At 37.9% G+C, this 144,179-nt stretch overlaps 1 protein-coding gene across 1 annotated transcript; it reads left to right on the forward strand.

Moving 5' to 3' along the window:
• Positions 1 to 4,298: 4,298 nt before the first annotated feature.
• Positions 4,299 to 120,015, forward strand: tspan15 (tetraspanin 15). Its single transcript, XM_041268612.1, has 8 exons — positions 4,299 to 4,464; positions 18,029 to 18,214; positions 27,992 to 28,066; positions 49,686 to 49,781; positions 59,597 to 59,713; positions 102,891 to 102,941; positions 103,484 to 103,600; positions 114,998 to 120,015. Exons 1-8 carry the CDS (start codon positions 4,375 to 4,377, stop codon positions 115,160 to 115,162), a joined length of 897 nt encoding a protein of 298 aa, XP_041124546.1. The 5' UTR covers positions 4,299 to 4,374; the 3' UTR covers positions 115,163 to 120,015.
• Positions 120,016 to 144,179: the final 24,164 nt, after the last annotated feature.

Genomic DNA, 144,179 nt, shown 5'->3' on the forward strand with positions numbered 1-144,179 from the left:
TGACGGGGGGGAGTGAGAGATAGTGGCAGAGAGAGTGTGAGTGAGAGTGACAGCAACAGTGAGAAGTGATTTGAGCGGAAGCAAGAAAGATAGCAATAGAAAGGTTTGTTGTTTTGGTGGCGTGAATTCCGGCCCCTGACAGGAATTCTCTGTTTATTAACAATAAACTTTCAAGATCAAGAATTCCATACTGTCTCCCTGAGTCCTGCTTCATAAACCTGACAAAAATGCTGCAATGCATACATACTTACATACATACATACATACATACATACATACATACATACATACATACATACATACATACATACATACATCCACATGGTATTCCATTGGTTTGTATTTAATGTCCATGCCAATATTTTTGGAAAACAAGACCTAACATGTTTTCCCTTCATTGTAATTAAAAACGTGATTTGGTATAGTTTAATTATAACTCTATTAATAATAAACAAATCATGCAGCCTAGTCCTAATAGCAGATGTTAAGTATTCTGTAAACATTTCATAGTTAAAAAGTGCAATATTGGACTTGGTTTCAAAAGGTATCGCCACATACATGAATGGAATACCTAATGTGATCGAGGTCATTAACATGAGTTTTGCCGAATGTATTTGTAATGTTGTCAGACTCACCCCACACTGTGTGTACAGTGTACACTGTCAGCTTCACACATCTGTATGAACATGTTATAACATCTTCTTATAATACTGCAAGTGTTAAGTTGTTACTTCTATTCATGCTGAGTTTCTTTATCAGTACCAGAGAAATTGTAGGATTAGAAGAGTTCACCAAACAAGTAACTATAGACAAATTGTGTATTGGGTTAGGGAGTTCTATAGTAATTTTAAAAGCTTAATAAATGTACAATGAGTGTTACATACATGGTATACATGTATAATAACTAACAACTACAAACACAATGACAATTCAAATGTATTTATTTATAGCCTACAATCATACCTACTAAAATACATACAAAAATACATACAGAAAATACATTAAGAAAGTTTTTTTTTTTTTTTTTAATCTGTTCTGTCTGGTTTTTATCCACAGGCCAAGTAATCATAAATCAGCATTGCATATGTGAATTTATCAAAATAAAGGTACATTCTGCATGACAAAATGTACAATTTTAAATGAAGTTTACAAATTATACACAAAATAGATATTCCCATTATATTTTATTTCATTTCCATTTGGCTGCTTCTCGCAGTTGAGAGAGCCATCTCGCTGAACACTAGTAGTTTCCATAATAGCAAAATTATGCTTCCATTCATTTTTCTTGATCTTGTTCATGCATTTTGATTAACGAGTTCCCCTTATATAGTCGTTGAGACAGGAAATGAAGCTTTTTAACGAGAAATGTGTTCATTAACGACCTCATCGACTCAATTTCAAAGCATTAACAGATTGATTTAGTTAACACATTTAGTTTGAAATCACTTGCTATGAAAGCTCTTGTTACTATACCACAAGTTTGATACAATAATACTGGTTTTTGAAAATCCTGCCCCTAGTGGTTGAAAAACGTGGAAAGGGTTTCAAAAGAGCGTCAGAATGAATGAGCTCTGTAGTTCCATTAGAACAAAGGTTATTTATAAATAATCCTGCTGAAGATCAATATAACCGATCACATCCATGAAAGAGGAATTACATCTATAACATAGAAATATAAAGGTGAGTGTCTCAATACTTTCAATACCATATTATTATTAGAGCTCTTCAATCTTTCTGGATAAGAGCCATAACAATTACCAGGCCAATTACAAAGCTTACAAAAAAAAAGAAAGAAAAAAACACAAAAAAGTTTAATAGACTTAATAGAAGGAACTATCTAAGGACACAGCTTCAGTAAACATCAGTGTTACTACTTTTTGACTACATGCAATTATCTACTACTACAGATTGTCCTTGCAGTCTTTTCAAACCATTACAAGTCTTAAATGGGCTACTTCAAAAGAACCATATCATGGAGCCCAATGAGATATATTTGGAGAGGCTTGTCCCTTGGATTGGCCTGGTTTAAATTGCAAGAAGCTGTAAAATTATGTATTTATGTTTTTTTACTACATTGTTTTAATGTTTACAGTCATTCTTAATGGTTCTTATTACAATTGCTCCAATGCTGTGTTTTGTATTTTTTGTAAGCCTGTGTTTATGTGCTCTCACTTGAGTGCAGGACTTACTTCTCTGTTCTAGTTGCCTGCCATAGATATATGGAACAAAGACTATATCATCCAAAGAGTCTTTTTAGAGGTAAGGGTAGTGATCTGCATATAAGTTTCTTTTTGTTTTGTTGGCAATGTCCTACTTTATGGGTCTGGTGCTTACTTCTATAAAGACAAGTATGAAACATATGTAATTGGCAGGTAACAAGAACAGAAGATCAGCTCCTGAAAACATTGTCAAACCACATTAATAGAGACTAAACATACAACAAAATATATAACTGCAAAAATGGAATGGAACAGTAAAATACACTAATATAGCTAACTACTATATAATTACAAATACAAGGAAAGCCGGACTGTTTTATGTAACTTGGTCTATTTTGCAGCCATAATTATACAATTGACCCTTTTTTGCATATACAGATGACTAACTTGTGTGTTTCTGTACATTACACATGGAATGTTTTGGTTAAATTCAAATGCATATATGCAGGATTACCTGAGGGCTAATTTATGAGCTATTTGAACATTCAAAATTATGCATGTGATTGCTAACTATTTTCATAGCTTAAGCTATAAGGTGTTACAGAACACCCTGCGGTGTTTACAGGAAATACATTATGTTACCTATGCTGTGTCCCGTGTTATTTGTATTTCAGTGTTATATATTTTTTTTTGTGAACAATTTTTTCAAATGTTTTTAGACAATTCAAAACAATACTATTCAATATAATAATAGTAATAATAAACTATTTACAATGCTGGCTGGGACAATGAGAGAAGAAGGAAAAAAACTTACAGAATTAAAATCTCTCACAGTTGTGACCATTTCAGACCATGATGATATAGATTTGTGCTTGGCTCTGTGTAGCTTGGCTGTAGATCTTTCTAAACGTGTGATGGACTGGAGATGTAATAAACAGGTATGATATCATAGAAGGTCAGGATTGAACCAGGACTGTACAATAGTTTTCTTTGCAGCAGTGAGAGCAGCTAAAAGGAGCCTACGATTAACTAAGGATAGACAGAGTTTGGAAAACTATTTCTTTATTTCTTTCTTTATTTTTACATCTGAATAAAAATACAACATGCATGTGCAAGTATATTTACTTTTGCTGATGGTCAACAGGAAACAGGCACCAGCAGGATTCCTTCCTAGTCTGGGAAAAATACATGGTTATTAACCATGCTACTTGGATAAAAAGAATATTTGAATATGACTGTGGAAAGCAGGTAGGACATACTATAAATAATGTAAGAGTGTTCAATTAACATTGAGAATTCCTTCCTGATAACACCAACATTCTTTTGTTTTCTTTTTTGCTGCACATTTTTTGGAAAGGTGTTAAAAAATGTAAACACAGAGTAAACCTTAATATATATATATATATATTTGCAGTCTAGAAAGGGTTAAGCAACGCATATTCCATTATCACAGATATGAGTATGAACACTGGGGTTGTGAGATGACATAACCATTTATATACAGCTATATATTAGTTTAACTTGCAAAATAGCATTTACTGTTTTTATATTTCAATTACATTATCTATGTCCTATTGTATTTTAAATTGATTTGTGTGCGACTATTTTCTATATTCTATACTTTTCCCATCCCTGATTGAGTGGTGCAGAATACATTGTAATTTTTAAATAACACAAACCAACTGTTAAATTACACAAAAGTGGGCACTACATCTTGCAGGAGCCACTGTCGGTTCACACAGCAAACGCTTTGTCCTTGTCCCAATATATTTAACACAGGTAAAGTAACACCGGCTCATATTAACGTACCGCATGTGTCTCATTTGGCTACCAAAAGCAATAATACGATTATTTATTTTTTTTTACTAGGGCACTTACAATTTAAATTCTTTATCCCTCTGCAAAAAAAAAAAAAAAAAAAAAAAAAAAAAAAAAAACAGAAACGAACCCCCTTCAAACTTATTCAAGTCATGTTGAGTCTTGTTGTACCTGTGCCAAGGTATTTTAATTACGGTAGACTCTGAATGCATCTTATTGGTCACGTGAATATGCAGGAGACTTTCTAATTGGAAACGTGTCCCATCAATCTGGCCAATTTGTTTGCTCGTCCCTAGTTGAGATAACACTCCTTCACTAGTAATTTCAGGTGTGGGAGTTCCAGGAAGTGTTTGTATCACTGTACAGCTACATAGCTAGAGTTTGAAAGAGAGACGTAATGTCAGAAGACAGTGGAGTTCGTTATTGTGAGAGATTTTCCTATATCTTTTTAAAATTTACTCTCATCGTCTATTCTACTATCTTTTGGGTGAGTTGTTGCTCTAAAGGGGTTGGGTGTGTGAAAGATCTGTAGTTGTTTCAGTGCAAACCCCATCGTTACTGTGCAGGACCGCATTACTGAGTGGTGTATGTTGATTAGGGTGTGTTTTATGTGTAAACAAAAGTCGGGGTAAAAGGTCAAAATTACAGGTTTTGCAAATTAGATTAAAAAAGATAAACATAAAAAAAAAAAAAAAAGTTTAAATGCATGAGCATGACCGGTAGTAAATTACCATTTTCCTTACAGGTGTCATAAAAGCATAAATATTTGAGTTGCCTGTTCTGTAATGGGCAAGGGCGAGGCTTTGAACCCAATTGTTTTTGCCAGAGATGTCGCCTAGTTCTAGAAGAAAATAAGTAAACAAACAAATACATCCAGCAGCATTTATAAGTTATTAACATGTATACTTTAAAACAAAATAATAACGTCCTATTATTATTGTTATTGTTGTTCTTATTATTATTACCGGTACAGTTCTCTTCCGCTATAGTTGTTTGTGATTTATACATCGTTCTCCTATGCGGGCGGGCGGATGGGGTGGGGGTGTAATACAATAACTAGATTTAATAGCCATAAATTTATGAGTGTGGGGAGAAAAAAAAAAAAAAAAGCTTGAGTCGGCGCGCAATTAACCGTGTCCGTGTGTCAACATTTATTATTGGCAACGTAAGTTCCACCTTCACTGTCAGAACATCGACGGTGAAAACTTAGGGAACTAGTTTCAGGTGACAATTCAAATGACATATTAAAGGCAGACGGTATTCTTTTTATATCTAAGCTTTACACAATCCTGTTCTATTTTAAACTTACAATAATTCTAAGTTAACTGACTATTGTACACTAACATAATTTATGCTTCTGTGCATTCTACCTTCTCAAAAAAAAAAAAAAAAAAAAAAAATACTTTTCAGTTTAGTTTTCTTAATTTGATTATATTGTTTGTGAAATAACAAACTGTGATTCTCATGGAACCTTCTATCAAATTAATTTTGGTGGTAATATTATATGGACCTTTTACAGAATAAGCCTGGTACTATCTTAAACATTGTTGTCAGCATTGTTTAAAAATGAATAAATATAATGTGCATAATTTACTAGTTTCTATCGACAATTCTGTCAGTTTACTAGCATATATATATATATATATATATATATATATATATATATATATATATATATATATATATATATATATATATATATATATATAATGTGTGTGTGTTTAAAACTCTAATTGTAAAAGTGTTTTCAGTGTGAACAAAAGCATAACAGAAATATTTCTGTATTGACCTTCCTGATTTATGTAAACAAACTATTTTGCATAATTTGACAATTATAATTATACAGTATAAGTGACAAATTGGTTCAATAAGGGATGGAGAAATGCTTGCTTAAGGGGCGTCACTAATTATTTGGCACAGTTGGCAAAACTGATTAATAAACGCTCTCTGAATGACTTTGATGTGGTTATTGCTGAGGGGTGGTCCTCCCTTCACAATGATTGAAACGCCTTGCTGGCTTCTTAAGGTGTTTCTGTTCTATGCTCAAGTAGGTTTCCGTTTTTCCTAGCCCACTATGTGCTGAATTGGATACGTTTGTACACAGTTGAGTCAGAATATCCTTTATGCTGAAGATCCAGTTGTATTGAGTGGTGAGGGTATGGAATGGTGTTGATGCTGAATCACTGGGCTCCTTTCAGACTTAACTTTACAAGGTTTTGAGATCAAGCACAAATTGGTTCCCAGGCAAGCACTGATGGGTTGGAATGGCCTACTGCTGTTTTCTTAAGTTGTGAACAGTTCCTTTTAAAAAGAGCTCTTTCTAACAGACTTCAACTCAATCAAAACACATGCCTTTCATAAACGTGATTGCACCAGAATCCAGTTTAGTTCCAAGTGATGCAGTTCTACTTGGATTCAGATTATTAGGACTGTTGAGAATGTACTCTGGCTTTTACATTCCTGTACCAGGGGTGGATCTAGCCTTGTAGTTTGTCTGGTTCATGAAATTCTTCAAGATACACAAAATCCCTATGACCTCACCCCACCTCAACAAATTTATAAGATCCTTTAAGGAAATGTTCCTTTCAGTGCAGTTTAGAACACATTTGCAAGTCAATGTAAGTAACAGACTAAGAGTACAACTATAATAAGCAATACTTGGGAGTTACTAAAATATGAAAATAGTTTAAACAATGTTCTGCCTGTTTTTTCCACTGTTTTCTATAAACTGAGTTTAACTCCTGATGTACAAGTGTTTTAGTTTGTTGCATCACAGGTACGAAATCGTTGCCAACTATTACTGCTGCTTTGTGGAATTCAGATTTTTATTACTGTTCTTTCCATTTTGTAATTGGTGAACCTAAGATTTTTAAAGGATGCGTATAACCCCTCAAGTTTCTCTGCATTTCCCATGTTTTTCTACCAAAAAGTGTGCAGTATTTGCAGTGGGTTCCATCGTCAACTGCTGAATAAAGCAACCAAGACAACTGCGAGCCATTCTCTCCTAAATGACCCAACTTTGTTGTCTGATGCTTTGGAAATTCATATTTCTCATGAGGCTGCCATGGCTGCATGAAGAGCTTTGTATCCAACAAAGAGTATGTATTCTTACAATCTAGTCCTCTGTCATTTGGGTGTCTATTCTCAGCAGAAATACATTATTTTTTTTTTAAAACATTGTACAGTTAACATTGTACTGAAATAAATACACTGTGCAATTTACAGTGTATTTAAAAAATAATAGTAGTGTTGTACAGGTAGCCTAATCTCATATTTGGTTTTATTTTTATAATTTCAAACATTTGTCAATCTTCATGTTTTAATACTTTTACAGTCAATTAATTATGCATGTCCAATAAGTAATTAATATTGCTTCTGTTCAAATCTAGTAAAAACGAATTATTAACCACACACAATATATTATATATATATATTATATTATATATATATATATATATATATATATATATATATATATATATATATGCGTGGTTTCATCCAAAGTAGCATTCAAATCTAAACAGTAACTTAACTTATTTAAAAAAAAAAAAAAAAAGAAAAAAATCCCAACAAGTACATGCTAGACTTTCAAAGCAAAAAATTATACAACTACATAGAACTACATTTCTTTTGAAAATGCATGTTCCTTGTTCTGGTTAACTGTTAGGCACGCAGCAATTCACAGTAATCTACTGCATGTGCATTTTCTTAAGAAATAGGCTTCACTTTTTTTAGGTAACAGGAATATTCAATTTATTGGAATGTATTTGTATAACTCTTAAACCTCTAAAATGAGCCTATAGTAATTATTGTAAAAACATATATATGTAAATAGTTTTTTCTTCAGTTTCCAGTCTGTATATTCACTTACTGGCACAGAACTTAACTGCTCTTATAAGTACATTAATTTTCATGAAGTACATGAAGTGACCAGTCAAAGCAACATCTGTAATTATATAAAAACCAGTGGTCACAGCTGCCAACTAGCATGATGTCACAGCACATCTGCCATCTTGGTAAACGAGGGACTTGCACATTATAAATAAATCTTAGGGAAGAAAATGTTTTCAGACAGAACAAAAGCCTTTAGAAAATCCTCAAATTAAAAATGTACCTTTTTTAAAAAAAAAAAAAAAAAAAGCTCTGTGTATTTCTTACCTCCAGATTGCCCTGAGCATAAACATAACACCACTAGATTTGGAAGGAAAATCTTTTATCTGGCAACACTGGCCAGAGCCTCTCTAATTGCCCTTCTTGGTGTTTTCTTTTGTAACCAATAGAAGATTTGCCTTTTCCACAGCTAGCCAATCACAAGCGATAGGGCGGGACGTAAACACTCGTAAGCTACTGTATCTCGGAAACAAGGGGTGAAGTGAAACAAAGCACTGGCAACAATAGATTTTTTTAGGAACACATCACTTTGGGATTATTACTTTATGTAAAATATATACATAAAAAACTGACTGTTGAAAGTGTGGATTGATATTTGTTTTGTGACAGGTTCACGTGATCCAGTGTCAACTGGTGTGAGTTTGTGCCTGTGTACCATTCATAAGTCCAACATGAAAACCCTCAGGAATGGGAAATGCTGTTTCCAAAACCTGTCTGAGCCTGTTCTATATTTGGTGATTATCACAGTAAAAGCAACTCTTCACTTCATAAATATCATCAGAATGTCATTGTACAGAAACTACTGGGTTAAATGACATGCACTTGTAACCACTGATGCATGTTTTCAGTAGGATACAGTTGTTTTTCCTGTCCACACTATTTACAAAACGTTATATTGTTCTAAAACTTGAACCTCCTTGTTGCAAGATTTAATAGTAACATTTGTCTTTTTTTTTTTTTTTTTTTTTTTTCCTTGTTGGATACATAACCAGTATTGCGTGTATTCATATGCTAAATACATTCAGCTGTAGTCACTGTGTGCACACAAAACAGGGATTGTAGATTATGGAGGTATATTGTGTTGTGCAGCCAGTAAATCCAGCTGTAATAGATGCGATATGCTAATGAATAGACTTTGCTTTGTTTTGTGTGTGACGGGTTGGCTCCTCACTGCCATTCCCTGCAGAGTAGGAGGCATTTGCAGTGGCGCTTATATGAAGGCCTTGAGACTTGGCTGGCACATTTCAGAATAATCTTTAAAAAATGAACATCTTAATCTTTGTTAAAGATTACTTTCATTTTTTTTTTCTCTGAGTTGGAACCATTTATAATAGCTGAAAGGATATTTAGTTTAGCATTTAGTTTCTATCGTTTTTAAACGATAAGACCATTGCAGTTTCTGTCTATTGTTCAAACCTACAATACAGCTTCTACGGGTTGATATTTTATTATGCTTATCATGCTTACATTAAAATCAATGTATTCTTTAATAAAACTGACAACATATGGATTTGTTTTAATACCACTCTATTACCAGATGTTGAGTAAATGAAGTCCCATACATTAGTATACATTTACTTCTGCCAACGCCTATTCACAGGTGGATGATAGCAATGCTTCAGTTCATTAAGACATTGCAAACTGATTGAGGGCATTGCTATCTACTGTTCAGATAATCCCCTATAATCAGAGTTTTATTGCAGTTAAAATCTAGTAAGCAGGGCCTTGTTTTTTTTTTTTTTATATTTCTTTAGTTTACAGATTGATTTACCTTTTCATTGTATTACTTTCCTTGTTTCATTTTTTTAAAAGCTAGACATTCTAATGGAATGTTCCATGGTCATCTACTTGCACATACAGTAGACACTGTCAATTACCAAGGAAATACCATATAATCATGTTGTTTTTGGGATTAGATACTAGTAAACAGAGGCATTTTTAAAATCTATTGAAATTGTTTAAAGCTAGGTTGAATGTTCTGTGGTAGTACTCTGAAGTGCAACTTTCTAATAGTTGGATACAAGTTTTGACGTTTCTAATGTGTAGCAGGGAACCATTTACTGAATCTCAAGCTGACCAATTAACCAAATACCCATATGAAACCAATGTGTAGTTTCTACAGTACATGCAGTGAAATCAAAAACTGAAAAAAACCCACTAAATAACCAGTTGAAACACTATACAGTACGATCCGCTGGTATAAGCATCAAGTCGCAGAAAAAAATAGTCTCTATTCAGCAAAAAAATATACCCTTTTCCACAGGTTAATAAACAGCAGTGACTCCCTGATAGAAATGCATCCAGTTTTAATTTACCCCGGCCATGTGGGTCAGTCATACTCTGTCGTACAGTAGTGCTATAAAACTGCAGTTTCTTCTAATTTTTTTTACAAATTAACTAGATGTGTAAGATTGGCTTTACTGCAACCACTATGCTACTGTATATTTTTACAGTGATTTATTTCAAGGAATTTTCTACTGGGAAATGTTTATTATGCTTTTGTTCAGACAGTGGATTAGCACCCTTTACCAGCACGTTGGGGGGGGTTAAATCATCATACTGATCACTCTGATTTGGAGTTTACAGCTGTGGCTTCTGTATTGAAGGTTTGGCTTGGGAACCATTGTCACGCCTTGCAAAACAGTATGACTAACTGTAAATTAGTTGAATAGCTTTGACACTGTACAGGCCTCTAGATACATTGGAATGTCAAAGTGTTAGCAATACTATCTGGAAACAAAAGCTGACTATGGAAGTCTTTCCATTTTAATACATTGGACTCATAAATCCTCTTTTTTTTTATAATTGATTTTAGCTGAGTGAGTTGGAAGTTGCTACAGTAGACATTCTTCATTTATTGTCTTGCTTGATATACCTGGAGGGCACTGCTTGGTCCGCTGTTGTGAGTTGCATACAGTATGATGACTTGCCATCTGTGTCATCTAAATTCTGTTTTCATGAGTCTTCTTGCCAAAGCCAATCTCATACTGTTTTAAATGTTGTAACAGCTGACAGACTGGTTAAGCATGCCATTTGTTTTAGTTTTCCACCATGTCCTGCAGGCGTGGTTTTAAATTGGATGTCAGAGTAGTGGTAGGGAGCATTGATCACAGTTCACTACCTCTATTTGCATGGCTTGGGCCAGACCACCTTGGAGTCTGCTCATCATGTCTCACAAAGTTTTTAGAATGGGGCTGGTTACAGTAGTATAGATACATTTAATACTATGGTGCATTGGCTACTGTTTTCTTTGCTGAAACTCAATCAATGCTCCAGACTGAGGGGATTCTGCATTACTGGTTTTGAGGTCTATTCTGTGCACATCACACTTTGGATCCCCGAGCATGCCTGGTAAAGATACAGCTGTGTGGTGTGCAGGTTGAGTAAAAATGTTCACACTGAAATCTGTGATCAATTTTTATTTTATGTTATTTATTTAATGGGTTCAGAGTGTGAATTAACAATGTTGGAACCATGTGTATGTGACATAGATCCTTGTCTGCTATAAGTAATTTAGAATTTCCTGTCAAAGTGAGTTTACACATTTATCTAATTATTTCTGATGTGGAAGTTTCCTGTTCAATTTACAAAATCTTCTCATAAGCTATAAGAGCTTGCATCAGTTCTTCTTATCTGATCTGAACCTCGTGTGCAGTGGCTGGATCGGTGTTTTTTATATGCGTACTACCGAGGCTGGACCCTGGGGATGTGTGACAGGACAGTCTGGCAAGCTGTTTCTACTAGGAAGGAGACTCTGACACAAGGACGCTGCAGGTTTAAATGCACTTGTTTAATCAAAAGTAAATGAATAACACAGATGAAACACAAATAAACAAGCACAAAGGCCAAACAAACAGTTTAAACAAAAATAATGTATACTTTTAAAATACAGCGGTTTTAGACCGAGCTGCCAGTTTCACACACAATACATGGCTTCATAAAACTCACAGAAACATAACCAACCTACCTACTTGTCTGTCTGTCTATCCACTGATGAACAAAAGAAATGCAGTGCTGGGGTTTAATGGATTGGATCAAATATTTTAAACATAGCTATCAAACAATCACAGAAATTGTGAACAAAAATACAGACCAAAGAATCATCATCAAGTTTTCATTATGAAACATGACACACTGTAAGTTAGTATCGGGTATGACCTCCCTGAGCATTAACACAATCCTGGAAGCGTTGATGCACAGACCTGATCAGCCTGCTGTGGGATGTTCCATCACTCTTCCTATGAAGCAGCAGCCAGCTGGTGAAGGTTGGCTGGTCACGGTTGTCTCCTGTGGATGGCACTGGCGATTTAGTCCCACAGATGTTCTATTAGACAGGTCAGGAGAAAAAGCTGGCCACGGCAAGACCTCTATGGTTTTTTTTTTCTTGAAGTCATGCAGTTGTAATCCTAGCACACAGCCTCCGAGCGTACAAATCACCTTCCTGAAATTTCTCGTGCTATAGCCACTGCAGTCTGAAAACCATTACACAGATGGATCAGTCGGATGCCATGGTACTGGGCTGGTGTGGTGACCCTCTGCCTTCAAGGACGTGGCCTTTCCATCACTAGCCTGCTATTTGTTGAAGTAGAACATCTCATTCTCCAGGCAACTTCTCTTGCTGACAGACCGCCTGCAATCATGCCGATAGTAACCAGGCGATCTTCATGACTGAAGCAGGGCATAGTCTTTTGCTGTTCTTGTGATAATTAATTAAAATAATAGGATGATTGTTTACCATTCAGATAACCAATATAACTAGTGCAGGGACTGGCTAGTTAATCAGTTTGGCATACATTGAACCCTTTAATATCAAATACAACTGTGGTATGGAATTGCAGCTTGTTCAATAAAAGTAATGTAAATACTATTCTAGAAGGGCTGGAAACAAGTTGGTATTGAACTGATTCGATAATTCAATTAACCTAACAGAACCCTTCACTTTGACCAACAACCTAAGAAAGTTGCCATGTAAGGGTCATTTGACTTTGGTTTCCTCATGACCTCACTCTTGAGATACTGTCTTCATACTCTGTACAGGATTCCCAAGGTTAAACTCGATCGTGGGTGTCATACAGATTGGATCTGTTTTGCTACCTGAATTTCAGGATGTCCTTTTATAATCTCCTGCTGCTACCTGTAGCAGGAGGCATGCCAAATTGGCTTGCAAGTTTCAATGGAGGAACAAACTTCCGTATAGCTTAAACTACCCTTGAGTGAACTGGACTTATTGTGAACTGCTATCTGGAGTGTAGTGAACAGACACAAAGGAATGGTATCCCAGTGTAACATTAAAATGTGGTTGTTAGACACAGCAGCTGTGAGCTTCTACTTTTAATTGAAAAAATTGTAGCTGTAGCTTACTGAGGGAGAGAGAGAACTGCAATTTTGACAAAACTGTTTCACACAACTCTTCTTATATACACCATGTGTAGGGTGTTTCCTTATTATTTAAAGAGCTACCGGCTTGTGCAGTTTGAACTAGAGGACCGCAAAAATATATTAATAGGAGACTCCCTGAACACAGTTTTGAAATGATTTTAAATCACAAAAAACAAATATTAAATAACTGGTAGACAAAATGTTATTGTTTTAAGAACATTAGAACTATGCTGTGTGTTGTATGCATGGTATCACGTCCATATGGCATGGTAAGAGTCTGAATTGTGGCAATTCTTAAGATTTACTGGTAGTCGACATGTTTTCTGTTAATGGCATGTTTGTATGCAGAAATATCTATTTGACATCAATGTTTTTTTGTCCATGGAAAATGTGTATGCAGAAATAAATATTCTTTGACATTTTAATGATTATTGTGTTAATTGACAATTTATGTGCAGGAATAACTGCATTGTTCAATTAATATACCTGCATTTATCAATAAGCTTCGGTAAAACGTAGGATTAACTGGTAAATGTCTGAAAAGCAATCTATTTCTTAAGTTTTGACATTTACCACCTTATTTGGTAAATATTGACCACATTTACCGTAACGCATGCACAAAGGTAGATGTGCCAGACTTATTGACAAATCCTTTATGGTGATTGCTTCACATCTTAATTATGATTTTATAATCCTGTTCCAACCAGCCACCGCTGCATTTCTGTTTTGCTAATGGCTAATTCTGAAAGGTATGACATTTGGAACGCGAATGGTACTTTCATTAGATGTAAGGTTTTGTTGCAGATGGCATATTTTATCCTTTTCCATCCCTGAATGTTCCTTAGCACCCTGCTAATAGATTCCTAGAATACCCCCTAGCTCCAGTGACCTTATCTACATCAACATTTATTTGAGTCCTTTGGTACTTCAAACACTCAATAGTACATTCTGAGGTAAAAGTACATTTTTATAATCCCTTTAACATTTATAGCAAAACACATACATACATTATCTTGGTATCCTTAGCTTACACCTATGTAATGTAATGCAATGTATTATTTACTAACAGATGTCACTACATCAACCAGTTAGAATGCTTGTTTTCAGATCAAACGCAGAGCTTCAAAGATGCCTCACCAGGCTTCTATTATGGGATTGCTAATTGGTTTGAAATATGTTTCAACACGTTCATTCAGAATGTTTCTTAAAGGTACCTCGCCACCGCTGTATTGTGTTGTAGTTTGGGGCTTTTTGAGGTAAGTCCCAATTTGGAGTGTTTTAGTGACTGCTTTAATTGTCCATGGTATTTTACCTTTTCTTCAGAACAGGAAAGTATAGTTGGATGCTAGAGGCAGTTTGTAAAGTCTTTTTCTAGGCAAATGATGGATGAAACTGCACACCAGACTACACCAACTCTAATCACTGTAACATAAGCTTAATTAGTTAAAAGGAAGGTTGCCTCATTTTAATCTGACAGCTTTACTTTATTAATATTTATTAATCAGCAGCTGATGAGATTCTGTTTGTTACATCCATGAAGTTACTGTTTAATTTGTCAGCATAACCTATGAAGAGTTTTTTCAGAATGTTGGAAACAATTCAATATGAATCAAAATTAGAGAAGTAATTATATTAATATACTGTAAACACATCTTTAGTCACATTCTTCAAAGTCTTTTTTTTTTTTTTTTTTTTTTTATTGAGGGTGGGTGAATCGGCATATAGGTTCAGGGCAAAAAGCCCTTTGCAACACTCTAGTCGGGAGCCATGCTGTTAGAGACTGCAATTTGTGTTCCACATTATGAGAATGAAAGTGCCAGTAGTATGTCATTATGAGGCTAATGGGAGCCCCAACCTATAAAGGGCGAGTCAGTTTCTGCAGGGCAGCATTTTAGTATTAGTATTGGAATTTGTTGTTTTAATATGTTTGATTTTATAATTTAGAAATGCAAGCACTTTGCTGCATGTTAAAGTGCTGACGCCTGGAGGATCTTATTCTCTAGCTTTTGAACATTTTACCAATTCATTGTGGTTTCTGGATTCATTTCTGAAAAGTTCAGTGAAGAGGTGGGTTGGGTGTCTCATGAGAATCAAGGATTCAATATAAAATTTGCCTTCAAGGGAGGCTTTGTACCTAACATTTTAATCTCTTGTTAATGTAGCTGTCTCTTGCACCTGCATATTCCTGTTTTATGTGTTAACTTTGTATACAAATTCATAGTTTTGATTTTTTTTTTTTTCTCGCTCATTATCTTGGAGGGGGGACTAGGGAAAGTCGTTCCGGTGAAGATCTTGTCCCTAGTATTGCATCCATTCCAAGTTACTCTTTGTTCTAATGGTAAACAGAAAACCAGCAGCACATTGGTGGTAATTTTGTGTTAAAATCTGTAAGATGCCAGATTATCCTTCCATTAGTTTAATGGGGGAAGATTGCTTGGAAGCCACTTTCACCTGAAATAATTGATCTCATGGTGCAGAATGTATGTAGTCATGTGTGGGTTTATTAAGAGGTATGAAAATAAAATGGCCCTTTTTAGGTCTTGTTATTGGCTTACCTAGATGCAGTGGCATGCACTTCTACATTGTGGCTATCTAAAGTGAATCTTAATACTTTTGATTTTTTTTTTTTCCTTTTTTTTTTTTTTTTTTTTTTTTACATAAAACTTTGTTTTACAACTAAAGATCTTACACCAACCAGTTTTCTAATACATGTGCATATTATTGTACATGGTAATAGAATCTATGCATCGAGCATTATTGATTAATCAAAAGCAAGAATACCTACTATTTTTTTTCATTTGGTTCTGCCAAAAACAAATACAAATGAAAGATGTTGCTTTAGTTTACTGTACCAGCATTACTGGGTAGCTTGCTATGTCAGGCTACCCAAATGGGGCCCTGTGAACAGGGTGGCTTTGCAGGGGTGACGTCAGACCAGAAATAGAATCCAAACACTGATGAATGGCGTGAGTTTTATTGTAAATAATAATAATAAACGAAAGATTTAAACAAAACGCACGACCTGAAAATAAAGGGCGCGTTGGCCAAAGTAAATAGACAAACAAAGTGGATGAACCCAACAAGTATTGTGCGAGTCCTCTCGGACGAGTAGCATTTGTTTATATTTAAATTGCTCTCTCTCTCCTCTCTCTCTCTCTCTCTCACCCATTCTCCACTTCCCGAACACACAACCCCGAGAGCGTGAAAACATGCAACTTTTATGCAGCTGTACCGAGACTCAATTGCTAATCAATCATTCAATTGTTGTCTCTGTACAACTGCATGTGAATTAAAGTGCAATTCCCCGTGCTCACATGTTGTTTTACCCACACGTGAAGCGCTATGCAATCCTCGTGCCTAAATACAAATATACATTTTAAACACTCGTGCTCGTAACCCGTATTTATATCCCGTGTATTTTATACATAAACACCAACAGTAACACCCCACAGAAAACACTTATAAACATAAAGGGGCGGAAAACTCTGCCACAGCACTAAAGCAAGTAGCTGTACAATAAATTAAAGCATGGTGACCAATAATCAATGAATTGGATAATAGTAGCATCTCTTGGGCTAGGGTGGTAGAGAGAAGGTTGAAAAGGTAAGAAGTCTTGCAGATATCTGAAACTCCTAGTCTGTAACAGATTCTCTATTTTCACTGCTTAAAGAATAAGGAAATATGTCCCTGCTTCATCCCCTGGGCAGGGCTTGAGCTCAGCTGTCTGTGAGCCTACTGGAGTTTATTAAAAATAAAAGAAGACAGCAGTACTAGCTAGTGTTTTGCTGGTCAAGTTATGGTTAGATCACAGATTGTTTTTGCTGAAGACTAGAAGGGACGTAAGTCTTCCTTGAGGTTTTCTTTGCCTGTAGGTCGTATTGTAATTTTTATCATATGGAGAAGTGTGATACTGGTTCATAATTTACAACCCCAGAAAATAAATACACTTGGCGATTTTATTTTGTTCCATGCCAATATTGTAGTGTCCCTTGTGTCTTTTGAAGTTGCACTGAGAATGTAGTTGTTCAATGCACTGAGAAAGAGAGAGAATATTTGGAATAATACTGTAGAATTGTGGTTTCAAAAGTTGAAACCTAGTGTAATGTACAGTAGTTTTTCCAATGTCTTGTATACTGGCCCTTTTTAAATACAGGAAAATACAGACACTTGTCTATAAGAAACAGGATTATTATTTACAGGGCAACACAGGGATTATAAATTACTATTTTTTTTATTTTGCCATCAGCCACTGGACTTAATAAATAAATAAAACCTTTTCACCTGGATTGCAATTGTCTCTTCTTTAATAACCTGCACACTATCAACCTCTTTGCCACAAGGATTCACTGTACAGAAAGCCACAGTGTGGTAGATGAGTCTATGACATGGATTTTTCTTGCTGTTTATCTCAGACTTCACAACTACCAGCTTGAGATGCAAAGCAGGACAATTCAATATGGGATAGATTAATCAACCGGAGTACAACCTATTAAACTTGGAGCGTCTGTAGCTGGCCACTTAAAGTAATGATTTCAAATAATTTAATGTTATCCTATTTTTTTTTTTTTTCAGAGAGAGAAAAGTGAATGCTATAAATCCAAGAGAACTTCAATTACATAACTTAGTGGTTTGGTTTTAGTTTTGCAACATTAACAGCTGTTAACGGAGATCCGGAGTACAGTAAACTATTTGAAAATGTGTTTAATTAAATCAATATGATGTAGTTCTGGATACACTTTTCTTAGAAGTGCATCTCACATTTACAATGTCTTGTCTTCCAGTTGATAGGAGGTTTTATCCTTGCCATTGGGATCTATGCAGAGGTTGAAAGGCAGAAGTACAAGACCCTCGAGGGGGCTTTCCTAGCTCCAGCCATCCTCCTGATCTTGCTGGGCATCATCATGTTCATAGTGTCCTTCATCGGGGTGCTGTCTTCACTGCGGGACAACCTGTGCCTTCTTCAGGTGGTGAGTAATGGCTTCCATTTACATTGATAACTACCAAATGAATGATGTAGCCCTTATAAAAGTTTGCCATGGTGTTTTTGCAGTCTTACCATGCTTCTCCCATGGTTATACTATGCATTTACCATAGTTTACTCTAGTTTGCCATGTTTATTAATGTTTTACAATGCCTTGCTATTTTCAATGCTTACCTATGCTTTTACTATGCTTTATTACACTTTGCTGTGCATTTACTATGGGGAAATTTTTATAAGGGTAAGTCGTCTTTTTGATTAATGCCAAATAAATCTGGCTACTTTTATTTTGACCTGCCTGGTTGTGGGTCCCTTGATTTACTTGTAGGCTAAATTTAATGCTATTGTTTAAAAGCATTGTTCTGGATCAAGTCCACCTAACAATGCTGCAGTTGTACCCTGGTGCTGATGACTACTTTCAAGACAATGCAACTACCCACCATGCCAGAATTGTGTGCAGATGATATGAGGAACATGACTGAGACTTCAGGCATCTTCCATTCCAGAGCCACCACAATCCCCAGATCTCAATCCAGTTGAGCATAGTTGGGATGAATCTGACTAAAACATATGGCATTACCATCCTCTTCCTACTTCTCTGCACCAATTGTGTGGCATATTAATGACTGAATTGATTAACAACCTGCAGGACACCTTCTAAAGCTGGGAGTTTGTTTTTCAATGTGTTTTTGTCAGTGCTTTCTTTAGCACTTCAATCATCTGATTGTCGTCACATTTTCACATGTACTCCCCGACCTACAAGGAAATGCTCTTGTGGTAACGGGAGACTAGAAATACCTTTTTTAAAGAGGTGGATGAGAGTGAAGTGAACTTTGAAGTATGTTTTACCAGCCTTCCTTCCCTCATTATATGCATTATAAATGACCATACCCAATACTGGGTTTAATTTTGCAATACCAGTCAGCTGTTTTATTTGAATGAATACTAGATAGATTCCAAAATGAGATCCTGTGACAAAGAACATATTTACTCAACAGCATTCAATATGAAAAGGTTATTTGATGCAAAATCTCTCTACCCTTATTATATAAATCAAGATATTTAATATGCAAGGTGTTTGAAAAGAGTAAATAACAAGTGTCCAAACCCTAGCATATAATTATATACTTTTAATAAATAGTTTAAAAGGCTATTGAATGACCCTATTGGACAGTAGGGTTAAACACCCATGGTTTTGGCTAACCCAACAGAATTGACCAAAATAGTGCCAATTGTGAAACTGAATCTCCAGACTCTGACTACTGTAGCAGGAATGTACACCCACATGTAAGCGGTCACATAAGCACTGGTCAATAATATTAAAAAGGGGTTTGTTTTAAAGGAACCCAATATATTACATAGTATGACGAAAAATACACATTGTTAGATTCCTAGAAAACCAGTCAAGATGTTTTGTAATTAGTGGGTTTGCACATTTTTATATGCCATTGGTTTGGCAGAATTACATGTTCAATGATTGCTGTTGTTAAGTGCACTTCTTAAAAACCCAATATTGAATCTGAGCTAGGAAATGGTATATTGGGGGGGGGGGGGGGGGGTAAAATAAAAGTAATAATTCTTCAAAAAATTACACTGTCACTTTTTCAGAATGGCAAGCAGTCTAAACTGACCAGCACAATGTTGTCTTAGCCATGCACACTTTGGGTTTTGCTGCTGCTGAAGGACCTGATTTGGGAGTGTGTATGGGTCCCAAGACTCCTGAAGGCGTGTCTGTCATTCTACATCCCAAGTTGTTTATTACGATTCCTGACATTTTGTCTTCTCACAATTTTGTTGTTTTAGACTGCTAGTACAGTGAAAGCCTATTTTAAAGATATAGTGCATTTTAGGAAAGAAGTGTACTTGTTCATAACTTAATAAATGTACAGCAGTGACTGATGTCTGAGTTTAGATAGTGGCAAGTGCAACGAAAGGTTGACCAGACTCTCTCAGGGCTTCAGAGAATGAGTTATGAATATAAAGTAGGCTGAACGATTTGAATCCATTTAGCCTTGAACAAAGAGGAATTATGGGGATATGATTTAAAGTCTTTAGAAGCTGACAAAGTTAATGCTTCCCAATACTATTAAGCTTATCACAGAAACCAGGGCCAGTGGGTACAATTGGAAATTAACTGGAAATAGACATTACACAGAGAGTGGTGAGGGGATGGAAAGTATTCTTAAAGTTTTGCTGTAATTCGTGTGATCATGTACGAGTCAATACCATTAAATATCATAATTCCAGTCATAAACACGTAGATAATAAGAAAGCAAATAAGACCGCAACAATGGCAAAGCGCTGCATTCTTCCATGCTGAAAAATTAAGACCTAAGCTACTGCGCTCAAAGTAAGTTAAATTTAATTGCATATTTCATTATTGTTCAGCTTATTTCTTTCCGCGCTACCTGCCTTTAATGAAGCTATAATTAGCAATTTTAAACAGTGGCTGTTTAACTGAATTATATTTTATGACGATGACAAAATGAGCTCAAAACTATTTTTCTAGCTATCCAATCCTTAAAGGAAGATGCAACTCTTTTTAAATCTTGCAAATAACATTGTAGAATTAGGAAAGAAGCAATTGAGAGGATTAATTATGTGTTTACATTAAAATGGGCAACAAGAGTCAGATTGAAAAAAAATGTGGTATAATATTTATTAAATTTACTTATTTTAACTACCAACAGGAAGTTGGTATTCCCAAGAATGGAAATTAGTGGCCCTAAAGATGGTTACAAGTGAAGGCAGTGCAGACGCCAGTGTTTTATACAGTAGTAAAGCAATTTTATGCAGGCCACTAGTTAAGCATGCAGTCTATATCTATGATAACAACCGACAGGGCTGCATAGGATCAGAGGATGATTCAAAATCAGAGGTAGAGCCGCAATAAATGTTTTCTTTAAATTAAAAGTAAATTGTAAAATTGTTGAGATACTTGTGTTGGAATATTGTTTTAAAATCGTATAATGCAACAAAATATATTAAAAGGGTTAATGTGTGGCTGAAGGTTTCTCACTGATAATTTACACTTTCTCAATCAAAAGGGCAAGTTTCTCAGTATCTAAAAAGCTTAGAGGGAACACTGTTCTACACACTATTCTTTGAATTTTGGTCAAGGTTACATCTAAGAGGTAATAGGCTGATTTAATTAAAGGTAATCTCTCAAATACTATCATTTTGCACAAAACCAGCACTACAATTATAGAAAGTCTATGACAATTTAAGTCTGTTTTGTTGACTGAGAATGTGATGTGCTTTGGTACAGGTTAAGAGCCTGTTAAGAGTGGAATCTATGGCTTAGCTGGAATTAGGTGTAGCTTTTGTGTTTTAGAAAATGGGAGACCAGTGATGTTAAAATGAAACCAATGTGTATTTCAACATAATGTAGCCATTTTTGGTTATTTTTTTGAACATGAAAAGATGAATGTGAAATCAAAGTACAGGAACATAATCAGGATATGACAAAGTATAGTAGCAAGTATATAGCTATTCTATTAGGGTTACACAATGCTGAATATCCCCTATTTTCTCCAAATAAAACAAATCTTTTCTAGTTTTTCCGACAATGTAATATACACTGTGCAAGCACCCCCCCCCCCCCCCCCCCTTTCACAAAGGGAATCCCATGACTGATTAATGACTGATTCACCCAAAACAAAACAGCTATATCGAAATTTATTAAACTCTTTGGAATTAGTTTGTGTTAATATCATGGTTTTCATGATTTATCCTCCCACAGGTGATGGAATTTCTGTATGTCTTGTACATAAGAACATTAAAGAATTACAGTCTGCTTGTCTCGTAGCTGATTGATCTCAGAGTTGGATTTTAAAGCAACATTAGGTAACCTGTTCCATACCCTCACCACTGATTTCAAAAAGTATCTCCTTCCCTCTGTCCTAAGTCAATCTTCACTTAATTTCCAACTGTGTCCTCTGGTCCTGGTTTCTGTGCTGCACTTAAACTATTGATTCGGATTAACTATGTCAACTCCTTTTACGATTTTAAAGACTTCAGTCAATCCAGGCTAAATAGTTTCAGTTCTTCAGCCTATCTTCATAGTCCTTTAGACCCTGGGTTTTGTCTATCAAGCTAACCAATTTTGATGAAACATGGTTAAGACATTTATTAATACAAGTTAGAGTATCAGAATCTCTGGAAATTTAGACTTTTTTTTTTTTTTTTATTCTCAATTCTTGGAAGGTAGTTATTAGGAAAAGTGGTAAAATTGGTTGTGTAGTATAGGCAGCTGTCCAGATAAGCTGTATACGTGCCATTTTTTACACATTAAAATCTGAAATAAAAATATACATAGCAATTTTGCTGCACAGTTTGTCTGTTTCCACTCACGCCTCCCCTAAAACTTCCACTAACAACTACATCTCCCAGAATATAATGTCTTCAGTTACTAGGAAACTGTACACCAGAAAAACCAACCTAACCAACATTATCCAATATCTGCCTAGCCCTGGTGTTTTTGCAGCCAATCACAGTAAGAATAGGAAAAATTAAAAGCTAACCGGTTGAAGCGTAAACACCCCGCTGCAGCTACAAATCCAACTGGAACCGTCGTCAGAGGCAAACTCTAAGAAAAGGTGGCTATATTATTAAACAAACCTGTTTTTATAACTTATTAATGCGTTTCATTATTTTATGTGTGTGTGGCTGTATATTAAAGTTCCCTTTCAATCTCAAAATGTCAACCATCACGAGTTGGGAAATGACCTGAGCACCTATTTGAAAAGCTGCCTGATAGGCCCGGTGTGACCACGTGTCTGTTTCTGGGACAAGACGCCATGTTACACAGCAACCTTCGCATTTGATTCCTCTCCAATCTGAGTAATCTTCACTTTCTCTGTTTTCGTGAGAATCTCTTTCTCTTCGGAGACTGTTTGTTTTTAGTATAGAAGTACCTCGCTATTCCTTCTCGGAAGTCGGCTTGCCCCTTCCTTTGGATGCAACGGTAGTTTCTCTTATAGTCTAAATCACACAGCCGTGTGGTTTAGGCGGCTGGAAAGTGGCGGCTGCTGTTTCCAGCCTTGTCCGTTTTGGATTTTATCCTCCACAGGTTGTTTTATCTTGGTTTCTGGTCTGCGTTCGCGTGTTGTGCTTTGTTTTTGGGTTTTTCAAAAAAAAAATTAAATTAAAATACTGTTCCTAACTTCAAACTGGCTACAGTTGTTTTAGTGTGCCGCACCTCATAGCTGTGGGTCGGCAGCTTTATAGCACATTAACCCGGTGCATAGCACTTCGAGCATAGCGCTTTGGGCCTTTTTCAGTAGTACATAGCACTGCCGTGCATTGTACTGCTGTGCATAGCAACCTCGATGCCTTCGGCAGCATTAACCCGGTGCATAGCCCCCGTACACAACACTCCCATGCATAGCATTCCCGTGCATCCCGGTGCACTTCCTCAGTGTCCCTGTGCTTGGTACACCTCGACACTTGGCACTCCCATGCATAGTACCAGTGTCTTGCCCTGTCTTGTGGCCACAATTTGTGTGTCCAATGCCTGGGCACCGATCATGCCCGGCAAGCGCTGGCAGATTCCACCTTTTGTGCTGTGTGCGCCAGTTTAAGAGGTCCAGAGCTAAGAGGGCAGGCCGTGCTGAAGGTCCTTCCTCTTCCTCCTCCTCTGGCTGTCCAAGGCCTTTGCAGACACACTCGCATGAGCAGTCTGCGAGCCTCAGTGCTCTGTCTGTGTCTCACTCTCTGGAGCACAAGACCAAGAAAGCGAAGAAACACAGGCACTCGCCCAGTGCAGGTGTCAGCCTTACGGGCGCAAATGGGGCTCCAGCATTTCATGCTCGTTGATTCTGCATTGGCTGCCTTAGTGCAGACACTGACTATTTCAATGCTGTTCTGTGACTTCTCCTGCCCAAATAAATAGTGTAGGGTCACTGAGATGCACTTAGGGCTACAGCATGGGGGCACTGACAGCAAGACTAGCAAACACAGCTGGTCTGCTGACTGCACCAATCACAGCTGCTGTAGGACTTGTCTGCCCAGCCTTCCTCATATTATTAATGAGCTGAGGCTGGTGAATGACCACCTGCTCCGCATAGAACCCTTGTGGTTGTGCATCGCCAGCTTTGCCTCTCCCAGGCCAGGGTCCCAAATGCGGACAAAGCGAACCTGCTCAACGCTCCCATCTCCCCCGGCTACACCTTCGGGCCAGCCGTGGAAGAGATGCTGCAGCGGTCTCACCTTGCGAGGGAGTCGTCAAAGCAGCTTGCAGAGCTGCTGCAGTGTCCCACACAACCAGCACTATGGGCAAAAGCGATGGAGATCCAGAGCTGCTGAAACACAGACCATTTTGAGCACTATGCCGGTGGCTGCTCCACCTGGGCCAAGCAAGCAGTACCCCCACCACTGACCCTCTGCAGCGGCGGGCAGTGCCCGGCAGAGACCCCAGCAGCGCCCTCAACAGAGGCAGTACCATCTGATCACAGCTCAGGAAAAGCAGCAACAACCCTGACGGGCTCTGACCTCAGGCCCTGCATCCGTTCAGCCACCACCACCTTCTGGCATGGAGGCAATGGACCACCAGTTTTGAGCTGGACCTCCTCCCTTCCAGGAGCTTGTGAACACTTTGTCTGACCGCGCACAGGCCTCTGTCTTCACGCAAGAATTGGACACTTTATACAGAACCTCCATGTAAACAGGAGGGTTTTTACTCAAGGTATTTTCTGGTACCAAAGCAGGACAATGGACTCAGGCCTGAATATACTCCTGAAGGAGAGGAAGTTCAAGGTGCTAACTACCTGTCACATTCTCCAATCAGTCTGGCCGGGTGACTGGTTTGCGACCGTGGACCTCCGGGATGCGTACTTCCACGTCACCGATACGTCTTGGCCACAAAGTACTTCTGCTTCGCCTTTGGGGGCAGTATGTACGTGTTCTGCCATTACAAGTATGTGGGTGCAATTCTGGCACCCCTGCGGCTCTAGTGATGGAGCATCTTACCCGGCTGGGGCTCACGCTCAATCTGGAGAACAGCTCCCTGCAGCTCGGTCTCCTTAATAAGCACCCCTTGCAGGCATATCGCAATGTCCAAGTAGTTGACCTTGCCCGATACAGACACTGCTGCCTGATTGTGTCTCTGTCATGCTGGCGTGCCCTGAGCTGGTGGGGGAAAAATCCTCGCCACCTCAGCAAAGGAGTAACTATAGGTGTGAAATACCAGAGAGAAGTGCTGACCATTGATGCCTCCAACCAAGGCTGGGGGGCAGTTTGGAACGGCCGGGGGACCCATGGAGTTTGGATTGGCATGTGTCAGTCCGTCCACACCAATGCACTAGAACTGAGGGCAGCGCACCTGGCCCTGCACCATTTTCAGTCAGTGCTGCATGCAGGCATGTACTAGTGCGCAAGGTAAATACCACTGTCGTTGCATATGTCAATTGCCAGGGGGGGGGCAACGGTCCCCAGGGTTGCACCACGCGACGTTCCAGTTGCTCATCTGGGCTCAACTGCTTTTTCTGTCCATCAGGACAGTCCACATGCTGGGAATTTTGAACCAGGCAGAAGACCTGCTGTTGAGGGGGGGCACCTCGGCACGCCGTGTGGCGCCTGCATCCCCAGGTGGTTGCCATGATTTGGCACAGGTTTGGCAGTGCAGCAGTTGACCTGTTTGCCTCCGAGGAGTCCACACATTTCCCGCTGTGGTTCTCAGTTCAGAGAGGTGTGGGTCCTCTAGGAATCTATGTCCTAGCCCACAGCTGGCCTCGGGGCCTCATTTGTGAGGTCGTTGGCTCCCCTTCATTGCCATACAGAATCAAATGGCAAAGGTTGCTGTGTGACGTAGCGTATTGTTCCAGAATGAAACAGGCACGTCGTCACACTGGGCCTGTCGGGCAGTTTTTTAAATATGTGCTTGGGTCATGTGACATGAGGGGCAATTTCCAACTCATAATGGTTGACATTTCTTTTTCGGTGAACCAGGGTTATTGTAAGTAACCTAACGTTTTAACATGTTCACTGAGTTTAAGAATTTTATTGTTAAAATAGAAGTAACACAATTAATTTGCAGTCTGTGTGATATCTTGAAAGAAATGCACTGAGCCGATCAAGAACCTTCTAGAACACGCGCGTGGTTGTACAGTAGTTCAAAGTACATTGCAGTTCAAATGGAAGGCTCTTTTTTTTTTTTAATGTCTACCCCATTACCATTCAAGATTGTACAGTATATGTCAAGCATACTCATGACTTCAAGGTAATGTTGCATTTTACCTCCTGAAAATACATTTTACTCTCTGTGCTAAAATTAGAGGATGCATTACTCCCAGATCCAAAACCTTATCTGGAGCGCTGAGTATAGGTTTTATTTTCTTCTTGTGAGTTACCTAATATGTTTCTGAAGTAGGTCACTAACATTAAACTTTCCACTGTTTTTGCTGTTCGTTTTATATGCTTGCTGTTCAAGCTCCTAGCAGTGACAGTTAGTCATTTATAGCTTGCTTTGAGTCCGATTTATATGATTTCTCTGAGCCTCCTTTGGCACAAAATCCTTACCTCCACTGTATTTAACCCCCTAATTCCTGTTTGTCAGGGGTTAATTATTTTGTGTTCTATGATGAATAATCTTTCAGCCTACTGTATATTTATAGCTCATTCCCTGAAAGCCTGGGAGTCTGGTTGACCCTTCACTGGAGTCCCATTATCTAAACTCTGAGACATCAGCCACTACAGTTTAAGTTATGAACCTTTACACCTGCGTCCTAAAATGTACTGTATCCTTAAAATAGTTTTTTTACTGTACTAGCAGAGTTTAAAATAACATAATTGTGAGATGACAAATGTCAGGAATCGTAATAAACAACTTGGGGTGTAGAACGACGGACACTCCTTCAGGAGTCTCGGGACCAATGCACACTCCCAAATCAGGCCCCCTAGCAGCCGCAAAACCCAAATAAGACGTGAAAGGTCTTATAATTGCAACAATCGTAGTATCGGCCTGTTTCATAGCTGTCATTTTTAGCTTGCAGAACAAAACTAAATACACAATTTTAACAACACAGAAATGCATTGTGCATGGTTTTAGTAAAATATTCTGTTTCTTCACACAATGTAGAATTTTGTTCATCTGTCTCTTCAGCCTTCCGGGCATAGTCTCTGCTCTAGAACAAATACAGCAGCTGACCTTGCTATAAATACACACTGCACTGCTAGTCTAAACAACATTGACACACCATAAACTGCTGGGGTGATGGCAACACTACCACACGCACATGCAATCTTAACAACTGTGACAGGATATACCAAGAGATTTAAAAGAAAAAAGAAAAAAAACAAAAACATGAATTTAGGTGCAACATAGCAACAACTGCATTTCATCTCAAAGCTGAAGGCTAAAAACCATACTAAAGAAAACCAAAGCGGGAGGGGGAGGGGGAGGGGGGGAGTGTGAATGTTAAAATAATTTAATTTATAAAAATGAAGACAGAACATTTGCTATTGGATCAGAAATGACAGTGCAGGTTTCTTCATTTTAAGTGTGACTGGTTTAAACTGTGTCACTGCTATACCCACACTGCACAAGATTCTTAAAGATCTAATAGATTTCCAGTTGGATGGTTCTAGTGTGTCATTACTGTAAAATACAAAGGAATTCATAATTCATGCCAAACCTGTAGGAAAACAGTGAAACAACTACCTTTTTGAGCCTGACGTTTTGATATATCTTTTAAATTAATGAATTTTGCCAAGTTGACATGCTTTATATTTTAAATAATTAATGTCTTTTTTTTTTTTTTTGCTTCAGTTTCTGTATACTCTCACAATTTGCCTGATTCTTGAACTTTTGGGTGGCGTTTTGGCTCTCGTCTTCAAAAACCAGGTAAGTTATCTCTCCTACATGTGGCAGGCATCAATTGTCTTAATGTTTTAATAAATGTGTTCTAGTTTAGAGTATAGTGTTTTCTCTCTATTGTACAGCGTGCATCCTGGCAGCATACAGAGACAGGACATATTCGAGAGCCCTTTGGCGGCACAGGGGTGCTTTTAACTTTTAAACAATCACCAGGATGTCATAACTGCAGCAAGCTGCCTTTCAACTATGTAAGCAATTGCAAGAGAAAAAAATAAATAAATAATTTAACTAAAGGGGCCATAATAGGGCTGAATATTTCTTACCAATGTTCTATATCAAGTACAGTTCATGTAAGACGGGTATTCCAACTCAAATGTTCTGTTGTTTTGTAGCTGCCAAATACTTCCCTTCACTATATATTGCGCTTTTAATGTACAGTTTTGAAAAACTTATGACATCACAAAAAATATCATTTTTAAAATGACACCTGGTACTATACTAGGTATAAGAAAGTGTGCTTCCTTAGCCTGCCAGGGAATCTGTCAAGCATCTCACTGGCTACTAAGAGTGTGGAAATACAGTTTGCACATTTGAGACCTACACTGAACAAAAATATAAATGCAACATGTAAAGTGTTGGTCCCATGTTTCATGAGCTGAAATAAAAGATCCCAGAAATTTTCCATATGCACAAAAGGCTTATTTCTCTCAGATTTTGTGCACAAAGTTGTTTACATCCCTGTTAGTGAACATTTCTCCTTTGCCAAGATAATCCATTCACATGACAGGTGTGGCATATCAAGAAGCTGATTAAACAGCATGATCATTACAGAGGTGCACCTTGTGCTGGGGACAATAAAAGGCCACTCTAAAATGTGCAGTTTTGTCACACAACACAATACCACAGATGTCTCAAGTTTTGAGGGAGCGTGCCATTGGCATGCTGACTGCAGCAATGTCCACCAGAGCTGTTGCCAGAGAATTAAATGTTAATTTCTCTACCATAAGCCGCCTCCAAATTCGTTTTAGAGAATTTGGCAGTATGTCCAACCAGCTTCACAACCGCAGACCACGTGTAACCACGCCAGCCCAGGACCTCCACATTCAGCTGCTTCACCTGCGGGATCGTCTGAAACCAGCCACCCGGACAGCTGATGAAACTGTGGGTTTGCACAATCAAAGAATTTCTGCACAAACTGTCAGAAACCGTCTCGGGGGGGGGGGGGGGGGAAAGCTCATCTGCGTGCTTGTCGTCCTCACCAGGGTCTTGACTTAACTGCAGTTCGGCGTCATAACCGACTTCAGTGGGCAAATGCTCACCTTTGATGGCCACTGGTACGCTGGAGAAGTGTGCTCTTCAAGGATGAATCCCAGTTTCAACTGTACCGGGAAGATGGCAGACAGCGTGTATGGCATCGTGTGGGCAAGCAGTCTGCTGATATCAACGTTGTGAACAGAGTGCCCCATGGTGGCAGTGGGTTTATGGTATGGGCAGGCATAAGCTACAGAAAACTAACACAATTGCATTTTATCTGACAGTTTGAATGCATAGAGATACCGTGACGAGATCCTGAGGCCCATTGTCGTGCCATTCATCTGCCACCATCCCCTCATGTTTCAATGTCACCTCATGCTGAAAGTGTCCCAGTGCTTCCGTGGCCTGCATACTCACCAGACATGTCACCCATTGAGCGTGTTTGGGATGCTCTGGATCGACGTGTACGGCAGCGTGTTCCAGTTCCCGCCAATATCCAGCAACTTCGCACAGCCATTGAAGAGGACTGTGACAGCATTCTACAGGCCACAATCAACAGCCTGATCAACTCTATGCGAAGGAGATGTGTCGTGCTGCATGAGGCAAATGGTGGTCACACCAGATACTGACTGGTTTTCTGATCCACGCCTCTACCTTTTTTTTTTTTTTTTTTTTTTTTTAAAAAAGGTGTCTGTGACCAACAGATGCATATCTGTATTCCCAGTTATGTGAAATCCGTAGATTAGGGTCTAAGGAATTTATTTCAATTGACTGATTTCCTTATATGAACTTTAACTCAGTAAAATCTTTGAAAGTGTTGCATGTTGCGTTTATATTTTTGTTCAATGTATATACAATAGTGTATGGTCAACTGGAACCCCTTGATTGCAGCCCTACTATCAGTGTTATTCCTTAAAACATAGTGACTGTGCTTTCCTTTTTAAGACTCCCTGTTAAAACTAATGTTAAATACTGACTTTTTGCTGTTTTCTTGCATACCCTAAAACAGTTACAAGCTTTCATAATAAAAATTGGGACAGGTTGATTTTTCCCATGCCAGTATCTGAGATGTCTGCAGTTCTGCTCGTTGCTCGGGAATGCCTTGAATATACAGAGTTCTAGCAGTGCTTTACCTCATTGGACACAACTCCAACTCAGGAGGCTGTGAGAGCAGTCGTACAGTGTCCTGCTCGCAACTTCCAGAAAATTAAAAAAAAAAAAAAAAAAATTGCCTTACTCAGCAGTCACATACACTATTTGCCACAAAAATTGCAGAATGCAAGTCAAATGATAAAGTGCTTTAGTCAGCAATGTGTGCAAATATTTGTGGTCACTTGAGGTTCATGTGATTTTACCTCAGTAACATGGCTGCATTTAGCAGCATGTTTATTAAGATGGGCCTTACTTTCCTGGAATGGCTGCATTTGCAGAAAATGCATTGGCAGGTAGGTTGGCCCAAACATCTTGGAGAAGTAACCACGGTTCTTCTGTGGATTTAGGCAGCCTCAATTGCTTCTCTCTCTTCATGTAATCCCAGACAGACTCGATGTTGATCAGGGCTCTGTGGGGGCCATACCATCACTTCCAGGACTCCTTGTTCTTCTTTACGCTGAAGATAGTTCTTAATGACTTGCACTGTATGTTTGGGGTCGTTGTCATGCTGCAGAATAAATTTGGGGCCAATCGGATGCCTCCCTGATGGTATTGCATGATGGATAAGTATCTGCCTGTACTTCTCAGCATTTGAGGAGACCATTGATTCTGACCAAATCCCTAACTCCCTTTGCAGAAATGCAGCCCCAAACTTGCAAGAAACCTCCACCATGCTTCACTGTTGCCTGCAGACACTCATTCATGTACCGCTCTCCAGCCCTTCGGCGAACAAACTGCCTTCTGCTACAGCCAAATATTTCAAATTAACTCATCAGTCCAGAGCACCTGCTACCATTTTTATGCACCCTAGTTTCTGTGTTTTCGTGCATAGTTGAGTCACTTAGCATTGTTTTCACGTCGGAGGTATGGCTTTTTGGCTGCAAGTCTTCCATGAAGGCCACTTCTGACCAGACTTCTCCAGACAGTAGATGGGTGTACCAGGGTCCCACTGTTTTCTGCCAGTTCTGAGCGAATGGCACTGCTGGACATCTTCCGATTGCTAAGTAAGTTAAGTTTCTTTCCTTGGCCGACCACAGAGTCTCTGGTCCTCAACGTTGCCCGTTTCTTTGTTCTTCTTCAAAAGAGCTTGGACAGCACATCTGGAAACCCCTGTCTGCCTTGAAATTTCTGCCTAGGAGAGACCTTGCTGATGCAGTATAACTACCTTGTGTCTTGTTGCTGTGCTCATTCTTGCCATGGTGTATGACTTTTGACAGTAAACTGTCTTCAGCAACCTCACCTTGTTAGCTGAGTTTGGCTGTTTCTCATCCAGTTTTATTCCTCCTACACAGCTGTTTCTGTTTCAGTTAATGATTGTGTTTCAACCTACATATTGAACTGATGATCATTAGCACCTGTTTGGTATAATTGTTTAATCATACACCTGACTATATGCCTACAAAATCCCTGACTTTGTGCAAGTGTACCTAGAAGAATTGATGGTGTTATGAAGGCAAAGGGTGGTCACACCAAATATGAAATTGATGTAGATTTTTCTTCTGTTCACTCACTTAGCATTTAGTTAATTGATAAATATAATCTATTAACATGTCTATTTTTGAAAGCATTCTTACTTTACAGCATTTATTCACACCTGCCTAAAACTTTTGCACAGTACTGTGTGTGTGTGTGTGTGTGTGTGTGTGTGTGTGTGTGTGTATATATATATATATATATATATATAATATATATATATATATGTTATACCCATCCCCTGATCTGTGCCTTTCAATAACTTTTTTCCCCAGAGCCTTGGTGCTCACAGTTGAGTCTTTGCTTTTGAAATGCACTACCCAGCAGAGGGAACCTACAGGAACTGCTGAATTTATCACTACAATGTAACACAGGTGGAGGCCACTTTAACTTGGTGTGTGATTTTGAAGGTGCTTGGTTACACCTGAGCTAATTTAGGATTGCTATTAGAAAGGGGGGTGGACACTTATCCAAGTAAGCTATTTCAGTTTTTATTTAATTAATTTTCTACAAATTTCTAGAATATTTTTTTCACTTGGAAGTTGTGGAGTAGGATGTGTAGATAAATGAAAAAAATAAAATAATGCATTTTAATTCCAGGCTATAAGGCAACAAAAGAGAGAAGGCAACTGAAAAGGTTTTTCTCTAATTGTCTTGGTATGCTTGGCCGGTATGTGTATAAAAAAAAGTTAATCTGCTAACAATGCATCAAGACTAACTATGTGCTTTCTAAAAACCTCCTGCTTGTTTGTTTTTGCCCATCTTTTCAGTTGATTTAAAATAGTTTTTTAGAGAATCACTCCATTTATATAAAATTGCCCCCCCAATATCATTCTGCATTGTTGGTTAAAAGGTACCATGGCATGAAAGACACTATATACATTGCAGTTGATAACATATTACAGTAAATACCTATAGAGATCATACTTTTCACCTGAGCATATAAAGCTACAGCCGTACAGTACTTATTAAAAGCTGTCTGTAAAGCGGTATTGACTGAAGTAGATGCAGGTGTTCAGGACCCATTAAAGCCCAGTGGATATCTTTGAACAAGATTAGCGTGCTGCTGTGCAATATGTTCTGGTGTCCTTTATTACATAATAAATATTTAGTGGCAATAAATAATAGATTAACAGCTGTGCACGTTATCAGAAGCTTCGCTTTCACAAGCGCTGTATTTTCTCTTGCAGACCGTTTTCTCTGCTCTTTTTGATTTCCAACAGCATGGATATGAGTTGGCATAGATTACAGTAAACATGCTGAGACATCCCCTCTTTTTGGTTCTCTGGACTGGCAAATTTTAACCACTCTGGGATTGGATTTCTGATTTGGTCTGCTTGTTTTCTACAGCTATTAAATTAATCTGGTCAGTAGTAAACCAAGTGTTTGAAATACTCCACTGGGAAATGTCTTTTCCTTTGTAAAGACCAATGACATGTTGTCAAAGCCTTTACTCCAGTTAATTTACTAAAAGGTGATGCAAAACTAGACCAAACCACTCCAGTAATAATTGTCTTGAGCACTTAAGTGTGTTTAGTAATTAAGAACATTTCATTTTAGAATGTTCTCCTTTTAAGTAATAGCAAAGCAATTTCGCATGTGATTTATTATTATTTTTTTATTTAGTAGTATTTATTTAGTTTTTTTTTTTTTTTTTTTAATTATTTTCTCTCCAATTTAGTAGTGTCCAATTAGTTTTAGGCTCAGCTCGCCACTACCACCCCCATGGGAGGGGTGAAGACGAACACACACTGTCCTTCAAAGTACTGTTAGCCGCACGCTTTTTTACACACTGCGGACTCCCCATGCAGCCACCCAGAGCTACAGCGTCGGAGGACAACGCAGCTCTGGGCAGCTTACAGGCAAGCCCACAGGTGCCCCTACAGACCACAGGGGTCACTGGTCTGCAGTGAGCAGAGGACACCCTGGCCGACCTAACCCTCCCTCAGCCAATTGTGCGCCTCCCCTGGAGCTCCCGTCCTCAGTTGGCTGATGTGATCAATTACATAAATCAAACCCCGGGAGAAGGGATGTTGCACTTCTTAGATTCAAGGTTTCACAGCATTATATGAACTGTAAACTGCAACTTGGAACAAATGAACCTCATCACATTACACACACCCAAGGGAAAATCTACCCCCGTCCAAACAGCTGTGTCTCGGATTCCAAGCTGTATAGAATATGATTGTGTACAGCGATACAATGAACGGGAAATAGTGTAGCAATTAAATCACTGTTTGAGGGCATTGGTCTGCTTTGATTCTTTCTGGCCAAGACTGGCACACAGGTGTTAATTAGTCAATTTCTTAATCAGACCTGGGGTGGGATGAATTGAATTCCAACAGGTCTTTCATTTTAGGCTGTGACAGCATGGAGCCCAGCAGGAAATCCCTGATGATCATCCACTCTTCAAATATACACTAATAATTTAATGAGCACACCATCTTGCAAGAGCAATGCTGTGGGGGGTGTGTGTTGATCTTTTAACCCCACTCAGATCCTTGTTTACTAAACTTCTTAGTATAGATAATTGTTCTACCGAATTATTTATATTTTATATTTTGTTTTTTTCTTGTGAAAAATTGCGAACATTTCTAGTAATGCAGCAAGTGTATAAAAAGAGGAAAAAATAAACAAGCAAAACAAATACAGACCTGAAGCTGTGCTTGATCTGGTCTCTGTCGGTTTATCTTGCTCATTTCCGGAAAACACAAACTTTTTGCATTTCAGTAGTCTGGGCACATGTTCCTAATCAGTTCAAGTGTGCATACGCTGCTGATGATGATAAGTTGCTCTTTCAGACCGTTGTTAAATGTCAGTAGGTCTTCTGAAGATGCCCTTTTGAGAAGAAATAAAAAGATAACTGATATATCTGTCAAACATGCTATATGCCACAACTCTACGAATAATTTCACAGTTTGAGCTTTGACATCCTCTAGTCCAGATTGCACGAGATAATAGTAGCAGTACTACTATGACTACTACTAATAACACTATGTAACACAATTTTTGTTCCTGGGTAGTAAGTGTTATTTCCTAATTGGTTATACCTCAAAAGTATAGAAAATGGCTATTATTCCCCACAGACTTTGCTTTTGTGACCAGGACAGTGATATTTAAAAATATCACTATTTCCAATGGGAAAACGGGCAAATGTGTGTCTTTTCGTTCACATAAAGTCAGAAAAAAACAACATGAATCCAAATTAACATGTATTTATACTAAAGTAATACAAAGATGACTACAAAAGATTTAGAAGTGAGTAGTTTTTCGAGATTTAAGATTTATACTGTATTTACAGTATCTCAAAAAAAATTGCTTACACACAACTAGTGTTTTTGACTCTGCATTTATTTGCATTTGACTTGTCTGAAAGCAAGCAGCATGGACAGGGTGTTTATATAGTAAATACTACAGATCCTGGTCTCAGTATTTTAACTGCACAATATTGGTCTTCCCAGCTACCAGAATAATTAATTTTGGTATCAGGAACTACCTCTGGTAGGGCTGGTTAAACTCGTTCCACAATTTTCCTCTTGCGTGAAGGCAAACTTTTAAAAAAATAAATAAATAAAATGATTTTTTTATTCAGTATTTTCCGTATACACAAGGGGTGTAAACATGGTTTCTTATCCTCACATAGTGTGTGTTGTTTTTTTTTTTGTTTTTTTTTATTGGTTACAAAAATTCCCAATACTATATAGTTTTAAGTTTGAAATGTGTTTATTCCTAATGTTTGAGCATTTCAGAAATTAAGCACAATCTATCATCTCTAGTATTGCCTGGTTTCAGGGAGGTTGCAGGACAGTACATTACATGACAAGCTTAAACTGTATTGCAGTTGTATGAAAACAAATGCATTGTAATTTTTATTTTTACCTCTTTTCCCTCCATATTTACTGTACCGTATACCACTGGGTATAGAATGGTATGGCTATGAACATATCGTTTTTGTTTGCATGAAACAGTTTGATTTGTTAGGAGGTATGGTTTTGGGTAGTCATCTGTACACCAAATCCTTGAAAACATCGGGGTGAAGAACAAGGCTGATTTTGAAGTTGTACGTTTCAAGCTGTTTCCACAAGTCTTCCACTCTGTGTACTATTGCTCTTAAATTCATAGTTTTGAAATAAATCCTTTTGTTTTTACTATTTAAAAAAAAAAAAAAAAAAAAAAAAAAAATTCAAATGCAAATGTGATATCTGGAACACGCTGGATTAAAGAAATATCTGTTAGCAAGACTTGAACTTTCATGGTCATTTCACACGGAGAGGGAATTTGTCTCCACACCTTCTGGGCTGCCTGTTCAGTCAGTCTTTAAGGGAAACTGCTCGTTGCTAACTGACAGTTTGCAGCCAGTAAGATGCGTAATTCTGAAGGATGTGCAAGCGTAAAAGATTTCCTGGAAGGGAAATCAAGCAAAATGTAAACTTTATTTATTTATTACCTAGTGTGTTAAAGTGCAATTGCCATTATCGTGTTTCTTCCAAAACGGCACATTTGGGGCCGTGGAATTGCATGATAGGTATGATTTCTGAAGGTTTTTTATCGATGTCGGTGACTTTAGGAAAGTATAGGACATACATGGAACCTGAATGACTCTTGTTTTTTTATAATATATATAATATATATATAATATAAAATATTTATATATATAATATCTGATATATATTAATATATATATATATAAATATTTTGTTTTTTTTGGAATATATCACTGTATTGGAAAACACAAATGCATGAAAGCCTCATATAAGGATTTTTTTTTTTTTTTTTTTTTTTTTTTCATTCAAGCTTCGTTCCGTTTTTTTATACATGTTTAAATGGAAAAACATGTGTCCAAAACCTGCTTTTTTTTTTTTTTTTTTTTTTTTTTTTCAGCTATTTAAAAAAAATATTTAATCCATGAAACTGTTAAGATATTTCACTCACTTCTGAATTTCCTCCTAGGACTACATTAAGTACTGATCGCATTTAACATCATGCTTGAGTGATCCTACATTTTTAGTTCTGATCTGGAAGGATTCTCTGTAGTAGAGCAATGTACAGTAGGGTTCTATTACTAGCAAACCATTTGCGCTGCCCAATTGCATCTCACAGCATTGTTTGTCAAAGGGAATTTTCCTCATGGCTTGGATGACATGCTTGTGAGAGTCTAGTCGGAACAAATTAAATCAAACTCGCAATCATTCCTGGTGTGGTTGCTCTTGACCCCCTGCACCAAATTGCCACTCTAATGCAATATACCAATAAAAATGTTAACTGAATGCTGTTTTGGGAAAATAAAATACACAGACGCAAATCGACACTTTTTTTTCTTTTTTTTAAAACTCCTTTTCAAGGAAGTCTTTGATATTGGGATGATTTTTAAAAGGTTCTGCTAATTAACCATAAAGGTTTATTTTTAGTTTTGTGTGTAATACACTCTTCAACAGTGATTTAGACTGGGGAGAAGGAAAAGTGTTAACTAAATGAGCAAATTAAATACATGTAATATAATTGATATTGGACTTGTAAATTATTGCTTTTGACAATACTGTATAATTAAATTCCTCTCTTACTAGGCGATGTCCATGTTAACTGCTTGAGGTCATTGAAATAGTGCATTGTTGTGGAAACTGTTGGTTCATTGGACATGATGGCTTTGAGCATGCTTAGTAATTCTGATGATAGTTTGTAGTGCTCATTTTATATATTTACAGTAGACTGGCTTTTTAGCGAGTTATCCATGGTTACAATTGCTATAAATATTCCCGGTAATTACATCAGTTTTGCTGGATTTCCCAATAAGAGTTCAGCTGTACAACTAATGGTGGTACTGAAGCTAATGAATGTTGGATTATAGTACTGCACATCTTGGCTTCTAGTGTTTTCAAAATGTTAGTCTGCAAATCAGTTAGTGAGGGGAAACCTGACCGCTTCTGCCAAGCAATTCCAAGACCAAGGCAAATAACAATTTTATTGCATATATGCTGTTAACCTATAGGAAAGGAAACACAATTTAAATCATATTAATGTAACTTTAAAATAATGTCTGTCAGACTGTGTAAATGCAATAAAGGGTATATATACAATGTAAAACTGAAATATAGACTTGATGTACTATGAACAAAATAAGAACCATATACAGTAAAACATACAGCTGGGCAGAGGGGATGCTATGGCTGTATTCATAGTGAGTTTTTTAGGGGAGTTGGTTCAATAGTGATAAAATGTGATCAAGAAAATGGGGATTGTTCTGTCTTTTTTGTACAATCGCTGCCATCTTAAAGATACCAAGATGCAACACAGACAGCGTAAACATCTGTTCCGCTAATTATAAAAAAGGAGTTCACTTGCAAATTACAATGTGAACACAGATTAACTTAGTACTCAGTAAAAATACTTAACCAAAAAAAAAAAAAAATCAATTTCATACCCAAATTTAACATTTGCCTTGCTTATGTTGGTTGATGGTCAAAATACATTTTTCTAAGACACTACAGTACGCCCAATCATAAATCAATATTTACAGGAATGCCACAAGGCTGAGCCACACCTGCAACATGGTCATTTCGGAGTGTGAAGTCTTGCATTTAGACCTGAAACTCCCTGTTAATTATGTTTTTGTAATTATGTTATTACTTTTATATTCTTTATTTCTTTCTATGAGACACAGTTTTGCATAGTTTGAGCGCGTAGACCTGCTCAAATTTGATTCACTGTTCTGTTGTCAAAACTGCTTCAGATGACATCTCTGATACAATAAGGCACACAACTCATTAACTTACTTTCCATTAACTCGAATCCTTTTTGCTTGCTGGTTGTGTTCTGCAGCTGCAATTAATTTAACAAGTAGGGATTTAAAATATTTAGCTGCAGATAAGGTAGAATTGATCTGAATGGTTCATAAATGTTCCACTTAACAGCCAGCCAGACATCTCCTTGTTTCTCCAATGTTCAGCAGGTTACATATTCTGCAGAGGAAGCAGTACACAATTCCCCCTGTGGTACATATGAACGGCTTAGCAATGATGAAACATTTTTTTTTTCGATGCTAAACTTCAATATATAAACATCTCAAACAATGGTTGTCTTGCCCTCGTCCCAATTTTCTATTTGTAATGAATCCGAGCACTTGTAGCTGCAATATTGTTTGATGTCAGTAGGACACGAGTAAGTGGTGCCTCTACAATGAAAAATGCAATACATTTCCATTATTTATTACTTTTTGTGGTGAAACAGTTGGAAACTAGGATGAAGGCATTAGCTGGAGTTGACCAGTTCTTTCTGAATATATGATTGTGTGATGTGTTTTTCTAAAGAAATATGTGAGGTGGGGTCCCGCTGCTGTTTAAAGAAGATGATAAAAAATACACTAGTTACTTTGTGTATGACTAGAACAAATAAACAAGTGTCGACCCTTCTAGCAGGTTTGTTCATCTGAGCAAGTTTTGGTAACTTGATCTTTTCAGGAAGGCATATCCTTCTTATCCCTCAGGATTTAGTGGGGACTGAATGCACCTACTGAATGTATGTTATGCATATATATGGATAACCGCTTATGCAACAGTCATGAATTTTAGTAGTAGCCTTTTTTTTCTTTTTTTGCTTAAAATACTGATCATTTCAGATTCTGGGGATATAGGGATGTGTCCGTCCTTTACATCTGTATTATATACCACTCCAATTTCATCAGCAAATTGGCTTGTAAATAGCTATGCTGGTAAGTGGCTGCAAACTTCCTTAATGATGTATCAACTACAATATTCAGGAAATGCAAGGAAATGTGTACTGTATTTCTGTAACAATTTTGTTACAGAAATACAGTACAGTTTCTGTTAATCTGTAATATTGCGGTACAAGATTGGTCTTCTGTCTAGAGCAGTTGGATCCTACTTGCAGGCTTTGCAGTTACTGTATTTTCTGCCCTGTGTTCATTCAGGTTGAGTCCACTGGTCACAAGTGTTCACTCCACGATTTTAGTTAGACTTGAATCAGTTGAAGCCGATATGACGAACTAGTGGGAATTTTCAAAGTTGCAGACACAAGGAACACATGGAGTGAAAAGATTTCTAAATATTTATTTTATTAATAAAGTAATTAACATTGGACTTGCCTTATCCACACACAGGTTCTATAGCAAAGGTTGCATCTTCCTGTTCCAAGTCAGTCTGTATATTTATTTGTCAAAAGTGATGGCTGGTGTTTTATGTACGATGGATGCTATCTCCGAGCTGTGGAGCTCATAGTGGAGCGCACACCAGAAACCATAAAACACAATACTAAACACTAAAAGGTCAGGGCATTTTGAAAAGAAACCATTAAGATGTCAAGTGGGTGCTTCCTGCTCTTTTTAAGATAATTGCAGAGCTTCAATCTGTGCTCTTGGACAGCATAGTGTGCATACAAATATTGAACACAACTACTGTATAAATAAACATTTTTATGTTGAATTAAAAAGTAGAAGGTCTAGATGATTAAAATGGGACTCTCGCTGGCATTGTACTGTTAAGGAGTGCAAAGCTTTATTTATTTTTTTTACTTTACCTTTTTATGCATGCACTCCTTTCCAGTTAGTGAATGTCTATGGTTACCACTAGTCTTCCTTTAATTTAGCCAAATGGTAAAAGTGGCCAAAATCATACATTTTTGTGACCTATAGCATGTAGTAAACATCTGCTTGAAATATGCAAATGTAAAGGTCAACGTGCTTTTACATCTGCTTTGCAGGGCTCAGAGTGGCTTCCTGTGAACAGGTTTTTTTGAAAATTGGTGAAGCCTTGCTCACCTCTCATCAACAAACAGTTGCCCTTCAGAGATGATATCTGCTGGCTTTTAAGAAGTACCATGGCAAAAGTAAAAGTGTTATTCGGAACTTTAACCCTGGCTTTTCTAGTTTATTTTGATGTGTTGCTCGTATTCATTCTACTAAAGCTGTTCTACTAAACAATACAGACTTGTACAGTAAAAGATAAAAATAAAAATAACACACTGCTGGGCTTTTCAAAGCACTTGCCAAGGTCATATGAAAAACATCAATTGAAGCTTCCTCAGTCTTTCAGTAACACCAAACAGAATTGCTTGGAACAATTGCAAATATCATGAAAGTCCGTTTTGAAGCTACTGCTGGTCGTTCTTTACTATTTTATTAACTGAATTTCACAAATTCTCTACATAATATCTCAATAGCAGCCCTTTTGAAACCCCACCACTGCTTAGATCAGTGTAATACGCCCTGTGTGTATGTACTGTATGCATCTTGGCATCCCAGAGTAGATCATTGTCTCCTCCTTTTAATTATAGTGTGGTATGGGGGCCAGGAGCTAGGTTCCTCCCTATCCTTTGATCTTCTATCATTAATCAAATCTACTTCCAATTTAAACCGTTAGTCACACCCTATCGTTCTGTCTTGCGTTTTTGGTTTTGAACCTAAGCGAATAGCAAGACCCCCAGCAATCTCTTTGAGTAAAGTATTAAAGAAAAAAATGTAAGTATAGAGTACTTGCCACACACCTCTTCGGAGGTTTTCGAAGATTGCTTCATGTCTGCTTCAAAGCTCTCTCCAACGGCTTCAACCCAGGGGCTGGTCAGCTTACCACTCTGTACTCTGTCAGGCTTCTCCGCAACATCTGAACAAGTGCCTCCCGAGCAGGATACCATACCAGTACCTGCCCTTCAAGGAGCCGATCCAAGCAGCTTCAAACTCAGGATATCTCTCCTGAGCATATGTACGTTTAAGGACTGGATTTTCAACAAGCTCAAATACCCTCCTCAAAATCTGCAGCGAAATCCCAGCAGGGAGCAATCAAGAATCCCTTTTCATTTTCTATTGTGAGTCCATTTCGGCAGAACCTATTTACACCCAATAAAACTCCACAGCTGCACTCAGCTGTTCAATGGCCCAGGTCAGAAAGCACTCAGACCATCTCGGAACAAGTTAACCCCACTGCCAGCACGTCGTCATGCCAACAGGCAGCCGCTCCAACCAGTGAAACTCAACAGGAACATTCTTGCATTTTCAATGAAATAAAAGCATTCATGCAACCATTCGCGGATACATTATTCTCAGTCAATACCAAACTTAGCAATTTGGATAAACGGGTTTCTAGCATGGAGCAAGAGAAGCAAGGTTCCGCAGTTTCAGTATTCTCCATTTCTGCCATAAACGCAGCTGCTGCAACAGCTACAGTCACTTCTGGTTTTACACCAACCCTGCTCCCTACAGAAAATGGATGGAGACAATCAGTCCTAGCATCAGGTTCAGTCACTGAAGAGGAGATCAATCTACAAGAGAAGACAAATTTGGGTGAAGAATCAGATACATGAGAAAAGCAAATATGTAACAATTTCAATTTTGGTATCTGCTCTGAGGCAATGCAAAAACATCCATATGTGCGGTTTCTGTGGGGGATGCTCCATTCAAAAGCCATCTGCCCAGTAGCTCCAAAGTGACTCTATCCAACACTTAGTCTCCACTCCCATAAATATTTCCATTTTAAAACAAAAACTTCTGAATCGTCCAGATAAGAGCTTCATTGATTATTTAAACAATGGACTAGAGAATGTTTGTTTTTCTACCGGACAGTCAAATCCCTCCCTCCTCCTTGCAAAGCAAAGTCCTCCATTGTGCTATTCAAGACACCAAGACAGTACAGTCTGTTATTCAAAAAGAGATGAACACTAGAACCACCATGTGGGGCATTGTGACCCATTTTGCACTTAATATTGTAAAACGATCCTCGCACTCACGGAGTTCGTTGCCCCTTTAAGATAGACCCAGGACACAAAAATTGATTTTTTACGGCGCTGACGCGCACTTTTTAATAAACACAGAAATGAAAACAAAACAAACGCCTAGCTCCCTCTTGGAGCTCTGACTAAACATAGACTGGTTCCTCACTAAACCACAGGACGGCTAAGCCGTTTACCTGACAAACACCAAAATGGGCTTCTCTCAGCACTCTCTTCAATACGACTGGACACACACGCAGTCGGGCTCTTCACTCAGCCGCCCCGATCAGTCTTGCTGCCTCCCCAAATACCCTGCACCTGTCTCTAATTTATAATTACGATCAGGTGCCGAGGATTAACTAAATCATTAAAACAATTACAATTAAACCCCATAACACCCAAATGTGCATTCTCACAAGGTTTTTAGCAGGGAAGGATTTTAACCCCCTCCCTGGTACCTTACACATCCTCCCCCTCAAGTGTGAAACACTGATCGGCCATACCAAGGCCACCCCCTCCCCTAAAACACAACCACCCACACTCAAGTCCCGAAATGTCCATTTCCGCCCTCTTCCACGGGCGGACTTGAGGGTGGGTCGAACCTTCCGGCACTTCAGGGAAGGGACCCCACCGGGATGACAGGGCCGACCGAAGTGACGACCGGGGAACAGGAGGATGCAGCAGTGGACAGAGATCTTCCACTGGGGACCGGCGCAGCGATGTCCGATCACCCAGGGGGAGCGAAGCAGCGAACAGGGGGAGCAACAGCGACGTCTGGCAGCAGCCCAGCGACGTCTGGGTGCTCGGGAAGAGCGGAGCAGGGAACCAGGGGAAAAGCTGTGGCCAATGTTGCAGACTCCTGGGCTCCAGGTCCAGCGCAGGAAGGTCTAGGAAGACCGGCAGGGTGTCCAGGAGCAAGGGGCAAGGGACCGCAACTGGCAGTGCCGGACTGGTTCGCTGGGGTGATGGAGGTGGGCACCTCACCTCCTCCTCTTTGTTCATCGCTTCTCCCTCTCTGGGCTCTGGGAGCGGCGGCTCCTCTTCTCTGGGCTCTGGGAGCGGCGGCTCCTCTTCTCTGGGCTCTGGGAGCGGCGGCTCCTCTTCTCTGGGCTCTGGGAGCGGCGGCTCCTCTCTCTCTGGGAGCGGCTCTGGGAGCGGCGGCTCCCCTTCTCTGGGCTCTGGGAGCGGCGGCTGGGCTTGTCTTGCCTGCTCCCATTTTTGGAGCAGCAGATCCAGCTCCGTCGGCTCTGGCTCTGGCAATCCAAGTTCCAATCTCCATCTCTTATTCTGCTCAATCTGAGCAGCCGTGTTTCTTTTGATCATAGCGATCAATTCCTTTAAGCTTTCCATTTTTACTGGGTCATAGGGCCGCCCACACACACTTCTGGTACCATATGTAAAACGATCCTCGCACTCACGGAGTTCGTTGCCCCTTTAAGATAGACCCAGGACACAAAAATTGATTTTTTACGGCGCTGACGCGCACTTTTTAATAAACACAGAAATGAAAACAAAACAAACGCCTAGCTCCCTCTTGGAGCTCTGACTAAACATAGACTGGTTCCTCACTAAACCACAGGACGGCTAAGCCGTTTACCTGACAAACACCAAAATGGGCTTCTCTCAGCACTCTCTTCAATACGACTGGACACACACGCAGTCGGGCTCTTCACTCAGCCGCCCCGATCAGTCTGGCTGCCTCCCCAAATACCCTGCACCTGTCTCTAATTTATAATTACGATCAGGTGCCGAGGATTAACTAAATCATTAAAACAATTACAATTAAACCCCATAACACCCAAATGTGCATTCTCACAAGGTTTTTAGCAGGGAAGGATTTTAACCCCCTCCCTGGTACCTTACAATATGTTAATTACTCTTCCGTTGTAAATAGCATGTGTGTGTGTCCTGTATTTTACTTTTCCTAAATATATAAATTAAATATCCTGATGCCGTTTGGTAGCCAGAATCGCCAAATGATTAAGTTATAAACAGCTCTACCTAGAACTGCCACGTGGGTCAATGTGATCCATGCATTACAATACAGGTCTTTTTTTTTAATATATCATAAGATATTCTATTAGTTTTGTGAATGTAGCAAACAAGACACGTCCCCTCCTAGCACACGTGTTTGTTTTTTATTGCAAGCCTTTGTAGACTGACTAAGAGACAGATTGCTATGATAGTGGGGTTGTCAAGTTGTCAAGTAGTTTTTTTCAATGTATCTGGGAGACAACAGTCCTTTTTGTTTTGTTCCACAAATGCAACTGGGAATATAGCAGAAGGAAATATTTAATCTTGAAAGTAGTCATTTTGATTGGAATATGGCAAGCTGCACTCAGATGCATACAGCAAACCGAAATGACAGGTAGGATAAAAACTTGTGCCTAATATGAAACTGATTTTATATATTCTTTTTTTTATATTACTTTTAGAAAAAAAAAAAAAACATTTTGTTTTTGCAGGTTTGTATGTACCTGTTTACACAATAGTGTTCAATGGAACTGTGTCTGTGTTTACAGCACATCTCCTGGATGCTGGCACAGTCAGCTGGCAACGCGTACGCTCCTCCGTAGAGTACAGTGCAGCCGTCAAACCAGAAGTAGTGTTATTGTTTTTTTATTTTTCTGTAGTATTAGAAACAATGATTTTTGGTTTTGTGTGTACATATACCCGTTTACACCTGTACACAGGCATATGTACATACCGGTTTCTTTTGTGTTTTATTATATTTTTTCTGTTTTGCAGTCATTCTGTATATGTGCTCATCATAAAGATAAAGCATTTTATGTTTTAATTTTACATTTAAATACAGTGTTTCTGCGATGCAGATGTTAGATATGATTTTTATGAATACAACTTTTCAATTGTAATCGATTTAGTATATCTTTCATTTTCATAACGAAGCAGTTTAAAAATGTATGGGTCAAAGTGACCGGCGTGGCAGTTCTAGGTAGTTCAAAAATCCAGCAGTTCTAGTGTTAAAGGATTTATGGTTAGCCCATTTGCAGCTCTCCTGTTTCCAATATTCAGGATTAAGCCCATAGGCATTGCCACTCGTAAAATGTCAGGAAAAAAGCGTCTCATTGTTGACTTGTCAGTACCTTGGCGATCAAGCACCAGTAGTATCAATTTGCTCATTCCTCACGATCAATTTTTCTCTACAGTACACTACCATATCAGACGCAATTCATTCAATTAAATTGGCAGGTCGCGGCTCCTGGTTAGCAAAAGCAGATATATCCGATGCATTTAAAGTAATGCCAATCCATCCTTCTCTTTGCCACCAGTTCAGGATTTTCTGGGAAAATAAATTCTATTTTTCTACTCTTAACTTTTGGCTGTCGCAGCAACCCAAAAATATTCAATACTCGCTGAGTTCCATTTCTCCTCCACCTGCTAGATGATTTTTCTCTCATTCCTCGGATCTGCCAGCAGAAGCGATCACCAATCTTAAATTTATTTTCAGATGTTTGTGCCCCACTTTTAGATGGGGAAAAAAAAAAGTCGGCCCCCTTCATTAACTGGAATTTCTAGGAATCATATTGGACACAAAATTTTGAAGCCAGTCTTCCCATATCTAAACTAAACCATATTCATTCTCTTATTCAGAATTTTCAGATCAGCAAAATAAGGAAATGTGCACTGCTCTCTTTGCTGGGACATTTCAGTTTTGAAATTTGGATTATCCCCCAGGGACGGACATTTTACATTTCGATTACTTGGTCTTTCATCGACAGCAAAAAACTTGGACTCCTACGTCAATATTTCATCAGAATCTAGGAAATCCATTATAATCTAAAATCCACAGCTCTTCTTGAAATGTACCCAATAGTCACGGCAGCATATCTATGGGTCAAAGAAAACATTACTATTATTTTGCAACAACAAATCTGCAGTTCATGTTATCAATAAAGGCTGTTCCAGCTCACCTCTTATTATGCGACTAATATGGATTTCAGTAACAACTAATTTTCTAATCCAAGCCTGCCATCTACCTGGCATTTATATTAATGCAGTTGGCACTCTTCCTCGTTTACAGATTTCACTGTATGGTCCCTACAGCTCTGCCAACTCCAGCAGTGACACCCCAGTTCAACCAGCTAATTTTCAACTAAATGTAGCTATCCGTGGACTACTCAATACAGCACAAGCATACATGGTTGCAGCACTCGCGCCTTCCACCAGATCCTCTTATTCCACTGGCTGGAACACCTACTTGACTTTCTGCTCCCAAAACATGATTAATCCTACCCCACTTTTATAGTGCACGCAAAGGACTCTTTACTTCTGGCACCAGCTACAATCAAATCTTATCTGTCAGGAATACAACACCAGTTTTGCTTGATGTTCATTACCTCCCCAACCCTCCTGTCAATACCAGCTGTCCGTCTCCTCCTGTGTGACCGCTTCTCCTTCTCGTCTGCCTATCTGTATAGATATTCTGAGGAATTTGATTTCAATTCTCCATCAAGGCTGCTTCTCTACATTTGATGGCCTAACAATGGAAACTATATGTTTAAACTATATGTCGATACATGTCAGGTCCAATTTATTTTCACACGCGCTGTTTATTTTACACATGCTGTTTTTAATTTATTAATTTTTTTTTTTTTTTCAGAGTAAAAAGCATTGCATGGCAAAACGACAACAGTAATGCATCTCCAGCCAAGCCCCACCCCTTGTTCGCTGTATTTCACATACCTCTTTTTAGACGTGCATACTGATAAATTCTCTCCTGATCACTCGTTTTACCACCAAACTCCTCAATAATGCGATGCAAGTCATTATTTTATTACTATAACATCTCAAAAATCTTGAATGGTTTTCTCTGCTTTTTCTCTAGAGACCTGTGCTTTACGTTGTTTTGATGGTGTCGGACAGGAAAGGGGAAATTGTAATGTTGGACCTGGTCCGACATAGGACCGCAAATGGTTAAGGTGCTTAGAATATACAGTTCCTTCTATTGCTAGCTTTCCAATACTGGGTATTTGCTGCAGTGATCTCATGCTCATCTTAGATTCCCACTTTATTATCTTCCAAAACCAGATCAACTTTGGCAGAAAAATAGACTCTGGACCTCCATCAGCAGTTGAATCATACTTGCATTCTTCCCTATCCTGAGATCTTCCGCACATCAGTCTGTTGCAAGTATGTCCAGAGTGGGACGACCCTTCCGCTGGGCCCACCAAACATTTTACCCCTAAAAAGAAAGGGTTTTGTTCCTTTCCACTGAGCAGAGGGTCTTCACATTCAGTAGGGAGCCAATTGCTAACCACCTTGTTCCGTTAAATGCTTTTGTTTGTATATTCATTGGCGGTTCTTTTGTTTGTCTGCACTCTTAAGAATCTTTAGCTGGGAGCTGGGGTCCGTTTTTTGGGGGGTTAATGAGTTACACTTCCTTACAAAGAGTTAACAGTTTGTGGCCTGTGCCTTGGTCTAATCAACAAGCTTTGAAGTAGATCTGGTTAAGAATGTTCTGGAATTGGTGTTAACACCCAATCACCACTGCATGTCACGCAGACAAGTCTGAATTAAATATTTGGGAAATGTTATATTAGAATGAATTTAACCATTAATTTCCTTGACATGTTACTAGTTTCATGAGTATGAGTAATATTACATATTTGTTTTCTTTTACGGGGACATCTGAAGAAATCATTACTGGATATATAAATAAAATAAAACCCTTACTAGTACCTTTTTTTGTGAAATATCAGTGTTCTTTTATTATATTCTTAAAAAAAAAAAAAAAAAAAAAAAACATGGATACGGCTTAAAGCAGTTTGTTGGAGCACGCAGCAGCAGTTCCACGTCGGTACACAGTTCCGTCTTTACTGACTGACAGGCCTGCTAAAATCAATTCACATACAAAACCAATATTTCAGATACTGCAGCAGTAAACTAGTCATGGGAGATTAAAGTATACTTCTGCCATGTTTTGAATGTACCTTCTCGAACACAGCTTACTATAGTGTAATAAAAAGCTTCAGTGTAAAAGCTGTGCTGCCAGCATGGCTGTTTGACACTAAATGTCCTTTGAATAAGTCAGCTAAGCTTAGGAAGTGTGTGTCAATTACCTCCCAGCTGGATTCCCTCAGATATGGATTTATTTCTGAGATGAAAGGTCAGGCTGATTTCTTGTGACCTTCAAGATGTAAAGGAGTTTTATAAATACTATTACGTAGCATTTAATTGTTATTAATGACCCCTAATCAGCTAGGTTTATACTAGCCTTTTTTTTTTCTTCTCTAACTTTAGCATTGAATGTGATAATGGAAAAATAACTAGGAACATTTGGAAGCACATCATTTTGTTAGCTCTCTAAGAAATTAATAGTCTAGCTACCCTAGTCTAGGGCATCTATATAGTATTTTCCTACATTGCCATACTTGGACGTGCTTGCACTCGGAGGGCAAAAATCTGTGAACTACACTTTTCTAATAAAGTTTGGGAGAAAAGAGGAAAAACAAATCACTTTAAAAGAATGGTAGTTTATTGACAATTTACTGTGGTTTTCACATTCTTATTGGTACAGTAGACCCTCCAACACATCAGGAGCATGTCTGATATTTATAGAACTCAGAAACTAATTAAACATTCCTGTGAGTAGCGCTCATGTTTTTTAAAAGAGCGCTATGACATCTGCAAGTATTTCAGGGGCAGGCTTCCAAAAAAACTGAAGATACTATTATGAACTGTTGGATGTTTTTTTTTTATAACCATGTGATTAATTGTTTAAACAATACTGTATTTAAATATTTATATCTTCAACCATTTAAAGCAATTGAATAGACCCAATTGACTCTAAAATAACCCAATAAATATGACTGTAAATGCAATTTATTTTTGTTGTATCTAGAACCAAGTTTTATCCATTTCTCCTGCTGTGTGTATTTTCTTTTATATTTATTTTTGCTTCATGCCAATGTAAAACATGTCCATCCCAGATTACCAGCTTTATTTTCATAGGTATCTTGAATCTTGCCAGCCTGTTAGGGATTGTTTTGTTTTATTGATTTATTTGTGTGTTATTTATTTCTCTCTTTTCTAGACTTTGGAGTTTCTGAACGACAACATTCGGAATGGCATTAAAAACTACTATGACGACCTGGACTTCAAGAATATTATGGATTTCGTTCAGAGAAAGGTGTTTTTTGTATTACTTTTTTTTTTTTCTTTTTTTAAAAAGCCTTTTTTTCTTAGCTGTTGTTTCCAATATTGAAATAATCATTTTGTAGTTAGCTACTAAAAATGTTGAACATTTGGCTGGTTTAAAGGGAGCCTTCAGTGCTTTTCATGTACACTCCTAGAGGGGCACATACATCACAAACTGCTTAATGAATCTGACAACAGCTGGGCCTCCAACTGTCAGACAACTCAAACTGCAAACCTCTGGTATTCACAGGAAGGTTTACAGTGTGATGCTAAATTCAGTGCTGATATGTTGTACAACTTTATATTTATTTTCAGTTTTAAGTTGTTTTCCATAGTTTTATTTGTTTATCTATTGTGAGGTTTCCCTCCCTATATGTAGTCCGTGTTAAAACAAGATTTCTTCTGCTGCGGCTCTCGAGGCACTTTTAAATTGGTGCTCGCCACTGATCTCTATAGAAGCACTGAATCGCTGATAGTGCTGATTTAAGGGAAGCCACCAATACCATTTTATACTCCCAGATTCTGGAGATATCAGGGATGTCTCTCCGTCCATCAGTATAATATACCTACTGTGCATTTTTGCATATATCTGGAGAACAACTTCTCAAATTGTGACTTTCAATTTCCTACAAATCTGAACATTACAATTGTATACGTCATGGTCATCTACATTTTCATCATAGTGATAGCTCTTATTTTTAAATTGCAGCCGTGTTGAGGGATCTATGTTGTTGACATACTTGTTAAAGTTGCATGTCTTTAAGACAAGTTCAACATGTGGAATCATTGAACATGACACCACCCTACTGTAGAGGGTGTTGACAATGTGATTGAAGTTTATACAGGTTTGTTAGATAGTTTTAAAACATATGTTAGCATAGGGATGACGTTATGCAGTATTAGACAGAACCTTCTTTTTTTTTTTTTGTGTATGTCTTCTAGGCAAATGTGTTGAGCCATGCAAATGTTTACTGCCTCAAACCTAGTTAACATTGACGTTGAATTACAGTAAGTGTTACCAGGCAACAACTTGCAAAAAACTTTGATAGAGCATTTGCAACTTTGATAAATACAGTAAACGTGTCACATAGGATTGACAGTTTTTTTTTTTGGTTGTTTTTTTGCGGATCTTTGAAGGTGACATAACGCTTTAGTTTTCCCTTGTTTTCTATAGTTTTTTTTCATAGGGAGGATGTTCCTCTTTGTTTAGTTCTTGTTGTACTACATTTATCTTGTCAGGTCTTAAAAGCAGAGCAAGGTTGGGCCTGGTTAGTATTTGGGTCGAAGGCCTGCTTGTGGAAAACCAGGTTATATTAACCAAGACACAGGATAAAATACAGATAGATTTCAAAGCTGCTGGTGTTGCAGTGGTAGTAATAGTTATAAACGCCAACTGTACGTGATCCTGATTAGTATTGATTTGTTGCACTGTTAAAGGCTTGGAAACTGTTTTTAATCAAGTCATCTAAAATAAATGTCAAACAAATAGGTACATGCTTATGTTGTACTGGACAGCTGGACTAAACGCAACATTGACAATCAATTTGTTTTGAATATATTTGAAGAGAAGGTGAGTATCTGTTCAGAAGAGACCAAGATATGGGTTTTGTAGAATAGTTTTTGAGTTGCAGTACATGTGAACCAAATGTAAAAAAAGAATCCTTGGTGTGGAACCTCGGTTACAAATCCCACACTTAAAGGACTTGGTGTTAAAATAATTGAAGCAAGTCTTTCCAAATATGTGTTACCATCAATTTGTAGGTCTCCTATTTTCTGATGTGAAAAACCCACATATTACAATAAGGAAAATTTAGATTGTTTAATGGTAATTTATTTGAAGTTGCTGGTGAAGAATTTTTATTTAATGCTCTTTGCAGATGATCCAGTGGTAGACTTCTGGTCAACATCATAAGGCGATTGGTATTCAAAGGCAAGACAATGTAGCTCAGTTCTGGGAGTTCTTTTTAAATATTAAATTTAGAATGCTTATTTTATCTAGCTGTCTATCTCTTATCTATCTCTGTTGGTGCCGTCTGTCAGGAGTGGTTGTGGCGTGTGTGCGGAGCTCCGAGTGAGTGAGGGGTTCTCCCCAGTTTTTCCTTCTATATATTATATATATATATATATATATATATATATATATATATATATATATATATATATATATATATATATATATACATATACACACATACATACATATACAGCTCTGGAAAAAATTAAGAGACCACTGCAAAATTATCAGTTTCTCTGGTTTTACTATTTATAGGTATGTGTTTGGGTAAAATTAACATTTTTGTTTTATTCTATAAACTACTGACAACATTTCTCCCAAATTCCAAATAAAAATATTGTCATTTAGAGCATTTATTTGCTTATAATATTGATTTCTGAACTCTTCCTAAGTTAAAACATTAGTATTGTGTTGTTTAAAAATGAATCTGAACTTATTTTCTTTGCATTATTCGAGGTCTGACAACACTGCATCTTTTTTGTTATTTTGACCAGTTGTCATTTTCTGCAAATAAATGCTCTAAATGACAATTTTACTGTTATAATAATAATTAAAAAATTATATATATATATATATATATATATATATATATATATATATATATATATATATATATATATATATCTATATATATATATATATATATATATATATCTATATAATATATAAGATATATAGATATATCATATGTAGATATATAGATATATAAATTTTTTTTTTTCCTTATGTTATAGTGTTATTAAATCCGATTTGAGAGTTTGGTTTTACAAATTGACGGCCCTTATGGCCAAACGGGGGGGAGGGAGGGGTTCAAGCGCCAATTTTGAAAATCAAACAAGGCGGCACGGCATTAAAATCGTTCCCGGTGCAAAAATGTGTTGTTGAACTCGGAAAAGTAGTTGGGTGTGGAAACATTAAGTCGGCTTCAAGGATGAATAAAGCTGTAGTGGTTTTCCTCAGTAATGAGGAATTACTTCAAAAGGTAGTGCAGCAGGGATTAGTAATTAGTGGAGTGTTGGTTTCTGTTTTGCCTCTTGCGGTCCCGGCTAAAAAAGTTACTATTTCGAGTGTTCCCCCTCATTTAAAAAATAATCTGATATTAAAAGAACTAAACCGGCACGGACATATAATGTCAGGTATGTCCATGATTCCTTTGGGCTGTAAAGAACCTGAATTAAAACATGTTGTTTCTTTCAGGAGACAGGTCTATATACTTAAATATTAGTAACGATGAATTAAACGTAGCTTTTAGGTTTCGTGTTGATGGCCCACATTATGTAGTCTTTGCCTCGACAGAATTAATGAAATGTTTCACTTGCGGGCGTGAGGGGCACGCTGCAAAACACTGTAAAAACAATGAGGACCACGGTAATGAAAGGGGAGAAATTAGTGAACAGAGTGAGAGTAGAGAGGTGCCTGCGAGTAAGGCAGCCGACACTGCAGCTCAGAATACTGCAGTTGTGCCCGATGTGGGAGAGACTGGGGGAGCTGTCTTTGCAGCTGCAGAGTCTGTCGCTGAAAAAGAAAGGGAGCCGACAGTTCAAAGAGTTCAAGAAACTGATAATGTTGTGGAAGAATTGGGGTCTCTTAATGAGGCTGCTGATGATTCGAATATTTCCAAAACACGTAGCAGAACAGTTAAAAATACAGATACTGAGAACATAGAAATAAATCTGAAAAGAGATATTACCAGTGCAGAAATATGATCAGGGAAAGAAGTGGAGGAGGGTGGGCAGGTGATTTTAATGCACCTATTGATTTTAAAATGCCTGGGGAAAAAAGGAAAATAAAAACTAAGGAGATTACTTCAGCAAAACACAGTGTGTGCTCGGAAGCTATAGTCTCTCATTGTGATGACTCTGGGAATAGTTTAGCTGTGAAAAGAGATAGGGTCTCTGTTAGTGTTAGCAGTGCTGCCAATCTCTTAGCAACTCAGAGTACATTGGAAGTGGAAGATAGCGGAGACCCTGATAATGATGCGAGTGACAGCGATACGGACTCTTCAGTAACTTGAGGCGGGTACAGTAAAGTGTTTGTAATTTTCTGGAGCTAATTAAAGGTAAAAGAAATGTTAGTGTAGTTTGATCACTTTCCCGACTTGAAATTATTTGTAAGTTTTGCGCAGCAATTGATGTGCAACCCGTCAGTTATAGGAATTGAGAAAAAAGAACGAGACTGATTTGAAGAATTTAATGAGCAAAGTGCGTGCTTCTTTTAAATCTAGTAAAAATGTTTAGATATGCACAATTTTCTCTTTTTCTTTCTGTTTATTGGTTGTGTTTATTTCATCTTTTACTCCTGTTATGTAGACTTTTAATTTGGGTACTTTTAAAGGAGGGAGAGATGTAGGAAAGAGAACAGCAGTTTTTGAATATTTAATAGAGAAGAAAATGAGTGTTTCCATGCTTCAAGAAACAGATACAGATGAACACAATATGGCAGATTGGTTTAAACTGTGGGACGGGGAGGTTATACTGAGCCATGGCAATAATTTCAGTGCAGGAGTCGCGATTTTATTTTCTAAGGATTTTAAACCGGACTCTCTTGTTGTGAGTGAAGAGGTTCCAGGGCGGCTAGTAAAAGTCCAGGTCAGTATTTGTAGTAAGACTCTTTCTAAATGTTTATGCTCCAAATGATGGGAGAGAGAGTGTGTTACTCTTCCAAACTCTGAATAAAGTTCTGGCACAGTGTCAGCCTGAGGATGTGGTTTTATTGGGTGGCCATTTTAATTGTACAGTAGATAACAAGGTTGATAGGAATGGCTCTGAACCCCATCCAAGGTCAGTCAGTGAGCTGGTCTCTGTCTCAAGAGACCATGATCTAGAGGATATGTGGAGATTGATGAAACCAGATGCTCGCCAGTATACTTGGGTGAAAGGGAGTGCTGGACATATTTCACTAGTTAGACTTGATAGGTTTTATGTTTTTAAGCATCATTTAAATTTATTTGCTACCTGTGATATGTCCTACTGGTTTCTCTGACCACAGCTTGGTTAATTTGAACATGCGTATCCCTTTTCCATGTGTGTACACTTCATATTGGCATTTTAACACAAAGCTTTTAAATGATACTCATTTTATTAAATGTTTTAATTTTTTTGGGGAACGATGTAATTTTTCCTTCTTTTAAGGCTATGGTGGGATGTCTCTAAGGTTCAGATTAAACTACTTTGCCAACAGTATACTAAAATATTACTAAGACTATTAGTTTAGCAATGAGAGAGCTGAAGGAGGACATCAATGAGCTCCATATAGTTCTGGGGTCCAGCTATAGTGATATAGTGATATAGATATAGTATACTGTTTGAGGACCTGAAGCTTAAAAAAAGTAAACTGTCTGATCTGCTGGATACATGAGTACAAGGGGCGCTAGTGTGCGCCAGGTTCCTTAATTTGTCTCAAATGGACGCTCCCACCCAATACTTCTTTGCTTTGGAAAAGAAAACTGCTCAGAGTAAACTTATTTATTGTTTACGGACGGATGAAGGACAACTACTGAGTGAACCTGAGGTCATCCGGGAGTACAGAGTTTTTACTCTGACTTGTTCACGGCAGAGGCGGGGGACGAGTCCTGGTAAAACTCAGCAGTTCCTAGAAGGTCTGGTCCAGGTTCCAGCCAGACCACAAAGGTTGCTGGTGCGCGGTGAGCCGAGGACAACTCTGGCCAACCTAATCCTCCCTCCCCCTGGGCGGCGCTCGGCCAATTGTGTGCCGCCCCCTGGGAGCTGTCGTCCTCAGTCGGCAAACGAATAGCCTGGACTCGAACCAGCGATGTCCAGAAGCTACCTGTCAGGTTTTTAAGTACATACTGTATAGCAAACACATTATGTTAAATGTGTATTTCATTTTAAATGGTTGTAAACAACATATTTTGCACTCTTCCACGCTGCACTTCCCACTGACGGAAAACCATCCAAGGATTAAATTATCAATTAGTTATTCACTTGAATCCCAGCACATGAACTAGTCTGTGTCCTCCCGTGCTCACATATCAATACCCACTTAAATATGCACGTGGCGTGAGTTGTGCCATCCTCGTGTCTAAATACAAATTTACACTTTCACTCGTGCTCATAACCCATATTTTATATCCAGTGTATTTTATACATAAACACCAACATTAACACACTACATACACATTTTGTTAAATAGGCATGGTGACTTTGTTTTCTTGTTTATAAAAATCTGCATTTTCTATACCATGCAGTCTTGCAGGACATTTTTTTATTATAGTTATATTTTATTAATGTTCTCTGAATACAATATACAAATGTTTACATACAAGAAGACTTTCTGTGAGTTAGACAGGTTGCCTGATACATATGCTTTGCACAGAATTTTCAAACTAGTTGAGGGATAACGGCATCGCTGAGGCATGTAACAAGGTTATAAGGGAACTTGTGAGTCAATGTGAATGAGGGAGTTCCATTCTTACCAAGGCACATACTACAGCAATATCATTATCACAATTATACTACAACATGTTTTGTTTGTAATAAGTTGTAGTCCACTAAAATGGTTAATTTTTTCCACAGTACAGGTATTTATTTTACCTAGTGTAATGCAAGCTGTCATATTTTCAAATGGAATTATATGATTGCTAAAACACGTTTTTTTTTTCAAAACTGCACATTGTCCTATAAAGGGAATGGATGTTCATGTTGTTAAAATATGTAGCATTTTTCTGTTGGCTACAATTATTTATAAATGGGAAATGTTCTACTGGATAAAGTTCCCTAATCACTGTAAAGAGCACTCTTCAGCTCTCGTAGTAATACTGACCTGGGATTTGGTTTATAAAGCATGTATTTGGCTTTTTAAAATTATGCCTTGGGGATAGTAAGTAAAACAGACAAGTGCTGTGGAAAACATTTTACATTTTTGTTGTACATTTATTTTTAAAATGTAAGAGTGTGAATGTTAAATATGCCTTGGTTTGAATTTGACATTTTAATAGAATGAATTAAAATGACTTGCTGTCTCCAACTTTAGTGGCTGAGCCACAATTTGAACCAGGTTTCTCCGACTCCTAGATGATGCTGCATCAATTGATCGGTCATTCACACAGAGATTTAGTTGATCTACAGCTGACTAGCTCCAAATAAAGTCAACTTGCTCTAATTCAACTGTGGTAATATAGTTTTGAGGTTTCTCATCTGAAACTATTAAACATTTCATATCAGCAATATTTATTATTTTAAGGTTTTTTTGGGGTGGGGGGATTTTACTTTGTTAAGTTGGACAAAGCAGTTAAATTAATTTTGATACTGAATAGCCATTCATCGTTATGATGTGTTTTTAAAGTAGCATGCCACTCAACAGCATGTTTGGAATGTAACATATGGAATCACTACATTTCTAGGCCCGGTTTACTAGGTTGTTCCATGAAACTTCTCAAATTTAATTTTACTGTATCGTGATCTGTCATGCATAGCTGACGGTGATTTCTAGTGTCTACTACTGTCTGTCGAGCCAAGGAATGGTCATCAAAGTTGGATTTTTCCCAACTCCAGCTAGTCTGAAAAATAGCCATTCAGTGGTACATAGACAGGCATCAATGTTTAATGGTCCATAGTGTAAATTAATGAAAAATATGGCCTACTTTCCACAACTGTTTTTATCTTAGCTAGACTATGTGAATTATCAGTATTTCAACAGAATAGTATTATAATTGGAGAGAGTTCATGCTTTCATGTGACTTGGATCTGCTTAGTATGCAAAAAAAAAAAAAAAAAAAAGTATTGATCCAGAAATCATTTGTATGAAGTTTGTGCACAGTGAGAATTCTCTTTGCAAGATAACTGGCCCAACATGTTGTCTTTTAACATACCGTTGTTTAATCTGTCATCATAACCATGCGAGTACTGTGTCTACTGCACACACAGTACATGTTGTTTACATGTACCAATTGTCTCCAATTACTGTGTATTTACACAGTAGTTACTCAGTAAGCACATGTGTACCTACACATGGTTACAATGTTATTATGCAAAGTTACAATAATTTAATGTATACATATTTTGTGCAGGGTATATGTAATTACACAGTTTTATCATGAAAGGGTTGGGGTTATATGGCAATTATTTACACATGAAGTGCATTGTAACTATGCATTATAACATTGTAATTGTGTAAGTACACATGTATTTACTAAGTTACTACTATGTAAATACACAGTAATTAGAGATGCTTATTGTAAAGTATTACCCTAAATCTTCCCTGTATTCGCTATATAGGTCACAGTGTTTTGAAAGAGATGCATGTTTTAGCAAACAGTTTTAGCAAAATGTGCATGACAGGTATAGTGCTTTCAACGATTGTTAGCTAAAAAAAAACAAAAAAAAACACACTGGTATGATCAAGCCTGATTTACTGTACCATAACCATTGCCAGACAGTACTGGCTTATTGAACCACAGCCAAACATGTTTGATTTTTAGACTAAATTAAGTTTGTGCTGTCAAATGACTTTTTGATGTGCATGCGTTTTTTTAGTGCACGTGTTTCCTGACGAGGAAAGCAATTGCTCGTTGACTAGTGGAGAAGTGAATACCCAATTCAAACTTTGGGAGTAAAAGGGTACAGTAATGCGTGATGAAATTATATTACAAGTCCGGACTGCTTAATGTTACTTTAGGTAAGGTAGTCCAAGACTAGTGCAGGGTCTGTGAAATAAGCCTTGACTATTTCTTTTTTTGTGCAGCGCACAGTATATTTAGGGAAAAACATCTTGTGCAATATTTGTTTTGCAATATTTCTTTGCATTCAACTTGTTCAACTGGTGTGGCACTCATTTTGCATGTCCACTGCATTTTAAAGTGTCTGGCGCCTGCTAATCTGTTTTGCTGTCTTGTCTTCTCCCTACTGACCTGGTTTAATGAGTCTCTTAATGACTGCAAACGCCAACACCAAATTCACGTCACCCAAATGTATTAGTCACTTGTGGAGGTTTATTTAAGTAGCCTCAGAAGTGTTCAAAGAAACAGCCCCATAAAAATGAATACAACAAATGTTTGCCTTGTTTACGCACTACCTGTTACACTGCATTTAGGAAATACCTATTTTCAGACCGTGAAATTTTTTTTTTTTTTTTTTTACAGTGAACAAATACAGCCCTAATGATGCTAAAAGCTCTAGCAGGGAACTAACTAGAAAAATCTTGTAATGGTCTTTAGTAGAGAAAGCAAATTGCTGTGAACCATGCTAAGCTCAAACCTTTTTAAAGAACAAGTATGACAGATGTAATGTAAAACAGAAGCAAAACAACAACTTGAAACTAAATAACATACTGTAATTTGATAAGTGGGTGAGAGAATGATTTAATTTTGTACACCGTGTTTATCCTGCCTTTTTAATGAAGGGATCGAAGGAGGACATCAGAGCAGATTGAAATACCCTTGAAAAGGAAGTATGTGTCGATTTTTACATCGTGTGTGAGTCATTTAAAATAACCAGTTAAAGTTTGAAATTTTCAACAAATGGTGACTGGAAGAAACTGCCAATGGTGAATCAGGGATTTTTCCTACTGTAGGCCTGACATGGCCTGTATGTAATGTAGCAACACACCCTCTCATTAAGCTACAACAGAGCTTGAAGATGTCATGTGTAATCTTCTGCTGCTTCAAGCAGGCATCCTCTCTTTTGGTGCCCAGGCCTGTTGTACAAAAACAAGTAAGGCCTGATGTCATCTGAAAACAAGAACAAATGTATATTGTAAAAGTGAACCAGACTATTGGACACTGCAGCTTTAATTTAAACAAACAAGATTACAAGATGGGTTTTGTTTCTTTACAGTTCAAATGTTGCGGTGGAGGGGACTTCAAAGACTGGGAATCGAACATGTATCACTCTTGTAAAGCGCCAGGACCCCTAGCCTGTGGGGTGCCCTACACCTGCTGCATACAGAACACGGTAAGGATTTGCACTATATGTTTCTTTACTTATATGCATAGGTATTACACTTCATCCTAGGCACCTCAGGTAGTCTGCAGGCCAACTATAGACCCTAACCCAAGGTGTGGTTTTGCAAGACCTGTTTATATACATGTTCTTAAACAGGACCATTAACACCTTCTCACACTACCAAATAAATAATGTGAAATCAACATGTATTGAAACATGCAGGGACTCCATTGCCTTCTGATTGGAAGCTCCAGCAGACTGGTTCTTTATTTCATCTTTGCACTGTGTTTTATTTTTTGGAATATACTGCTATTGTAAAGACAGAGATACAGATATACGGTACTGTAGATATAAAGTTACTGGTTCACTTCATATGTTAAAACTCACTCCAATGTTCTGACAGCAAAAGTACCAGGGTGCAGAAGTTTATCCTTCTCGTTGTATTTGACTATTTGTGTAATTTTAAGTACTGTAAACAAAAGGAATGAGCCGCATATTAAAAGGGGGGCCAGGAATAATGTTAATAACGGTGATCAGAGGTAAGAAAATGTAATAAGAAAATAGCACTTAGTGTATTATTGTCCTAAAGCATTGTAGAACAATTTAGTTTTTAACAGTGTTCTGGCATAGGGGTTGTGTTTGTCTTTCTCACCTCTTTAATAGAGCATTGATAAACCTCAAACAGTTTTTGTTCTTGTAATTGGAAATGCATTGTACTATGGGACTTGTAATTAGAAATAAGTTGCACACTACTCAGGAGCACATACTACCCACAGTAGGAATGCATAGGCAGTATAAAACACTATACTATAAAATGTCACACAAAATAAAGATCTACTGATGAAAACATAATTATTTCATGTACAGTATTGTCTACCTGCATAAGGTGCCTGCATTGTTGGCGGGCGCTTTTTAATCAAGTTCTTGAAACGCCCAAGATACCGTTATTGTAAAATGTCAGGATATGTGACGTTTAGCTTGCCCACTTCATATATGGTTGGGTACAGGGTGAACATGATTTTGACCTTGAATATGCCAATCTGTGTTTATCACAATTGGAGTGCAAGCAAATTTCAGACAATTGAGTTCTTCTGAGAATGTGATGCGAGGGTAGAGTAGGTGTACCAGAAACACATTGAGTGCTACTGTATGTGCTGTAAATGTAATGAATGAAACACAATGTACTACAAATGCATGTGCAGCTTTAATGGCCCTGCTGCAGTGTGCATTGACTGCTGTAGCCTGTTGTGCAAGTGTCAACCTATCCCTGCTCTATGGCTAACAAAACTGCTGTTATTAGTAAGGTTTTTTGAAAATACACAATTTAAGATAACATTTTACATTAGAGTATCACTGATTATTGTTTTTAACTATATGATGTACAGCAGTGGGTTTCCCAGTAGGTCATGCAGCGAGACCTTGGTTGATGTGCAATGCATTATGGGGCGCTCTAAAGGTGCAAACAAAATTAAATCGGATTGAGCTCACAACAGTGTGCAGCTGCAGACTGCCATGCTACTTCAATACAGCATGTCTCGAGCTCCACTATGCACGTGTTCTGTGACGTCACTCAGAGAGCCTGCTACTGTTTTAAGTGCCAGACTAGTCATGTCAAAGAATGGAGCGGTCCGCGCAATGAACATGCTTAAATAAAAAAAAGTTTATATAAAAACAGAAAGACACATTTTTATATTATAGTATTATAACAACATTCTTATTTTTCTGATTGGTCATGAAGTGCAAGACTTGCATGCCCTGACTGCACGCTACTGATGTACAGTAATGCTATTTTTAACAAGTTCACATGTATTTATGTTATTCTGTTGTCTACTCCTGACTCAGAAAAGCCCACAGTATTGTACTCTACTGTTAGTGTTGTACGATACTTCACTTTGTGTTATAGCAGCTCAATGGACAGAATGAATAAATTTAAACTTTTCATATTGTATCATTTTGCCATTCACCAAACTGTGCTATCTGCAATGCAAAACTTAGGATGAAGATATCCAAGTGAAGGAAAATCGCAGCAAATGAAACGGATGTCAGTCATATCTGTCGCTTTCCTATTAGGGACTTTGGATTCCAGGATTTCTGCCACACTCGCTCTGGTGTATCGTTGGCTCAGCTGGTCAGGAGTCGCTCATAAACATCTTGTACAAACAACAGGTGTCATGATAACCTCTGTTAAATACAATTTCCAAAAGAGGAGGAATTTATTATGGTTTTTTGTGAACCACAGAGATCAACATTTTCACTGAACAGGACCTTCTGTTCAGCACAGAAGAGATATGCCTTCAGATATGTTTTTACTAGTCTCTCTGTAAATGAAACATGAATGAAACTGTGCAAAGTAAAAATAAAAAAGTGAAGCTAATTAGGGTAGCAAAGGTGTTTTCAAAGCCTGTAAAGGTAATACAGATTCCTGGCAGGTGAGAAAAAAAGGGGTGACATATTTTGTAGAGCTACATATCATACTGACTGTAGATAGCGGAATGGTTATTTGACAGTGATAGTTTACTTCCTGAAATTGTGTGTAAAGTTGTAAATTGTTTCAAAAGGATGGGATATTGAGAGCATATCTTTCATATCACTTGGACCTAATGTGGGTTACTGGTTTGTGACTGTACAGTATGTCATTTAATTGTTGTTTTGTTTGAAAGATATGTGCTTTCAAATGATATACATTTTCTTATCAATTAAGTAATTAACCACACACCAGTGTAAGCTGGAATGACCCATAGATTAATCTGGCCTTTAACTCCAGTATTCTACAACAAATATTTATTCGTATTAGATAGGTGTAACACCGAATAGTGGAATACAAAAGTGACAGTCGACCTGATCAGGAACTGGTATTGATCTAATTCCATGTCACGTGACTGAATTAATTGTAAAGCATGAGTTTGTAGTTGTAATCTATTCACGTATAAATTGCATTTCATCTAATGTTCTGTGCTGACTCCTCTTCTGGTGCGTTCATAGTGCTGCAGGAAGAGGGCAGCAGCCTTACAATATCTGCCTGTCGGTCATGGCAGTGACATGGAGAGGTGGGAGCGAGGGTTTGTGTGCTCTCCCTCTCTCTGGAGGAGAGGCAGGCCTTAAGGGGGATTCCTAGCCCTATAAAATAACATTCTGCTGTTCCCTCAGCTCTGCCCCTCTAAGACTAAACAGGCCAGTGGCGGAAACTCTGCTGCTGGACTGAGCACGGCCATAGAAGAAATGAGCACAATAACAAACTTTTCTGCCCCACTACTAATTTTTAGTAGTGGGGCAGAAAAACTTGGGCAGAACCCCAAACAGTATCAGCAGGTTGAGGGATACTGTGTTTTATTTTCCCTTTTTCTTTTGCCACCTTCTTTTCATTATTCTTTTGAGCAGCAGCGAGTGCTCCCGCAACTGAAACTGTTTACCAACATTGGCATTCCTGTGGTCCTGTCCACCATCGCTGGTAGGCAGGCCAAGGACAACAGCGCCCTCCTGTGGGCTAAAATAAATCATTGAATGAAAAAACCAAAAGAAATTGAATAAATAAAACTGGGCACCTGTACGGTGTTTCAAATACACCTTTCTGTCTCCCATGTGTCAGTAAATTACCCACCACCCTTACACAAACAAGAAAGTGTTACATTCACGAAAAGAGCACCAGACATCAAATACATGATTTATTCATCATTTGCTTTAACTGGTTGATCGGAAATATTTAGTAGTCATTTCACCCCTAGTACCACACCTTGTTGTGCAAAACAAACACATACAGTGTTGCCCCTGGCCTTCAGATAAGAGACAGACCATTTATAAAGTTGTAAGCTCATCTCCCTTCAGAATTACCCCTCCTACTAATACACATGCTAGCAGGGATTTTGTATGGAGTTTTGGCTAGGTACTCTATTTTATAATTGTATTTACCGTAATTTGCTTAACAAATGAATGACTTGCATTAGAGTATTTCAAAGAAAGATGACAAATGTTGGAACTAAGACAAAAAAAGTGTATCTACCTCTTACAATAACTCCACTCAAACTTTTATATTTTAAATACTTTAAGTTTCTATTAGTATTTATAAATATAGCACTATTAAGAGCTTAATAGTTATGGATGGTGCATCTCCATAGTTACAAGTGTCAAAGCTGTTTGTGTGGTGTGCTGTTCATTTAATGCTGCAGTGCCACTGACTGTACGTACCTTAAAAGCAGAGTAAATTTATTTCCCTGTCCTCACCTGCAACATGAATAAGTACTGTATCTAGAGCACCAGTCCTTCTGCCCACATGCTAAAGGGCATTACATTTCATCAATGCCTTCATGAGGTATTGGAAACCAAAGTCAAATGGTGAAAGAGACACCAGCAATCTTTATACAACTGATGTGCATAGTGGACACAAGTGAGTTATCGTTGCCGTTTTAAATCGGTAGTGCTGCATACTAGACTATAAAATTAGCAAGTAGTGCAAAACAGCCATAGATTCTCAAATCTAAATCGGTAACTGTTATTGTTTGCCTATGTTCATAAGGCACCTATTCCCCAGAGGTTTAGCAAATATGTACTTAAGTTTAGAAATACTAAAATAAACTTTACATTTAATGACACACATTAAGTAGTCTCTTTCAGTGTGTTCAGTTGAAACATTTGTCACTGAAATGCAGGTTTCTTCAGTATTTCTAAATTCAGCACTGTTGAATGTTTAGCAGAGATGGATGATATTTTGAGTTTAGGGAGTCATTTCAAGAATTCCGGTAAAGAGATTGAACACTATTGTTCTCTAGGAAGTTGCACATGTGGCCGTTTTGCCATTAACAAACTGAACTAGCACAAAAAAGTGAAATTTCCCAAGTTGTAAAACTAACTACCACCACACTCATATCAGGGATAAAAGCTTTCCTGCCATTATGAAAAGCATTGAAGACATCTTTACATGCCTGTGAGTTGGGTATTTTTGTAACGAAAATTGAGTGCATTATGTATTACTTTAGGACTTGCCTTGCTTCACTTTCACATGAACCACAACCCACTGGGCTGTTTGTAAGTGAAGCTGCCCAGAGTATGCATCTCCAGACCGCATAAATATGAGCACTCGCTTATAAAATGTGAGTCTGCTATAAAGGAAATATGGAGGGCCCTAAATCAGACCCAACGAAAAGAACAAATTAAGTTTTAGTGGCTTTAGTTACTGTTTATGTTGTAGCTGGTCAGTTGTAGTTTGCTCAAACAGTAATAAGTTACAATATGTACAAAAGCACACTATAATTATATATCCGTTTGTCCACTAAGTGCAGGTTTTCCAGGCTTGGTTCAGTTTAAATCTGTTGAGGTAGTTTGTACCGGGGGGAACTGAAGCTGGAAAGTAAAAGGATTTTCTTTTTCACATTGGCAATACCCCCCACCCCCAAAAAGTGTGTCTCAGCATGGCACAAGGCATAACCAGCCTGTCAATAAAAAATTAAAAACATTTTAAAAAAAAAAAGCTGGTCAAGCTGATGGGAAAACAAAGCAAAAAGGAAAAAAGAAGTAATAATTGTGAGTCTTTGTAACCTCTAAATAAATATTACTAAAATAACATAGCATCTGTGTTGCATCTATTGAGACAAATTCATTTAACAGTATGTTGTTAGTGAAAGTTTTCAGTTTAACAATATGTTGCTTTGACAACTTCTGCATTCCCAGGTATGTAATAGTTTTTGTCTGTGATCCATTTTCAATCAAAGCAATGCAAAGCAAGTGCTTCCCACAATTGACGAAGCTGCAACTAGAAGTAGTAATATGTTTGGAGGCATCGTCGTTGCTGAAAACTGAATTTATTAACAAAGCAAATCGGAATCATTCTGGTCCACCTATATATGTCCAGACAAATACCACTGGCTGTGTTTTGTGCTCTCCATGTATGGATCTCCTTATACATGCGAAGCAGCTTATTCCACAGCGAATGCAATATTAAAAACAGATGCACGAAACGGGCTGACACCAGAATCTTTGGCGGACTGCCTACATATGGCTGTCACGTCTATCACAACTGGTGTTCTAAAGCTGAAAAAAAAGTATGCTACTTTTGAATTGTATTTTGTTATTCTGAGTTTCTGTCTATCATATGAGGATTTCAGTACCATAATGAGGCATAAATGTATCATCACAATCAGCAAGTACTGTACGTGCTCGGACTGTGGTACAACCCTGCCAGGAGGCATCTGCCATTTTCAGACCACTTCTGTAAGCCATTGGCAAACCTATGGCAAGTCATATCCTTATACCAAGATCCATCATATAGTAATCGTTCAAAATGCAGGATACTGGAGTAGAGCTCCCAAAAGAAGAGAGAGGTGAATGGAGCAGGAGTGGTAATAATTTGTACACCCTTTTAAAGGGAACCCATTTTGCCTGTCCTGGGTAATAGACTGATGTGTTTAAATTGCTCTTAGCGTAGGTGGTGCTGGTCTCTAACATGAAATTTAAAAGGATTTTAAAGTATTGAAGGATGCTGTTTAAATCGCATCACCTTTATCCATGTGCTGAATTGGCTTGCCCAACCTCACTCAACAGTTTGTTGACCTTCCTATCCTTGCAGTATAGGATTTAAAGCATATTGGCTAGAAGTCAATGCAAGTTATGTCCCAATTAATTATAGAACATGAATGCCAGATATGCTGTAGAAGTTACCATTTTAACCTATGTGACCCGTTTATAGGATCCATTTTGTACACACTCTACTAGCCTTTAGGGCCTCTGCTGTTTTTAACTTTTTCACTTTCACATTTTAAATTCCAGCAAAGTACTGTACACCCCTGTGCACAGCTGCCTCTAATTCATTTTCAAGAATTTGATTGCATACATTTGTTTTGTGTAATATATAATGCTGCACATTTAGCAACCGTTTAAGGTAAAGTAGCAGTTGTTCTACACACCACTGATTTCCTAATAAGAAGACAAGCTTTTAAACTGATGAGGTAACACCATTCCTCTTTAAGTTACTCAGTGTGACCCCTGAAGGCTTGTAAAAAAAAAAGGCTGACAAATACAACGCCCTGACAATTACCCTGTCAAATGAAGAAGCCATTTCATAGAGTGACTGTGGAAACAACCATCTCCATCTGATTCTACCCAATTCTGGCAATTTTTATGAAGCATTTCCCAGGAATTGGCTGCAGTGAAATGGTACAATAATCTTCTAGCTTCTTGATTGACCTTGCCCTTTCCCACGTTGTCCCTTTTAATATTAAATAGAGTTCCCTGCCCAATTGAAAATGGGTACTGCTTTATAGAATAATTCTGTTTTAGCATCAAAATCAATTTTAGAGTGTGCAATTTAAGTTTTAAGTGATGCATTTTTCCAAAGGTATGTTATGAACCAGTGTTAAAGGGATTAGGAGCTCTTAAAATAAACAAATTCCCTGGGCCAGAAGAGATCCTCCCAATAATACTCAAAGAAATGAAAGAAGTTATCTACAAACCGCTAACCAAGATCATGCAACAGTGTCTTGACACAGGGGTTGTACCGGCAGACTGTAGAATTGCAAACATAATACCAATCCACAGAAAGGGAAACAAAACTGAACCAGGTACTACAGACCAATAAGCCTGACTTGTATTATATGTAAACTTATGGAAACTATAATAATATCCAAAATGGAAAATTACCTATGTGGCAGCAGTATCCTGGGAGACAGTTAACATGGTTTTAGGAAAGGGAGATTGCGTCTAACTAACCTGCTTGATTTTTTTGAGGATCCAACATCGATATTGGATAATTGCAAAGCATATGACAGGATTTATTTAGATTCCCAGAAAGCTTTTGACAAAGTCCCGCATAAAAGATTAATTCTCAAACTGAACGCAGTAGGGATTCAAGAAAATGCATGTATATGGATTAGGGAGTGGTTAACATGTAGAAAATAGAAAGTACTGATTAGAGGAAAAACCTCAGAATGGAGTGTGGTAACCAGCGGTGTACCACAGGGATCAGTATTAGGTCCTCTGCTATTCCTAATCTACATTAATGACTTAGATTCTGGTATAGTAAGCAAACTTGTTAAATTTGCAGACGACACAAAAATAGGAGTGGCAAACAATGTTGCAGCAGCAAAGGTCATTCAAAATGATCTAGACAAGATTCAGAACTGGCCAGGCGCATGACAAATAACATTTAATAGAGAATAGTGTAAGGTACTGCACGCAGGAAATAAAAATGTGCATTATAAATATCATATGGGAGATACTGAAATTGAAGAAGGAATCTATGAAAAAGACCTAGGAGTTTGTCGACTCACAAATGTCTTCATCTAGACAATGTTGGGAAACTATAAAAAAGGCCAACAAGATGCTCGGATACATTGTGAAAAGTGTTGAATTTAAATCAAGGAAAGTAATGTTAAAACTACAATGCATTAGTAAGACTTCATCTTGACACTTGTGTTCATTTCTGGTCACCTCGCTACAAAAAGGATATTGCTGCTCCAGAAAGAGTGCAAAGAAGAGCGACCAGAATTATTCCGGGTTTAAAAGGCATGTCCTGTGCAGACAGGCTAAAATAATTGAATCTATTCAGTCTTGAACAAAGAAGACTACACAGCGACCTGATTCAAGCATTCAAAATTCTAAAAGGTATTGACAATGTTGACCCAAGGGAGCTTTTCAACCTGAAAAAAGAAACTAGGACCAGGGGTCACAAATGGAGATTAGACAAAGGGGCATTCAGAAATCAGCAAATCAGCAACAGAAAACAGGAGGCACTTTTTTACACAGAGAATTGTGAGGGTCTGGAACCAACTCTCCAAATATGTTGTTGAAGCTGGAAAGGTAGAATGGGAAAGGCTAAAATGATTCTGTTACCCACGTGTCAGTCATGGGAATTGGTTTCCAATTCTTGTCTTGTTATTGAGACAAATTTTTTAAAATGTTAAGCTCCGCAAGGTCGTAGCCACAGGCCTCGCTGCTCAAGACAATTTCAACTAGTGTTAGCCTACTTTTACAACAGGCTTTTTATGTCATCAGTATGAGACTAAAACACTAATTACCATGGCTTCTGATTAGGGTTCCTGGTCTTAACCCATTTTACACAGAGAAAACATACCCCAAAATAAATAAATAAATTAAAGCAATGTTTATATTACAAACACTGTGATTTGTATTTGAAATGGGGTTTGTTTAACATGTTGCTAAACAAAGTTATCTGTTCCCATAATCTGGAGATATTTTGGACATTGTTGAACATTGGACCAAAATGAAAAAAAGTTATTTTTTGCAATAAAACACTTATTTTTTTAAATATAAACAAACTGTACACCGTTTAAAAGCGCTGGTTATTACCTACCTTTTTTGTATGATTTAAAAATGACTATCCAAATATCGTGGTCAAACTTTCATCTGTACAGCCCAGCTTGAAGCTCGCAGGCACATCTGCTCCGTATTGTCAGAATCTGTACAAATCATCGATTTGGGGACATATTGTTTCTAATCTGTAGCCCTTTCCATGGCCAAGAAAATAACCTGTCCATTGTTATCTCCAAGTAGTGGCACTTCTTTGGGGAAACTCTGGACATAAATACTTGTGCATACGTACTAACGTTACTATATCACAAACTTCTTTATCATATATCATGTGATTTTCATCTCGTCACTGATCGTGTGAGGATGTTAACATTAAATCTTGCAATAACAATTTCCGACTAGGAAATCCTCATAGCTGAAGGGCATTAGATGGTAGACATGGTTCGAACATATAAAAGAAAACTTGGTGCTCGAAGCTAACGTGATTATACAGAACTCGCCATGCAGAGAGCTGTCTATGCTGTGAGGCGAAGAGGCTTTACAATTAGAAAGGCAGTATTACAATACAAAGTGAAAGGAGCCTCGCTACACAACTGCCTCATTAACAATGCACAAACAAGCTCGACGCATTGACAGCTTTTAACAAAAAGGAAGAAGTTACTATCCGGGATCACCTCGTTACAGCTGCAGAATGGGCTTTTCCTTTTGATCAAACTGACCTGCAATTGTTGGCCAAGCATTATTTCAACAAGACAGGATGGAAGGTAAGCCGTTTTAAATACAACACACCAGGACTGAAATGAGCAGCTTCTTTCCTTAGAAAAAACAAGGCCGTACTGATTGCAAGATTGTGCTGAAACATTTGCAGAAAACGTGCTGAAGTGACCAGAGAAACCATTGAAGAATATTTTGTTAATCTGCAAGCATCTGTTGATTGGTGTTCCTCCTGAAAATATCATAAATTATGATGAAACAAATCTCTCTGACCATGGGAAGGCTACTTGCATATTTAAACGTGGAAACCAAATGCCCAGAGAGAGTCATGAACTCCAGCATTGTTTGCAGGAACTGCCTCAGGGAATATTCTTCCTCCATATACTGTGTACAAAGCTGAGCATATATGGGATACCTGGACCATTGGTGGACCCCCAAGAGCACGTTACAACCGTACCGAGAGTGGCTGGTTTGATGCATGGTGCTTTGAGGATTGGTTCCTTTCAATATTTCTCCCTTATTGCAAAAGACTTGAGGGCACAGAAGTTATGATTGGAGATAATCTGTCCTCGCATTTCTCAGCAGTTTGTTCTATGTGCATGCAGGGATTATGATAACAGATTTGTCTGTCTCCGTCCAAACGGTAACCACCTATGCCAGCCTCTTGATGTGGCATACTTCAGGCCAATGAAGTGTGCATGGAGAGAAATTCTCACATCATGGAAGAAAAGAGAAGGATGCAAGTGTACCACAATACCAAGAGATACCTTTCCTCGACTACTAAAAAAGCAAATTCACAAACTTCAACAGACTGATAGTGAAAATCTGAAGGCTGGCTTTGCAAAAACTGGACTATATCCCATTAAGCCATCTGCAGTAATGGACAGGTTGCTATCATGTGAGGGTCACAGACAGCAAAACCTTGACAGCTTTGTGGAGTCTGCAGTGACTGAATGTGTGGTGGACCTCCTTTCTACCCTGAGATCGCCGCAGAGAGAGAGGGATGGTGAACCTGCACCAAAAAACAGATGCAGGAGAGTAAATGACACTCCAGGAAAAAACGTTGGTGTAGAAGATCTTGATGATTCCAATGCTGAAGGAATGATGCTTGCATGAATCTGGTGTAATCTGGACCACTGCTGGTTGAAACACAGAAGAAGGAATCAGAAAACAATGATGAAGAGCATGAGGAGGCTTTTGATACAAGACAGGATGACTGGGTAGTTGTCAAATACACAGGATTTTAAAGAAACTTCCTGTCCCTGTGCAAAATAGAAGAGGTGTTGTCCAGTATGAAGGTAGCCTGTTTGATGGACTCAACGTTAAGTGAAACTTTAAAAAAAAAAAGACCCAAATATTTGTTTGCAAGTTAACATTACTCAGTTTGTTTGCTCTCTACAGCTTTTTCAGTAATGAAAGCAAAAAAAAGTTAGTTCAGCGGTTTAATGTTCTGCCTGCCTGTGTCCAATGTTGAAATAAGGAAGGTTTGAAGTGGCTAAGTCACAGTTTTGAAGGGGTGTCCAAAGACGCCTCAAAGCCCTGGAACATTGGACAAATTTTAAATAATAAAAAAAAGGGTCTTTAAGTTACGTATTTTGAAAAAATGTTTCAACTCTATTATAGAGCCCCAAGGTATACCTGTAAATAAATCACAAACTTAGTTCCAAAATCGCCACAGATTACAGTTCTTATATTGTTTTTAAATATATCCTGATAAAACGCAGTATAATTGGACTGGCTCGTCATTTTTGTTTCAAGTTCCATGAACAACACAACTCTTAACTAGCTATTCCATTTCTATAGATTTCAATTGTATTTGATCAAGCATGGGTAAATGCAAAGATCTGCTTTCCAGAAGGAGAGTGCTGCAGATAAGAAAAATAATGATAATAATTGAGGCAGTATGCAAATACTATATTAAATGCATAGTCTGCCAGGATTCTATATAAATCATCATTAACCTTTTTTTAAATGGCTGGCTTAAATTTTTCCTTTTAGTGGTTTAACATATGAATGTGTAGAAGGTATTGCCACCTCATAAACACTCTGTCCGTATAAAATGAATAATTGAAAGCAACACAGCACATATTGTTATTGATTTGTACCGACTGTAGAACCATTTTGTTTTCTGTTTGCTTTGTCTTTTAAGGGGCTAGGGCAGCACTCCTCTTGGGGCTTCAGTGGATATTAGTCCACATCACAAAACAAACACACAATTTGTTAATGCCAGTTTGTCCACGAGAGAGGCCCAGGACTGTGTTTAGATCAGAACCCTCATGTCACTGTAGACAGTGCAATTACTCTTCAAATTAGGCATCAAGGAGAACCTGATATGTTGACAGTAGAAAGTAAAATAAGACCAAATAACTTGTACTACAAAATGCTACAACAGTTATTGTTTAGGAATAATTAAATGGCACTTGTTTTTATTTATGTTTTGTGGATCAAATGGTAAAGTCCACTGTAAAACCAACAGCAGTTTTTTCAGAAATCTAATTTAAACATACTGCAAGTAATACCACATGTTCCATTGTTAAAGGTTATAATTAAAATAACTATTTAAAAAACAAATACATGTTTTGCTTGTATGTTTTTTTGCATTACCTTTTAAAGTGGTTGTACCGAACAAAATACCTTCATACATCTTACCTTTGTGAGACACTTCACACAGAGTATGAGGGGATGGAATGGGCTACCTACCTAGTCATGTTGTTGAAGCAGAATCACTTAGATCATTTAAGACCCAACTTGACAAAGTTTTGAGATCAATCAACTACTAAGAATTGGATGACCTTAGATGGACTGAATGGCCTCCTCTCGTTCATGCATTTTCCTATATCCATTATTTGAAATAAAGAAAGACACCCACTGTATAAACCAAAAGGATTAATTAAAAACTGAACATTTTAGTCATTGGTTATTTAAAATCTATTTTTGAAATTGGTGATTTAAACTGTGTGGCAGCTCCTTGCTTGAAGGAATTGCAATCATATTGTCTCCTTATGCTTCCACTGCTTACACACACTGCCACATTACCAATAAAACATACATGCCAAGAGTCCCTATATCGTTGGGACAGTCCCGATTTCCTAGTAAATGTCCTGCGTCCTAATATTTACACACAGAAAAACATTAATTTATTCTGCACAGTAGAGTTACTGAAAACCACACGCTGTGCTCTTCATGCGGCTGACACATCTGCTGATCACTGCTGGTATTCAAAGGTAAGAATGCTTCATTGTATCTATGTTTACTGTCATGCTGGTCGTGTGGTGTTGAGTTGACGTATCTATTATTATATGAGTATTTGTGTATTGAGTGTTTTTTGCGTATAACACCTCCCATGTGTATGATGCGTATAACAACCCCCCCACCCCCCCAAGTATGAAAGTAATTATATCATTAGCGACTCACTTGATATTTAATTACCTCCAATTATTATTTAAATTAAACTTAAATCACTCTTCAATTTGTTCGTTTTTTGGGGGTTTTTTGTATGAAATTCAAATGAAAACCAACATCTGGGGGATGTGAATTACCGTGTACTGCAATGTGACATCTGTCTTCATCCGAGAAATATCTTGGCAACTGAATGGTTTACTATCTGGATAAATATGACATACTGCAGGGTCTATAGTTTGCTATGCAACTTATTCTTAATAAACAATTTAAATACAGTAGAGATGCAACCAATTCCTTGTCAGTTTAAATATAACTTAAGGTCTGTGTTTTTCTATGCAGCTTATTCATAATCAACAAAATTAAGAGGTTCAACCAATTTTTCTAAATTGCAAACCATTAAATTGCCAAGCTATTTCTTGGATAAAGACAGATGTCACATTGGAGTACAAGGTCATTGTCATCTCCCAGCTGTTGGTTTTAGTTTTAAATTCTACAAAGAGGGGAAAAAAGACAAAAAATCAGAACCAGATATTTGCAGAGCGATTGACAGAAGGATACTCACTTTTTCACTCCTGATCTTGCCCATTATTATTCAAATGTTTAATTAATTGAAGTAAAAAAAAATGGTGTTTATTAAATGTCAAGAGTGTTGGTAATTCTAAAATGACTGACGTTCTTTGTAATGTCAGGAGTGGAAGTACTGTAGAATTCATGGAACTGCAATTCCTTGAAATACGGCTATTGCACACTTTCCTTTTAATCAAGTTTAACATACAATACAATTCATATTAATTCAGTCATAAGAATGAGGCGAATATTATGGAATCAAAATAATGGATGTTTTAAAAATAGTAGCCATAGACAGGTCTGGTGTGCACGGACCTTTTAAGTGTAAATTAGGTATCTAGTCATTGCTGGAAGCTTTTAAGTCATTAGTTGAAACATATGTTGACTTTTTCTTATGCTTGTGTCTTTTATGTTTAAGTTACAATGTATGAGTGAGTGTTTTAAAGTTATAGAGAAATTACAAAAAGCCACTACCAATCAATTTGTTCAGGATTGAGTGTGTGTATGAGAAGTATTTATAATGTGCTGTTACTGCAGTGCCCCATGCAGTCTACAATTGATTTTTACATATTTTGCAAGGTTGTTAATTTTTATACCACTGTTACCACATGTTGCTTCTGACGATGTTGTAACCTTCTACTGTTGAAGGTAATCACTGGTGCCAGCAGGTTTCAAAGGGGCAGAGGAGGGAGATTATGTATTTTTACCTACATCTACATTTTAAGGATATATAAATAACAGAAATGTTTGCAGAGAGGGCTTAACTTTTGAAACCCCAAAGGAGTATTTCCGAAACCCTATAGATTTTGGTAAACTGCTGCCTTAAAGGCAATACAAGACAAAAGAAAAAACATACAATTTGCAAAAAGTCATTTAATTATAACCTTTAAATATTTAGTATTACCTGCAGCTGTGTATTATGTTTAGACTTGCTACTATTTGATTTTTATTTTTTTGCGAAATTGACAATTTATTTTTGAAAGAATTTACTCCTTTTTTTTATTTTATTTTTCAATTCAAGCAGAGAATGGGTAAAATCGACCTTTATGCTTAAAAAAATTACTTCATTGAGAAATGTCTCATTTAGCATTTAGACAAACCCCTTTATCATATTCAACATGCAACAAAACCATGGTTACCAACATTCTAATCGAAATAATATTTGTCACAGCGAAGCTATACCTTGTAAAGCTAAAGTTCCTAAAAATAAACCATAGAAAACGCAGCATATCAAGAGTATTACACAGACTTTTACAGCATACATTTATAAGTAAAAATAATATGCACAGAACAAAACATTGGATAATTGAACAGAACTAACTTGCACTTCTTATTCTGAGCTCTGCCCCTCTCCTCCTTCAGCACTCAGTCACTGGGGCAAGGCAGACAGGCCTGCTTCATCCTGCCAAGGAGACTTAAGCCATCAATCAGGGTATTGTGCACAATACTCCTAAGTGTTTTCCTCTTGCGCTCCATTTTCAAATCAAACTAGTGACTGTCACCGTATATACCTATAATAGCAAAAGCTTACCCACACCTTAACCCGCTAATTTCAAAGTTTGAATGACAGGCACTGTAGCTGGCAAATAAAAGTGCACAGTCTTAATGACTGACAGTCATTTGAATGAATGAGAGCATTGTAGCACTGCTTCAGCCAACGAGATCTGTCAGTCATTTATCCTGATCTGACAGTGAAACTACGCTAGCCTATTAAGGGAACACTAAGTTGACTGACAGTGACACCTAGCCATTCAGAGTGGAACAGACTGGACACACAGCAAGTATAAAAACTACACAGATTAGAGATGATTTCTAAATTATTATTTTTGTTAGAAAAAAATAACAAGATTTTACCAACGTTTTATGTATATGTGTGTGTGTGTGTGTAATATATATATATTTTTTTTCCAGTAGAACTCATATTCTTTGGGAATTCAATGTTTAACGAGCTTTACCGATTTTAAAATCCAAATAGCAAGCTAATGTTTAAGTCGGATTTCTGAAAAACTGATGTTGGTTTTACAGTAAATTCATTTGATCGTAAACAATAACTGCTGCAGCTGTTCAGTAGCAAATCTAATCAAATAAAAGTAGTTTTCTTATTTTAGAATAAGGACATTTGTAATTAATTTATATAATGTGTGTGTGTGTGTAATACACACATAGAAAAAAATATATGCACACATAGAAAGAAAGAAAAAAGACTTATGCAATCTCCTTATTCACTGAGATACTGTAAACATATCATGTTGTCCTTGGTTCTTTTTTGTTGATGTGTTGCCAAATTAGAAAAGTAAATGCACTGTCTACAGTGATGTGAGCTCTGATCCAGACACAGTCCTGGGCCTTTCTCAAGGAGAAACTGGCATTGTAACAAATTGTTTGTTTGTTTTGTGATGTGGACCAATATCCACTGAGACCGCCACACTTTAATTTGTGCTCAGATTTGAAGCCAACTTTCCTTAGATGAAGCCATAAGAGGCTTGCTAATATTATACAGTAATTCATTCACCAACCATAGCTATTGGATCAGAGTGCAATAGAGGCAAGTATGCTACTAGGAAGGAAGACACGTGTGTCTACAACTAAAACTACATTTAGGGGATGTAAACAAGCTGTCAACAAGGTCAGCTCTCTGGAAAACGAGACGACACAGAAGGCAATGCCATAATAAAACACCAGTGAATTAGTGTCAGAACTGTGCTGACTTTTTAAAAAATTAAATCAAAATAAAAAGTTGTTTAAACCACTGATTTTTAATAAGCTTGGTAAGGGTATTAAATACTGGTTTTCTTAACTGGAATCCTTTGTTCTTGAGTACCATTTTCTGTTCATCACCACTTTCTAGCATGCAATTACAATGGGAGAGGGGAAGGCTCTTTAACATATGTCTAACTTGCACACAGGAGTGTAAACAAACCTGTCTCCCTACATCACTCTGCCTCCAGTGGATGCAAGAAACACCACATGCATTCATGCTGGTGTATTTGTTACATGCAGGGGGACAGAGGTGCTTTACAGGTTTTTTTTTTTTTTTGTCACCCTGATGTGATGACTGAAACTAATGAATGATATACAAAGCAATACTAAACAACAATTCAATTCAGATTTCTTTGTCTTCTAAATCAGCAGTAGAAGTATTTTTAACTAAACATTTTTAGTAAAGCATTCATTTCTTGCCGCCTTAAAACCAAATGAATAAACGAGTATGGTCTGGTGATGGGTATGTTTTAATGTTCTTGGTTTCTCATTAATCATCTTCAGCAAGACTTTCAAGATATTTGGCCAGGCAGCAAACAGTCTCATACCTTATTCTAAGTGCACTGGCTCTTCACAGACTTGTAAATACAGTATTAAAGAAAGCAGTCTTGACATAAGAAGGGATTAGCCACAAATAGTTTCTGTCGCCACAAACAAAATTGCTTTGCGTCACAGCTTTACAATTATAATAGATGTATAAATAAATACTACTACAGTAGTAACATTTTGTTTTTGAAATTAATTGTTTTTATAAAATTTACCTATTTATTTATTTATTTATTTTATAATTTCTCACGCGAGTAGAACAAAAGGAGTTGACAATCCCCATACTATTTTTAGCAAGTATACTGGGGTATATAGCCCCTTTCACAGTGGCATGCTGTACCCGGGTTGATTAAGCAGGGTTGACCTGGGTGACAGAAATAAGTACTCAATGCCCAGGAAGCAACTTGTTAGGGATGCTTTCATCCAAGCTTCTCTGGATTTAATTGTCAGCCCAGATGTTGATTGCAAATGTTTCTTCATCCCTTCTGCAATCTGGCTCATGGTGTATCTCAATGAACAGAAATCTGGTTAAAACAGAAATGTTCCTTCCTGAAGTGAAATCTTCTGCTTACGAACGCCCATCATACATTTGGTCTCTCAACCCAGGTCAAAGCGATTTGACCCACACCCTGATGACCCAGGTAAGTGGTTTCACACTACTTTGTGACCTGGGTCGGAACCCTGTAGGAGAGCCAGCGTAAAAGGGGCTTATGAAGTCAGCTGTCAAAGTAACATATGTGCATACACTGATCCACTGTTTTCATGATGGCTCTAGTTTTGTTATTACAGCAGTGGTGAGGGATACATGTCACTGACATGCTTGTTTATTCTGAGTGGAATAAAACGCTGTTTAATGTTTCAAAACTAAAATAACAAAAGGTAATTCAAAATATGGCCACAAAACTGGTCTGTGAGTTAAATGATCATTAAGGAACTGAATAAAATAAAGAAGTTGAAAGAAAACAGTTGTGTTTTTATGGAATACATAAAGTTTTGCATACAACTCTTCTATACAGCTGCCTAGAATGAATACTAAACTGTTTAATCCATAAAAGCAAAACATTCTTACATATTAAAGGTGAAGGCAGATGATACTTTAGGGTTTTAGGGCAGAGAACGTCTTTGTGTGACGGAAATAGCGACCAAGGCTTCAACACTGAGTGTTCTGCGTGTGTGCTCTGCAAAATGGTAACCTGAAAGTATTTTAATGGGCATTGTATACCCAAATACTATACTGTAAATACATGTGAATTGAATTGGTTTTGTGTTTATGACATACTTTCCATGGCAAGCATTGTACAGTCCTCTCTACTTAAAGATAACGCTTTGACCTTGTTGGGTTAAGACAGGTTTAATGCAAATATCGTTCAGCAATTTTAATTTGGGTTCTATACAAACATCCTGACCTGGTTGACAACTGTGTTTCAGGTGATGCAAACAACAAATTGAAAGTATTGTAAATTTAACATCGAGAAATGGAGGAACTTGATAAATTGATAAGTAAAAATTGTTTAAATTTGTTATATTCATCCCCTTTGCCTGAACCTGTACGAGAAGATAAAGGGAACTGTGTGTGTATCTTGGAATTGGTTAAAATCCTGTTGTACTTTTCTTTTCCGTACATTGTATTTGTTATAGAAACCGAATACTCCAATCCAGCCATTTCCATTCATGGAATACTCGTGGTGTATATGTTAACTTTGTGAAAATTCGGGGGGCTTGAACCAGGGCTTTGCTATTTCCTAATTTCACCTGCCTATCATCATTGACTAATTTCACCTGTCTGTCATTACTGACTCCCTATTTTAATCAGTCACAGCTCCACTCTTTCTCTTGCGTTCTACTTTTTTCCTCCTCCTCTGTCGGTCCCCTCCTGGGGGGATAGCGAGTCTCACTTCCCCAACCTAGAGGTCAAGTAGTTCTTCAGGTTCTTCGTGTGGTCAGAGGGGACCACCGGCTACACTATTCTTTCGCAGCTCATGTGCTGTATATCTTGCCTCACAAAAGGCGGCTCTCCTTTACCCTCCAGGGACAAGGCCCTTTTAAACTTAGTGCTCGAGGCTGATAACTGGGACTCAGTCTCAAGGCTGAACCTATAACAACTCTCCGTGAAGTCAGAGGACTTTTTTTCTGGGGCCCGGAAGCCATTCTCAACTCCAAAGGGAAAGCTTTCACAGTTGGAGTCCGACCCGTTCTCTCGTCTCCTCTAGAGGCCTAGTCTCAAATCCAAAGGAGCAAAACACTTCCTTCCTCTGGTTCCCATCCGGTGAACTTCTGTATATTACACAATGAAACCACATCTTTGGAAACTATGAAACATGTTAACAAGTATACAAAGAGGAGCATTTTAAATGTAAGTGTTTTTTTTCTTAAGTTTGTTTTATTTCCTTCAGCCTGTTCATTAACAGATGACCCCAAACCTGTACACAAATAATACTACAAAGTAAAAGTGTGTTACAGAGAGGTCTAAGTGTTGTACCAGGAGCGAAGTTCTTGGCGGCAAGTCTATCAGTTAGAAGATGTTTGCTCATAGTCAGCTCTTGGTTTACTAAAAAGCTTAAGTGGCTTTTTAAAAAGCATTCTCAATCAATGTGCTGATATGATAATGACTGATTGAGAGGAAAAGCAAATTATCACACTATACATCAAGGATAGTTTATGACTTTTCAGGGTATTGGGACAGCAAAAGTAAATCAGCCAAAAGCTCAATTTCACTTTTAATATGTAGTTCCCAACACTCTTAGGTGAAATGTAGAAAAAAAGTCAATACCTGTCATACAATAAGAGAGAAATAAGTCGCCAAAGTAATATAAAAATTCTTCTAACATTTTTTTTTTTTTTTTTTGCAGACCCCAGGCACTTTTATCCACGCATATTTATAGAACAGGACATCTGAGTTTAATGACAGTCAACATGGAAATATACTAGGGAACACATTTATTGTTTATGTTTTAAATAAATAATTTAATACGATACAGATTTTTTTTATATATATACTATAAATATAAATTTTGGTTTCTTGTCAGTGTAGTGCTCACTGTGGCCCCTATTGGCGCAAGGAAGTAAGGTTTCCTCTCGATACTGATTGATGAGAGTAATGCTATTTGTGGTCCCCACTGTACAAAAAGGAACCTTAATTCCTGAGAATTAGCTATGCTGAAGGATAGCCTGTATATTTGCTAAAAGTAAAACATAAAGAAGTACATTAATAAATATTGAAATAAATCAATACATAAATCAATATATAGGCATTTTGCTTTCTTTATCTAGATTGGTATTTATTTATTTTTCACTATCAGATATAAACCATTTAATACCGTATGAAACAAATACTCAATAGTTCTTGTGCAATTGTATATTAGTGAAGATTTTTATACATAAAGGTTGTCATGCTTTCATATATTTTTGCTTTCAAATTTCAAAATATTTTGCAACGACCCAGACAATTGGTTTGTTGCAGGACTTGTTGTCTGTTCAGTTTGTCTCGTCTGTCTTATGTTACATGTATTGTAAGGGAAACAGGTCTCGCCGTTACTTCACATGGGAAGGGGGAGTGAGTGAATGAGTGGAGAGAATGTGTGTTGCTGTTTTTCGGCGGTTGCAGAGCATGGATGTGACTGGTTGAGCCGGACAGCAACGGGAAACGATGGGAGGTTATATAAGGGGGTGCATGAGCCTGAGGACTGGAGACAGTCTAGCGCTGAACTTGAATGAGAAACTGTGGGTGCAACTTTTAGCAAGCGTGTGAGCTGTGACCTGGAGAGAATATGCAGTGAAAGTGCCATTACTAAAACATAGGGTAATTATTTTGGTGCTGTGAATTATGGCCCCTGACAGGAATTATCTGTAATTTGAAACAAAACAGTCATTTTGAGAATTTAACAGTCTCCCTGAATACTACTTAATATACATAATATACAGAATTATTTGTAAAATCTTATTTGTCTTGTTACTTGTTAAAAACTGTAACTTTACTGCTATACTACTTGCAAATGTTGTAAAATGGAAGGGCAAACTTTGTGGCTTGAAAGCTAGGATTTGCATTGCAAGCTGCATTTTTTTTTTTTGTATGTATTTTACTTGTGTAACAAACATATTTTTAAGGTGAAAAAAATGTAGTTGATATGAAGTGACACTCCAACTACATAACCACCATGCTACACAGATTCACATCTTAACCTTTTCAACAGAGTAGGCTACTATTTACATTTCCCCTATCCAAACAGCAATACATTGCCTCAATATAGGTTGAACAATGTTGCTATTCCCGTAATTTGTGTGTTATTATCCATGGAAGTGTAAAAATAAGTGATATCTCAAACAAAAACACATTGGAAATGTGAAAAAATGGCAAATTATCAATAGAGCCCAGCCATTTAAAGTGGAGAGATCAAAAACACAAGCCAAGTTTCAAGAAACCATTGGGGCAATCTTGCCCAGCATAAAGCAAATAAGCGGTGGGGGTCAAGGTTTCTACTAACTTGGCTTGTGTTTTTCAGTCACAATAAAAGCAGATCAAAGTTGCATCAAAAACACAAGCCAAGTTAATGTAAACAATTGGGGCCACCTTGACTCCCACCGCTTTTAGAATTGCGCTTATTTTTTAGGTGCTGGCCAAGGTTGTTCCTTCTAACTTAGCTTTTGTCTTTTATACAAGTTAGAAGAACCAAGAAGGGCAACCTTGGCCCCCATCGGTTTTACAGTTGTGTCTATTTGGTGTTTTTTCACATTTCCAATATGTTTTTGTTTTGAATTTCATATATTTATAATAATTAGATATGGTTACACAATACCGTCACAAGAATGGCTTGAGCGGCGTGTGTGGTGACGTCACGGACAAGGAAGAAGTGCAACATCAAAAAGTTTATGAAACTGCCGCAGCAGTACATGTATTAAATTCTACAAAAATAAAGATTTAAACAAAATAAATGGGCACATTGGCCAAAACAAAATAACACAAATAATTCTAATACTTTTTATCAAACAAGTCCCTTGTTTGCTGGCTGGTAGCATTCACTCTTCTCTTATTTACTCTCCAATGAGCGCAGAAAGCTGCTGGTTTTTATACAGGTGACCATCTCCTGATTTAGCGACAGTTAATCATAAATTAAGTTGAGACATAGTCACCGTCTGCACAAGGTTTTTTAAATAAATTAACAAAACACAAACGCACAGCTTTTCGCCGTCCTCTCAAATAATATGTGAGATGGCTTTCGTCCGTCTGCACATAAACATAATATTTTTATATAACAACAACTGAATATATACATAAATAATTAAATACGTACAAGGGGTGGGCACTCAAATACCCATGCAGGCTTTCTGGTGTGTACGTGAAGTTAATCTGCGAGGAATATGTAGTAAATTACTATGTTCATGTTATAAACTTCATGCAGCATTGAGCTCATTTTGGAATCTAACTGGCATTCATTTAAATGCAGCTTTTTTTTGTAATAAGCCAAAGACACCCAATCTCTTGTTTTCATACAGAAGCACACAGAAAATCTTTTTTTTTTTCTCCGTATGATGGCAAGCGGGTGATTAAATGCAGTATGTCTGAAATGACTTTGAATCATAACTGGATAACCTTAAGACCTGCTGACCTTCAACCCCAGCTTAAGCAGTCATGTGCCTAAATGTGTGGGCGTTTTGTAATGTGTATGCATTGTAGCTTTGACAGATAATTACATTTTTTTTTGTTTTGATGGCTTTAAATCCTGTTTGAACTCCCATTTAGTCTTTCCCTGGTTTGTAGTTCTTTCTCTCCCACATACACTTTTCTTGTTTCTCTTTCTGCTTCTTTAAATAAAGCCATACTAATGCTCCACCCCACAATGCAAGATGACTAAATTAAAGTAATTTCTCCTCCTTGCCCAATTAAATGATCACCACACAGAAGACAAATAAATCTGTGTCAAGTGGGTTGTATCTAGGAAGGGCATTTCAATAGTAGGGTTGCACATTTTACGTTACATTTTTTACATGGCTGTTTAAAACAATTGTCATTGATTTTAGTAAGATTAATCTATTTTCAGTACAATAACAAAATAGTAATGTACAATGACAGCTAGGGAGGCCACACCTCATTGCCTGTGTTTAGCAGTGACTGGCGTTAAAGGGAGTTTAATAGAAGAAGGTACTGGGTGATTCTGAAGGAGATTTGTAATGAATCTGGTGGAGTTATAATAGTTTATTCATCTTGTTTCTTTGACTGCACTGCACCTCAGTACTTGCAATATACATATTATTTACAGCATTTATTAGTATAAGGTATTGCATTGCTTTTGAATTGACAATGTAACGTAAAAGTGATCAGACTTCTAATTTGGAAAACACTGAATTGCATTTGAATCCACTTTAAATGTACAGAATATATTCATTTTCTTTGATTAATTGTTGTTAATAATAATAATAATAATAATAATAATAATAATAATAATAATGTTTTAGTAGATTTTTCATTTCATGATAACTGATACATCAGGAGCTGCCGAAAACTAGTGATAATTTTCTGCTGAAGTAGAGCAATTTGATATAATTAGATGACAGAGTTGAAAGAAAATTATCAACTGTAATTTACTGCTTTCCAATATTTTGAATGTGGAGTCTGCAGAGTGTGACCCCTACAGATTCAATTTCAGATTACCCTTTCAGATTCAGCACCATAGTCAACATACAGCTTGGGTTAGGAGCTAACAGTCCTGCAGTTCAGAACTGGAGGCAATGAATTGCCAGTATATTACATTAGTGATCTAGCCTATTGAGCAGCCAGGCCTAATTAAATTGTTATAAGTGAACGTACATGTACCGTTTCTACACGTATATGAGCTTGCATTTTCTAGAAGACATGATCATGTTTCTTAGGTGGCCTGTTAGGGATGTATAGTTGACGTGCCCGCAACACGTGGCAGAGGAACAAAAAAGTATTCTTCATAAGTGTGCATTTTTATTTTATACACAAGGAGCAACCGTCATCAGTCAAACATTATTACAGTGCAGCATATGATTAAATATTATGATTGTGAATATTATGATTGTAGCTAGCGCTACAAGTTTGTCCATTGGACCATCAGTCCTCTTAAGACGGATCGTCATTCCATTATGTCAAGCTCAGAATGACACTAGAGATGGGGGGGATTTTCACATTGGCATGATACCAGCTTCTGAAATGCTAATGTTACCTGCTAATGTTAAAATAAACATGTGAGAACTTGTCTTTACAATAATTCTGTTTGAGATTGTTACTCATTGAGAAAACAGAAACCAGCAAGACATTATTGTTTCATTCTTACCTACATATATTTAAAAAAATATACTTCTGTATGGTGTTCTTAACCCATTAAGTACCAAAATCAGAACACAAGCTATATTGTCAAGAGGCTACCATTCTGAAAGTTTTCAATCTTTTAATGTTTAAAGTGACAGGTATATTTTCAACATATATTCCCAGTGTCCTATTTTGAGGACAGTCAAGTTAGACCCGTAATCAGACCAGTGAAATTCCACGCTGGCTATCAGGCGCAACACGCAGAAAGTAGAGCTTTATCAGCATTGTAGGTAGGAAAATTCTTTTGTCTTCAGTTTCTTATAGTCTTTCAGATGCCTCAACATCAAATATTTGCAGAATTGTTATATTTAGACATTTTAACACATTAAAGTAAGCTATCATAACAATGTAGTGAAAATTAAAATAACTGATAGATTCCAGTTAATGCTCAAAATTACAGTTTCCTGAAATGAAGAGAATTGATCTTAATGTGTTAAAACCTCTTAAACCCTTGTGTTGAGAAAAATGGTCCTGGAGCCGTGTGTGTGTGTGTATATATAAAATACACACATAGTGCCTATTGAAAGTCTACACCCCCTTTCAAAATGTTCACATTTTGTTGCATTAATACAGTGTTTTGGTTTTATTTCCATTTATCCTACCCATCCTACCCCACAATTTCCAAGTGAAAAAAATATCTAGAAATTTGGAGAAAATGAATTAAAAATAAAAAACTGAAATAGCTTAGTTGGATAAGAGTGATTCACATGATTTCAGGATAAATTCAGCAGTTCCTGTAGGTTCCCTCTGCTGGGTAGTGTATTTCAAAGCAAAGACTCAACCATGAGCACCAAGGCACTTTGAAAAGAACTCCGGGACAAAGTTGTTGAAAGGAACAGATAAGGGGATGGGTATAAAAAAAAAATAAAAAAAAAAAAATATATATATATATATATATATATATATATATATATATCAAAGGCCTTGAATATCCCTTGGAGCACGGTCAAGACGATTATTCCTGCCAAAGGTGCTTCCACCAAGTATTAACTCAGGGGTGTGGAGACTTATCCAATTATGATCTTTCAGTTTTGTATTTTTAATATACAATTTATTTCTCAAACCTTTTTTTCCATTCACAGTGTGGAGTATGCTGTGTAGATAAGTGGAAAAAGATCCTCATTTAAATGCATGAAACTTTGAGGCACTGACACAACAAAATGTGAAAAAAGTTGTGTGTGTATCAGTACCAGTCAAAAGTTTGAGAACACCTGCTTGAAACCAGGTTTTTCATGATTATCTATGCTTTTAACTGTATAAACTTGTCTATAAACTCTTAATATTTATTATGTGATACGTGTACGTATATAAGCTGATAATCATAAGTGAATTGCATTAAAAAATTTAATTTTTAAATTAAAATGTAAATCTTGTCAATTTCAATGAAATGGTCGACCAAAGCAAGGGGATTTCAGTCTGAAGCCCAAGTCAGTTAAGTCTGAAATGTGTATAACACGGTGTTAGAACACTGGCCTAAGTATACAAGTGTCTTTGTTAGATGTTCTGAGTTAACTAGCATGTTACCTAATTAACCTTTTGTCACCAATTATTGTTAACAGGTGAGGGTCCATGATTACTATAAATATAGGTAGCATAGGCACAAGTTTGTCATTCCTGAATGTAAGGGAGCTGAAAATTGGGAAAAGACTCTCAGTTAAGCAAAGAAAAAAGACTAATTACTTTAAGAAATGAAGGTCAGTCTTTAAGACAAATCACAAGAACTTTGCAAGTGTCTGTAACTGCTGTGGCCAAGACCATCAAACGATTTGAAGAAACTGGCACTCATGAGGACCGAACAAGGTCAGGCAGGCCAAGGGTGACCTCAGAATCGGAGAACAAGTTCATTCGAGTCACAAGTCTGCGAAACCGGCGATTTAACTACCCCTGAAATATAAGCTCAGCTAAATGCTACTAGAAGTACAGATGTTTCAACATCAACTGTTCAGAGGAGATTGCGTGAAGCTGGCCTAACTGGGAGAATTGCTGCAAAGAAACCATTGTTAAGAGTGCAGAATAAGAGAAAGAGACTTGCCTGGGCCAAAAAATACAGAAACTGGACATTTGAGGAGTGGAAGTCAGTCTTATGGACCGATGAGTCAAAATTTGAAATATCTGGGTCCAACCGTTGAGTATTTGTAAGATGCAGAGAGGGTGAGCCCATGAGTTCTGCATGTGTGGTTCCCAGTCAAGCATGGAGGAGGCAGTGTCATGGTCTGGGGTTGCTTTGCTGGTGACAGAGTTGGTGATCTTTACCAAGTCCATGGCAAGCTCAGCCAGCATGGCTATCATAGCATACTTCAGAGGCATGCCATTCCATCAGGATTACGGCTAGTTGGGCAGTCCTTCATTCTTCAGCAAGATAGTGACTCGAATCAAACCTCAAAGTTGTGCAAGAACTATCTGGCGAAGAAGGAAAGTGAAGGACAACTCAATCTAATGACCTGGCCTGCCCAATCTTCAGACCTCAATCCCATAGAACTTGTGTGGAACAACCTGGACAGAAGAGTCAAAGCAAAGCTACCCACATGTGCCCTACATCTCTGCGAATTGCTGCAGAAGAGCTGGGAAGACATGTCGGGTGATTATTAAGGCAAAGGGTGGGTATTTTGAGGAATACAAGATTTAGAGACAATTTTCAATTTTCTTGAACATTACTTTGGTACTCCTTATGTTTTGTTTTGTATATTGTAACGTGTTTACAGAAACGTATACGACGTAAAACATTGTCAATTATGAAAAAGAAAAAAAAATAGTTTATATATATATATATATATATATATATATATATATATATATATATATATATATATATATATATATATATATATATATAAAATCTGTGTGTGTGTGTGTATTATGCCATCTTCAGGTGCCTTTCCTGTCTTCGTATGTTTGATAGTATGTTTAATGAACCTAAAGAAGACACAAGTCATGTTCAATAAATATACCGCTCGACAGGCAGTTGAAGTCAATGGGATCAAGCTTGTAGAAGTCAATAACTGTGTATACTTTGGACAGTTAGTTTCGGCAAGGGAGTATCTAAGTGTGAGAAAACAGAAGAGCAAAAATGGGCTGGAGTGCCTTTGGAAGATAAAGCATGGTTCTGAAAGGGAAACTACCCTTATGCCTCAAGAGGAAAGTCTTCAACCAATGTGGGCTGCCAGTGCTAACTTACAGATGACTAATAAATTACAAACAAACTCAATGTAGTATGGAATGATATATGCTGGGAATAAGAAGACAGGAGAATGAAGGAATGTATAAGAGTGCGAACAAAAGTATGCAATGTTATGATGAGAACGAAAAAACTGAAAAGGCAGTGGGTCAGACATGTAGCAAGAACAACAGACCATCGCTGTACCAAGGAGATGCTAGACTGGATCCCAGAAGGTATAAAGCAACCAAGAAGACGACCTCCAGGAAGATGGCAAGATGAAATTAGGAAACATGCCAGATCAACGTGGATGAGGGATGCAATAGACAGACTTTTGTGGAAGAATCTTGGGGAGGTCTTCATCCAGCAGTGGATTGGAAAAGGATGATGATGATACAATAATATATATATATATATATATATATATATATATATATATATATATAAAATGGAGCTTTTAATATTAACTGATTAATCAATCACAGATCACAGATTCATTTTTTGTACAATTTAATCATGCATTAAAAGTGAATTCTGGGTAAAGAGAGAAATGCATACTGCTATCCATAGCTGTAGAAATGTCGGCTGAAGTTCCAATAGGCATTGTCCACCATTCTGGAGATCACTAGATGCCACTGACAATGTACATCACTGGAAACACTAGCTAATCCATTAAATCACATTGTGGCTTGCTGCATTTCATGACCATTAACAGGGTCAACACCCCTTCTCTGAAAACACACAAGAATGTGGAATAGTGTGGTGGTAGAATGATTTTAAACCAAAACAGAGGTTTCGGGAGGGTGAGAGAACACATTAAAATAACAAAGAGAAGATGATCTTTAGCAAAGGTCTGGACATTAGGTCAGAAAAGGAATCAGTAAGCTTGACGGAGCTTGGTCTGAGAATGTTTTCTTTTAAGCTACAGTGTCCCACGCGCCATATAATGATAAAATAGAATCTCTCGACAACAGCTGATTATACTCTTCTGTTATTTATTCTTCGGTTCCAGAACTTGTTGCCTTCCAAGGTTAACTTTCCTTTTAAAGGCAGTTCCATTTGAATGTCCTTGGGTTTCCTCCATCCTTGAAAACTTCTTGAAACTTCTTGTGAACTAAACAAGAGAGGGATCATGAATGTCACAGGATGACAGGCTAGTCGATCTCCTGTTGACCTTTCATGGTTAAGTTATGCTATTTGTAACTCTGAAACTTTCTTAGAAAGTGTCTGACAACTGCTTAATCTGTTTAGACTATAATGCTGCAATGAACAGGGATTGAAACACTTGAACACTGCCCGTAGTGTGTAGGTCCACCATGAAGAAGAGCACTAATCAAATTTCAAGACTTCGGAAAACAAAGTTAAATGCCACTTGAGCAGAAAGCTGAAGAGTAAAATAGCAATCAGCCTTTCATTGAACAGAATGACCTTTTATAGAATTACATGGTTTGTGTGAATCAGTCGACTGTCGCACTGGAAATCACTGAAGTCATTGGACTGCTGCACAGCTGTGTTTGATGCATAGAGTATACATCGTGTGCTGTGGAATTACATTGTGTCTTGTGTATACATTAATACTGCTCATTCTGAGAAAACATGCATAGATAGAAAATGAGGGCTGCTCAGATTAACATATCGTACAGAATTGTATTTTTGTATATGAAATAAAATCAACCAATTGAAGATCTGCATTTTCTCCATGGCAGTTCAATCATAAGTGAGCGGAGCGCGACATAAACAGTTGAAGGTCTTTAGTAGGTTTAACCAATGCGAGAGTCAGAGATCTGCCCCTTGTTATGCAGCTGTCTAAATCATGAGTGAGCAGAGGTGGGATGTAATTAGGAGTTTAACCAATTGGAACATCAAAGATATAACCTGGTTTTATAGCTGTCCAATCATTGGTAAGCAGAGGCGGGACATAAATATGCTAGGGTAAGGGTGTAAGAATAGCTGAATTTTGTGCGATATTGCTTATTATAGAGACCATTATTGAGAACTTCAAAGTAATATTTAGAATTTGCTTTTTACAAATTAAAAAAAAAAAAATAAATAATTTGTAGCAAATTTGGTTACAAATCAGTTTTTAAGAATAATTCTCAGAAATGTATTCATTCTTTTATTGGAAAACATACAAAGGACAAATATATCTAAAGCTCAAGTATTAATCTATTGAATGCCACATATACCAGTATAATCTTGGCATCTATAATATCATATTATACCAGCAGCAGTGCCCAACAATGGCATTTAATGACTGGGGTATTTTTTGTTTCCTTGTGTAGATTTCAGCTGACATTGAGCTCTCTGCTAATTTGACCTACTGTATAGAGGTGAATAGCTCTGCCTCCCAGCCCCTATTCTGCATCATTATCACCAGTGAGAGCTGTATCTGGTTTACTTCTTATCAGTTCCAGACTAGAGTTAGGGGGGGTTATCGCCACCTCCTTTATCCTCGAATTTATTCATGCCTTTATTATTATTTTCTATTCACCAGATAAGACTCACTAAGTAACGTCTTGTGTTGCGTTATCTGAAGGGAGAAATGCAAAGGATATACAGATAACGTATGCTGGTTTTTGTTGATAGAGGTATCATGAAGTATTTAAAAAGTACAGGCATATTTTATATAGAGAGAATTTTTGTTGTCAAAGACATTTATTTTAAAACTACGGTATGAGAATTGTTATTGTGGGAGTGTTTTGTTAATTCAGTACACGAGAGGGAGAGGGCGGGTAGTAAATCAAATACAAGCAGAGATCATCGTGTTAATGAACAATGATATACAGCCCTGTAAATCCCTTATAGCTCTCTGCTTCCCTCTGCTGGTGCGAGACAGTACTGAGTTTACACTGAAAGCTGCCCTGCAGGATACCCACGGTAAAGTTTGACACTTCTCAAGTTACAAGATTTGATGCCCAAAACAATTATAGAGCATGAAGTAAAATGCATCCCCCTAATTCTGCTTAATATATGGCCTTTGATTGAATCTATTACATGTAGTGATATCACGTATAACTATCGGTACATATGTATGTAGGTCATTAGAAACACTATGTTTAAATGCATTTCAATGTATCAAAGGAACTACAGCTGTGGTCAGAAGTTTTGCATCAACTAGAATTTGAGGATTGAGACATTTAAAAAATAATTTAAAAAATCATTAACAAAATTTCAAACCTAAAATGTTATTAGATCTTAATCAAAGTCCTAATAATAAAGATAACCTGATTTAACAAATGACACAAAACCATGATACTTTTTCAACATTTATTTATCCACAAATGATTCAACATTCAATATCCATGTGTGAAAAAGTATGTGAACCTTTAGATTCAGTAACTGATGGCACCCCCTTGAGCATCAATTGCTTCAACTAATTGTTTCCTGTAACTGTTGGGCAGTCTCTCACATCGGTTTTTAGGAATTTTGGCCCATTTCTCCTTGCAGAACTGCTTCAGCTCTGACATTTGAGGGCTTCCTTGCATGGATAGCTCACTTCAGGTCCTGCCACAACATTTCAATGGGGTTTAGGTCCGGACTTTGATTAGGCCATTCTAAAATGCTAAATTTCTTCTGCAGCCATTCTTTTGTAGATCTTCTTGTATGTTTAGGGTCATTGTCTAGCTGCATGACCCACTTTCGGTTCAGCTTCTGCTCACGAACAGATGGCCTGACATTCTCCTCTAGAATCTTCTGATACAATGCAGAATTCATGGTTGTGTCAGTGATGGTAAGCCGTCCAGGTCCTGAGGCAGCCAAGCAGCCCCAAACCATCACACTCCCACCACCATGCTTGACATGTCATGAACACTGACATTAGCCAAGATGACAGTGGCCTGCAGATCCTTGGTTGTTACTCTGGGGTTCTTTGTGACTTCCTTGATGATTTTAGGTTTGTTCTTGGAGAGATTTTGATAGGATGACCGCTCCTGGGTAGAGTGACTGTGGTCTTGAACTTTCTCCATTTGTAGACTATCTGTGTGACAGTGGATTGGTGGAGCCCCAAATCCTTAGAAATGGTTTTGTAGCCCTTTCTATACTGATGAGCATCAAAAACTGTTTTTTATTTATTTTGACTGTGGCATGACATGACACCACACACCTGTATGGTGAAGACCAAACTCACAAAGTTTCTGACCTTTATATAGAGTGGGGCCTCTCAAACTCACCCCTGAAGATCTACCTAATAATTAGAATCAGGTGTTTTAAATAATCCCCTTAACTGAGCTGATAAAACCAGGGGTTCACTTACTTTTTCACATACCCTGAATCTTAATTACTCATTGTTTGTCTAATTCATAAATCATTTTGTTTTAAAAGACATGGAATTGGTTAATATAAACCATGTTAATAAGACTGATGGAATTTCCATAATTATCATTGGGGTTCACAAACTTTTTCTTGGCACTGTGTATTATCTTGAAGTCTGTTGGTGTGTATCTTGGTAAACACTTTGTAGATTATAGGAAGTAAGCTAATAGGTCTGTAGTTCTTGAGGTCTTCCTTATCTCATTTCTTATGTAAAAGTATCACCAATGCGTTGTTCTAGTTGTTTGGCACTTTCTGTTGCGTAATACAATCTGTAAAAATACACGACAGTATATTTGTCAGTTCTTCACCACATCCTTTCACAATGTCAATAATTATGCCGTCTTCTGGTGCCTTTCCTGTCTTCATATGTTTTATAGTATGTTTCATGAACCTGAAGAAGACACAAGCCATGTTCAATAAATATACCACACGACAAGCAATTGAAGTCAATGGGATCAAGCCTGTAGAAGTAAATAACTGTGTATACTTTGGACAGTTAGTTTCGGCAATGGAGATCCAAGTGTGAGAAAACAGAAGAGCAAAAATGGGCTGGAATGCCTTTGGAAGATTAAGCATGGTTCTGAAAGGGAAACTACCCTTATGCCTCAAGAGGAAAGTCTTCGACCAATGTGTGCTGCCAATGCTAACTTATGGATGCGACACCTGGACTCTCAATGGACAAATGACTCAAATTACAAACAAACTCAATGGAGTATGGAAAGATGTATGCTGGGAATAAGAAGAGGAGACAGGAAAAGGAAGGAATGGATAAGAGCGCAAACAAAAGTATGCAATGTTATTATAAGAGTGGCAGTGGAACAGACATGTAGCAAAAAGAACAGACCATCGCTGGACCAAGGAGATACTAGACTGGATCCCAAGAGATATAAAGCGACCAAGAAGACGACCTCCAGGAAGATGGCAAGATGATCGAGACTGAAGGTCGAGTTTATAAACTGTGATACAAATGTACCAGCGTTTACACCTTTTATATATTTAAAAAAAAAAAAAAAAAAAAAAAAAAAACACACATTCTCATTTTGTTGGTCATTAATGAACATTTCTGTACTGTGGGAGTTGTCCAGTGATTGAAAACCAGACATTTTGTGTTTGATTTGAAAGTGATGGTCTCAGTCGAATGGGTCAAAGTTCAAGTATATTTTCCTCTAGAGGAATTATTCCATCACCACTGTGGTATTATGCCTTTTTTTTTTTTTTTTTTTTTTTTTTTTTTTAAAAAGAAGGCTCAGGATGGCAAATATAGTCCTACGTTTATATCGGAAGGAGGTGTGTGTGTGTGTGTGTCATTATATATATATACACACACACACACACACACACAATGCTCCCTCGCTATAACGTGGGTCAAGGGAGACACACAATATGAGTGTTATAACGGGGGGGGGGGGGGGGGGGGGGGGGGGGGGGGGGGGACACAACAACGGGACAACACAACTTTGAGTAAAATACAAAATAAAATCACTCCTTCTCTATAATGCACATATAGTGAAGCAAAAAATGTAACTTTCCGTGAATTAACCATGTGTAAAGCACCATGTAATCAACGGTATATTTAAAAAAAAAAAAAAAAAAAAAAAAAAAGGTAACTTTCCCACTCGTGGATCATTTTAATTAGCAGTTTTTAAATTATAAATAGCCTGGCTAAATGGGGGTTGGGAGTTCACTTCAAATTGCAGAACTTTAGTTGAAGTCAGCTTATATTTGTAAATAACTGCTCAAGTACTATGTTCACTGTGAATCCATTTAGTGCATTTGACTTGCCAATCCTGCATTTCATCTGTTGGCATTGTATTAGTTTACAGTGCAACACCGACACTACCCAGATGTAATTTTCACCACTGACATGTTGTCTGTGGGCTGCCTGCATGTGAAACCAGGTGAGACAGAGGTCATTTTCTCTGAATCATTGCACAAGCATAGCGGGCTAGTAGATCTTCTGCTGACCTTTCATTGTTAAGTTATGCTATTATTACCCTCTGTAACTCCAAATCTTTCTAATGTGCACTGCTGTTATATTTCTGTGGTTACATGAGATGTCTGACAGACATTTTCACTAGATCTCAATCCAGCTGCACCAATTACATGAGTGATCACGACTGCATGCATTAACATCCCTCGAGTCACCTTCTAGCACCTTGTGGAGTCTGTGCCATGCTGTGTCTAGGCTGTGATCAGGACACACGGTGGCCCAACTCTGTATTAGATACAGGTCCTAATAAAGTGCCAAGAGAGTGTATATAAAGTGGAGTATTATAATCCACATTTCCAAAGATTTTTGAAATTTTTACATGTTAATATAAATATAAGGTGAAAGTCATAGACGTTTATTTTTATTTTTTTAAGTGCTTTTGAGGCATTGCTTAAAATGTTTAACGGTACAAGATTTATGGTTAGCCAATGAAAGACGCAAGGAAAATTTAAGGGGACAAAAGGCTGTTTTGCAACTAGATTTATGACCCAGGGTGACAAAGTACAGCCTACCACCTCATCGATCACTCCTACAGCAATTACTCTATCCTGTACAACTGTTCTCACTGTCTATAATAAGTAAAACTTAAGACTAATAAGTAAAACCTTTTTTTTTTTTTTTTTTGGCAAGTGATTTTTGACCCTGGACAGTTAGAGCTGGAGACAATGCAAGACCTTTACAAATGTGAGATTTGCAAAGACCCTCAATTAAAGAGCAGTCATCTTGATTAATGTATTTTTCTAGTTTAGCTTCATGTTTTGCATCAGTCTTCATACATTGGTGACCTTTTTATAACACAGAAGTTTGAACGTCTAATCTCCAAATACAGCTGGTACACCAGAGTGTAACAATTACTATAACCTGCCCCCCCCCCCCCCCCCCCAGCACTCTGTCTCTAGAGGAGGTAAGAAATGCTAAATTTGTTGTTTTTCTTGCATCTTACATCCACTATAAGCAGTGTGTTCAGGGGGGGCTTACAATAAGCATGTACTATAAATTGTACTCAAGAATACTTTGCAACTTGGACATAATGCACAAACTGTGTATAGCATGGCACAATACTTTTACACATTTGTAAAGGATGCATGGACATTTACAAATGTACAGTAATGTAGGATCTTTTATGCAATGACTTGATCATTATGGTCCCAGTGATACAATAGTTTATTATTGTAAGGTAAATGTGGATTTTCTTTAAACAATGGCAATCCTTAAGAAATCTTTCACTGAGAAATGAAAACACTTGCTTCTAACAGCTTGATAGATTAGTTCTCTCTGGTGTTGTTTTCTGACACAGAATAGGAGGTTTGAGTGTGATGAAAAGCAGACACATATTCTGTGATGAAATCTGCCTGTGTGCTGTTTGGAAGCAGTAAAAATGTAAATGGTAAATGGACAGGTGGCTTTAACAGCCCCAGAATGGCCAGTCAGGTTTATTGTGGATCATGTACATTCAAGTTATACTGGTATGCCAATTTTGCCACGTTTAATGTGCCACTGTGATTTGAAATCGACAGCAGATAGAAAGCAAATCCATTTCAGCTAGTCACCCTGTGTGGCACCTTTTATTTGTAGTTTTTGTACTGTGTTTTATTTTGCCTTTTATACAGCTTGCTGTATGTGTCCTCTGCGTTACCGTTGCTGGTAATGTCACATCACCCTTTGTTTATTTACTTTGTGTTTGTAAATAAATCCTGCGTGCCTGTGTTGGCGTTTCAACTCCACCTCCGTTGTCTCTGTATTGCTTAAACAGCGGTTATCCACACACGTGGCACGAGCACCCTGTCACAGGGTTTTACAGACTGGTTTCATGATGCAGGTGGAAATGTGACATTCAAGACCCTTTCATGTATTTTATGTAATTCATTAAAAGTAGATCAGCCTGAATAGACTGTTCTGCCATGCAAAGGTTCTGGTTTGATGCAGCTATGGAGGAATTACAGAAGTTGAGAGGTTGTACATTTGAAGGTGGAGATTATTGCCCAGTCCTTCAGTACTTTCAGAGGTTTTCTGAGGTTTGCAGGCTTTAAACCTCCCCCTGTCATCTGAAAAGCCCAGGGTTTGATGTTGAATTGCTTTGTCAATGCTCATTTTATGGAACAACAAGATTTCCAGCGCATGTCTCCCCAGAGCAAATATTTTACACCTCCTTGTAACAACAAAGCCTAGATTGCTGCAAGGGCAACAGCAAAATCCAAAAACTAGTGCTGGGACAAATACCTGAGCACCCTAAAAAGTATTGCGCACAAGGAAGAAGCATTTGAATCAGTTAAAGGACAGGATTATCTGTACCAATACTTTTTTAAATTGAATATAGTGAAGATGTCTGGGAAAATATCCAAATCTCCACTATATACTATAAAGATTATCCACACATCCCTACCCTCTTTATAGGATTACTTTTTTTTTTCTCTTGTTTACTTTATCCAAAAAAGCACCTCTGAGCCCAGGATGACTGAGAGTAGCTAAGGCTGTGATGTCTGTCTAGCATAGCTCATGTTTACGCAGAATGCTGGGTTATATATGCAGAAAAACGTCACGAAACACAGATGTGAGAAGACCTTAGACCCACACTTCATACACTCTGTTAAAGCCATTCTGTGCCACCTAGAAGCAGCACTTCTATTAATGATAACGCTGTTTGAATCTATGTGCTATGTTTATGCATAGCCAGATTTTATTTTCTACTGATCACAATATATTTATAACATGCAGGCATGTGGGTAAGTGTTATTTAAGACACAGATATAATTAGTTAAGCGAATGAGGTGTTAGTATCCTGGTAAAGCATTTTAAATGACTGATTTTATAGTATGTGCAATAACTTTGTGTGTTCAAGATGCATGTAAAAATAAGTGTGTCATAGATGGACACGTGTACTCCAGACATATTTTCTAAGATTTGCAATAGCTAATGGTAAATAATGTGAATGCAAAGTATTATAACAATTTAAGAAGCGAGTTTTCAAGATGCAAAAATTTAATGGTGCCATACAAAAGGCGAAAGGTACGGACAGACACACTCCCATTTATCACTCGTAATAAATAACTTAATAATATTAATAACAAGTTTCATCACAATTGCATAAGAGGCATGATGTTTGGAGGCAGTTTGTGGCTTTTTGCTGACACACAGAGCATTATAGTTATGTGCGGCTTCTCATTTCCAGTCATGATTACTTTGACCTGTTTTTTCCCTTTTTGTGAACTGTGCTTGGCATGTCGAAAAATATGGGGGTCTGACTGTTTGTTAGAATGGAGTCGAATAACGAAACGCTGAAATTGTAAAAGCTTCTATTTGAATTTCTCAGTAAGCTGATGGTACTTCTTTGAAAATGGCTGTGTATGTCATGGATGATTTGAGATCGGCCAGTGACGTCTTTGTTCATTTTTTCCTGACAGCTAGTCACGTTTCTGTTTGTGTACTCTGGTATTCATGCCTTTTGTTGGCGATTTTAATTCACACACCACTATATTTGAATTTTAAGATGTAGGCTGTTTGAGAAGAAAAATTGGTTTAAAAAGGTCGTCTTAAATTCGAAGGAATACTGTATTTAAGAGCACCACTAAATGTATGGTATTTAAGATACAAAATCAAAATACCATTTTATATGTTAAATGTTACATTCTTTAATCTGCACTAGTTGCACAGCGCTTTAAAATCCATTTGTAGTGTTGGTGTAATTTCCTGTGTTCATTGACTTAAAGCCAAATGACTGACATTTTCAGGAGGTAGGTTCTTGTCTCCTTGAGATTTGCTGTGAACAGGGTGGCACTATTCATTTATGCATTATGTTCTGCTCATGCTGTTCATTTATCAATTTCATCAAAGTGAATGCACTGCTATCCACGGTCCCTAAGGTACCAACATGTTAGTTACAAAGTGTTTAATTAAACAATCAATCTTGAGTATAGAACAGAATGAGCTGGTAAGGGAAAAGCAGTCTCTGGACATCTGTTCTTTTTTTTAATTATTCCAAAATTTAGTGAATATGTTTTAAAAACCTTCAAAGCCTCAGTATATTTGATACAGATTGCCCAAAAAAACATTGACCTATGTGACCGATTTAACATTTAGTTTACAATTGCATTCACTTGATTGAAAAAAAGAAAACTATTCTCAGTCTAAGATGATTGCGGGCTTTTGAAGCAGTGATTTCTGTCCTGCACCAAAGAGAAACATTGAGCTGGTTAACAGTGCCAAACTATTTCGGAGAACTATGTGTTGAGTTAGTTTAAAAAACAACAAATTAAATAAAGTATCATACATGGAAGCTGTAAATGCATAATTATAGTTTTAGCATGAGAAAGTTTACAGATGAGAGGAGGCCGTTCAGCCCATCTGTCCCAGTAACTGTTTGATCTCAAGACTTTGGGTCTTAAAGGATCCAAACGATTCAGCATCAACATGACTAGGTAACCAATTCCATATCCTCACCACACTCCTGTATGAAGAAATGTCGCCTTCCCTCTGTCCTGTGTATTTCCTCTTAATTTAACAGTGTCCTCTGTTCCTGGTTTCAGTTTTGCTCTTAATGTATTGGTTAGGGTTGACTCATTTTAAAGACTTCAATCAAGTCCCCACTATTTTTTTGTTTGTTCTACATCCATTCTTTTAATCATCTTCAAAACTCATTCCTTTAAGCCCTGGAATTAATCTTGTTGCTCTTCAATGGACTCCACGGCCACAGTGTCCAATTGGTGCTGTGGTGACCAGAACTGAACATAGTACACTAAGTGCGGTATCACCAGTGCATTATACAACCACCTGGCTGTATACCCAAACGTTCTGTTTGCCTTTTTGATTGCTGACAGTGAAAAGTCTATTACAACCCGTTCATGTTCCATACCACCCATTTGGTATTGGGAGTCTACATTTTTGTGACTGGCGTGTAACACTTTACATTTGTTGACATGCAATTTCACTTAGCCGAGTGCTTCTGGGTACTCAAACTTGGACTCAGAGGAGCCTGAGGAGAGCCATAAAAACTCACTTTGCGGTATCCGAAGCATAATCAATAAGTACAGAGAAACATCATCTGTAATTGACAAACCCAGAACTGGAAGACCAAAAAAGCTATCCAACAAGGGCGAGAAAGAAGGCAAGCGTTGAATTGACAACAGAACTGGTAGAAGACAGACACAGGTGTCATTGTCTATCAAATCAACAGTAAAGGGGACTTAAAGGAATTGTTGCAGTAAAAATATCTCTTAAGAAAGGGGAAGAAGACTAAAAGGCTAAAATATGCACACAAACACAGAAATTGGACTATGAAACAATGGTCAAAGGTGTTTTAGACTGTTGATGGAGATTATATATAATATTAAAAAAAAAATTATTTATTTTTGTATACTTTACAGCTGTTTAGTTTCATGTATGGGATAATGAGACTTTGGGGAATTTTGACAAATCCTTTTACAGTAGACACATGCACTACAATGGACAGGCCTAGTTTAAAGAAAATCACACAAGTAGTCCCCAGAATAAAGCAGAAAAAAAGATATACAGTGCCAGCAGAACCCTTATAAAAGCTACGACACAAATGTGATGAGATTTGGGACCATGAAACTTGTTCATTTATGCAGTTATAATAATAAATAGGAATTGTACCATTCCAAAAGAGACCACTGGACATATGGCATTTGCTATTGTACTGTGGCAGTCACTGTCTCTGCTGGACTTAGGGTACATCAGTGAAAATGTGTGTTATCATAGGAACAAACTTTGTTTAGATGTCACTCAACCTCAAATTTATCCATAACTATTAAACGTTCAATATTGCTGAATTAAGAAATACTAAACACAGTTTAGTTTATTTTAATTTCTTAACCCCACCAAAGGTTAACAACTACTGTATTAACCAACTGCACCATCGAGCAATCATATTTATTTATTTATTTATTTATTTTTTATTTATTTGTGTATTTATTTAATAAATAGAATAACGTAATGTAGTTGTTACCTCTTATTGGCTTATCTAAAACCATAACATCCTTTTAACATGGCTAGTTTATTAAATCACATAATGGGATTCAGATGCTTTATAGGTATGTCCAATTACTTTATTATAAATGACTTAAATAAACATGCTTGGTGTTTATTTATTTAGTAACGGAAAAGATTTAAACCATCTGACTAGACATTCTTGTGACGGCTTTACCTAAAGATAAAGCTGTATAAGAATGTGTTTGTATAAAGATGTCAGAAATAAAAATCATTTGTCAGTATTTTTCAGTGAAAAGCCAGTCAGCCAGACACTTCATTTGTCGAAGTAATCTGTTTAAATAAACTACTTGTAAGAATATTTCTTCTTAAAGAAGAAAAAAAAGGTTTTATACATTTGAGCCTTATGAAGGGGAAAAAACTAGAGCTGACTATAGTGGGGGGGGGGGGATTTATTCAGGGCTGACTGGACAAGCTACATGAAATGCAAGGCATGCATGGTTTGTTGGATTTTTTCACACATTTTTCTTGATGCAACCAAGTAGATAGATAGATAGAATGCAAAGTTGTGTACAAATAGTAAGCGTGTATTGTGTCATAATAAAGATTATTACCGTATGTATTGTAATATAACGCCAAGTGCACAACATAGCTCCTTATAGTTCACCAAGTGGTTCTTGAAAGACCAATACTTGTGTTTTATAGCTGGTTTAAATCCATACTCTTCATTTAATCTTATTATGCATCATACCAGTAGCACATCAGAACCATCATACGTACGGTGGTACATATCGTGACATCTCGTTAAACCCCTAATTAAATAACCTTGTGACGAAGGAAAATGATTCTGTGCCAGGATTAACTCCGCAGTTTTGAAACGCACGCTGTACGACTACTAAAGCTGTGCGGAGAAACAGAGAAGGGTTCGAGCTCCACTAAATCTCTACTTCTGCATTACTAAGGTAAATCCTATCTGTTTGTCAGGCTCACCGAATGTATAGGGTTTAGTGAGAGTAGTGTTCCTAATGCTGTACTCCACACAGGAGTAAAAGAAAAGCAAAATATAATAAATCATAGCAAAGAACAGGTAAGCATTGTAAAGCCCAGAGAGGTATGCTAAAGCGATACCATCTGGTAATTTGGTAAATGCATAGCATTGTATAACCATAAGAAAATCATGGGAAAACTGCTAAATGACCATGCAGATTTATGGTGGTAAACTTCAATTAGGGATTGCAATCAGTTTGGAGGAATTGATGTAGATGTGGAGTCTGGTTTGGCAAAGGCGCATGTAATCTGGAGTAAAACCATTACAAATGTTGAAAACATAGCAGTTAATGGCTACTGCAGATTTAAAGATTGGGAAACGGATGTAGCTGCTACAACTTTAATGACCTTTTTGTGGATGTAGAGCTCATGAAAGACGAAGGACAATGGAACTGGCAGGTGAAATGGGACCTCCTGCTCGCATCTCTGATGCAGGTACACACCAAACTTGACTTCACTTCCGTAATCCCATATGAGTTTATTTAAGGGTTTAGCGCAGTTGAGAATAACATTTCTGATTGTAGTCTGTTATCTTGTTACTGCAGATACTGTGTTATACACACACACACACACACACACACACACACACTACATACAATGCTCAAGGTCATTTCACAGATAGCCATTCATTTATTACACAGCAGCAACAGCAAATATCTGACCATGTAAATATACCCAAGTGTCTATAAATCAAAACAGAATTAAAAGACCAACTTTGGTTTTATACCCTCTAGCCATTAAGCAGTGTCTGAACAGCGTAGTAATTAAATCGGCAGTGTTATTAATATTACAAAAGTGATAAACTATACTTTCATAATGAAGTTAAAAATTGCTGTGCCATTTTATTGCTGTGCATTTAATATTTTTATTTACACATCCATTGGTGATAAATTAATTACGGTACAAAACTGAGCTGGTTTTAGGACCCTTGCAGTGTGAATGTAAATATCAAAATGATCTGGAAAACAATTGTTTAAAAAAATTTTGCAATGATGTGGACAACACATGATAAATTCATGTATTTTTTTAAACTCTATGTAGTGTTTGGTTACACTGTATGTTCATGTTACAAAACAAGAAGCAAACAATTCTTTGGCCCTAGTTTTAAACATGACCCAATGTGTGTGCAGTATTTTTCAAAATATGTAAATCATTTGTTGGTGGTGCCCCAGAACATTTTTGTTTTAGAAACAAAAAACAGTATTGTTCCATGGTGAATGGATATCTCCCAGAACTGTGGGTATTTTAAACCTGTGTGGTATGTTAACTGAGGCTTCGCAAGATTACAAATAGAAGCATGCACTACTGTTTACTGTAATTATCTTGAACACAGCCAGCAGAATAAACAGACTTTGGAACAATTTTCTTCTCCCCATTACTTGGATGTTTTAAATTCATAACAGTGTGTTCTGGTGAGTAAAGTGTTCAATCAATAGAGATCACCTTGCTTTAACAATCTGGTCCTGCATAATACATACTGCATTCTTGGAAATGTCCTCTGAGTGCTTTACTGAACACCCTGCAGTTCTTAGAAGAAAGACATTAGATTTTTAAACATATTGACTCTCCTGAATTTAATAAATCACCTTGAGAATACATTTCTGAACATTTACCCAGCAATGTTTGCCAGGAGGAAGATCATTTCTCTTACAGCATTGCAGTGCATCCAGTTCATGCTCTCTCCAGCAACATTTCAATCGGAGCACCAGACATGTTTCATGAGGAAGCATAATTTAGATACACCGCAATGTTTAGGGGGAAAAAAATCTCTCCTGGTAAACGCTCCTGAGTAAAATTTGAAAACCTATGGTGTGTGAATTAAAGTATCAAAACAATGGGAACCTACTAAAGTAAACACAAGCTTGTCTTTGGCTGAGAAGTGCTTAACTGCTAAGATGCACCCTTTCGCCACTTCTGTGTTAGAACCATAAACATTGTTATAACACCCATGAGAAACAAAACATGCTATGTGTTATACAACCATAAATGTATTACTAAGGTAGATTGCCATTTCTTATATACGTTAATTCTGCCATGGTCATTTCTGGGGTGTTTTTGACATCCTCCTGTATCAGTAAACAAAAACAGATTTTAAAAAGGTGACACGTTGCATGAACATAAGACATTTAAAATAATTAAATATTAATTGAAGCTTGTTTTTCTGTTCCAGACAAATACAGTTGCCAACACGATGTGTGGATACAATATCCTTCAGAAAGAGGTGAGCATTCTGGTCATACGGAGATGGCCGAGTAGAATTCCAGAGAGGTATTCTGTCAGTCATTGGGTTGCTTGTATACAGCAGTATAGTAAAGGTATCTGATTTTAGGGTTTTAGTCCAAGCACGATTTTGACTCACTTGACATAGAATTTTGAAAATCACCCACAAAATGATAATAAAATAACCTGACAGATATTTCCAGTAATGACTTGTAATATTGTAAATCAAGCATTTTTTTCTGACCCAATAATCATGAAGCAATATAGATATCAACCCTGTCGCTATCCCCACGTCTCAGGTATGTTGTGAGTCACGAGGTAAAGCCAAGTGCGCCCTGCCGCCCAAGAAAATAGAGAACTGGAACAACATCATACACAGCGATAGCACATAGAACCATATCAGACATCATAAAGTAGTAAGGTACTTTATAGTACCTTTTCAATCCACCAAAACATTTTAAAACAATTTATGAATAAAGGCTTTATGAATAGGACCTGTAGTGGTAACTGAACCAGAGCACCAACGATATTGTTTTTCTGCAGCGCCTTGATTTACTCTACATTATCCATGTGCGAGGGTGCACGGACGCAGTCTTCATCTGGTTTATGGATAACTACAGCATCATGGCAGGAATTCTGCTTGGCATTCTCTTACCACAGGTGAGGACATGTAAAATAGAATACTTGTATTAGCTTGGTGCATGTCAAATGGAAATGTCCCCTCAGAGAAGAAAAGTTGAACAATTTTTGTGTAATCTTTGAAGTGTGTGTGGATATTGCGTTCAACTTCTGGAGATGAGGTATTAGGCAGATTACCAGGAATATATACTGTGTGGGTGTGTTTTTTTTTTTTTTTTTTTTTAAACCAATCAGCTTGCAAAGTTTTACAGCAATTGACATGTATTGCTCATTAAAATCAACTACCCTCCCAAAAAGAATTGGATTCCCAGCGGATTATAAACATAAATCGCTAGTCATGCTGAATTAAATATAAATCAAGGGGTTTTTTTTTGTTGTAGAATTTGGCTACCATAAACAAACCTTGTTAAACTGACCTTGACTAGCTGATCTGTCTTGGAAGTGCGTAGTAGGAGGATGAAGTGAGATCGGGGAACCAGTGAGAGGTCTCAGGAATGGATGCCGATGGAGGGAAAGCTAGTGGTTGATGGAACTGTGAACTCTGCACATCTGAGGAATCTGAAGACATTGTTAAACACATTGCCTCCATGAGTAGGTTGCTGAAAGGACTGAATTAGCCCTTTTTGAAAGATTTCTATTAAAGTGAATACAATGTTCACAGATATAGGTAGCCACGATGGGGAAGCTGGAGCTATGCTTTTGATGATTCCTCACAGTGTCAGACGGATTGCCAGAATAGACAGCAAGATAGGGGAAGAAACTGCCAATGAACGATTAGTGATACTGGATCCCACTGATGTATGATTTAATTGTGCCTGGAGCCAGGTGGAGGGAGTCCCTTGCGTGTGAAAGCGAGGATCCAGTCTTGATTGAATGGAATAGGAAGAATCTGATTTTGTGCAGAGAAGACTGATTAGCAGTTCTAGCCTGTGGTTTAAGATGACCTTTTGGATGGTGCGAGAGCTGAAGCCATGCAGTTTGAAGGATTGAAGGAGCTTGCATAGAGTTAAGTTTAATTGAAGACCAGGTACTGGAGCTGCTGCTGGGATCAGCTGTTTCAGCACTGTGACAGCAAGTGTTCGGTTGACAGGTTTTTCCATCTCCAAAACTCAGCAAAGTGCTGATGTTTTAAGAACAGTAGTCTGGGAAGTTATGACTCTGCAGGCTCCTTCTGGAGAGCAATCTCCCTGCTGCGACAGTAGTGAGACAGCAGGTGTGCTTTTGGCAGCTGCTTCCATATCCGAAACTCCACACAGCGCTGATATTTTAAGAACAGTTTGGGAAGTTACAATTCTGTAGGCTCCTCCTGGAGAACAGACCTTTCTGCAGATTCCCACCACCAAGTATTCAATGATACCAGTAGTGGGATTGTTGACAGACCAGTAGAAAATCCGTGCTGCAGACCGCTGATAAGGTAGCTTGTGAAATGGTAGTTGGATTATTGGGGCGGAAACCGTGAGCAGTTTTGAATGTCATTTCTTGGTGGCGGCTGGGCAAACTGATTGGGAGTGGGCGTTGCCACATTAGTTGCATATATGGAGATTCCTGCAAAACTTGGATGAACAGACAGAGGCGTTGAAATTGTTACAGATTTGCTTGGAACCAGCAAATCTGATGTTCCTACCTTATTTATCTGTGTTGCTGAAAGAAGGCGGACCTGATTCGTGGCTTGCATGTGGAGCTGCAAATGAAGTCGTTATCCTGTCTCTAAAGTGGGGTGGAGTGGAAAGGGCTACTCTGTGGGAGGTTGATGCAAAGGCAGTCTTAAGGCACAAGGAAGTAAAATGCGCTGTAGACACAGACTGGTCATGCGTTTGCCCTTACCCCCCCGAAGTCTATTGAACAGATCGAAATTGGAGGCAGCCCAGTTGTTGATGATGTTGTCTAACGCTAATGTCAAAGCTGCTTTTGCTGCAAAAGCTTTGTGGTATTCATAAAACATTATGCCTAAGTATCTGACTGCTAGATCTGTAATATAAAAGAGACCGTGATCAAGCTCTAAGCAGTGACGAGGGTAGGCAATGCATAATATGTCCCTGTACACAGAGAAAGCCAGCATGAAATCGCCCAGGGTAAGATTTTTGAGCAGCCGGGGGTCGCTGGACTTGCGTGTGACAGTGAAGTCCCAGTCCTTGTAAAATAGCTGCTCCGGAGCCTGCTGGCAGGGTTGTTTTGATCGTCGTAGTGCCGGGGCAGAAGGTGTGGTTGCTAGATAGAGGTTGGCATAAGAAGTAGCAGTCACCGTTTCCAGCGGTGAGATTGAATGAGATGTTTGAGGAGAATCCAGCAGGGAGATTTCCTGGGCTGAGTTGTCAGGGAGTTGGTTCATGCTGAAAATTAAGATTTTAATTTAAGCGAAGAATGGGTTCCGATGTATGCAGAAAAGCAAAACACTTGACAAGGGAGATAGATGTGACTGAGCTTTTAAATAGGATTTAGGCAATGATTGACATAGGAATTAATGATGAATGACAAGCCCTAGCTCCCAACCCCTGAACTCCACATAAAGGTTAAGGTTGTGTCCACTGCCATGACACATGAAAACAAACTGGACAGTCCTGCAGGTTACTGCAAAGTTTTGCAAAATGTCAGGTTTGACATTTTATTTGTCGGGTTTATTTTTTTAATAGGACCTAATTGTTCTATTAAATGACATATCACATGTTAGACAAAGTAATACTTGCATATTTATGTATTTCCAAATGTGTGAAAAGAAAAGATTAATTTTTTTTTTTTTTTTTGTCAGTGTCAGAGAAGGAAATAATTTACTTTTTACATAGCTTAGTGTCCAATGCTATTTCTAAAAAAAGAAACCTTGAAATGGTTGTGACCGGACACTGAAATTGGAAGGAATTGGGTACTTGAGGTCAAAGGGATTATGGTTGTCACTGAGAGTTTCCTTCATACGCTACTTCTCCCTCACATGTGATTAATATCTACAAGAAATATACAAATAAACAAAACCCCTTCCAGAACCACACAGGGCAGAACTGTGCAAAATTCATTGAACAGATCCAGCAGCTTTAGCATAGTCACATCTGTTTTTTTCTAAGATGTGTTGATAAAGGGGAGAAATCCATACCATTTCCTGGATGGGACAAACATGAAGCAAAGTTGTTTCCTAGAAGTAATGTGATCATCTTGAGAACTATGAACAATCCCTTTTTAAGACCTTACAGACTTTCCTGCTATGCAGGAGACCTGAAAAGCTAGCAAGCCTAGGAATAGGATTCTCCTGTCAAGTGAAAACATATTGCTGTGTTTCCTATGGGAACAGGATGGGTAGAGACACCACAGCTGTGAGTCAGGGTTCATTGATCAAGCTCACCAAAAATGACAGTAAGCTGTTATCATTAAATTAGGGAGGTGGAGGTTAAACTTGTAAGGAATCTCCCAACGAGGAAATGCAGATGTAATATTACCACCGATATACAAAAATAAAGAAAAGAATTAACATCCCTATGTAAAATGAGCCTCCCTGCCATCAGATTTTAGATGTAACGTATGCTTTTCTCTGTAAAAAGTCACCACCTTTATAAACACACATTTAGGCGTATGGGCTTGTACTTCGGTACACGCTGTCAGAATATGCCATTTAATCCTTTGGTTACATATATAAGCTCATGCGCCGGTCTCCTCCTGTAAACACCCTTAAGAGTTTGAATACTAGACATGGAGGCTAAGGGGTTTATACATCTCAGCATTACAACAGCATGTTACATTGTCAAAGTACCACTGATAAAGACCACATTTAAAGCAATGTAAATGGATTTGCATATAACTTTTTTTTTTTTTTAATTTCTTTGTTCTGCTGCACTGTATAAAAAATAAATGTTCCGAACTATAGTCTGGAGGTCGCCGGTTCGAGTCCAGGCTATTTCACTGCCGACCATGGACGAGAGCTCCCAAGGGCTGGTGCACAGTTGGGCGAGCGTCGCCCGGTGGGGAAGGCTTAGGTCGGCCAAGGTGTCCTTGGCTCACCGCGCACCTGTGGCCCCTGTAGACTAGCCAGGTGCCTGTGGGCTTGCCTGTAAGTTACCCAGAGCTGCTTTGTCCCCACGAGGTGGCTACATGGCTAAAAAAAAAAGCCTTTATACATGTTTTGTTATGATTTTGCATTTAAATGGTTTAAAAAAACAAACAAATTAAAAGGCATCCAGAGGACTCCAGAAGGATGACATTGATTTAAAGAAAAATAGAAAAATACGCACACCAACACGAACATGGGTTTGACCCACAGTCTATTATATCAGCGATGTGTGTGCAACAGAAGACACTGGTAGATTACAAAAATGATTAATTAAACTTAGGCTAGGTAGTTGTTATCTTTAGTATTAGTTTTTTTTTTTCTATTCTCTATTAGTTAAATTATATTAATTGAAAAAGGCAAGAAAGAACCAGATTGTTTTGGTTAATATAATGTAGCAGGCTAGTGTTCCTATTGAAGTAGGCTACCATATATTTTTTTCATTAAAAAGTTGTTGTCCTTTGTTGAAATTAATGTTCAGCTTCCATATTTTGTTGTGCACTACTCATTTAATCAAACCAAGTCGTATAAGAAGTTGCTTGTATCGTTCATGACGTTTTTCAAATCAAGGAAGCTTATTTGTCTATTAAAAAAAAAATTAAAAAAAAGACGACAGTAGAGTTGCATCCAGTGTCATCTTACTTAAAGGCACTACAGCTGAAATTGTAAAATAATTTAAAGTAGGCTACAAACTTGTCAGCGGACTGTCTCTCTTTAGTGTACATGCAAAAACTTGCAGACTTGATACAAGTGTAAGGATTTAAAAAGAAAGCAGCATGAGATTTTTTAACTCGAGGTACCGGGAATATGACTCTGCACGCCCAAGCCCGGGCACAAATTAAGCACTGATAATAGGTAACGTTATTGTTACTTGCAGTGTATGCAATCTGTTACTTTTACCCTACTGCAAACTGTGATTGCCCATTCTCATCTAGCAAGACTGCTTAATTGAAAAGCTTGTATGAAGTTCACACTATGATGTACTGTATTATTAGCCTCCTATTTCTGTGTTTCTGGATGTATTGCTGATAAAATGAGTTTGATTGTATAGTATGTGTTCTTTTTTTCTTCTTCTGTGGGTCTTGCTACATTGCGGCCCTCAATTATATTGCGGTTTTATATCAGACTCATTCACACACCTGAGCTTGATAGAAATTAAATAACCAAAAATGTGAATGTTTTCCAACTGCTTCTGCTGATTTCTCCAATGAAATGCAAGGTGACAGTGTTCCCATCCTGTTAGTTTAACTTCACAGGAAAGGAAGAATGTGTGTGTTTAACTAATGTGTTTACACCGTCTCCTTTTAGAGAGTGGTACAGAGGGCAGCTCAGTCTGAGGAGCACGCTCCAGTGACAAGTGAAGGGGATTGGCAGAACAAGCTGGGAGTCTGTAGGAGTTGCCAAGTACCTTGTAGAAAGCGGATCTTATCCCAGCTGTTGTCGGTACTGTGATTTATTAGTGAGGAATGGCACTGAGACAATCGATTGCTTTCAACTTGCAGGGGAAGTTCAATATAATGTGATTTCATTTAGTCTCTAGTTTTTTTAACCCTAGCGGCTGTAGTGCTCATACATATACATACTATAAGTTACATTTTTACATGTATTTGGAGCTATCCAGTTTTTTTGGCTGAAAGAGCCACATTGTTGGCCAATAATTTCCTTGGTCATTTAACCTCAGCAATGTATTCTGGGTCAAAGTATGTCTGTGAACAGGGGAGGCATCTGATTTGCTTTTTGCCCGGAGAGTAGTCAGTAAAAGGGTGGGGACAATTTCATTCTCTAGGTGAAATGGCCCAGGAAGTGCAAGACCGCATGAATGGCACATAAATAGATATTTCTAGTATTGTACCAGATACAGTATTGAGTTGTTAAAATGAAAGTACCTGTTTGCTGTAACATGTGTTTCTTTCAAAACTGCACATTTGTGACTTACATTATGAATGGATGTGCAAGGCAGGCATATTCTGTGCAACTATTTTTGTCAGCTACAATTTTTTAAAACAATAATAAGAAAGAGCAAAGGAACAGTGTTTAACTGGACTACACACAGCTTAAGTATTACTATGCCCATTAAACAGTTACCTGTTTAAACACAGCCACAACATTTGTTTTTGGATTATGACTTGCTTCTGCCAAAAACTACACATTGTCTAGCATTCACCTCTGAATCAGGAGAGCCATATTGACATATGACTCAAAACCCATCCGTTGGCCAGCCCTGATCTACAGAACTGCTTATATAGATTTGATGAAACTTGGTTTTGCCCCTTGTCCTCTCTAGGGTACCTTCTATAAATCTTCAGCTTAGAAGGAAGAGAATAGCATTGCGCTTCTCAGTGTGTAGTACCTACTACCTATCATGAAAGTAAGACAGCGGCATGTATTACTTTAGTTGTAATCCCCGGGTTTGACCCGAAATAATAGTCCCATTCTTTATACACCCATACAAAACACAAAGTCCTTTAGTGAGTGAATTAGTACTCGTGGTGCAAATACAGGTTATCCGTGATACAAGTGCAGTGCTACTTCGGGTTTGTGCTGGCCCTTGATGACAGCTCCTGAACAGGTTAACTGTCTACTAATAACAAGAAACAATTAGAGACAAAACAAACAAACAAACACTCACAATACATTTCTCACACAAATCACAGGTTGTTCTCTAACCAAAATGAAGGAACAAATTACGTCGCTTCATCCCCTAGTTATACCGTCACACATGACCCCTTGGTATATGATTGCAGCTGCTCCTCCAATCCGCACCTGCCACATCAGTTCCCTTCTGGGTTGATGAGTTAGTGCACCGAAGCTCTGCCGCCTTTTTAGATGACCAACTTCCTTTTAACCCTGGGAATGAAGTGTCAAGCCAAACAGTCCAGGGTACTCTGTTCCCGTTATTTAGCGCCCTCACAGGTCGGGAGGGAGATTTACAATCATTGTCTTTCTGTCACGTCTTTACATTAAAGAAGCTGGGGACAAAACTAAGAGAATGTTGTTCTCTGTGGCATTTGAGACGTTTGTCCTGTGCCATTTCCGTGCCTGTTGCCTGCAGCAGAAGGTTGGGTTTAACATACTGCTGAGATCACCAGGACACTGGGAGATTTAAACTGGAAAGAAGTTAAGTTGAAGGTCATATTCATGTTCTCTTAGGGTCAGTAAATTTGATGACCTCTCCCAAAATGCAGCACAGAACAGCTGTTTGTTTTTTGTTTTTTTTAAAAGTCGACAATGATAATTTTTTAATAAATCTGTTTTAGATTATAAGATGTAAAATGCATGTAGCATTAAATAGTGTGTTAATACATTTACAAAAAGCGTTCCCCTCTATATTTCACTGCTCGATAATTCACTAATTTGGTCAATTCACAGTTAGGCCATGTTGTTGAAAGTACCAGTCCTGTATTTTACTGTATAAGCGCCCTTGACTAATTCATTGTTTTCAGTATTTCGCAGTTTGTGCAGGCCAGATAGCACAGTAAAGAAGGAGTGCTGTAGTTTCAAATGGAAAAGAAGGTTGCTGCCTTGCTAAGCCATGCAAAAATATACCCCTAGAAAATGTTACCAGTGCAGCAAGACAAAAATGCTATTTTTTAATGTTCTGCTTTTTGTGCTATAACAACATCCCTAAGTAAGTGTTTCTCCCATTTATGTAACAAACAAATGTTAAACTCCAAACTCCCATACTTAAGCTTAGGAAAGTTGCTTCACAGACCCTGATTAGCACTTGGGCTTATCAGCGGCTGTCTTAAGGTGCAATTGTTGAATGAATACATTCTTTCAGCAGGAAGGTTATTTATTCCAGCTGAAAGAAGCAAGATATGAAATGAACATGACATTTTTCAATTGTCCAATCAGGAAGCGGAAAATACTTTTCTGTTGTAATAACAAATTGTTAGGAGAACACTAATTTGTTTATTTAACTGAGATCAGGAAATATTCTTTTGTTTTAAGTTGCTTACCATGTCGACTACTTAGTGCCTATAGTAAATAGTCACCCCCCCCCCCCCCCCCCCCTTGGACATTTTCACAGTTTGTTTTGTTACAACCTGAAATCTTGATGCATTTAAATGAGATTTTTTCCTTTGATTTACACAACCTATTCAACACTTTGAAGAGGCAAGAAATTTTTTTATTGTGAAATGACAGTTAATGAAAAAGTCTCTACCAGGTTTGCACATCTGGATTGTGCAATATTCGCCCATTCTTCTTGGCAAAATTGTTCAAGCTCTGTCAAGTTGGATGGGGATCGTTGGTAGACAGCAATCTTCAAGTCTTGCCACAGATTCTCAATCGGATTCAAGTCCGGGCTTTGACTGGCCCACTCTAGGACATTCACTTTCTTGTTTTTAAGCCACTCCAGTGTCGCTTTGGTAGTGTGCATGGGGTCATTGTCCTGCTGAAAGTTGAATCTCCGTCCTAGTATTTTTTTTGCAGACTGAAGCAGGTTTTCCTGAAGGATTTGCCAGTATTTAGCGCCATCCATTTTGCCCTCTACACTAACAAGCTTCCCAGTCTCTGCCAATGAAAAGCATACCCATAACATGATACTGCCACCACCATGCTTCACAGTAGGGATGGTGTTACCTGGGTGGTGTGTTGTGTTGGGTTAGCGCCAGACATAACGCTTTGCATTTAGGCCAAATAGTTCAATTTTTGTTTCATCGGACCACAGAATCTTTTGCCACATCTTTTCAGAGTCTACCACATGCTTTTTTGCAAATTTCAAGCAGGATTTTACATGGGCTTTTTTCAGAAATGGCTTCCTCCTTGCAAGTCTTCCTTACAGGCCAGATTTGTAGAGTACCTCAGCTATTGTTGACACATGGACAGTTTCTCCCATCTCATGGAACACTGTAGGTCTTTCAGAGTTGTCAGTGGCCTCTTGGTGGCTTCTCTGACAAATGCTCTTCTTACCTGGCTGCTCAGTTTGGGAGAATGGCCTGCTGTAAGTAGATTCTAGGTGGTGCCGTATACCTTCCACTTCTTATTGATTGACTTGACTGTGTTCCAAGGGTTAGTCAATGCCTTTCAAATCTTTTTATACCCCTCCCCTGATCGGTGCCTTTCCACAACTTTATCCCGGAGTTGTTTTGAAAGCTCCTTGGTCTTCATGGTAGTATCTTTGCTTTGAATGCACTACCCAACTGTGGAACCTTACAGAGACAGGTGTATTTAATCTGAAATGTGAAACACTTTTATTGCACATGGATGGACTCCATTTAACTTATTGTGTGATTTCTGAAGGCAATTTGTTGCAGCTGAGCTTATTTACGAGTGTCATAGCAAATGGGGTTAATACTTATCTAATGAAGACTTTTCCGGTTTTTATTTTTAATTGATTTGTTTTTTCAATCTCCCGTTTTTTTCACACATTGAAAGTGTTGAGTAGGTAGTGTAAATCAAAGGGAAAAAAAGCCCATTTAAATACATCAAGATTTCAGGTTATAACACAACAAACCCTGTCAAAACGTCCAAGGGGGGGTGAATACTTCCTATAGGCACTGTATATGTATATTAGTAAGTTCCAAAACCATTTAGTGCACACGTATTGCTAGCAATACAAAACTTCCAAAGCAGCTGAGTACTAGATGGTGTTGGCTCTCGCAGTGAAGAATGGCTGATCTAGCATGTGTTGCATGTTACAGGCAACTGGGACTGAAAAGCATCTGTACTCAGACCACAGACTTAAAAACTTTTTTTTTTTTGCAGTAAGAGCCACTCAAAAAGAGCTGCCAGCATCATAAATAGGTAAAAGGCTGTCAGCAAATGGCATTTGTAGCTAGGTGGCTCCCAAATAAGTTGGTACCAGTGAAATAACAACCATTTTCTCATACATTATAGCATTTTATCCATACGGTAAAAATTGTATGGACTAAAACAGTGCTTTTGTATTTCTCAGTAAATTGTGAAATGCAACAGACAGGCTTTTAAAGGGTTATATATACAATTGCTGTTTTTACTGATGAGAACAAATGAATGGGATGTCCACGCCAATAGGAAACATCACAAGTGAAAGGCACTCAATCCTCACTGAAAGAAAATGAGAAAATGCTTCCTAAAATACATTGAAGACATGTTGAAATATAAGTGCTTTTAAAAAAATGCTTTGCTGGCAAAATCCTTGTGGAATTTAGTTTTACAGCAAATCAGTAAAAGGACCATAATCAAAATGATTTGCCCCTTTAGTTGATGTGAATGCTTTGACAGACTCAAGCAATGGAAAATTGAAATTGCTCTAAATTCATAATTACTTATTTTAAACACATTTGAAATTATCTCTCTAAAAGCAGCTCTTAAAAGCATAGCCACACTGGAGGTTGTTTTCCATTAAAGTGCTCTAGCAACACGTAGTTATTAAAATCAGGTGTGTGCACTGTGAACAGTTGCAGTCTAGTGTATGCTGTCTTTATGGTAACTGTTTTCTGGATTGCACCTCTCTTTATTAGAGAACTCAGTGCTTGTGAAATAGACAGTTTTGCACGGCCATTGCCCTGTTTTATATGCAAAATCTAGCAAAATACTGGTTAATTTAACTCTGTTTTGTTTTTTAATTGCAATGCAATCAAATACTGACTTAATGACATTACAGCCCATTAAGCAATTAGCCATGTTTTGCAGTAAAAGTCTGTATTTGTATTTTTGTTTTTTTACACACTTGCCATGCAAGGCTCATCATGAAAGTTAAGGAACTACTGCAATTTTCAGACTAGAAGTTGCGGTAATTTTTTATACACAAAAACAAACAAACAAAATAAACACCTAGCTCAAACGCTGAGCCTAACTTCACTTTGAACAGCTCCCTGACTAACACGCAGGATGTCTAAGCTGTTTACCTGTCCACAAAACAAAACACACAGTTTTAACACTGCATTTATTGTACTGACTGCTCGAAGCAGAGCACACCTTCTGTCTCCTTCTACTCAGCAGTCCAGTGCAGACTAACTGCACCTATTTAATACCCTGCACCTGGTTCTAATTTGCAATTACTCCCAGGTGCAAGGAAGAATTAACAATCAAATTATTAACCAAAATGTTCATACGCACATGTTTTACAATATATAAAACATTTTATACACGCTATATTCTAATTGTATCAATCACTTTTTGTAAAGTCAGATAACTCCAACATAATAAATAATTTTAGTTGTAGTTTTCTCTTATATAATATGCATCTTGTGCATAGTCTTCTGCATTGCTTCTAAAATGTGTAGAAGGCTGCAAATAATATTCCTAAAGCTACAGTGCAAATCGCCCCACTCACTTCCTGCCAAAATGAATGGTTGTCTCAGACAGCCGCTTGCCATTTTGTGTGTTGCTGTGTGTTTAAATGTCCCTGACACCTGCGCTGCATAGTTTTCTTGTTGATGTGAGCTTCCGTTTTTGTGTTCCAGTTGTTTGGTGTTATAATCACCTGGCTGTATATCACTCGAGTGGAGGACGCCATCAGTGAGCACGGGAACTACATGGATGGGCTGCTGGAGGCAGCACCAGGAAGAAGCGGCCCGTCCAAATCCAAGACCGGTGGGTGCTGGATGTGTTTGCCAGACAGTGACTAAGAGGCTGAGCCAGTCATTGCTCCATGGCAACAGCATCACCTGAACGTACGTCTTTCCAAATACATTTCGTTGTTACATTAGTGCTTTAATCAATTTTAATTTTGCTTCAAAATAAAAATGTATTTGGTGGATATTTATGTAGCCTGACTAAATAATCAGAAGATGAGACGCAAAACCGAGGTTCTGTTGTAAGTGACTCTGCAAAATCAGCAGTTGTTGATAATGCGTAGTTCACCCCCTAGTCTCTGTAAGTCGCTTTGGATAAAAGTGTCTGCTAAATGAATTCATACAAGATTCAGCCTCTTCTGTTGGTTAAACTATTACATCCAAGCATCTACCAAAGTCTGTTTTATTTTAAAATTAAATTTTAAAAGGTTATTAGACCTCACAAATATGTGGATATTAGCCGATATTTGGACCTGGAATGTGTTATTGCGCTTATCCAGTATTACAGTAGTTATCAGAGTATACTGTAAGGTTCGACTGTTTATAACACACAATACTAGAGTGAGGACTGGTAATGTGCCCTGTGAAAATAAACACATTTTATAGAAAAAGGAACAAGCAAAATTTATTTTTGAAAAAAGTTTGCAGTTGGAAGCCAAAAAGATTCTGTCCTATGCTCTGTTCAATGCATGTTATCAAACAGTGGTACTAATCTGTATACACTGCTGTGTTGTGGAGAAAGACGTGGTACGTGATTATTGTGGAATCGCTATTGTTAACTGTATTCTAAATTACATGGAAGCCTTAATGAATTGTTAACATCCTTTGATTTTCTAAGATTCTCACTATTCACGAATACAGTCTTAGTTTTTGTGATATAAGTTAATACATAAATCATTTCAAACATCTCCTATAAGAGAGACATATTTACTTGAATAATTGCAAATTGTAGTGGGAATTCTGTGAATGAATTTATATTAAATCTGCTGAGCATTAAATTGCATGCTCAAGCCCCTCTCCCTCAGCTCTGTTACTGAAACATCTAATGTGGTGCGGGTACACTGAACCATGCACATCATACGAGTGAAAAATGTTGTTGTTGTTATTATTAACCTTGAACCTTAGTAATAAAAAAAATGCAATTATGTTTAGGAAAATACATGTGCCCAATCAACAGTACTAAACATAATTGCCTTTTTAAAATGATTATTATGGTTCAACAGTACAACGATAATGTCATGAAAAATCAAGGGGTGTTCACCAATATGTGGGGTTTTCTTTTAATAGGTGTAAAGGTATGTGGTTTATTTCTTTGAAATTTATGAGTTGTAATTGGTTTTTATTTGACTTGAAGCTGTATATTGTACTTTATTATAACATTTCTGGGTAAGCTTAACAGTGAGCTTTCATGTGCCTTCAAAATAGTCTTTTCATTGGCCTGTATGTTGCCCTTAATGCATAACTATTCGTATTTTACAGGGATTGTGCCTGATATTAATATACTGGCTCTTGCTGCTATAAAGATACATTTGCTGATGTAGCCTACGTAACATGTCTATGACAGGCAACTAGAAACATCATAAACCTGAATCTATTTTTTTCTTAACCAATAAACAAAAGATGTAATACATAAAAATGTTCTGAACATGTCGTGCTGTTGATCAGTGAATTTCACTATAACCACCTCTCAGGTAAAACAAATGATGAAATATGCTGTAAATCTTAACACTGAAACTCTTGATTTTCACAAAATGCAGCCCATACAGGCAGTCAGTGCAGGTGCACACACAGTGTATAGGTGTCCTATAGACTACATGGTTCTTAATGATCCATGGGCTTAGTCCTGAAATCCTGTTACTAACAGTCTGTCAAGTTGCTTTGCAGCTATGGCTGCATGCATATCTTTAGTTAGAAGCATGTATGAGATTAAATAAATATATTGCACGTAATTACAAACACCCAAGAATGGGGGTGCACATGATTTACCCTACAGATCAGTCGCTTTCTTGTCATCTCTGCCTCCTACGGATAATAAGTTGAGTGCAGACGTGATACAAAGACAGGCAGCTGTGTGCATTATCTCTTCATGTTAGCTCCCTTCATCCTGAGCTCAGCTGCGGCTCTTTTTAAAGGAGTAGATCTCTTCTAGCTAAAGGCCTTTTTTTAGTTTTGGTTTTTATTTTATATACAATTTCATGGGAATTTGAGCGTTTCCTTAAAAAAATGAATACAAGTGAAAATAATACATTTCCCAGTTTTCTGGGTAAAAATTGGCGGTAATAATCTGGGGAAAAGCAGCCTTCTTTGTTAATGCAAACTGTGTAAAGCTGATGAAGTTAACCTACGTTCGTTCCTATAGTTCGGTATGTTAAACAGAGCCCCATATTGCCTTAAAAATAAGTATTTTATCTACTAAATATGAAGTCGTGGATTATCTTGGCGTAAATCAGTATTTTCACCTGCTTGGGTGAAAATGTGGGTTAATGTACTTAAGAATCCAACACAGTGGGCATTGCTTACGTAATGGACCATGGGTACGGTCTTAGTACTCTTGTGGATTTGAGAATGCTGCACTTTGCTGCACTTTGTCTCTCTGAATTCAATAAGTAAGCTTCCCCATTATTTCTGGCCCATTTCCTGAAATTAAAGTTGTATCCCTAACGCTCATCATCTTTACTATTGCACTTTGTGTGGGATGCACTGGTTTCTCATTGTCACTTATGGTACTATGCTGTAGACATGTGTAATATACTCAAATTACTTGGCTTGAAGCATCCCACAGATCTGACATTTGTATAATACCAGCCTCTAGGTACTTCAGACAGCCAATACGCAATCCATCTTTCCCCTGGAGACCTGGGTCTGAATCCGACTCTCAAGTGAAATGACTTTGCCCCTGTGGACATTAGTCCACATCACAAAGCCAATACACCCCAGGTTTGGTACAATTGGATGTCTGGTGTAACTAATTGCTGTGGCTCACTGTTGACGAGCACGAAATTCACAAGTCCCACAATTTAAAAAATAAATGATACTTTTATACTCAGTTAAACCATTCAATGATTTTCGTGAGCAGCTTCAAAGAACTGCAGTGCTGTTGCACACAAAGTGCAATATATATAATATATATATATATATATATATATATATATATATATATATATATATATATATACTTTACACACACACTAAGATGATGCCTCTATGTATTACATATGTAAGATGTGCAGTACAATTTATTAAAAACCTAGAAAGTAATCATTTTATTTCAAGAACAGATGATGAGTGGCTTTACACAGGAATGGTTTAAATAATATTTTAATAATAATAATACTAAGTGTTACCAGGATTTTAATATAACAAATTAGAAACTTAAATTAACCAGATGTAACAATATTGTGTTTGTGATAGCATATGCTGTTTATTAAATACAACAGTGTGAACTTGTAGTTATTAAGTTCGAACACGCTTCAACTAAGCCAAAAAAAGTGTGTTTGTTCCTAGCATATTTCACTGTTCAAATTAACCAAATATCTGTAATAACATGTGTAATATATTGGGGTCTAGTTAATGAAGTGTTATAAAATGTAGTGGCCTTAAGGGGAACAAATGATGTCAGAGACATTGTGATGGAAATGTTTGCCCTGCAAACACATGAAGAAAGTGCCCACGCCTTCACACACCCCTGGAATCAAAGGGATGCTCACCAATGTGCTTCACACAGTTCCTCTGTGGAAGGTTTCAAACAGTCACAATCGTTGCCTTGCCTTTTGCACTGTGCATAGTGACTTTATGAATGCCCTGTGTTTTTGTCACCACCTGTATAGATTCATGTTTTACCAGGTATTTATTCTTATTTTTCCCATATATACTCTTTTTAAAAATCACATGCATGTGTCAATGTCTTTGTTTTGAAACAGACATTTTGTCGAAGCGTTTGAATATTTTACCTCCAAATTTGTGTATTTAAAGGTATGGATAAACCTTTTCTATGCTTGTTTATATCAGAAGTTTATTTTTTATAGGTTAATTTTTCTTAAAGGTACATATAATAGTGTTGTCCACCAAGTATTGACTTCCTATTTGATTGAACAGTAGTGTAAAACATCTGAAATTATAAAGTGAGATAGTTATAAAAAAAAAAAAGTAAAATAGTAATTTTAGTTGTTGAATTAAAACAAATGTGTATATCATAACAAATATGCAGGAAATTAAACACATGATACAAATTCAAATGTTTTACCAATAAATCAAAGCAAAACTGATGTGTATGAAGTACAACTGACATATCCCAAGTAATGTTAATATCAATATAAATTGGAATATTTAGGATTTAAAACATAGGAGGGTATCAATAATGCTGTCTGTTCAAATACATTGCAAAGGAGGGGATACTGTAATAACGTAAACAGCTGCAGATTAAAATGCTGCCTCCCTTGTACTCTATATTAAACTATCTGGTATTGTACACCAGGATTATCACAAAATATTATAGTATAGTGTACTATACAACAGCTGGTCACTTCTCTCCTATTGTTTTCCATGGAGGTCTCCTGTTCTATTACGCAGTAACGGAACAACAAATAAGGACCAGGTGAGGAGATGCCACTAATTAATGACACCTGTTCTAAAACCACCTCTTCACACTTGAACCCTGCTCTTTCAGTGGATTATAATGATTAGTTCAGACACCCAAAGGTAAATACACTACAGAAATCATTTTAAAAAGGTAGCATTGCTGTGGTGTGTTACAAGGTAATAATGGAACTCAAGTAATAGTAGGATAGTGTATATGGTTTAAGCCTGTAATTCTGTGTTTGTTTGGTTCTTATTTACAGTCTTAGGGTGACTGCCCTTTTCTCTTAGTTTTATGGGTGTAAGTGATTTTTTTTCTGTATTCTGTTGTGAAATAATTCTACTAATAAATCATTTTGACTTTTAAATGCTGCTCATGGTGTGATTCTGTTTTCTGACAGTTTTAGAAATGGAAATGTTAGGATTCAAAAGATAGCCCTTTCACTCTAAGATAATAATGACATGTATTGTAGAGTTCTGCAAGGTTTTAGGAGCAGCAAGTTCAGGCAGGATAAGAACAGCTTGCACTTTAATAAGCTTTCCAGACACTTGGTCAGCTCCTATTTATTAGGATACAGCAAAGCTTTTAAATTGGTGGCACTTGATGCATGCAAGAAATATTTGTAATTCGGAACCCAAACGGGAGTCCATCACAAGATCTCCATTCAACAAACTAACCCCTGCAGTCCCAGATCCAGAAGATGTTTGTGTTTCTTTTATACTGTGCATTATTATTATTTATTATTATTATTATTATTATTATTATTATTATTATTCTCCTCAATTTAGAATGTCCAATTACATTCCCTCACTGCAGCTATCCCCACAACAGCTCGGGAGAAATGACGACCACCAAACAACACCCACCACCAACCCAATTGCCACTTTACACTCGCGCTCAAGCTACTGGCCAGCCCTGCAGGTGCCTTGCCAGTAGGGTCCCTGCCAATTTGCCTCCCTAAATCACACCTCCCTGTGGAATCCCCAAAGCAGAACTTCAACTTCACACTTCCAGGATGCATACCTGCACTCCCCTGACTGAAAGACTGTTTTTTTTTTTTTAACAACTTTGAACTTGTTTTCAAAGATATTTTAAACCATTACTGTAATGCAGTGCGAGCTAATCTACAGAATCAAAAGTTTCCTAATGCTTTTAGCTACCATGCGATTGAGGCTCACACAGATTGTGATAAGGTACAGGATGAAGCAGTTTTAAAATGTCTCACTCTGTAGGATCATGAACATCGCTCCTTAGGAATCATGTCTTTTTGTAGTTAGATAACACATACCCAAGAACACTAATCACAGGACAAAATATGCATATATCACACCTGGCATTTCTAACTGGAATCAAAGGATTACCATGTACAAGGTGAATGACTCAATATAGTACATGCTTTATTCATCTCATCATATACAATGACAGCCTTGTTTAAGTACAATAGGGTGTATTTTGTTACTGATGTGTTTATAATAAAATGTTCATATTTGGGGCATGTTTTAATACCTGTCAGTGCTTCTGAGGATTCTACAGAGGTGTCTCTTGTTTCCATTTTGAAGCAGACAGGTGACAGATTGCTCCAGTGGTTTCTTCGGATTCTGCGAGGTACTTTTCTTACTAAATCTTACTATCAGTCTACTGTTCATTGATCCAGCATTTTCCAGCCTGTTAAATACCATTTCTTCTCCTGACCACTCACAATTTGTAAAATGATGTATGCAGGTATACTGGGAGTTGTGAAGGTTGTGTGCTACGCGCTTAATAGCGCTACATTTAGAAATACTAAAAGAAACTTGATTCAAAGACAGAGGTGGCCTTAAGTACACTGTTTAGCTGCTTTATTAGGACCTGTACTTAATATTGGTCTGGGCCACCACTTGCCCTGATGACAGCCTTGACACAAGTGGCATAGACAGCACAAGGTGCCTGGAAGGTTTATCTATTCAGTCATTAATATTTCACGCAATTGGCACGGACAGGTAGGCAGATGTTCTTGATAAAGAATGTGTGTATTGTTAATACCTACCATGCTAAATTGGGTTACGGTCCAGGGATTATGGTGGACATGCCAAATCCAGTCAGGTAGACAGGCCCTAAAAAGTGGTCAGGCAGTGTATGTCACAATATGTCAAATGTATCTAGAGAACTGCTTAATCTTTTGTAAAGAACAATCTTTCACACAAGTATCACAATGGGTGCACAAACTATAAATAAAATGTAACCGAACATGAATGAGGGACACTGCAGCTTTATAGCTGGGAAAATTAATGAATCCAGCAAGGTATATTAGAAGTTCCATTATACTCCAACATTTGTCTCTAAAGTAGCTTTTTTTTCAGCTACTTTAATAAAGAAAAAGAGTGGGTGTGGGTTCCAAGCGGGAGGTTAGTTCAGCGACAGTGAAATAATGATGCAGAGGTTGATTGCTCTTTTATGAACTCTGAAAAAAAAAAAAAAAAAAACAACCCGAACAGTGGCGCTGTTTGCCCTAATATAGATAAACCGGGTTTGGTCATTGGTCAACTAAGGTTTCCTCTAATTAGTATGTTAGCCCCCCATGCACCAACCATACCTTTCTAATATACTATACAATACAAGGCCTGTAAATGTGTTTATCCCTTGCTCCCTCACCCCCCCTCCAGTATGCATGAGTCTTTGATAGCCGCCCCACCACTACATTGCCACTCTCTTGCTACTTACCACCATTGGAAAGTTCAATCAATCTCTGTCCTGGAAGCGGGTGGGTTGCCGGTTTGGGTCAGAGGCGAGACAGTCAGGTTGGGTGAATGGGGGTCCCCTCGGGGAAGTAGAGGATTGCGGCCGGCAGTGGAATTCCACCGCAGGGGCTGCTGTTGTGGAATGAAGGGGGCCTCCCACTGTGGACCCCCGATGGAGAATGCTGAGGTTCCTGCCCTGGTTGGCCGGCTTCCTGTGGTGCGCTGGGTACCTGGTCTCCCCAGTAGTGGGGCGAGACGGTCCTAGTTCAGGACCAAGCGGCGTCCTGTGAGGTGTATTTGGACCTGGCACACCACCTCACCCAGCTTCTCCAGGATCTGGCAGGGCCCCACCTAGCCTTCTTGCGCTGGGACCAGGCATAATCTTCAGCCACTAACTCAAACTGAGTCAAAAAGGCTTCCAAAGACATGACAGCATTGTACTGAGGAAGCTTTGGGACCAGCCCATGGAAAGGGGCAGGTGTTTCGGTAAACAAGACAGGTTGTCGACCATCCCCTTCCATCTGTAACTGCAGCTTGGATTCCCTTCCTCCTTCAGGGGGCGTGTCTCGTTGCTGTATGTCCTCTCTCTCTCTCTCTCTCTCTCTCTCTCTCTCTCTGCATGACATAATGGTTGCTCTGCACCTGCAGAGGCTGTCAGCCCTCTGTTCTCCATTAGCAGGCTGGCTTCTCTTGTAGCTGTCGTTTGCAGGAGTTTTCTTCTGCTTGAGCTTATCAAATCGCTCTTAATTGGCTGTCAGGGAAGGTTCCTCTCCCCTATGATAGTGAAGCACTGAATCATAAAACAATATGGAGAAACACACACAAGTAAATGCTGCACTCTTATTCCTGCGTCTTCCAATGAATGCTACAATGTGCGCGTGTATTTTGCTTTCACTTTCATATGTGATCGTCTTTTTCAAGTAATACAAAAACGCAAACAGGATTCTTTTATATCTCTATTGATAACCAACTTAATTTCCAATCAATACTCTGCAAACACAGTAAACCTTTTTTTTTTTTTTTTTTTTTTTTTTAATGTATAGCTAGAAAAATGTTTTAGCTCATTTGCATTATAAAAAAAATTATTGGCACCGGTCGAAAAAGTGCAGGGGGCGGCACGCCTGGGATTATATATATATATATATATAGATATATATATATATATATATATATATATATATATATATATATATATATATATATATATATACAGTGCTTTGCAAAAGTATTCAGACCCCTGACCAATTCTCTCATATTACTGAATTACAAATGGTACATTGAAATTTTGTTCTGTTTGATATTTTATTTTTAAACACTGAAACTCAGAATCAATCATTGTAAGGTGACATTGGTTTTATGTTGGGAAATATTTTAATGAAAAATAAAAAACTGAAATATCTTGCTTGCATAAGTATTCAACCCCTGTGCTGTGGAAGCTCCCAGTTTGCACCGATAAAAGAAATTGCCCTAACAAGGACACAATTACCTTACCATTGTCCTCCACCTGTGAACCATTAAAGTTGCTGTCACATTTTCTGGATAAAAACCCCACTGTTGAAGGATCATTGGTAAGGCTGTGAATCTGAAGGAAAATGAAGACCAAAGAGCATTCTACAGAAGTTAGAGATAAAGTAATACAAATGCATAGATTAGGGAAAGGGTACAAAATAATATGCAAGTGTTTGGATATCCCAGTGAGCACAGTTGGATCAATAATCAGGAAGTGGAAGCTGCATCACACCACCCAGGCACTGCCAAGAAAAGGCCGTCCATCAAAACTCAGTGCTCAAACAAGAAGGAGACTTGTGAGAGAAGCCACAGAGAGGCCAACAATCACTTTAAAGGAGCTACAGAGTTCAGTGGCTGGGAGTGGACTAATGGTGCACCGGTCAACCATATCAGGAGCTCTGCATAACACTGGCCTGTATGGTAGGGTGGCAAGAAAGAAGCCATTACTCAAAAAGTACCATCTGAAAGCATGTCTGGAGTTTGCCAGAAAGCATGAGAGTCACCCAGCTGCGATGTGGGAAAAGGTTTTGTGGTCAGATGAGACCAAGATAGAGCTTTTTGGCCAAAACTCAAAGCGCTATGTGTGGCGCAAACCTAACACTGCCCATGCCTCAAGACACACCATCCCTGCAGTGAAGTATGGTGGTGGCAGCATCATGCTGTGGGGATGCTTCTCATCAGCAGAGACTGGGCATCTTGTTACAATTGAAGGAAGAATGGATGGAGCAAAATACAGGAAAATACTGCAAGAGAAAATCTTAAAAAACTGAAGCTTGGAAGGAAATTCACCTTTCAGTAGGACAATGATCCCAAGCATAAGGCCAAAGCAACATTGGAGTGGCCCAAGAACAAAAAGGTGAATGTCCTACAGTGGCCCAGTCAAAGTCCTGATCTCAATCCCATTGAGAATCTGTGGCACTATTTGAAAATTGAATATATATATATATATATATATATATATATATATATATATATATATATATATATATAAACACACACACACACACACACACAGTGCTTGAAATGGGGCGGTACCGGAGTACCACCATTTCTCAATTTCAAATATTTGAGTCCTGCCATTTCGGAATTTAAACATCTGAGTAGCATTTTGGCGCTTATCAGTGACTAACTGTCAGTTTTCTTTTCTAAACTGGCTGCTGCATTTATGTGACTTTCTAGTTGTCACTTTGTTGTCCTAGTAGCAGCTGCAAGGTTTATGTCACAGCAGAGCATAGACTGTAACTCCCAGAGTGCATTACAAAACAAAGCGGGGGAATTTATTTGGAATGGTTCAGGTCAAGTCACGATTAGACACAGTACTGATCAGACGAGAGCTTAAACTGGTTATAAAGTGGTGGCACTGGTGTGAAAAGAAAGTGTACAGAGGAATCAAAACAACAGGCCTCCTTAAGAAAGAAAATGAAAGAGCATAAACATTCAACTGCTCATGTGACAGCTGAGAAGATTTTAAAAAGTGCAAAACCGGAAAGCATGGAAACCCCTGTCAATTCAGTGTGTAATGCGGAGCTGGAAACAACATGCAGAGTATTCCGTATAGGGAAATATGGAAGGCCATTTGTAGATACAGTGGTTTGCAGAAGTATTCACCTCCTTCCAATAATGTCACATTTTGTTGCATTATAAATAATTTATGCAGTTTTTCAAACAACCTTTTTTTTTTTTTTTAAATTCAAAGCTATAGTGGTTAAACTGAATACTGTTATATGAGGAGGAGGCTAAATGTCAGCAAAACTTGCAAAGAAAATGTACAAAATGAAATTTACTGGTTGCATTCAGCCCCTTAAGTCAGTACTTGGTAGAAGCATCTATTGCAGCAATTGCTGCTATGAGTCTTTTTGGATAGGTCTCTACTAGCTTTGCACAGTAGGATGATGACATTTTTGCCCATTCTTCATGGAAAATGACTCCAGTTCTGATAAATTTTCAATTGGATTCAAGTCAGGACTTTGGTTTAGCAACTTAAGAACATTAATTCTCTTCTTGTTCAACCACTCCAGTGTGGCATTTGCTTTGTGCTTCGGGTCATTGTCCTGATGAAATGTGAATTTCCTTCCCAATCCCCAGTCTTGGCTGACTCAAACAGGTTTTCCTCAAGGATTCACCTGTACTTTGCACCATCCATTCTCCCCTCTATCCTGACAAGCTTTCCAGTCCCTGCTGAAAAGAAGCTTCCCCATAACATGATGCTGCCACCTCCATGTTTAACAGTTGTGTTGACTGGGTGATGTGCAGTGTTGGGCTTGAGCCAGACGTAACATTATCATCTACATGCTTTTTTGCAAACTCCATATGTGCTTTAAGATGAGGTTTTTTGAGTAATGGCTTCTTTCTTGCCACCTGTCCATACAGGCCAGCTTTTTGTAGGGACTGTCTTATTGTTGATGTGTGAACACTGACTCCTATCTCAGACAGAGAACTTTGTAGATCTCTCAAGGTCACTATTGGCTTCAGTGTGACATCCCGAACCAGTTTCCTGCATGCCCGGCTGCTCAGTTTGGGAGAGAAACCTGATCTGGGTAGTGTCTGGGTGGTATGATGCATCTTCCATTTCTTAATAATGGACTTCACTGTGCTGAGAGGGATAATCAATTATTAGGGATAATTTATCCCTGACTTGATTCAAAAGCTCCTTGGTCTTCATAGTTGCTTTGTTGGATGACTATGTGAATTGCAGGTTGATAGTCTTTATATATCTGAGGGAAATTATCTACAAGTTAAACCACTTTGAGTACACAGAGGATGAAACCATTTCACTAATTTTGTGACCTTTCAAACAAATCATTTGCACCTGAGCTGAGCACCTGGGCTGCAGTAGCAAAGGGCTTGAATACTTATGCAACTGAGATTAATCTGTTTTTCTCTGTAAATCCTACTTATATATATATATTCTCTGTGCATTTTTATTACTTTATCAATGTGGAGTAGTTTGTGTAGATTCTACACGTAAAGTCTAATTTGAAAGTTTTGTGGAGTATGCTGAGGTGCCAACAAAATATGAAAACTTTGCAGAGGGGGTGAATACTTCTGCAAACCACTGTATGTCTGTTGATGTGGATTTGCAGAAGTTGGACGGCATTAACATGGGCAGAGTTCTTCACACAAACAAGTAGTGTGCTGATATTACTGATCACATTGCAGCAGAAATGAGAAAAAAAAAAACTGGTAAACGATATTCTGCAAAACAAAAGAAAAATGTGTTTATTAATTGATGAATCCACTAGCTTAAGTGGTAAGTCTGTTCTTGTTTTGTGCTTGCAGTCAGCAATAATGGGAGAAGTAAATTCTGCTGGACAGTGCCCTCAGATCATCTCCCTTTTTTCACATTTTGGGGGTTATGTTTAATGCTTCGGTTGAATTAAGTGATCTTTCTCGCCACTTTCAACGACGTGAGACAACCCTTCCCGAAGCAGACAAATTTTTAGTTCGACAAATCTGAGTTTTTGAGTCACTGGTGAACACTCCTGGACCCTACACAGAGGAAGCAAACAAAGCCTACATCCAGTTAGATTTTAAGGGGGTTGAGTTGAACGAGTGCAGTAAAGTTGTGCAAATTAACGCAAGTCAGTTTTACAAGAGTTTGGCAGAGAATCTTTGAAATAGACTTGTGACAACAACTTTGTCAAATGCCAGTACCAAGGTACTGGAAACCCAGTTAAAGTAATGCAATAAAAAAGTAATTGAAAAAGTCAAAATGTTCTATCCTGAATCCTGGCCCAAAGAAGAAGAGCTGGATATTTAGCATGACGACAGGGAAGTGAGACACTGTGACACAATGGGCTGAGTGGTGACATCAGGCCAAAAAGAAACACACACAGTACTGAGGTGAAATGAAGAAGGTGCTTGCTTACTCTGCTTTACTGTAAATAAAAAGTTTGAACAAAACAGAAAAACACTGACTGAACAAATAAAACGGCACGTTCGCCAAAGTAAATAGATGAACAAAACGAACAGAACAGTGGACGAACAGACAAACAAGTACTGTGCTGGAACTTCCAGCACGTTGTAGCAATTGTTAAATGAATATTTTCCTCTCTCTCACCCATTCTCCACTTACAAACACACAACCCTGAGTGAGCAAAATATGCATCTATAAATACTATTGTGCTAGGATTCAATTACTAATTAATTATTCACTTGAATCCCAGCAAGCGAACTAATTTGTGCAACCCCGTGCTCACATACTATTAAATACTTTAAATGCACCTGAAGTGAAGTGCATTCCCCGTGCCTAAATACAACTATATATTTTAAATCACTCATGCTACACAGACCCATTTATATCCCGTGCACCAATACCTATACACTAACATTGTCACACCACACGCAACATATAACACAAAAATACACAGCGGGCGGGGCACATTGCCACAGACATCTATGCCATAATTTTAAAATTGATGTAGTGGATAGTATAAGAGGACTTTGTGAATACAAGGAATGCAAAGATGCACGTATCCCAAGTGCCTTAGAACCACTATTGAAAATGATTAGAACCATCGCAATATCGGCAAGTGAATGTGAGCGCGCTTTCAGCTGCATTGAACGACATTTTGACATCAAACAGAAATGCTCTTGCTGTCAGCCGCCTGTCCAGCCTTGTATTTTTAAAGTGCAATGGCCCACCACTACACAGGTTCAACCCATTGGATTATGTAAAGTCCTGGCTGATAAAGGAAGACAAAGTGCTGACAAGACAGCTTGCCGCCACTCTATAACCCACGCAGATTCAACTTGCGAGTCCATGTGCTTACGGAAATCATTTTGACAGCCTTATTCCGTAAGTAGGCTACTGATTTTTATGTTTCAGTTTTAAATATGTTATTTATTACATGTACCTTAATTTAAAAAAAATAACAAAATTGTATGTAATTCAATTATGTTAATTTAAAATGTTTAAAGGTACACTTGCAGCTAATATCTACCTGTAAAATTAAATAAATAAATGTAAACAAAAGCTAATAATTACAGTTGATACTTTCAGTGTTTCCAATAAAATATATTTGTTGTGTTTCAACAAGTATTTTAATAGTGAATTTGTTGTCATTTAAAATTTAAACAGAGACTTTATATTTCAGGGAACAGATTCAGCTGGAGTGGGAAAGAGAAACAGCTGGACAGGATGCCTGAGAGAGCTGGACAGGGGGACAGAGAGAGTTGGAAAGTGAGACAGAGAGATAGCTGGACAGGGAGTCTGAGAGTACTGTGACTACCGCCACTTTTTTTTCTTTTTTCATTTCAAGCACTGTGTGTGTGTATATGGGGGGGGGGGGGGGGGGGGGGGGGGGAACATGTACACTGAGTTCAAAGCGTTTTATTTTTGGGATATGTATTTGTGTTGCTCAGTTGATGAACACAGGTTTTTTCATTGTCCTTTCTGATATCTATGGGGTGCCATGTGTAAAAAAAAAATTGTGAAAATAATATATTTTTTTTAAATGTGTACATTCAGATATAATTCCTAAATCTACTTGCAAGATTTAACATTTAGCTAAACATTTAACTAAATCTTAAATCCTTAAAAAGACTTAACTAAATATTTAACTAACTCTTAAATCTCTTATCAAGATTTAACATTTAGCTAAATGTTTAACTGGCCAGCTAAATCTGGAGTTTGTATGCAAATGAGCTGCACCCATTTTGTGTTTTCACGCAATTTGATTGGCTCTTGTAATGCTAATCGGGGAATATAGACATTTCAGCATTACAATAGTCAATCAGAGATTTTAAGAGATTTAAGATTTAGTTAAATATTTAGCTAAATGTTCAATGTTGTTAAGAGATTTAAGATTTAGTTAAATATTTAGCTAAATGTTAAATGTTGTTAAGAGATTTAAGATTTAGTTATATATTTAGCTAAATGTTAAATGTTGTTAAGAGATTTAAGATTTAGTTATATATTTCTCTAAAAGTTAAATCTTGTTAAGGATTTAAGATTTAGTTAAATGTTTAGCTAAATGTTAAATCTTGTAACTAGATTTATGAATTATATTTGAATGTACACATTTAAAAAAAATATATATTTTCACAACATTTATAAATCTGGGGAAAAAATACAAGATTTAAGTTATTATTAATTTTAAAAGCATTTTCTATGTACAACCTAACATAAGTAATGTTTCTTCCAGGTTAAAAACTTGATTTAAAATATTATTTTGGTAAAATTGTATGTATTTAAGAAATATTTAGCGACTAACAATGTAGGTTGACTTTTATTTCATACAATGTAGGTTCTAACAATACAAAATAACTTTTATTTTCTATGTTTCTTTGTATTAAAAATGTAATTTTATGCAAAAAAGCAGTTCAGTTTGTCATCTTCAAAATGTTTTACATTTAATTATTTGACATATTAGACCAGAGGCTGACTGAAAAATTCTTTTTTTCTGGCTTCCTGGCGATTTGTAAAAGCTCTGCAGTAAAAGTTCGGACTTGATGGGCCTCCAGGATGATTGACTCAATCATCTGCCCAGGCAGGGAAAATATTTAATTAGAGGGGTCCGAATGGCATGCCTGGGATTGCTGAAGGAGGATGGAAGTTGTGGTTTAGCGTGAACAGATAAATAGGAGTGCATGCCTGAGTGCAGTTGGGCAAGTGAGTGACAGAGGCTGTCTCTTTGACAGCGAGACATTGACTGGAATTTAACAGAGAGGTTTTTGTTATTTTAGTTTGCTTTGGCGTGGTCTTTAATTATTTATTTGTTCTGTGCTAATAAACTGCTGAATTTGAGCAGGAAGCTACTGCCTGTGTGGAGCCTGCTTTCATTTTACACACAATGTTCTAATGTTGTTTTAGGAAAATAATATTTTTCTAAATATTGTACTGTTATACTAGAAGGAGCAGCACAGTACTAGATTGTTACATCTGACTCCCACCTGTAACAACTGACCTTGGTGATGGGATCAGTTCTAACAGCCTCTCATTTGAAGCACTCTTGCTCTATGTATATTAGTGCTTAAAACATTTTAACTGTGGGACTGGGTACAGAGCAGATGTAATGGTTAGTATCAAAGTATCATCAGCCTGACTCAAATATTCTGTCACTAATGGAGAAAAAGACGAAAATTATTGCAACTGCCCCCGATCTCCCGCATGTAGAGAAGGCAGGTCAGTCGCAGCTCTTAGGGCTCTCCAAATAATTTCAAAACAAGCTCGGAGCCAGGTAAAAGCAGGTTTAGAGGGTTCTGTAACTGGAGTAACAAAACCAAGAACCACACAGAATGACTGCTAACACACTGACATAGTGGGTGAAGAGGGTGTGTTGGCTTTTCCTCTCTCTGAATGGCTGAGAGGCAGGCCTTTGGGGATTGCTCGGCCCATAAGTACTGTGCTTGGCTAGGCATTGGGTTGGCCTAACAGCGGATACCCTGTAACACTGGCGGAAGACGCCAGTGTAAATAAAGACCAGGCAGGAATGCCAGTGGTTGAAGAGAGGACAAAACAGGCAAGCGCGCCTGAGGAAGACAGCCCACCTTAAACGAATAACATAAGTAGTAAAATAAAGAATTACGTACCCAAGGGGACATGTTTAGATATACAGGGAACTCTGGCCACCCCAGTGTATAGAGAATAGCCAAGCATAGGACGGACACCCAAGCTGACCGGCATAGCGGCAGTGGGGGTACTGCGTAAGCAGCACTTTTGTTTTGTAGTTTTATTACTGTGCTTTGTTTTCCCTTTTCATTTCGCCTTTGGTTTTTATTATTATTTTTGAGCACCTGTGAGTGCGCCTGTGTATACCTGTGGTGGTAACCCTGTGGTCCTGATTACTGTTGCTGGTATACAGGCCACAGACAACAGCGCCCTCTGCAGGCTAAAATAAATTTAAAAAAATAAAAGAAATAAAACTGGGCACCTGTGCGGTGTTTTCCAAATACCAACTTATGTCTCCCGTGTCAGTGAATACTCCCATCCTTCCACAAATTCCACAAACAAAACTAAACAAATACATTTATGATAAGGCTTTGCCCCTCCCCCTTTTCATGTGCAGGTCTTCTAGCCCTGTCACAGTGGGGAATACTTATTATGTCATATAATGCATGTGTATGAATTCCCTTTTCTAATTGGTGTTTTTTTTTTATATAGAGGCATTTTATTTTCACATGTATCTCAAGAACACAAGAAGTTATTCCACATGCAGTACTGTAATCATCTAGGTCTTCAATACCACTTGTCCAGTTTGCATTGAACTGTTCATAATCATAAATAATTGGATTATAATTGTATTTATACATACTGTTGATATACGTCATGGTCATCACTGTTTGTCATCCTGATATTTATTTTAAATGTAGAGCCATTGTGTGGAATGTATGTTACTGGCATATTTGTTTTTATTCATCTCTGAGAATGTACCTTTACCTTTACCCTTGGTATTTCCATATCTGTGGACCTGGGAACTGTATTTTATGCATCCAGACAATGAGATTCCTAGCAAGACCAGTCATAGGCAGCCATATAGCAAATAACACACTGCTCTCTGTTACGACCCTTATCCAGAAATCCTGTTTGGTATTTGCAGATAAATTCCCTTTAGATAAGGAAGTAAACATTAACTAGTTTCAGTCTTAAGGTGTGTTTTCACGGTCAAAAAATTGGATCTACATTTTATCTAATTTCTTTGAACTGTGAAAATGTTGGTTTAATAACTTTGAACATGCTCAAATTAATTTCCTTAAAGAAACGTCACATCCAAGTTTGCTGTGATTGGTTGACAGGCTTGCAGTGATATGATCAGCTTGTTCCATTTTAATAAATGCATTGCTCATCAACAAAAAAAAAATGGATTCAAACTTAGATCCAACTTGGATCCAATTTATTTGACCAGGAAAACCTTTAGATACATGGAAATGCAGATACACATCTTGATACGATAAGTTCTAACGTTCTTCCACACAGTGATATTAAGTGCAGTAAAATTACAAGGAGAAATTGAAGAATGTTTCTGACACTCTAAGGCCTATACACATTTGATTAAGAGATTAAATGAGGGATTGTAATAATTTGAATTTCATTTGACGAGACAGCTCTGCAAAGTGTTCCATCTGAGGTGATGCTTTAAAATAAGAAACAGCCCTTGAAAGTATTGTATTTATTCTCATAGCAAGTCACTGGAGAGCTGTGTTTCTTTCTGTTCAAAGAGACACTGATACTGAGATAGTAACAAAAAGAAACACACTGTCTAATGTTTTATTTTTGTGACTTGGCGTGACTGGATTTATTTCAACGAGTCCAGGTTTATGTTTATATAAATACCTGGCTGTTTTAACAGGAACACGTTATTGAGATGTCCCTGTATTATTTCCAGCAATGACCAGCGCTGGCTAACCTGGTTAGTGGTGGTTATACTGTAGTGCTGTTGCTGCTGGGTTTCAACTGTAATTTTAGCTCCTTTTGCTCAATGTGTTCTGGAAAATTTAAAAAGTTGTGGTGGAAAAACTTGATTACCCAATTATTTTACCCACATTTTTGACCCCAATTGAGAATGTCCAGTAATGTTCCCCACAACAGCTCAAGAGAACTGATGATCAATGGGCATCCTCCAATCCCACGACCAAGAGCTGAACAGTGAGCTCACCGGTGACCTGGCCAGCAGGAGCTGCTGTAGCACTGTGAGGAGAAACACTCCCAAAGATTTGTCTCCCTAACCCTTAGGCACTAAGCTACTTGTGGAATACCTGGTGGAGTTCAGTGGCTTTGTACATCCAGGCTCCCCTGACTGTAAAGCTGAACTTTGTGGCTTGGAATTTGGTTTTAGGAGACTAGGTTTCAGGCCACTGCATGGCACACCAGGGTAGACTTGGGGTTTGATAAAGAAAAGTTGCCTCAAACTAGGTCTCCTGGAACCAGGTTTCAAACCCTGCATGCCATGTGGTTGTGCCGTTACCAGGTAAGTGACTTTTTAGAAAGCTTTTGACTCTTGAGTATACATATCTAGTTCAGTTTAACAGGAGAAAAAACGCCTGTTAAAGGTATAAAGCTGTTAAGAAACACACCTTGCCCCGAAGGTCTTTCTTATTGGGAAATGGGAGATCTACACAATGGAGGTAATATAAGGGTTAAGTCACTTAAAATTCAATTTTAAAGGTAAACACTGAATATTGTTAAAGATCAAGGATTGTAATATTAGAAAATGATTCGGTAATGTCAGCCATTCAGCTGTAGTGTGCTTCTATCAGGTGATAATAATGTAACATTGGAGCATCAGTGTGAGTTAATCAATCCAAGAACGTTTTCGAAGGGTTTGGGGTGACTTTATTGAAGTCTTTAAAATCTTTAACCGTTTACTGCCCAGGGTATGTTCCCATACCTATTTAATGTCTATTGTCTCAATGGTGGGGTTTCCAAGTGTGTTCTAATCTTTTTGGGTTTCCATCGGCTCAGTTTATTTTACTTGAAGATCCTCTTTTTCACTTGACATCATGCAAGTAAAGGGGAAAGGAGGTGGTCGATATGCAAATTAGGCATGCGTAGCGTTCTCGTGATGTTTTCACACACAGCTTGGGAAAGTGTGGTTTCCATGCACAGAGAACAGGTACACCAGAGAATCCCATCTGAAAATCCATGTGTAACAGGGTGAGGAGCTCTGTACATGTATTTGTTTGGTTATTTTTAGAACGGGGTCTCCCCCTCCGCCCCTGTGTCTCCATCTGTTATTTTGTATTTATGTATTATGATTTATATTTTTGTATTTGTTATTGTTATGACGGCGTAGCTGTGCGTTTGTTTTGTTATTGTTTTGTTTATGTTGAAACGTGTTCTGGCAGAGGCGAGGTTAGAAAACTCGTCCTTTTCCAAGAATGATTAAAAACCTTGTGCAGAAGGTGGCCATCTCCCGAATTAAGTGATTAATTTGTTGCTAATCGGGAGATGGTCAGCTGCATAAATACCTGCAGCTCTCTGCACTCCGGGTGGGGTGTTCGAGAGGCAGAACCAGAGAGAGCGAGGAGAGAGTAATTTAAAAACTAAAAAATACATACAGGAACAGTGAAGGCGATTGCCCAGCCTGACCTATTTGTGTTTGGGATTTGTTTGTTTATCTTGTTTGTTTGTGCTCTGTGAGCAAGTGTTTTTTGTTTAAATATTTTATTTATTTTTGTTGTTTAATAAACAGCGCGTGCTACGCCTTTGAACTGCAGTTACCTTGCCTTTGTTTTCTTCCTGCATCTGGCCTGACCTCACCGCTCAGCCATTTCCTGTCACACCATGGTTGTCAGGTGACACCATTGTTGTCAGGTGACATCTTGATTTTCTAAATGCCTCGTACCTGGTTGTTTAATGATGTGTTTTACTACTCTTGCCCAAATTGTTTTTCAGATGTCCATTGGTGGGGTGGCATATTGCTGATAGTGAATAATATTTCAACTAATTTATCAGATGACTTATTAATTAAAGAAAAAAGAAAATAATGAAACTGTCCAGCCCAGCTATAGCAGATCACCACGGCTGAAAAAATATATGCTCCCAAGGCTGTCTGGATTGGGAGCAGTGGACGTTTTCACGTGAAATGTGGGTTTCCACATGAAAATGGGCATAGATTTCCCATGTTTTACATCATGCTCACAAGTAAATGAGATTTACTCTATCCCTCTCTGTGGTCGTTATTTTCAGCTACAAACCTGATCCTCTCTACCAAACGTGCACGCGCATCACCACTTCACGTGTAAATAACCAGACATGGAAACTTCCCCAATGTCAAATATATCACACATTGGAAAACAAAGGGTTAAGAAAGCAGAATGCAGGGAGTGGTGAGGGTATTGAAGGGGTTACCTAGCCATGTTGTTGATGCAGAATCACTGGGATCCTTAAGATCTGACCTGACAAATTCACCATTTTTTACAGTGAAAACAATACAGCCGCCCTCATGATTACACCTTTTCCAATGTCTTATGGGGTCCTTGTCCAGTTAACCAGGTGGTGGACCTCCAAAAGAACTGGATTTGAGGCAACTTATTTTCAAGCCGTCATAAAACAAAATAAAAATATTTAAAATGTCCTTATTGCGAGGGTTTGTACTGATAGAAACCACTTCTAAATCTGTCATTCCGATTTCTGGTCTAACATCAGATAACTGTTTAACATCAGATTACAGTCTTCATTAACCCTCTGTCTCGCTCTTTATCATTGACAATGGTTCGGACTCTCAACAATTTCAGATCCTTCCTGAAACAAGACCTCAATACTCACATACATAGTTACAGTATATCTACAAATGTTTTTGAGTTTTGATGCATTTTTTTTGGCAATAAATCATACATACCAGGCTTATCCAGTTCCTTAGAAATGGGCTCCCATATATTGCCTTTCATCTCTGCATCTTTATAATTATGATAACCTTTGTCCTAAAGCTCTGGGTATAATTTTTTCTCTCTCATTTTTGATACTGCTTTACCCTGGTGGACCACATGCATTGAAGCTGTTCTCTGATTGTTCAATTCCATAGTTGTTAGATTAAATTCTATGTATTTTGATTCGCCCTGGTGTCGCCCCTGCGTCACCTGTAGTGTGAAAGATACTTTTCAAAAGTATAGGTTCTATTCATTTTGTCGCATCGCTGCACAGTTTTGCTTGCCACATTGCATCTGGTGTGTAGCGGCCTTGAGACTTATGCCTTAGAAACAATGCATGCTGTCAAAAAGAAAAGCATTTAAATCTCAAGACAGTTTCCATATGTATTAAGTGTGTATGAAAGAGGCCGGATTGCCAGCCTCTGTCTGGCCCTAGTTCAGGCAGGTTTAGCGAGGATGGGTGACAGGGTGTGCAGGAATCGAAACCTTGAACCATACCGAATTAAGGGAGTAACCCAAAAACCTTAAGCTTTCTTCAGTAAATGCCTGGATTGCTATACTGAGAAATAAATCAGTTCCCTCTTACTTTTCGTTCACATTTTAAGAAATGTGTATTAAAGGTGTGCAGATACTCTGACTTTCTGATGAATTCCCTTCAAGAAGTTTTAAGTTGTTGGCATTAATTAAATATAATTTAACATGTTTTTCAACACAAAACAAAGCACTCCCACGTTTGACCTTGTTTACACATTTAAGTACCCATAACAATTTGACAGTGTGATTTTTAAAATAGAACCTGTTGTTAACCCCCTCTTGCCAATGGACTATATGGTACCCAATTGTGCCAGTACTTGCATCAGCTTATAGTTGCAATGCACTGCTCCATACCTTGCTGTATTCTACTACTGCTCTTAATCATAACTACTTTCTGTATCTTGTATTTGACTTTACTCTTATAGGTGTCCATATTTATGTTTTTTATAATTGCATATTTGAAATCATTCATCGTACTTATTACATGCTCATACTGGACTTTACTCATATAAGCAGATATCTTTTATATAAGTTAACAGCTCTTTTACTGTATTCTCTATTTTTTGCTCTTATTTGAATTTGATCTTTTGCTGCTGATTACCTTGCTGAGATGCCTTGTGTTCTAGGGGAGAAGGCTGCAGCAATTCCTCAACTGCTGGTCCAAAAGTATGGTCAGGGAAGAAAAGCTGCTTCTAAAGGAGGGAGCCACCTTCCCATGAGGCCGCGATCAAAATTGCATTATGCTCCTGCTCAGCAATGCTGACATCCAGTTCTGTAACATCCGGGGTGATCACCGGAGCAGGTGAGGTCAGCTCCAGGGCCGGTGTTATCGGCTGAGCTGGGGCCAGAGCAAGGGCTTGAGCCTGCTGCCTGGCCAGGGGCTCCCAAAGCTGTGCACGGCTCAGTCGTGCTAGTAGAGGACGTTGTACATGACGTGAAATTTAGCCATGCTAAAGCACCAAGGCACGGAGAGTCTAAGCACAAACCGCATGTAGTCAACACAACCCAGGGTAGCACATAGCATACACCAGGGTGGATACACAGGCTTGAGCAGCTGTGGTAAGCAATCAGGAGAGCAGTACAGGGAAGTGCATGCTGCTGCACCAGAGTCACAGCAGAGCTGTGCACACCGAGCACCAATGATCTATGCGCGCCGAGGCACAGAAATACCATATGCACCGAGGCAGTCAGCGAGGTCTACTCAACTGTAGGGTAGGTTAGAATACAATCCCAATGGAGTACACAAGGCTGACTGGCTATTCAAGCTCAACGGCGGGGCAGAGGAATGGTGTTCTCCCTGAAGGTGTAGGTTGAAAAACAACACACACACACACACACCAATACCATTACTGCACAGGCAGTCACACTCATACAATGGACAACTGAGAAAAGATGGCATGCGACACAAGCAAAGGAGGCCATGAGAAAAAAAAAAAAAAAAGACACTCAAATGGAGCCGCTGATTCCACAAAAGCAGCGAGCCGGCTCTCAGCACAAATGCAAGGGAACAGCAGTCGACTCATAGGAGCTCTTTCAAAACACACTCAGGTTAGTGACACAGATAGCTTACCATGCCGTAGTGAGAGGTAAAAGAGGAAGTGAACTTCACAGAGCCAATACTTATTCTATCCACTGGCTGGACCCAGGACCAGTAGCGTAGTCGAGCTGGAACACGCCAGAACAGTGTTCCGGTACTTTTTTCAATAGGCAGAACCTTGACATAAGAGTTGACTTAAGAATCAACTTAAGAATATTTTCGATGTGTGCATACCGATGAAGCGATCTCTTTTCCAATTGGAAATGGAAATAGTCTTTCTGTACCATGCCATTTAATAGGCATTAGGAACCAAAAAATCAGTGTCTGTCTCCGATAACCGGTGTGTATTTTAAATGGTTGCAGAGTCAAGTCACGCACATCTCCAGATTCCTGCACAACTGTATGATTCAGTCAATCATCCTTGTGATGCAATGAAGAGAACATTAGGAACTTCTATTACAAACTGCAGTACTAAGTTTAATGTATATCTTGTATTATACATTTCTCTGTATTTGAAGTATTATGGACTTGTATTTACTGCATCTTATAAAGCGCTTTGTGATGGTGTTCCACTATGAAAGGTGCTGTATAAAATAAAGATTGATTGATTTACTGATAACAATGTTTTTTAGTAAAAATGCTGATGAAGTAGTCAAACTGTGTTTTTTTTTTTTAAAGCAGCCAAAAACCACACTGACATTTAAGATATTTCAGTTTTTTATTTTTCTTAAAAATATTTCCCAACATAAAACCAATGTCACCTTACAATAATTGTTTTTGAGTTTAAGTGTTTTAAAATAAAATATCGAACAGAACGAAATTTCAATGTACCATTTGTGATTCAGTGATATGAGAGAATTGGTCAGGGGTCTGAATACTTTTGCAAGGCACTGTATATATATTAAAAAGTAATGTTATAAACTATATATTTATTTATCTGTGTGGTTTGTTTTTATTCTCACAATTTATTTACATTATCAGAACCGGTGGGGTTTTTTTTTTGGTTTTGTTTTTTTTTATGATGAGATCAAATGTGGTAGGTCCAGGAAAAAAAAACATGTAATCAGAATGTTGTGTAATATTAAATTGTCCAGAACTGTCAGCGCATACATCCTTTAAAAATAAATGAAAAAACAATTGTAATTGCACAGTTCTGAAATTGGTGATGAATAAAAAATAACAGCATTTGTGTGATTCATAATTGTATTGGATGCAGAGCTCCAGAAAAAACCACAGGGGGCGGACGGGACATACTATACAGGACGTTGTGGTGATTGAAGTGCTGCACTGGTGATGACCTCAATCGAAAGGAATAGAAAAAGAACATGCACAACTGTGACAGGATGGTCGCAGTGCACAGGTGCATGGTGATGTCACAGACCAGGAAGAAGCGAGCCAACACACAGAGACATGGAGTTTTGGTGAAGCTGAGTGCTTGCTTGCACACAGCATTTAATAAATGAACAAAACAAAACACACGACACAGCACTGGTAGCCAAAATAAATAGACAAACAAAATGTACAATCACTAAACGAAACAGACACCTACACACAGGGACGAAAACTAAACTTACTATTTATTTTAATACTCCTTCTCTACACATGTTCCTTTGCCCTGAACACACAACTCTGAGTGAGTGAAAACATGCTGCTTTTATGCAGCTGTACCGAGACTCGATTGCTAATCAATCATTCAACTGGATTTTATTTTTTTTAAACACTTGTGCGCATAACCCATATTATATCCCGTGTACCAACTACAATACATCAACATTAACACACCACACACAACATACAACACAGAAATACACACGGGCGGGGCAACTGCCACAACGACATAAAAAACTAAACCACCAAAAAGTATTTACCTGCAAGATGCTTTCAAAACAAGACAAATTTGGCTGGAAAACTACCAATCTGGCAGCACTGACTAGAGGAGTACCCTATAAAAGTTGTATGCAAGAAGCATGCATTACTTATTAAATGTTACCTCAAGCTCAATGAATAAATCTCAAGGGAAATAAAGTCTCTTGTGTTGTTGGCGTTCCAATACTTTTGGATTTAGGACTACACCACTGCCGATGATGTCACTCCACGGAGGGGCCTATCGACGTCTCTGACATAAAATGCTCAGCGAATACCTACCTAAGACAGGCATATCCCAAAAGTATTGGTTTTGGTGGTCGTCTTCGAATTGAAAGGGAACCCACGCTTCTATAGTGAAAGGCATGAACAGCTAGTTAATTCACTCTATTAGCTTTTTAACCCTCACACAAATCAGAGTCCCACCAAGCTCACAGCATTGCAAGCTCTGATAGCTTTGTTTTTGTGTTTTGTTTTTTTGTGCAAGCTTTATCATTGCTTCACAGAACATAAATAATCCCAGTTGTAATTGATTAAACTGAGATGGCTTGAATGAGTATGTGGTGATAGGCTTCTTGACTGTCCAGAGGGGAGGCAAAAACATACAAGAAAAAGCAATTGCCATGGGAACCACTATAAAACACTTTGTCCCATCCTCATAGAGTGGAGGTGGTGACTCTGTTTTAAGTCTCTTGAGCTGTAATTATCTTGAGCCCCTAAACTACAATGAAGGAAGTGGCTCAAAACAGCACAAACAATATATAAAATGAGGTGGAAGTACATTACAGACTGGGGAAAAGTACATCTTAATTAGTACCAAGTCTGGAAGGTTAGAGGATTGTTATAGCTTATTCTTATGTTTACTTTTTAATTTGTGGGAGGAGCTTGCTACAGCTCTGAAATATCACCGTTATCTTAATAACCAAAAAGCTGTTCAGTTTATAACTAGCAACACAAGTGTACGCAGTAAGACCCAACTACAGAAAACAAACGTATAGTGTTTATAAACCACGTGAAAATCAGATTAATTTCCATGGTTTAAGACATTAATAACAATTTGATTTCCATACCGAAAGGTAAGCAGAGAGATTGTCCCAACTTAAATTCAGAATCTCAGGAAGATAATAAGATAAATAATATATAAGATAAATGATCTCGACATTTCAAACACATTTAAAAGAAGTTGATTAATCATGTTGTGATCTCTACCCTTTGCTATACATCACATAGTGCTCCTCTAATTCTTACTTAACTATATATTATGCAATGGGTTTCTGGGTCATGTTGTTGCTGTTGGTTCACTGAAATCATTTAAGAGGGCTTTGGATGCTGCTCTGGGATCAAATACTGCATCTACTGTATTTGGAACTAGAGGAGCATTGCTGGGTTGAATGGTAACGTTTCTTTTGTTCTAAGGTGTGGGTTTATAAACACTCTACAATGCAATGCTGTAAATTGTTGAGTGGTAGCTCCCTCTAGTGGAGCTCAGAAGTTAGGATGTCATGGTAACAATATGTGTTAGTATTTCATGTAATAATATTATCAAGTGGTCAACGTGTGGAGATAGAAAGAAAAAAAAAAAAACTTAGTATCCTGCACAGAAAGTCCCTAGAGAATACTTTTAGTGTATCGTGATTGTGTACCATCCCTTCTGAAAGTTTATTGTGCTGTACCATGCTAGAAGCACAAGGAAGTTTAGTAATACAGCATAAAGGCACAGTGAAACCTTGGTGTGTCGCAGGGAAGCAAGATGCAGTAAACACGCGATAAAGTATTGTGAAACATCCTAAAGGACTGCAACTAAAGGGTAAACATGGCTGAAAGGATACTTGTACAAATCTAGAGAAGGTGCTGATACTCCAGCGAATATTAGACCTTCAGCAGGCCTGCTACATACTGTAGTATTGCTGTAAATGTTTTAACAATAAAGTTGTAAAGTGTAAGTAGCTTTAAATGACATTTTCTTTACCATTGGTACTGTTCTGTTACCTTTTTATGACATGTGCTATCATACTGAGTGGTCCGTTCTAATATGGTGTTTGTTTGTTTATTTATGTATTCTTTATAGGACTGTATTAAAGAGCTTCAGAAGCGGCTCTTCTGTTCTAGTTCAATGCCAATGACAATGTAGGCTAAATCAGCCGAAGTTGCTCCATATCAGTAAGCTCCAACTCAATCCAGTGCACATCAGTGTGTTACTCCAAGAAACTTTAGTGCAGATCTCTACAAAATACAAGTAATTACAGTGCCTCAGTATTTGGGTAATTGAAATTTGAACAACTCTAAAATGTGCAATAAATACAGTGCAACACGACACTATACTGTATGCGTGTTACAGGCATCATTGCTTGTGCAGTGTATGGGTCTGATAGGGGTAGGACAAGTACACATTTGACAGAGAGGAATAGTTGAGGTAAAATTAGTCAACAAAAAAAAAAACTGAATACATCATGTATGTGATAATGTCTGTTGCACTATTTGTGAAAGTACTGTTCCATAACGATAGATAGATAGATAGATAGATAGATAGATAGATACTTTTTTTTACTTATTGAAAAAACTTTATTTAACAATTAAATAGAATACACACAATCAATATTTATAAAAACAAATATTATGAAATCAATTCAGATCCACCCAAGGTAAGCAAAACAATACATAAAATACTGTGGACACATAACAATTCACATCACAGATACTCCTCCAGATCACCACCGTTAACAGCACACAACACACTGTCTACACACCAGACTTCCTCAAACATTGCTAAATTATGCATTGCCTTATAAAAATTAAAATCCAATCTAACCCGTGTTAATACAAGCATTCTAAAAATAACAAAAGGATCAGTATTTAAAACGTCATTCACTTTGTTTTTCCTGCGCTTTAAAATTGCTAATTTGGCCTGTCCAATAATAAAATTCACTAGCTGGATTGAGTACTTTCTCTTTTTACAATACGTAAAACCAAAAATAAAAACCACCTCAGAGAACACAAAACCCAACCCAGCAAGCAATTCTGTCAGAGCAGCAAACAAAGGTTTCAATTTGGTGCAGAACACAAAACAATGATAAACAGTCTCCCTCTGTGAGCAAAATGGACAGGAATCCTTCACCTCGGGGTTTATGATGCTCACAAAGGAGTTAACGGCAATGATGGTATGTAAGATCCTCCACTGCAGATCCCCCGATCTTTTTGGCAGTGGTGGCTTATACAGGCTTCTCCAAGCTGGCACTATCCAGCCTCTCTCTCCAGTGTGTGTCTGGTAGTGCCCTGAGCTGTTGCTGGTATCGGCCCTTTACACACACCCTATACAGCTGTTTCCCCTCTACTGTACACAGAGGGAGATCTCTCAAACCCTCTACAGTCAGTAAACCCTGCTCATCAGAAGCCTGACCGATCGCTGGGGACAATAACAGTGATGGAAAGGGGGAATCAGTGTGCGGACCTCTCTGATCCCTGAACAGCTGTCTCAAGAGCTCCAGCCCCTCACCTGGGAGAGCAGCACGCACCTGTGTGAGGAAACGCTCCCCACCTGCTGCAGGAAGGCACAGGCAAACTGCCTCCACGGGATGTCCTCAGTGCAATACAGCAGCCTCTGCAGGGCCTGTAACCTAAAAGCCTCCGTCCTGCTAGAAAGGTCTATGAGTCCCTGCCCCCCCTCAGCCAGAGGCAGGTACAGCACACTCTGTCTGATCCAATGCACCCCATCCCAGAAAAACTCCAGCATCACAGCCTGAACCTGTTTTACTAGTGACTGTGGGGGCTCCAAGCAGATGAACCTGTGCCACAAGCTAGAGGCCGCCAAGTTATTAATAATGAGTACCCTACCTCTATAGGAGATCTGGGGAAGCAGCCATTTCCACCGCTGTAACCTGCCTTTCACCTTCTCCACCATACCCTCCCAATTCCTCTGCACTGTGCTGTCATCCCCAAGATGGACACCCAGATAAAGGAGCCCACCCCTGCTCCACTGCAAACCAGCAGGTAAAATTGGAGGACGACAACCCCTCCAGTCACCCAGAA

This window comes from Polyodon spathula, chromosome 13 (assembly GCF_017654505.1).
Source record: "Polyodon spathula isolate WHYD16114869_AA chromosome 13, ASM1765450v1, whole genome shotgun sequence".
In the NCBI taxonomy this organism is placed as follows: Eukaryota; Metazoa; Chordata; class Actinopteri; order Acipenseriformes; family Polyodontidae; genus Polyodon; species Polyodon spathula.

Bases quoted from the DNA above. Each gene is read 5' to 3' on its own strand.
- tspan15 (XM_041268612.1), top strand. From the start codon at position 4,375: ATGTCAGAAGACAGTGGAGTTCGTTATTGTGAGAGATTTTCCTATATC. The intron at 49,782-59,596 runs GTGTTTTTTGTA...GTTTCTTTACAG, and splicing joins TGGATTTCGTTCAGAGAAAG to TTCAAATGTTGCGGTGGAGG. The intron at 103,601-114,997 runs GTGAGGACATGT...TTTGTGTTCCAG, and splicing joins TTGGCATTCTCTTACCACAG to TTGTTTGGTGTTATAATCAC.